The 144,179-nt window shown below is 33.8% G+C and overlaps 1 long non-coding RNA gene and 1 pseudogene across 6 annotated transcripts; one reads left to right on the top strand and one right to left on the bottom strand.

Moving 5' to 3' along the window:
* Positions 1-10,533: 10,533 nt before the first annotated feature.
* On the bottom strand, positions 10,534-43,152 carry LOC141490829 (uncharacterized). Of its 6 annotated transcripts, XR_012469365.1 has the most exons (7): positions 42,989-43,152; positions 42,379-42,486; positions 40,135-40,214; positions 38,599-38,664; positions 37,838-37,931; positions 12,684-12,769; positions 10,534-12,156 (listed from the first exon to the last, which is right to left on the bottom strand). It is a non-coding gene; the product is annotated as an uncharacterized LOC141490829 (long non-coding RNA). The 6 variants fall into 6 exon arrangements; XR_012469366.1 differs by lacking the exon at positions 42,379-42,486 and having other exon boundaries at positions 42,989-43,146; XR_012469367.1 differs by lacking the exon at positions 42,989-43,152 and having other exon boundaries at positions 39,992-40,214; positions 42,379-42,578.
* Positions 43,153-56,007: 12,855 nt separating this feature from the next.
* LOC141492115 (nucleophosmin-like) lies at positions 56,008-118,060 on the top strand (annotated as a pseudogene).
* Positions 118,061-144,179: the final 26,119 nt, after the last annotated feature.

Genomic DNA, 144,179 nt, shown 5'->3' with positions numbered 1-144,179 from the left:
ATTGGAACTGCTGGGTCAAAGGGTATGAAGAGTTTTACTGTTCTTTGGGGATATTGCTCTCCAGAAGGGTTGGCTCCATTCACAACTCATCAGCAATGCATCAATGTCCCAATCCTCCCACATCTCCAACATTGGTCATTTTCCCTTTTACTCATCTTAGCCAATCTAATATATGTGAGAAGATACCCCACTTTTGTTTTAATTTGCATTTCTCTAATCAATAATGATTTAGAGCATTTTTCATATGATTATTATAGCTTTAGTTTCTTCATTTGGAAACTGTTCATATCCTATGACCATTTCTCAATTGGGAAATGACTTGCAACCTTATAAATTTGATGAAATTCTCTTTATCGTTTAGAAATTAGAAATTATCAGAACTACTAGTTGTGAAGACTGTTTCTCATCTTTCTGCTTTCCTTCTAATTTTGGCAGCATTGATTTTATTAGTGCAAAAACATTTTAATTTAATATAGTCAAAATCATTCATTTTGAAAGTTATAATGTACTCTGCTTCTTGTTTGTTCATAAATTTTTCCCTTTCTGTAGATCTAATAGATAATTTGTTGATCTATTAATTTATCTATGGTGTCACCATTCATATCAAAATCCTGAATCCATTTTGACCTGATTTTGATATAGTATGTGAGATATGCATCTATACCTAGTTTTTCCCATACTATTTTTCAGTTTTCCCAACAACTGTTGTCAAATAGTGAGTTCTTTTCCCAGAGGCTGATGTCTTTAGATTTTCCAGATAGTAGATTGCTGTAGTCATTTATGGCGACTTCTTCTGAACCTATCCTAATCCTTTGAAGCATTACTCTATTTTTTTAACCAGGGCCAGGCAATTTTGATGACAGCTGCTTTATAGTATAGTTTTTGATCTGGTAGAGCTAGGCCACTTTTTTCCCCATCAGATTCCTGCTATTCTTGTCCTTTTGTTGTTCCAGTTGAATTTTGTCACTATTTTTTTCTAGTTCACTAAAGTAGTTATTTGGTAGTTTTATTGTTATTTTATTGGTATTACTGAATAAGTAATTTAATTTGGGCACAATTGTCATTTTTGTTATATTAGTTTGACCTAATCATGAGCATTTGACATTTTCCCAATTATTTAAATCGGATGTTATTTATTCATAACACACTTTATTATAAGTGAATTATAATTGTGCTGATTCAATTTCTTGATTTGTCTTGGGAGGTAGATTCTCAAGTATTTAATGCTATCTATAATTATTTTAAATGGAATTTTTCTCTTGTTTTTGGGCTTAATTGTTCATTTATAGAAATGCTGATGATTTATATGGGTTTATTTTATATCCTGCTAATTTACTGGATTTGTTTTTTCAAGGGGTTTTTAGATGCTTTTCTTGGATTCTCTACATTACCCTCATATCATCTGCAAAGAGTGAAAGCTTTGCTTCCTCTGCTGACTCAGTTTTCATGATTTTCCCATATCACTTTCATTTTTCTACCCAGTTTTTCTTAACTTCCCTTATTTGGTTTTCAAAATCCTTTTCAAGTTCTTCCACAACTTGATAGTATTTGGATATATTGACTTTTTTTATGGTCAGATTTTTCTTCTTTACTTTATTTCCCTAGCCTATGACTTGATTTTTAACTCTTAAAAGCATTGGGGTTCTGATTTTGGGGTAGAGGACATACTGGACCAAGCTTTTGGAGATTATTGTATCTGTATACAGAGATGCTTCTAGACACATGAAAGTTTTCAATTGTTCCAAGGTCTTAATATCTAAGGAGAGGTTTGTTCTAGCTTCATGGCCTGCATTATGGTCTGTGGATGACTCCAGCTCTCCTTTCTACCCTGAAACTGTGATGAGGGTCCCTGCTCTATGATAGTAATAAGCTCTGCTCCTCTTCTTGGAACTGGGGCTCCAGTCTGTGACCCAGATCTGGCTGTAGCAGCAACAAAGTCCTGGTTCAGAGACAGAAATGAGAACTCTCTAATATTCTGAAATCCTTCTGGTCCATGGGCTGAAATCTCCGGAAACAGCAACCACTGCTGATTCTGTGGTTTCCTAGACCTGTTCCTGGTCTTCTGGTGTCTTGTCTACACTGCTAAGGTGGATGCAGCTTTGCTCTCCCCTCTCCCCCCGGTGGAACAGACTTTTCCTGCTCACCTTCCAAGTGGTCCTTGGTAATCTCTGGGCTGAGATGACAGGAAAGTGTTACCCCTGAGACTGATCCAGGCTCCGTACTGTTTCTTCCTGGATTTCTGGGGCTGGTTCACTCTATTGTGATCCAAGCTGCCTTGCACTTCTTTCCCTGCCTGGTGCAGAAGACCCTTCCCCCAGATCTTCTAAGATGTTTTGGTCTGGAAAATTGCTTCACTCAATCTTTTTGTGGATTCTGTCACTCAAAAATTTGGTTAAGATCCTTTAAGGTATTTGGAGTGGTGTCCTTTGGGGGGGGTGGCTCAGGTGAGCCCCCTGCCTTTACCACGACATCTCTGTCCTCCCTCCCCCCCCAAACTTCCTGACACTGTGACTTTCTTGGATTGTTGTCTTTTCTTTCCCTGATTCATTTTCATACAATAATGGTCATCTGCTTTTCTCAGCATGTTGTTATAGTATCCATGCATAGTCTTATGCATTTATTTCCTAATGAACCCTATAAACCTGTTTCACCATCTGCCAAGATGAAGTAGAATTTTTCTTTAAAGCTATGTCAACAATAATAGCAGTGATATGCGATCATATTTTCATGATTCTAAGAAGAGGAAAAATGGCTGCTCAGGTGTCAGAAAAATGGCATGACTAGATAGTGAAGTGTCAAAGAAGACATTACTATTTGTTATAGTTTTTTTTCATAATATTCAACTGAGACGCATTTCTTGTTAGAAATCAGGAAAATGATTATCCTTCTTCAAAATACGACCTATAAGTATCTACCCTATCATTCAATGGGTTTGGGATTTGTTTCAAAGTTTAATATTGCTCCCTAGGTTCAGGTTTTAGGCAGTTTGTTCACTTGTTGGAAAAGATACTTATGAGATTAATGAGGCTAGCTTAGTTCAGAAAAGCTTCACTTCAATTCTGCAGCTTCACACACAGATCATCAGGAGGGCTTCTCTCTTCCAAATAAATAATCCCTTTGCATCTAATTAGCACAATGAGAACTGGGAGTTAATTAACACTATTTATATTGTTTCTTAGGTGTTGATTGTATGCTGTGTCATTAGAGGCATCATTTTCATCTGGACCAGAAAAGAAAATTTTATTCTTGGTTTAAGTCTTATAAAAAATTAATTGGAAAAAATAGAAATTATATTTTTCAGCCTCACAAAGAGATGCTTAGTTTTGAGTCACTTTTTATTTCTTGTAGGTAACACTTTTTGCCCCCATGCCTTAATGGGAACTGTGTTTTTATAGCCCCTAAAAGGAACAAATCTCATTATAACCAAACTACTTTTTGGCTTTAGATAGGAGATTTAAGGAAATACCAAAGTTTCCTGACCTGAAAGTATTTCCTCACTTTACATATTTTCTACTCCTCTTTGTTAAGTGAGGGGGTGGGATGAGGAAATTCTTGGTACTTGTTTTTATTATGTTTCCTGTCAAGTTTTAGATGGAATTCGCTCTATTTAGTTAAATGGAAAAATCCATAATCAATGCCTTAAATGCCTTGCCCACAATCATTTATCAGCTATAACTATTTTATGAATAAAATGTCTCAGTCATTTGTAGAAAAAGTATAGACTCCAAAAGCTAAAATTCCAATTTCGTCCAGGGGAAATTCCTTTGTTTGTGACCTAACAAGTATAACTATTGTCATTTTAAGAGTATGTATCTATAGAAATTATCTTGACTGTATTAATCATCTTTATATTGAAATATAGTTGTTTACACTAAGCTGGTGGAAAAGCACCCACTTTTTCACAAGAGTTTGCCTGAATAAAGAAAATTGATTTGCACCATACCAAGCCCGAGTTTTTCTTTTTTTCTTAACAGATATGAATCAAGAAAACTATAAATAGTTGAGTCTTATAAGTTGGCATTCCAGATCATGCTTGGTGGACTGCAGACCAAAACCTGTGTCTTTTATTAAATAAAAACTGATTTATTTGCTCAGAAAGAATCTGTTTCATTACTTTACATAAGGAAATCAACAATTTTTGCTACGTTATTTGTTTTATAAAAGTTGATTTCTTTGCACAGATCTCTGTTTCATTACTTTGCATTGGGAAATCAACAATTTTCCCCTACATGTTATTTTTTCAAACTCATATTTTTTTTAGAATATATATAACTAGATTTTTTATACTAAAATGAATCTTGCCTCTGGATTTTAGGGTAAAAGATTTTCTGATTCTTTCCTAGACCCAGCCTTATGGTAGCTTCTTAATCACAAGATCACGCAGTACTTATGATGATTCCCAATGTAGTCAACTTAGTCCATTTAATTGTTCACAGCCAAGTGAAATGAAGTCAGAATGCCACTTAAAATAATCTGATTTTAATTTCTCTGAAAAGAAATAATAAAAAACTAGATGTGAACATGCTCTATCAAAGTTGTTCAATTAGACTTCATATCTCAATGAGTTGCAAAGACTTTTTCATATCATTTGTTTCTTGGAATGACAAAGTATTATGCAGTTCCATAACATTTGGCTTGAGACTGCATAGGGTTGATATTATTCTCTTTTTGTGTTGGAGACAACAAGGTCAATGCCAGAGACTTATTGATTTCATTTTACACTTAATTTTGCATCATCAAATTCAAAAGGGAATTTAAAATGCTGAGAGGATAGTTATAAAATGGATATTCATTTTAAAGTGAAAAGCAATTACAAGGCTAAGGTGCAATTTGATATGAAAGGCAATAAAATTTTTCATGGACGGGAAGGTTGAAGAGGAATTCAAGTCAATTACTTAGCCAAAAATGTCAATCACTTTGTTGTATCATCAAATATATATTAATCATTGGGGATGGCTAGGTGGCACAGTGGATAGAGCACCAGCCCTGGAATCAGGAGTACCTGAGTTCAAATCTGACTTCAGACACTTAATAATTTCCTAGCTGTGTGGCCTTGGGCAAGCCACATAACTCCATTGCCCTGCAAAAAATAAATAGATAGATAGATAGATAGATAGATAGATACATTAATCATATGGATATTTCCAATACTCTATTAATCATTTTCATCTCCTTAAGTAAATAATGCTCTACTTATCAAAAAGTTCTGATTTGAGCAAATAATCTGGCAGTGTAGATTAGTAAAAAATACAGTTAAGACGCTAAGTCAGGAGACCTTCTGGTTCAAACCCTGGATCCTCTATTTTAGTACATAATAAGCTTGAGCTTGAATTCTTCACTTCAAGTCGAGTTATTAACTTCAAATCAACAATGAATTCTATTTTATGAAATGCTTTTACAAAATTAAAGGACATTTAATTTAAACATCATTTATCAACATAATCATTGCCTTCATCAATAACATCATTAGTTGTAGTAGTAGCAGCATTATCTAACATTAAGAAATTTTACTGAGTATCAAAAGTATGAAGACATCTGACCTCAAAAAACGTATACTCTACAGGGGAAACAACTTACAGATAGACAAATAAGGCTAAAATGATGACCTGTTCACAAGTCAGTTTACATCTATCAGTCCAGTCTCAGTTTATAAATTAGCAAAATGAATAAAATAAAATTAGCACCAATTTTCAAGGCTTGTTGTGGAGGGTTAAATGAGAAAACTGCAAAGTACTTTGCACACCTTAAAATGTCATATAAATGCTACTCATTATCATTATTGTTATTATTGCTATTGTTATTGCAATAGGATAGAAGTTATCTCAGACATCTAATCCAAGCAATCACCTATTTTGTGAATGAATCCTAGAACTGATATTTAACCTATTTTTAAAAGCTAGGCAAGAACAAAATAAAAATAAAATGAAATAAAATTTTAAACTTCCATCTTTTATTTCTTGCTACATAACTATATACAACTTTATATGGTCATAAATTTCCTGGGTGATCCTATATATGCAATTTTTTGCATAAATGATAACTGGACATATAGACATGGGACACCATGAAGTATTAAACTGGGCCAGAAACTGGTTCTCTGTTTCTTAAACTGGGGGGGACTATGAATTTTTTTTGAAAAAATGATTATTTGAATATATAATTGTTTCCATTTACAATCCTTTATAGATTTAATATACACATCTATGTATTTCATGTTAATACACATATACATACATTTTGTATATATATGTATAAATCTACATGCACATGTATGTATTTATCTGTCCATTCTGGAAAGGTCTACATTGTTTTCATTAGAGATCAAGTGTCTTTATGACACAAAAATGATTACATGGGATTTCAAAGGCTGTATTTTTATAAAATTTGTAATCACAAAATCAATGAGAAGATTTTAATGGGTTTGTGTTGAGCTCAGTTAATGGTGAAAACAAAAAAAATATGCAATTGAGATTGTTCTCTTTATTATTTTTAATTACTGTAACATTTCTACAATAAGTGCCTATAATTCATTTCTTCTCACTCTTAATTATCAGCAATTTCCCTTCAAACTTCATCATTAAATCAAGAATCCTTACTGCAGAAAAAAGTATTCTATTCTCAATCCTCATCCTTCTCAAATTCTTTGCAATTTTGACATTCAATTATACTTTTAATCACATTTTTCTCTACTCAGTTTCTTCTAATCTGACTTCTTAGTCTCTTTGGTGATTCTTATTTCATAACATGCTCATAATTTCCATGGAGAAGTACATAAAGTACTGGAAGACCTGAATTCAAATTCAACCTCATACATTTACTGTGTGACTTTAGGTTAAGTCACTTGTGATTTCTCAGTTTTATCAGTAAAATGGGAATGAAAAATCAATTATTTTTAATAGTTCCTCTGAGGATCAAATGAAATATTTGTAAACAACTTAGCATATTGTGTGATACTTAGTAGATGCTATCTTAATGTTATTGTTATCACCACCATCATTTATTCATTCATTTATGTTTATTTAACCATTTTATTTATTCATTCACTTGCCCATTTGTGCATTCATTTATTTTATATTTATTTTGACACAGATGTTTATCAATATTCATTCCTGTGGTCTCTCCTCTTCTCCCTCTATCCTATTTCACTTTGTGGTCTCATTAATTCATGGATCCTATCTATGCTGATGATTTCCCCATTTCCTTATCCAACCTTAATCTATCTCCTAACATCAAGTCTCTTATCTACAACTGCCTACCAAATATCTGAAACTCTTTGTCCTGGAAACATTTTAAATTCATCAATTCAAAAAATGACTTCATTATTTTTCCCCTCCTAACTTTTTTTTTTCCTAAATTATCTAGGACATTGGAAAGCACCCCACTCCTCCCAGTCATCCAGGCTCACAAAAAAGGTGTCATCCTTGGCTTCACAAATGGCCCAGTCTTCCTCTCCAGAATGTATTCTGTCACCCAGCATTGTTGATTTTACCTTTCTCTTTTGCGAGCTATTATTTTCAAGTCCAGTGTCTCAATTTGTCATGCCTGTACTAATGTTATAGCTTTGATTTGTCTCCATGCTTCAAGTCTCTCTTCACTCTATTGAGTCATATACTCAGCTATTAAACTGATTTTCCTTGAGGACAACTGACCATATTATCCCTTTCCCAGATTCAATCAACTCCAGTGGCATCACTTTACCTCTAGGTTTGAATACAATTTGCTCTAGGATTAAATACAATATGCTCTGTTTAACATCTCTTCAAAGCTTGCTCCCTTCCTATCTGTCCAGTAATCTGATTCATGCTGTAGTCCAATGATTCTGGTCATTCAGATGTTTTTCACACTTGATATTCTCTCTAATTTGTATATTTTCACCCTTTGCCCAGATTTTTCCCCCACTACATTTTGGTCTCCTGGCTTCCCTGATTTTCTTCTTAGCTAGTCCCCTCCCTGATCCTTCTGTGAGAATCCTTTCCTAAAGATCCAGTGTTTTATTGCCTTTCCTCATAAGTTATTCTAAATATCTCTAGAACATTTGCAAATGGTTACTGGCAAGTAAACTCCTTCAGAGAAAGGACTTTTTTTTTCTTTTCACCCTTTTTAATTGTATCCCTATACTTAGCAAAGTGATTGGGTCATAATAGGAATGTAATAATTCTTTGTTTTCCTTTTTTCCTCTGAGTTGAAAAGGGGAAAGTCCACCAAGGAAGGGGTATGTGTCAGGTCTTCTCCAGGACTCTCAGCCCCCCCATCCCTGCAGTCCATCCCCCTTCTCATGTATCAGGTCAACTGACTAGGGTGGGCCCAGGTGTCCCCTTCTCTGCAGCCCAGTCATGAGGGGTTTCTCTCATGGCAAGGATCCAGTCTCATGGCCTCACTGGCCAGTAGAGTTGAACGCCTTCCTCCCCAGTTATCCTGGATGAGGCGAAGGGGTGATGTCCATGGAAATATTGGGCCTCAATGGTTGTCTCTTCTGGATTTTAGTGTCTGCAGTTCTTGGGGGAGCCATGGAGAGTGACACCCAAGAGGTCATTTTTCCCCATGCTCCAATGTCAAGGAGTGGGGTTTTGTTGGTAAACCTTGTGCCTGACCCAGGGCTGGTAGTGTTCTGCCCTCTCTCCCCGAGCCCAGGAGGCATGCCTCCTGCATTCATTCACTTTGTCGAGGTCCTGTCTCCTTTGCCATTGAGGCTCTTCGGGGTTCTAAGTCTGCAGATTTGAGGGAAATCATTGCCTAATCCCTATCGAGTGGGCTTTCTAGAGCACTGTCGTGCGAGGGCCCTGAGGTCCCTCCCCTTCTGTATGCTCTGAGCTGCAGTGCGGGGGACTGTCAAAGTGGGGAGACCACAAAGTGCTGTTTCCTGGGCCTTCCTGACTAATTGAGCATTTCTGCTATCTACTCCTCATCTCTACCTGGTTGAGCCCGGCTTGTATCAAAGATTAAGTCCTCCAAGACCAAAGAGACACAGCCGGTATAGTGAACCTGTGAATGGCTCACTAGATCAGTTACTTTGTCCCTTTGGTCCCTCACTCCCTCCTACTTGGATAATATGTAATTCTAGAGCTAATACATGCCAAGTACTGCCCAGGGATTCTTTTCCCCATGGGATTGGGACCCTGGGGAAGGTGCATTTATCAGACCAAAACCATTCTGGTTTTCCTCAAGCAAGGGTAAGGGTGTCCTGATTGTTTAGGTGACTCTAGATAAACACTGGTCAATACCATGCTGCCATGGCAAGGATGACCCATTCCTATGAGCTGTTTTTATTTTTATATTTATATTATATTATTATATTATTATATTATATTATATTATATCATATTATATCATATTATATCATATCATATCATATTATATTAATTTTTATTTTTTTAGATTTTTCAAGGCAATGGGGTTAAGTGACTTGCCCAAGGCCACATGGCTAAGTAATTACTAAGTGTCTGAGGTCAGATTTGAACCCAGGTACTCCTGACTCCAAGGCCGGTGCTCTGTCCACTGTGCCACCTAGCTGCCCCTCCTATGAGCTTTTGATGGTACTTGCAATTCCTCCCTTGGTCACCTTGAGTGCTGGGTAATCAGGATTTGAATCTGGAGATAGAGTTTGAGAAACTCGCTATCACATTCTAGGAAGGCAATTGTAATCTGTAAGAAGCCCAAAGGAGTCCCTGGGAGAATTCTTTTAGTGAACAGCCCTATGAATGGCAAGCAGAAATAGTTTTTGTGTGGGCTCAGGTGTCTTGCTGATATGGGTATATTTATGAATAGCTCAACTATATGAAAGGAAAGGCTACATTGATTAGACAATCAGGTTGTCACATATTGTCATCAGATATCACAGTGTCTTAGTCTTTCTAGAGGAAGTGAAATTAAGGCCAAGAGACTCCTGAAGCAGCCCGACCAACTCCGATAGTCTTGTTCCCTATAATACAGACTATGGGATGGAAAGATTTTGGTAAAGGAAAGTGAGAATGATGCCTTGTACAAATGTAATTGTGCAACTCACATCAGGAATCACTTGAATGCTTGGTGTGATCCTCTTGAATACCAAAAGACTAGTAGTAATCATGATAACTCATTGTTTACTCACTATGCTACTCAACAGGGCACAGAGATAAAGTATGTGTTGGCTTTCTGAGTTCATCTAGTCTCCTAGTGAATCATGAAAATCAAATTCAGTATACCTGCCACTTTTCCATTCCCATTTTTTGGGCATCAATAACATTTTCAAGTAGAAGTTTATGTAACTGAAACTATTCTTAGTATCTTCTACGCATCATTAGACTTCTTTTTCAAATTGTATTTATTTTCTAATTACATGCAAAAATAGCTTTCAGAATTTATCCTTTTCTAAGTTTTTGAGTAGCACATTTTTCTACCACCCTCCCTGCCATCCCCTTGGTAGCAAACAATCTAAGTTGTATATGTGTAATCATGTTTAAGACGTGTCCATATTAGTCATACTTTTAAAAAAGAATTAGAAATAAAGGGAAATATTTTTAAATTTTTTATTTTATTTTTCCAAATAATGCAAAGGTAGTTTTCAACATTCATCCATTTGCAAGTTTTTTGACCACCCTCTGCTAACTACCCCCTCTCCATGGTGGTGAAAAATATGGTAAAAGTTGCAAATGTGCAATCGTGTTTAACATGTTTCCATATTAGTCATGTTGTGAAAAAGAAATTGGAAGAAAGGGGGAAAACCATGAGATGTTTTAAAAAAATAACCAGAGCATGCTTTGCTCTGCCTTCAGATGTCATAATTTTTTTTTCTCTGGATGTGGAAGGCATTTTCCACAAGTCGTCTCTCAGGATTGTACTTGACCACTAAACTGGAAATACATCCCTCAGATTTCCCTGAAAGGAACTGCATCCCTCAGAATTGATAAGCTCACAACAGTATAGTGTTTTGTTGCTTTTTCTCACTCAGCATCAATCTATGCAAGTCTTTTCCATGCTTCTCCAAAGTTTGTCTGCTAATGATTTCTTTCAGAACAATAGTACTCCATCAAATTTATAAACCATAACTTGTTCAGCTATTCCCCAATAAATAGGCATCCTCTCAAATTTTTTTTTATTTTTTACCATCCCAAAAAGAACTGCTATAAATATTTTTGAACATGTGAGACTTTTACTTCTCATAGCTGCCTCCCTCAAACTGGCCTCTCTTTTCTCAACCCTTTTCACTTTTCTCTTTTCCATTTCCCATTTTATTCCATTTTCCTTTTATTTTCCCCCTCTCTCTTTTTCATCATCCCTTTCTTCCTTTTTCTCCCTTCCATGTTAGACACCCTGCTTCTGTGTAGGATATGATATATATTTCTTAACCTAGTTGAGAATGTATTCCCTTTTTGCTCCAAATTGTTGAAAGTAAGCTTTACTCATTGTTCATATCCTCCCTTCTTTCCCTCTACCATAATACATCCTTTGTGCCTCTTCATGTGGTGTTATTCAACCTCTGCCTTCTTTTCCTAACTTAGCTATAAAACAATTAGGAAATGAAAAAAGACTATCTTGAACCCACTCTCTTTCTCAAAAGAGATTTCTTTCAGTTGTCCTGATGGAAGTACAGTTCTTATGAGTCATAAGCATTCCTTATGTCATAATTAATTTATACTGATACTTCCTTTCCAAATACTCTCACCTCCAACTGTCCCAATAAAAATACAGAAATCAAGAGCTACGTTTGATGACATCACAGTCAATTTATACTCATAGTTTCTAAGTATGCTCCTTTTAACTGTTCTAAGAGAAATAGAAATTTCAAGAAATACAAGCATTGTCTTCCTGTGTAGAGGTGTATACAGTTTAGTATTATTGACTTAACATTTTTATCCCTTTCCATTCACCTTTTCCACAGCACTTGAGTCATTGAAAATCAAATTTTATGTTCAGTTCTAGTCTTTTCATCATGTAAATATTAAAGTTCTCTATTTCGTTGAAAATCCATTTTAAATATGAGCTAAATTTTCAAATATATTTTTTCAACAAGCTCTTAGCTTATCTTTACAATGAAGTTAATATTTATCAATGGGTATTTTGACTTTTGAAGATAAAGCCATTTTTTTTCATAGATTTTCTTTACCCCTATAACTTGATTTTGAGTCACAGTTGTTGTCATTTTTATAGAAGCCTTTTTCCTTATCTTCATCATGAACACTGCAAAACAAGATTATGGAGTAGTCATGAAATCATATTTTATGTTGTCTTGGAGTTACAGTGGAACAAAATCAAAGGAGTTTGACTCTCCAGGGAACAGCTATAATGCATTATTCTATTTAACCATCATTCTTTGTTTTCCAGTTATATTACTAAGGAACAATACTGACATGGGTCATTTCTTTTAAAAGTGGATAAATATATAGCTGATTAGAAAAAAATCTTATTTTTAGATTATATGATACTCTGCTTCCCTTTACACCACAGTTCTACTACATATCTGTAACCAAACTGGATCAAATGCCCTTTTTTCATTGCTTAATAAGTTTCTTAAACAAGCAATTCTTCATGTAATGACCAATCTCCTGGTAATAAAATATTTAGTAATTAGAAGCCTTCAACAAACATTTATGGAGGCAGTTCTGGAGATAGGCTACAGATTTGTACTATGATTATAATGTGGTTATACCTTGTGATTCCAGTTGACACTGAAAGCTTTCTCTTTAAAAAAAAAATCTAGCACTTACCTTGATGCCAAGATGTTTCTGAGTGCACTTGGGAGGGTGAGTGTGGGGAAAGTCACACGTGTTGAGAGATCTCAATGCATGATTCCCTAAAAATGAATTTAGAGATACAGCTTAGACGTATGCTTTATGCCAATAAGCAATTTAGATTTCATGGACAGCTGGGGCATCTCTAAATTTGGCAATTGAAGAAAGAGAAACATTGTAACTGTTAGAATATAAAGATTTAATGTATTTTCTGAAAATTTCTGAAAAATACCTGGTTTGAAAAAAATGAAAGCTACAGCAGAATTATTTCAACAATTGTATAAACAAGTATTCTAGAGCTATAAGGGGAAAAAGAAATCTCTCAATTGTGTTTGAAAACACAATTGTGTTTTAAGGGGTTTAAAAAGGCACAATTGATTTTATGGGGTTTAAATAGCAAGTCAATTGACAAATTGTTTCACTTTAGTACAATATATCATTTTCAAACTACAGAAACAGTAAAGTGTTTCCAAAGTACTAGTTATAATTCAGATATCATGTTTTAATTTTGTATGGCAGGAGTTAATAATCTTTTGTAATATTTTTTTTCTGATGGTGATTGAGTTAACTATGCCATCCTTAATTTTTGGGTTGCACATTTCATACATTTTTGGTAAAGGAAGAGTAATAGGATATATAACTGAGACAGTGCACCACACCCAAACATTATTGGTGGCTTCAAATACATTCTAGAGTCTGCACCAAATAAGTTCATAATTAAATAAGAAATGTTTCCTTCATTTGATATTTGTAGTGAATCCATAATGAGTTCTCATGTAAAAGATCTTTTCTTTCAGGTTCAAAAATTCCCAGGACCTCAAAGCTGGAAGAGATCCCAGAAGTCATGTGGTCCAAACCAAAGAGGAAGAAAATTTCTCTCTATTATATTATCTCTATTGCCAAATGATCATTCATTCTTTACTTAAATATATCAAGAACACAGGAAGATATATTTTCAGAGGCAGTGTATTTCAAATTTGCAGTTATTATAATGAGTAATTTTCAGCCGTTCCCCTTAACTAAAATTCAAATATGTCTAACTTATACCCATTGTTCCCTCTTCCTTTTACTGAAACTAAGAATAATTCCTATTAAATTCCTTAAATGACAGTTTTGTAGAGCTTTGCCATGGTTACAGTGACTTCACTTTAAAAATTGTAGTGACATATTAAATGGACATGATAGTACACATCTATTATCCTTTCCTTGAGAAAATCTGAGATTGGAGATCTGAGAATCCTGAGTTGGAAATTAAGAATTTTCTAACAAAATTGGGGCTAAAGATGATTAAGTATTCACACTAAGTTTTTGGAACTTATTTGGTATACTCCTTGGAGTAAAAGCATGCCATCAAACATGCTATAATTTAGTTGACTTCCTTTTTTATCTTTTGGGTCGTTGTATGAAATTTTCAGATAAATCCATACCTTCATTGCTTCTTTCATGATCTCATTTTAAACATATATATATATATATATATATATATATATATATATATATATATATATATATATATATATATATATATATATATCTTTTCAAATTTTTAAGGGGAGGGGAACCTGGACCAAGTTGGAAATGCAATAGTTCAAAGAATCAACGATGGTCAGAAAAGAGTTCATACTAGTCAGTGGCCATCATTATACTTTCAAACCTAAGAGACAAAGGAACATGTAGGCTCAAAAATTTACATCAATAAAAGCAAAAAAAAAATTAGATAGAGTGTTTTATTTTTGCCACTCTCAGAAACTTGAGAAATTATTTTCCAGATTGAGAATATGTGGCTTTGAAACACATCACCTATTTTACTATGATTCATATGAATTATCAGAAAATAAAATGCTGAAAATTGAAAAACAAAATCTAATCAAAACTTTCATTTTATAGATGAATTTTTCTGAGACTAAGCAAGATTGACTATCACAAGGTCAAACAGGAAGTAAATAGAAGAGATGAAATTAGAACTCTGGTCCTCTTTTTATCTCTTTCCACTGTTTCATATTACCCAGGTTACTTATAATGTAACTTTCTAATGCCTGTTTCTATAGTCCTACAAAAAATTACATTTAAATGTTTCCTTGCTACCAGTACTATACTATCATTAGAAGAATGATGATGATAATAAGCTAACAATTTATTACATATATGGAACTGTCCTCAGAATAATTCTTGTATGTAAATAGTGCAAGTACAGTTGATGATACTGAGACCCAGGAAACCTAAGCAATTCTTTTGTAGAAACAGATTCAATAAGTCAAGATATACAAATTTTTTGATTTTTAGTTCAATTTTATTTTCCATGTCTCCATGCTGACACTAACAATGCAAGTTGATGGCATGGGACCTTGGTTAGAACTAGCCTGATGGTTTTTAAAATAGGAATAAAAATTGAAAAATAATGCAAATAAGAAATTAGACTAAAGAACCAGATACTTGGTATGATACTCTATACATTTAAATGTAAAACTTTAATGAGTTAGTATATTTTTCAATGGTGAATTCGATTCAAATAATTTTAAAAATCAAACATGTGGGGGCGGCTAGGTAGCGCAGTAGGTAAAGTACTGGTCCTGGAGTCAGGAATACCTGAGTTCAAATCCGGCCTCAGACACTTAATAATTACCCAGCTGTGTGGCCTTGGGCAAACCACTTAACCCCATTTGTCTTGCAGAAATCTAAAAAAACATCAAACATGCTGAAATTTAGTTGCCTTCCTTTTTATCTTTTGAGTCCTTCTTTGAATTTTTCAGATAAATCCAAAATTTCATTGAGACTTTCAAGATCTAAATTTAAACATATATATGTATGTATATACAAATCTTTTTCTTTCCTTTTTAAATTTTTTTCTGATTATGAAAAGGGTTCATCATAATTCTAAGGATATGATGAAAATTGCAATCCACAAATAGAGATCCAAAGGGCTCAGAGAATGAAGCATTTTTTCCCTCTCAAAATCTAATTTTACAATCAAATTCTATGTCATTTACATCTGAGTTTAAATTTGCATCATTGCATTACTTCTTTTAAGGAGACTCATAATGTTAACCATCTCATGTATAGTGAGATTAAATGTTTGATTACTAGCAAATTATTGATAAGCATCAATTAGTAGGGAGGAGAGGATTTTGATATGTTATGGACCTTCCCAGGCTCCAAAAAATCAAATCATAAAAACATCTTCATAGTCTTCCTATATGTAATGTCAACTTTGTGCCCAAGGGGGTAGGTTATATCTTTTAGCTGTCTCTATAACAATGATAAAATCTTAGATTTATTGTGAACCAATTCTGCCTTATCTCTCATGACATCACAATTTAGGTTAGACTTTAAAGGGCATATCTCCTAGACTGAATATTTTTCAATCACCCAACAAGTTCTAAATCAAAAAAAAAAAAAGAACAAAACTTTTATAGATACTTCAAAAGTACCTGGAGTTATTACTCATTAGTGGCTTAATTTCAGAGATGAATTTCTCTTTATCTAATGCTTTTTTTTGTGATGAGTCAGGGACCTCCCCTTCCACCTTAAATACAACCTATTAATAGGATGTAGGAAGTTACTCCAGTAGTCTCTTCTATAACTGTGACCATGTTCTTATAATTTCTCCAATCAACCCACTTTGACCCATGGTCATTTTTTGTTAAGAGTGGGAAACTGACTGTCAACAGGACCTAGATGTGCCAGAAATATTCTTTATCCCCAGTCCCTGTAACCCTTGTTCACATTATCCTACTGAAAGGGTATGTTCTCCATCCATCTCTAGCCAAGATCTTGTCATCTTGCTAAACAATATTTTCCTTGTTTTTTTTTTTTTAATAGTACCTGACTTTTCTGAGAACAGATCGTGAACATAAAACCATTTAACTGGATGGAGAAATCATACTGATTTAGATCACATTTCTAATTAAGAATGGTAAGCTTCTAAGGAAATGGGAATATATCCTGGGATGATAAGATCATTGTCCAACCCCTTTTTTATTTTTCATGAGAAAACCTAGACACAGGAAGATTCAATCATTTTTTTTTTAAAATCACCCTATACAGAAACAGAATTTGAACCAAAGTCAACTGACTCTAGGAAGAGAACAAATAATTCAAAAGGTCTCCATGTTCAACTGTATGTCTAAACTACAGTGGGAGAAATAACATACATAGATATCAGCTCAATGACCCTAGATTTGTTTCAGCTTGATTCACAAATAATTACTTTACTTGGTAGGTACAATTAACATCCATCCCTAGACTGGAGGAGAATTTACAATTTAATGTAATCCTTGAAGCGATAAATACATGCCTAATCAGGGTTAATGTAATGCAGTTGCAAAATAAACATTTGATTAGTGCATTTAAATTTCAATGTAATAAGTAACTACCAAATTAATTAGGAAGGAAAGTACATTTGACATGGGTCTGACTGAGAAAATTTGCTATTACACAGAAAAAAAAAAGGTCTTATGGTAGGGTAGTTTTGGGGCCTTTTTGGTCTTTACAAAAAAGTATAGATGACTTAATAATTGAAGCCTTATAAACAAATTATATAGTCAAGTGATCTTGGGGAAGTTTATTCAATGTAGTCTTTTAAACGTGTGATTAGAGATAGAACAATCTCTAATGAAAATTTCTTATAAAAGAAAATTAGAAGACACTAAATTATCCTTCCTGTCTGGAGAGAACATATAATTCATTTACTGGTTTTTCCTTTAAATTCCAGCTTCTCTTTATGAGAGACCAACACTCATTCAAAGCCTTTGTGCATAAGAAGCGCTTTTCTAGTAGTGAAATTGAACTGCCTCCATCTTATATGTTATTGGTCAAAGCAATGTAAGCAGACTGAGGAAACATCAAGAATGATCAAACAAATGAGTGATGGTAAACTCAGAGAATGTTCCAGGCCCTAGACCAGACACCTCAGTCTATTTTCAAAGATAAATATTTTAGTTATTGCTCCAATTTTCTTGTATCATATTTCTTTCTCTCTACTACGTTTTTTCACACTGTTTCCTCTTAGGGCTTAGGGATTACCAGTGAAGGTAAAGGGAAAAGAAAGCATACCTCACTAAATAAAAAAAATTTAGGGAAAAAATAAAGTCACACCAGTATCAATTGGTCCTCTCATTTTCCAATAAGAGGTGTACTGATGCTTCATATAGTTTCTCAGGTTTTTGTGTGAATGGTGATGTTTAACTGCCTCAATGCATATATGTAATCAGGTAATGCATATATGTAATCAGGTATAGCAGAAAATATTTTTAAGTGGATAAGAACAGTTACTGGGGAGGGCTGTGTTGATTATAACAATTCTGAGATATTAATAAAGATAGGGAAATGGATGAGGATAAATAACAAGACAATGAAAATAATGATTTTCTTTAAAGCTTAAAATGAAAGAAAAATTGGCATTTAATGAATTTTCATCAAATTTTCTATATGAATTCCCTCTAACCAAGGGGGGATTCAAAGAGGAATACCATCACCACCATCATCAACTCTACTGCCACTATCACCATCACCGCCATCAACATTATGATGAATTGAATTTTTCATAAATAACTTCCTGGGCAATCTTCACTTCATTTAGCAATAGTAGGGGCTGACATTAATATCTTCTACTGAACTTTGTAAGTTCCTCCAATATTGACTTGCTATTCAAGAAGTATAATAAATGGCTAAAATGCAAAAAAAAAAATACCTTCCAAGGGTGACATTGTCATGAAGTAAACTAACAACACTGGCAAAGAAGCAGAGAGCAAGTGACTGAGTTAAATAAATTTGTTTTGAGATATGGTGGGTTTCTTGTAAATGATACAAGATGAGGCATGTAAAAAAAGTACATTTTAAGGATATTGGACTTATAGATTTAAGGATATTGGACTTATAGATTAATGCAAATCTTATAAGAAAACGTTAGAAATATGCAACTTTATCAGTTATCAAATAAATCTTTCTTTGAGCAGTGAGAATTGTAAGCAATTCACTTCTCATCATAAATTATCAGATGACATAATAGAAATTATCTTGGAAAACATGAAAAAAGTTTGGATAGAATCAGAGATTTATTGTAAAGCAAAATGTTATCCACAAATACGCAGAGATAATATTAAGTCACATAATTTTAAAATATTTAAATAGATATTGCTACAAATAATACTCAGAGCTTTTACGATATAGTCATAGTAAGAGAAATCTTAGTCATGTGAGGAAAAAGGAAACAGATCATTTCCAATATCTGTAAGTAGAATGGTTTCAATGTTACTAACACTGATATAATTAACCTTCCCCACTATTATCTGGTAGCATAAAGCATAAAAGATCAAATTTAGAATTTTCTCCTGGTCAAGTTTGTTTTGAACTCCACAGAACATTATTATAGGAAGGGAAATATAGTTTCTCCATTTGTAAAATAAGTGAGTATATATAAATGTAAAAATATGCATTTTTTCTTTTCTAATGGATATTTTGCATTCTCAGAACGTTGCTCCTACTCTTCATGACAAAATCATGCGTTTGTCAACAAGTATATTCTATAAATAAGAAAATTTTTAAAAAGATTTGACATTTTTAAAAGACTTTTGAATAACAAGGTTGGATGAGGAAAGTACAAAAATACTCATTAAGTTATTATTTTATGTCTACATCAGTATTCTTAAAGAGGGGAAAAAATCAAGTATTGAAGCATTGTTTTTGAAATTCCTCCTGAAAATTTACCATATACATTCTGGAGGTGATGACATGTTCTCAATAGCTTTTAAAGAATATGAAACTTAAAACAAAAACCATAATGTAACATTTAGTTTTTAGTGGGAGTATGCCGAGTTAGGGCTATGTGTAATCTGTATTTTAAACCATTTTGCTTTTATTTTAAAAAAGGGTATTTTTCTACAAGCGATACCTTAATTTTGATAGCTATTATAATCAACTCTTTCAGAGATGTGTAAATTGCCTTTCAAAAAAAAAACAAGAATAATCTTCATTTGGATAAACTCTCTATGCTTCAAACTCCAGTGTACATTAATATTTTTTGCTGCACATAAAAGTTAAAAAAATTTCTGGATGGTTAACTCTGATTTTTATTCTAGCATGAGTACAACATAATCATACTGAGATGATTTTGTTAAATTTTGAATGTCAATTACTACATTAGGGTGTTTTATAGTTAAATCGAGCTTTCTCAAAATGGTTTCTCAGTGAATGGCTTCCTTTTATAGCTTTGTTATTCTGTACTAAGAAATAATGAGATATGAAATACTTCTGGGCAAGTTAATATGATGTGTAAGGGGTTTCTTTATTAAAAGGATATCAAAATACTTTACCCCTGCATTTTCTACATTAAATCAAAAACTATAAAGAATATTGCATTTTATATATAATAATTACATAAGTGATATATTTTATATTTGGACTATATACAATGTGAATTTACACATGTGTATTCATGTTTTATATATGTTTCTTTCTTTATATCTTTATGTATGTTCATGTGAGCAATTATATCATATAAACATAGAATAATGACTGATTAGGTGAATTTTAAAGGAAACTGATTTTATTCTCTCCAATTATTTTTTTAAAATTTGCCATTAGTTTTTCTTTTGCCTCATTGTGTGATAAATTTAATGTTTTCTATTCTTTTTGTTTTTTCATATGCTTTTCAATTTATAAACAGATAACCTCTGAACTTTAGCAGCAAAATTAGAATTATGGAATATAAAACTTAATGGTATTGAAACCCTACCTTACCTCATTTTTTAATACAAGAGAACTGAGGGCTGAGAAGAGAAGTGACTTGGAATTCAGGCAGAATTGTAATCTAGATTATTTTACTCCTAACAGTAAACAATTTCTAAAAATGAGACTACCTCTTTCTTTTTATGTCCCAGAAAAACTATAATCCTTTTTTTTAGATTAGTGGTTGTTTTGTTATTCCATCTGCCATTTAGAAAAATATATTGCTACCTGACACACTATTTTTTTCAGTTGTTTGACCATAAATTCTTTGAAATTAGAGATCTAATTTTAGGAATACTTTCCCTCTTCCTTATGATTTTAGCAGAGTATGATATTCTGCAATTCTCTGCTGATTTTGTATTTGTGCAAATGAGTTTCTCTCAATGAAATTATGGAGAATAATATTCATACTAGAGTCCCTTTAAAATAAAATTTAAGTGAAATTCTTTGAGCAAAAGTTTAGTCTCTCACAATTTGCATTTTTCATTATGCAGAACCTCTATAGTGGGCAAGTTTTAAATTGTTGGCATTCACTTTTTTCCCCTATCCAAAACAGGTTGTCCCCCCAACCCCTTTACATTGCTAGCATTTTCTCTCCCAAGATTAAATTCAATAGGTGAAACATATCCTGCCTCAAAAAGACTCTTCAATTGGATTTAAATTTGTTCTTTAAAATATGAGAGTTTTGTTATGCAAAACCCTATTAGAAACCTGTACAGATAAATGGAAAAAAAAAAGGAGAGATGCTCCGGAATAAATATATACAGCTTGCTGCCATTTAATAATTTATATTCACCACTTGGAACTTTTCATTATTTGCTGAAAGCATGAATATGCTTATTGCAGGAACAGAGAACGGAGGATTAAACTTTCCTTCATGAGCTCAGCAGATATATTTTATAAATGATTTTAGATAAAGGAACTATATGTAGCAAATTATATATATATATATATATACCTGTATGTATGTATATATGTATGAAAGAGAAGAACCCTGATTCCCCATGAATATATATTTTTTTTAGGTTTTTGCAAAGCAAATTGTGTTAAGTGGCTTGACTGAGGCCACACAGCTAGGTAATTATTAAGTGTCTGAGGCTGGATTTGGACTCAGGTACTCCTGACTCCAGGGCCGGTGCTCTATCCACTGCTCCACCTAGCCTCTCCAAAGTTATATTTTGATTTAAAGTTTCAGTTCATAGTCTGTCATAATTAAATGTCTAGACTTAGGAGCATTTAAAGTAACATCATTTAGAGAATGAATGATTCCTAAACAACAAACAAACAAGAAAACTAAAGCTTAAAACAAAGATAAACAGCTCTAAGTTGGCATGATGTAGAGAAATAGAGCAACCATTATGACTGACAATAAAAAAGCAATATACCCATAAACTTTAACACAGCAAATTATCTACTATTAGTCAGAAGAAATAAAGATAGTCAAGACTGTGACATCAAAGATATTTTAAAATGTAGCATTTTATGTTACTAGGAATTATTTATTTTTAATTATACGAAACATGTTAAATGAAATCATGGTATATTGGGATATTTAAGAGGGTCATTCTGGTGGTCAATTGTATATTAACTGAAAAATCTTAGGAAATGAAATATAACTCAGTCAATGCATTCTCAATAATAATGTACCTTAAAACAAAATGACCACCTCTGCAGGAAGCCCAGATGGCTCAGTTAATTGTATTTTATACTTGACATAAGTCACAGGTTTTTACACTTACATTTGGTAATCAATGATATTTAACAAAATTATTAAAAAGGATCAAAAAGTTTTATTTTAATTTTTCCTCAAAAGTGAAAGTCAGAGCCATTGTTTCTGCTTTAAACATAGAAGATTAAAACTCTAGTGCTAGAAGTATTAAGAAAGTTATAGCTTGAAACCAGAGATACTAGTGAATGTGGTTGCTTCTAGATCTTAGACTGAATCATGTCATGTATTGAAGTGATTTTTCAAAAGATCTTGGCCAGATCAATGTCAAGATATGAGTAGCTATTAGTAATAACATAGGTATTTTGTTCATTTGAGAATCAATAGAATTACTCAATAGCCTCAAGTCAAACCTCAAAACAGGAGAGAATGATAATGAGAGAGTAAGCAGAAGACCCACACGAAATCCTTCCTAGTATAGAACAATAAAATGGTTAGATTTCTAGCACAAGATTATTTGTATTGTTCCTATGAATTCTATAAATTTTAAACTACATATTAATTGATTTATTTTACTTACTCACATAAACAGATCTTTAGATAAGGTGAAAAGAATATGAAATATTATTTTTCTTTCCTTCATGTAATTATTTTTTCCTTGTGGAAAAAGAGGCATAGACAAAGATTTATTTCAAGAAGGAACCATAAAATTCAAATTTTCACATGACTAACTAGAAAGTTGCTTTCATTTACTATTTTTAACCAGCTCCAGATAATGAAGTTTATAGCTCTGGAATGCTAGAATCAAACATCTAGGATGCTCACAAAGTACGTATAGTACTTGTGGACCTAAGATTATTAGGGAATGCAGATGCCCAATTCATTCTCTAGCCTAATTGAGTGAATGTTGGAATGTGACTTAAAAGAGGTACAAAGTTATTGTTAGTCATCCTCTATAACTGAAATAGTTATTTCATCATTTAATCCATTTTGTTCAATTTACACCAATTCATATTTCCACCAATAGTACCTATTTACCCATAATTATGCCAACATTTGGAATTTTATGTCAGCTACATCAATCTTATGAGGTATAAATTCAAAATGGCCTTAATTTGGACTTGTCTTATTATTAGATATTTGAAATATAGAATTACTTTAGAAATAATAACAAAAGTGATGTAGTTAAAAAATCGTTTATGTTAAATATTTGCTGGTCACCCCAAAGCACTACTTCCTATTTTCTGAAACTACTTTGAATTTAACTAATTTATATATCTTGACTTAAATATAAGCAAGATCAATTTGCCAAGTTTCCAACTTCAATTTCTCTTCCCAATTCATCAAAATCCAGTGGCAAGATGACTACAAGATGACTGGCAATGGACCAAGATGCAGTGGATGACCTTGAAACCTGGCTTCTTTGATGTCTGACCAATCATGAAGCACTACATGGAAGTACTTTAACTGTCTTGATGGCCATTGGAGCACATCATTCTCATCTGCCCACGATACGGGGAAAAAAATCTTCTCATGAGTGAGTTAGACATTCCCCTCATTCAAGATTGGGTTTACAGTCTGTCGTTTATCCTCCACCTGGTGAAGTCCATGTACTGGAAGGGTTTCGTGGCTGTGGCTGCTACGTATATTTATATTAAATATGGTACATGTAAATGTAAATGTGTGTAACTATGTATTTGTTGGTCAGTCCATTAGAACAAGAATCTTTCTTGAGTACTAATTAATTTTCTTTCATTTTTTTAAATACTTGTATCCTCAGTATCTACAACAATCACCTGCATATTGTGGATTTTTAGCAGATATTTGCAATTAATCAATTATCACATTGAGTATGTGAAAGTAGGCTTAATTTATGGATCTATACAGAAGATAAACTTCTAGGTAAAGCAGTGGATAGAACATTGAGACTAGAATAGGAAGTAGCTAGTACAAAACCAATCATAGACACTTGCTTGCTGCGTGACACTGAGGAAATCCCTTTACTGTATTTTTCTCAATTCTTCATCTTTAAAATAGGAACAAAATAGAATGGAAATGGCACATCACTTTAGTATTTTATGTCATTATAGGACTAAACAATGAACCAACAATGGAGGTGATAGAGTGGTGGGAATTTGGAGCTCTAGTGAATTGATTTGAGTCAGAGGTTCTAGAGAAGAAAAACAGTAGAATAGTCTCCAATAGGTACAATTGAAATGTACCCTAGACTTCATCTAGATCAACATCTTAGCCTTACAGATGAGGAAACAAAAACTTTTATATTATATGACTTTTCTAATTAAGCAAATACAATGATGATTTTTTTTCAATAAAATGTTTCCTTTGCAATTCATTTTTTTTAAATTTTATGCAGCCTAAACTATTTTTATCAGAACAGATGAACAGGCTTCACAAGACTGCCAAAGACTTTCATGACAAAAAAAATGAATTTAGCAAGTATGTCTCAGAGAATATTCCTAGAGCTTTAAAGAGTTAAGCAGGGCAGCTAGCTGGCCCAGTGGAGTCAGGAGGACTTGAGTTCAAATGTGGTCTCAGAAAATAATTGCCTGTTTGACTTGGGCAAGTCACTTAGCCCCATTGCCTTAAATAATTTTTTCAAAAAAGAGTTAAGTGCCTTTCCCAAGATCATACAGCTAGGGACAGAATTTGAAGAGGTATTCTTGTATTAAAGACAAGATTCCTATTTCCTCTAATAGCCTGCTTTCAAGTTTGTGAAATATCTTACACATATTAGCTTCTTTGACCCTCCCAACAATCTGATGTAGCAACTATTATTACTTTATAGTTTTCAGCACAAAATGATGAGTCTTCAAGTACAGTGATCTGTGCCTTTTTCAAACAAGTATCAGAGGGTTAATTCAAATTGAGCCTTTTCAAATTCCAATTGTAAAATTCTTGTCTACTATACCATTTATACTATAAAGTCTAAAAGAGACGTGTCTCTAAATAGAACATAGAACAGTAAGTGTTGGTAAACAGATCAGGTTTGGAGGGGAAGGGAAAGGATATGTGCAGAGTAGTAAGCATGAACAATTATGGGGTGTAAAGTTTGCAGTGCCAGAGCCCCTCAGAAGCATCCGGGCTTAGGTGGGGGGATGCATTTGCCCTAAGATGCTGAGGGGATATTATGTAATGTTTTATATCCTGGGCCATGCCTCCAACTTAACCATTCAAATATTGAGGATCCATGATAAAACTTTTGAAAAGATGTTATATGTGGATAATGAGTTTGGGAAATTTGTGAAAGAGATGAAATCATTCTTGAATTTGGGAAAGGAAGAAGACAAAGGGATCATAGATTACATCAATTGAGAAAGAACAATCCAACTACACATTCTAGGTCCCTAAGAACTTATGTCCTTACAGTACAAACAACAAAAACGAGTAAGGTTGGGTTGAGATAAATGGGATGGACTATTATAGTAACCATTTTGAAGAAAAAATAAGATATTTTTCCCCCTTGCCTGTAATAAAGACACCCAAACTCTGAATAAAATAATTATATCAGGCTAATACACATTAAAGTTCATAAATTCAAATTAATGTCATGAGAAGGATGATTTGATTTTAATTTATCAATCAGAGATGTTACTGTATTAAATAATCTAGATGACTGGCACCCAATTTATATCCATCAGAAGATCCACTATATAATTAAAATCCCTCTCCAAAACACCTTATCTAGACAAGAAACAGCTACATATCTACATCCCACTCCCCCTGGGTAAAATCTTTCATTTTTATAAGCTTTGAATTAGAGAATTTACATATTAGCTGCTGGGATGATATCTTAGGCCTTCTAGGTTTTTAGCAGTTAGTTTAAAATTCAATTCTGTCTGGATGCTGATAACTTGAGAGGCTTATGTTCACTAGAGCAATGGACTTGAATTTTCTAATGTGGGTTTTTGAGTTTTATTTAGCGTCTGTTGTGAGTTTAGGACTCAAACATAACTATAAATGTAGGCACATCTATACAGGCACACAAAATATATGCTAATCACAAGCACACACATGCGCACACATCTATGTATTATGTATAACTATCTTTGTGTGTATATATATATATGTATAAACATATGAATATTGTGTACAATATTAGAATTCTAATACTGAGACTAATTGCTTTTGCTTAGGTTATAACAGCATTCTCTTTTAAAATTCAAATGCAGAACAAAGGATAGTTTATCTGTCAGATCTATGGAAAGGGGAGAAGTTAATGACCAAAGAAGAGATAGAGAATATTATAAAAGACAAAATGGTTCATTTCAATTACTTTAAGTTAAACAGTTTCTCCACAAAATCAAAGCATCCAAGATCAAAAGGAATGAAATAAACTGGGAAACAATTTTTACAACTGATGTTTCTAACAAAAGACTCATTTCTAAAATAAAGAAATGAGCCAAATTTATAAGAATACAAGTCATTCCCCAATTGATAAATGGTAAAAGGATATGAAAAGGCAATTCTCAGATGAATAATTTAAAGCTATCTATGGTTATATGAAAAAATGCTATAAATCATTACTAATTAGACAAGTGAAAATTAAAATAACTCTGAGGTACTAGCTCATACCTATCAAGATTGGCCAATATAACTGAAAAGGAAAATGATCAGTTTTGGGGGGGTTGTGTTGGTGGAGCCATGGACTTAGTCAACCTTTCTAGAGAGTAACTTGGAATTATTCCCAAAAAGCAATTAAACTGTGCATACCCTTTGAGCCAGCAATATCACTACTTGAACTACATCCCAAAGAGACCGTGAAAAAAGGATATAAAGCCCACATGTACAAAAATATTTTAGCAGTTTTTTCATAGTAGCAAAGAATCTGAAATTGAAGGGATGCCCTCAATGATTGAATGACTGAACAAATTGTGGAATTTAAATGTGATGGAGCATTATTGTTTGGTGAGAAATCATGAGGGATAGGACTTCAGAAAAGTCTGGAAAGTCTTGCATGAACTGATACTGAGTGAAATGAGCAGAAGCAGAACAAAATTATTCACACTAACAGCAACATGGGGTGATAATTAACTTTTTCCATGCAATAGTCAAAGACAATAGCAAAAAAAAAAAAAAAAAAAACTTGTGATGAAGAATATGCATCCATATGAAGGCCAAAGTGTACTGTTTTCAATTTTTAAAAAAGGTTACCATATGAATTATCTTGTTTTTCTCTTTTTTCTTCCATCTGGATGTGATTCTCCTTTCACAACATAATTAATGGGGATCTATGTTTAGCATTTTTTATCAATAAAGAGTTTATATTATATTGCTTTTAGTCGGGGAGGGGAAGGAAGGGAGGGAAGGAGAAAAATTTTAAAAAGTGAATGGTGAAAAAATAAAATCAAATGCCATTGAGAAGGGCTATATAGCAAGACTTTATTAATCATAACCACCTTCTTGATATTTTATCAGCTATCTTCCCACATGATAGATAACTGTGATCAAAGAATATATATTGAGATCAGAGCATAAAAAAAATGTCTAAGGCAAAGGAGAAGGGTTTTTGGAGCATGAAAATGAGCAACTTTAGGTAACCAGTAGAATCTAGAGCATTATATTGGCCCTAGTGAAAGGGGATAACAGCAAAAGACACTAAATTCAGTATCTGTCAACTCTCAAAAAAAATTGATATGTCATTTTATGCTTCACATAAAAAAACAGCCCTGAGTCAATTTTCAAGATTTTATAGAATATATATTGGGTCTGTAGAATTTCAATGTACTGAATGATACACGCTCTTTGTAATTAATATCAGTTATTTCCATTTACTAACACTTTTCACAAAATTCAAGGGAAAATATAAAAAAAAATTTCCATGAAATTTATATACTGTTTCCACGTGGGGGGTTGAATCACATTGAATCATTGATCAGACATTTGAATGAACCATATTATCATTCTGAACTTGAGAACTAAATCTAAATATTAATAATGTACTGAATAGAAAGGAAAAGTTTTTTTAATAATAACATTTTGGTATATTTATGCTCTGGTCCACGATCCCAGAACCAGATAACTGCATCTCTCTTCAAAGTTATAGGGAATAAAATTGAACATTTAGAATATATTTTCTTTATTGCCATCAATCTGAGTCACCATGGATAGCCACCCCTTATTTTTACTGGACAGTGACTAGCACTCTATTTCTCAAAAACTACTTAAATATTGATTATCTTGATTCTTACATAGTTTTGATGCAGAGCATAATTTATTGATAAAGGTAGCATCTCAGCTGCTGTCTCTCAGCTCACACCGTTAAGCAGATGCTAGCCAGGGACCCAAACTCCCAAAAGCTGAATGACCATCCACACCAAAAGAGCTCATTGAGGACTTTTTTTCTGCCTTTTTACCACCAGTTATTTATGAAGTATAAGAGCCAGTTAACAAAAAAACTGATTTAGACTGATGGGTTGATTCAGACCCATGAATTAATTCTTCTATAAGGTGATCAAATGTGCTTTGATGATCAAATGATCAAATCATTAGCAGCAGCTGTTCCTTTCCTGAACCCAAGATTAATTTTCATGCTTTCCTAATTGTGACAACATATTATTATTATTGAATATATGTAGCTACTAATTTCTGAAATGGTTTGAAATTAACTTATAATTAATAAAACAAATGCAATGATTTATAACATTATTCTAATAAAGAACTTAAGTAGGAAAAAATGGTGAAATTTGTCTGAAATCAACTTTAATCTGACATTCAGTTATTTTTTTTACCTCAAAGATTTGAATTCAAGCTATCACTTTGTATTTCAATATTAGAGTATACATGATAACCACATTTCTATAAAATCTTGTAATAGAGCAAAGATTCAATTTAATTACCCATGACGCCAAATACAGTGCTCAAAGTTCAGTAATCTTTCCAGTCTCCTTCATTACATTAGCTTGGTTCCAATGTTGTTTTCAACAGTCATTTTTCACCTTGTTAGAAAAGAACCTAATAGCTTCATCTCCTTTTAAATGCCATTGCAAATCTTATGAACATAGTCCAATTCAGTTTATATTAAATTATATAATTTATGTTTTGTCACTTGGCTAAATCCTCCCCAGGTAGGGGTTTGTTTCCACCTCTTGTATAAGTTGCTCAGATTTCTTTATCACTCGAGTATGTGATTGATTTTTCTATCTCTTTTTCACAATTTATAGGTGCACAAGAAAGACATGGACACACACACACACATATACACACACACACAGACTAGTGCAGTATAAAATGGAAAAAAAGAAACATTCTTGAAGTATAATGAGAAAAAAAAGTCATAGCCTTGATTTTAAAAAAAAAAACATGCATTTCAGCCCAGGTGTGCTAATTTTTGCCTGTGTGACTTATAGTAAACAGATGATTTAATTCTCAGGATCTCATCTATTATTTTAAAAAGTTAGGATATTAATATTTGCACTATCTACTTTACAGAAACCTGTTTTTATTCCAAGGATATATGAAGCAGTTTGATGAAATAATGTTGTACTTGGAATGAAAATGACTTAAAATTTAAATTGTCTCATTCTTTCTAGTTATGTAATCCTAGGTAAAGTATTTAATCTTTCATAGAATCAGTTTACACAAAAGTAAATTTAGGATAATAATATAATACCATCATCCCACAGGGCTATGATGATCACATAAAATAGAGGATTCTAAAAGTATTTAATATATTATTATTATTATTATTATTATTATTATCATCATTTTATTATTTTTATTATCCTTTATAGAGGACAATTAGAAGGGACCTAAGAAATCATCTTAAAGTGATTTAAGGAATATCAATCCAATTTATTTCTGTAAAGGAAATGCATATGTCTGTATCTTGAAATCAAGGAAAGTAGATGAAAAACACATATGTTCCACTGATATATGTGCAGGTCAAATTTCTGAAGTTTGATAACTTTAAAGATGTTAAATATGAAGAAAGTCAGTTAAATATAAAGCACTAGATCTTTATCTGCTAGGTGGTGCAGTGGATAGAAGACTGGCTCTGGAGTCAGGTCTTGCTTTCAATCCAGACCTCAGACACTTAATAATTGCCTATTTATGTGACCTTGGGCAAGTTACTTAACCCCCTTGCCTTAAAAAAATAAAGATACATTTTAATTATATGAGGGGAAATGTGACAGAGGTAGGGACCACAAGAACCAGGAAAAAAAAGACAAGGACTATGACTGGGTGGCAATTGAACCCTGAATTCAAGTACAATTGGCAAGAGGTCATTGTATGAAAGTGAAATCACAAGAACCATAGATTTAGAAGTGAAAGAATCTTAGAGGATATCTAATCTACTCACTCAAAGAAGACAAAAATGATTTCTCTTAATTTCTCGTATTTAGTAAATGGGGATTTGTATTTTTATCTACATCTTCTGATTTCATTTTTCTTAATCTGTTCCTAGATGGGAATGAATTGAAGTCTCAGATGTGAAATGATTTAGGTTACAGAAGGAACAGGAATAGTATCTAGTGCATAGGTCTTTAAAAATGGGGGGGGTGACCTTACAAGCTAGCATACTCGTTTTCTCCCTTTCCTATTCATTTGTGTGTGGTATTGCCTCATGCATACTATAGCAAATCACCTAGGCACTTGAAAGTTAGACATTTTAGAGGAAAAGAGCAAGTTCTCATTCAAGCATGTTGCTGCTTCTCTCTAACAGGTTACTCTTACTAAGAGTGGTTATAGAAGGGCCATTAATAGGAAGAGAGGTATGTCCAGTCTGTCACAAGGGAACCTCACAGACTCTATACTCTATTTCTTGGCCCTTTAGTTTCTCATCGTTCTCAAGAGATATTTAGATTAGATGACCTCTAATATTACTTCCATTTGGATCTATGAACTTGTAATTTCATGTAAAGGAATGCCAATAGCAAATTGGTTGCAAATCTAATAGAGGTTATGAAAGGATTCAGAAAGGGTGAAGAGACAAGGATAGGCTTCTGTCAAAGATAATTTAAAATTTTTTTTTAAAGTAGCCTTTGTTTAAATACTTCTTGGTTTCATAAAATGAGCAATAGTTTTATTGGATCACATCTTGACATTATGATAAATGGAAGTATGAATTCTGAAGATAAGAAATCTAGCTAAACTTTTCAGAAAAATCCCCTTAGCAGCCCATAACCTGTTGCCTTTCTTTCGGTTTCTAATGCATATTTTTAAAGACTGACGGAAACCAGTGTACCAGAATCAAATCTGAGGAAATTCTACATTTATCTTCAAAGAAAAATTCATTTCCAAAACTAATTTTTCTTTAGAAGTTTTTTGAAATTTTACAACAATAACAAAAACTTGTTTGGATATCTGAAATTACCCTTCGCTATACTTGATATGACCAAAATTCTTAGAATGCCATCTCTCAGTTTCAGTTTACAGTCGAAGTGCATTCTTTTTTTAATCAAGTGAAATAAATAAGAGTCAAAGTAAGAGATAGCAGTTTTGAAGATATCAAATGATACGGCAACCAAGTCCTCCAAATGTGTTTTTCCTTTCCTTTCCTGTGTTAAACTTTCTTAACTCCCAGGATGCAAACAGTTTGATTCACATGTACCTCACCACAGGAACTGCCAGCTATCTTTCCTGACAATTGTTCAGGTTTACACTTATCCATGCAATGTGCAGCTGCTTAAAGGACAAAAAAAAGAAAGAAACAAGAATATGGGACAAATGATTTATTTCTTTCATCATTTATTGGTGAAATAAGCTAATCCTCTTCAATTAAAGCAGTATTTATTGATTAGGGAAGAAAAAAAGAACACTAGCCTTGGAGTTAGGAGGACTTGAGTTCAAATCCAGTCTCAGACATTTGATACTTAACTAACTGTGTGAACTTGATTAAGTCCCTTCAACCCGATTGCCTCACATCCAGGGACATCTCTAGATGTCCTGATTCTTATCTGTCCATTGGACCCAAATGGTTCTGGAGGAGAAAGTGAGGCTGGTGACATTTCCCTCTCACTCAATTCCAGTTCATGTGCATGTCATGGTATTTGAGAGCAAAGGACAAACAAGATCATTTGTTGATTATATTATATTCTCCCTAAGCACATGTCAAACAGGCTAAAGTAATTATATTTTTTTAATTTTTCCTATAAATTTTTGAGATTCTATGAAACTTGACTGTTTTCTGTCAAGAATGACTGCTTACCTAAATATTCAAATACCCCCTACTAAACATCATTTACCAGAAAAGTGGAGTGACACCATTTCAACTATTTCCTTCCTTTCCTCTGGTTACACTTTATCTCCCTAAATGTTCCACATTTGCAAAACATAGTTTAATTTTGGAAGGAAGAGATGACCTAAATATAAATTATAATAGCAAATAGGGTTAACCTTACCAAATGTTAAATGACAAAAACTAGGTGGGGAGAGTAAAATATGATGGAGTGTGGCAGAGAAACTGACCCTGATTAAAGAATAGAGTCCTGTATCATCCATGGAAAAAATATGCTTAGGGTGAGCTGGTTTTGTTTTTTCTTCTTGGTTTTTTTTTTTTGTTTTTGTATGAAGGGTGAAAGAGAAGGAATTGCCTAGAGGGTCAAAGGATTGCCCAAAGAAGAGAAAATAAAACAAGACAAATAAAAGCAGAAATAAGGAACCAACATCAAGTTCCCTAAGACTAGTAAAGAGATGGAAGGAAAATTAATTCATTGAAGCTTGGAGTGGGCATATGCTAGTATTATAATAATGATGATAAACAAAAACAGAGGTCATAAGGAAGTAACAATTATTGAGGGAAAGAGATCAAAAAGTAGCTTGAGATTCAGGTAGTTCTGGGTTTCAGTTCCACCTCTGAGGCCACACATTGACTATGTGACCTTTGGCTAGTCAAGTCCCTTCTCAGTTTTACAGGAAATTCTAAGAATATAAGTTGCAAGGAATATTGCTCTGAATTTGAAGAATCTGCTACACCTAGGAAGTCATAGTACCAGTTAAATTGCAGACCCTCTATTCTTATTTGCTACCTTTGCAGAAAATTTATCTGTTTACTTACCTAGTTTCATATTTTATTCATGTACAAAACTCTTGGTACTGAAGTTCAACTACCAATTCTTCAATCAATTACTTCTCTGACAAAATTTTATATGTATATATATATATATATATATATATATATATATATATATATATGTATATATATTAAGATATGCATGCATATATATCTCTAGACATTTTTATATACATATATGTGTGTTTATCTTTGTGGATATTGTATACATATAATATTTTCCCAATTCATGCTTTTATAGAGCTTGAACGTTCAAAGAATCCAACTGTACTTCAAAGGGCAATGTCCAGATGTCCATAGATTATATCAGGATGTCTGAAGACAATGCAAGGATTATTTAAGCAGTCTATAAACAACTACCAAGAAAGTAAGGCTTCCAGGAAATTAGGATGGTCTATGATCAGTCTTGGTGGTTCAAAAATCACATCTATATCAACCGCTTTTTTTTTTAGTTTGGCAACAGGGTTAAGTGGCTTGCCCAAGGCCACACAGCTAGGTAATTATTAAGTGTCTGAGGCTGGATTTGAACTCAGGTACTCCTGATTCCAGGGCCGGTGCTCTATTCACTGTGCCACCTAGCAGCCCCTATATCAACTGTTCAGTTAAATATAGCAATGTATTTTATGAAGGCATGATACACAAAGAATTTAGCTATTTTTCTCCTATTGTATTTAAATCCCACCACCACAAAAGTAAATTACTTCTTTCCTGAATTGCAAACATCATTGTGGTAATAGTTCCACTTGATGGGCAACTGCCTCAGGCTATCATAAATTATTTTTGTTTTTGTTGTTCATTCGTTCATTCAGTTGTGCCTGAATCTGCTACTCCATGCACTAGGGAACACCAAGCCTCCTCCAATATCTCTTCAACTGTGTCCAAGTTCATATTGTTTCCATGACATTATCTTTTTATCTCAAATCCTCAGCCATCCCCTTTTTTGTTTTCAATCTTTAACAAGATCAGTGCCTTTTTCCAATAAATTCTGTCAACTTATTAGATGGCTAAAATATTTTAGCACCAGCTTCTTCTAGTGAATAGCCTGAATTATTTTATTTATTTAAATACTGGATGATTTGATCTCTTTTTCATATAAGGCACTCTCAAAAAAGGTCTTCTGAATCATCAACACTTTAAAGCTTAAATTCTGTGGCTCTTAGCTTTTCTTATGTTCCAACTCTCAGAATCATACATTGCTACTAGAGAAAACAAACAAATATAGTTTGGACTATACCAGCCTTTATCAGCAAGGTGATATATCTTATTTTTTAATATGAAATCCAAGTTTGTCATAGTTTTCTTTCTGAAGTACATGAAGTATGGAGATTTTAATTTCATGAATTCACTCATCATCTACAGTGATCTTTGAATGCAAGAATATAAAATCTGATACAACCTTGAATCCTCTACCTCCATTTGCCAGGATTGAACCAATTTCTAAGATCTTTTTTTTATGTTAAACTTCAAGTTAGCTTTTACACTGCACTCTTTTTTTTATTTTCCCAATTACCTTTAAAAAGAATTTTTAACATTCCTTTTCAAAACTGAATTCCCAGTTTTCTCTTTCTCCCTCTCAACATTGCCTCATTGAGAGGTTTAGCAATTAGAAAGAGTTTATGTATATCTAGTCATGCAAAATATTTCCATATTGGACTTTTGTGAAAGGATACATAGACCTCCCCCTCCAAAAGAAAACACCAAGAAAAATAAAAGTTAAAAGTATGCTTCAGAAACTTCTATTATTTCTCTGGGTATAGATAGAATTTTTCATCATAAGTCAATCAGAGTTGTTGTCTTGGATCCTTGTATTGCTGGGAATAGCTAAATAAATCATTCACAACTATCATCTTACCTTTAATGCTATTACTTTGCACATAGTACATTTCACTTTGCATCAACTCAAGTATGAGTTTCCAAATTTTACTGAGAGTATCCTGTTCATCATTTTTATAGCAGAATCACATATCACAATTTGCTCAGTCCAACTGATGAATATCCCCTCAAATTATAATCCTTTGCCACCAGAATAGAACTGCTATAAATATTTTTTTTGTAGAAAGAAGTAATTTTCTTTCTGCTTTTTGATCTCCTTTTACACTCTCCTCTTTCACCTCATCTAGAATCTTCTTAATTGCTTTTCATTTTCTGCCATCATAGTAATACACTGCAAATATGAAGTTGTTGATATTTCTCCCAGCAATCTTAACTATGACTTTTGATTGTTTCATCCTGAAACTTTGCATGATGTATTCTACATATAATTCAAACAAATAATGTGACAATATACAGATTTTTCCTACTCTTTTTCCAATCTCAAAACAACTGGCTAGTCCATGTTCAGATCCAACTGTTGCTTCTTGGTGTCCTCCCATTGTTTTTAAGGACCTGCCACAATTTGATGTGAACTACATAATTAAAGGTTTTGGAGTAGTCAAGGAAACAGAAATAGATTTTTCCTCTGGTATTCCCTTGCTTTCTCTATAATCCCTAATGCTGAGACTTTGGTCTCAAGTTTTGCTGCCTCTTTGAAAATGGGTTCTGATAATTTTTCTTTCACACATTGCTGATGCCTAGCTAACACAATCTTACACACAACCTTGGTGGCTTATGGATAAATGGGATTGTTCAATAATGTGAACATTCCTTGGCATTGCCTTTCTTTAGAACTGGGGCAAGACTGATCTTTTCAATCCAGTGGCAAGTGCTGCGTTTTTCAAATTTGCTGGCATACTAAATGTAGCACTCAAACCTCGTTGCCTTGATACTCCTTATTGTTTACAATGCTTCCTAAGGCTAAATTGACTTCATTCTCTAGATTGACTGCTCTAGATCAGTAACCACACCATCATGGTAATTGGGCATGCTAATATCTTTGTTAAGTTTTTTTTTCCCCTAAATAATCTTATGGATAATATAGATAATAATCTTGTAGAATCTCTTCTGATTCTAACTTCCTATTACTTTTGTCTTTTATCTTATCCATTTTTTGCAAGAAGTTTCCCTTGATATTTCTAAATATGGTAAAGTGATATAAGATTTCACTAACATTCTATTTGTACACATGCTTATTTGTATAAATAAGTATATATGTATGAATATAAATACACATCATGCATATGAATATATGTATATATTTAAGCAGTCATACATGGCTATATCTTTTAGAAAATAACCCTAAGCAATGCCAAAACTCTATCTCCCCATAACATAACTGGACAAATAACATCTATATCTCAAGCCACTTCAGATAAATAATTGGTGACTTGCTAAAAGGCTTTAATTTGATATCCAAATTAAAAGTTAATGGGAGGTTATTTTGCTCTCTAGTTATAGAAGAATAGCTATTGCCTTACGTTCTCTTCCCCTAAATACCATCAAAAGTACTAAAATGCCAGAGTTAGTTTGATATTAGTGAAAATATAACCTGCAACAATTATCCCTATTTCACATGCAATATCTAAAAGGGATTGTGTCATAGAAAAATCTCATGTTACCGATTCTACAGCAGGTCATTTGACTTTATTGCATTTTGGATTGGATGTAACTACTATCTGATCTAGGAAGAAAGTTCATATTATGACTCAAATCAGCTTAAAGCTGTTCAAGACAAGAAGTAGCTCTAATTTTTCCTCTTTTCTGCAACTGTCAGTTAGCAGATTGAGCTTTCAGCAGCTCTTCCTTAACCAGAACACAAGTCTATACGGTATGTATATTCTTGTGCACACCTGAACAAAGCTAAAGTTATGTGTATCATAATAAAATGATAGCTTCTATCTGCTACCCTGTTGTTTTTGAAGGCAACTTATTCATTGTAAACATGACTTTAGTATAGTAGTTTTCAATAGATTTGGGGGCGGGGAAAGAGTCAGTGATCTTAATTGGGTCAAAATTGCACTCTTAATTTCACTCACCTCTAGTGAAATGTAGCATATTTCCAAACATTAAGATTTTCAAGCAAGTAATTTGAGAAAGGGTATGGCATATGGGCTCTTTCTATCATATAGTGGGTCCTTGTCAGAGGGAATTCTCACCATCAGAGAGTCTGAGACTATGATACCAAGAAAAGGTCCTCATAGAATTTCAGTGAATAGAGACCGAGAATAGAAAGGATGAATATTATTAAGCTACCCTTATCATTCCTCATCACATTGAAGAGAGGCTACCAGAACTGGTGTTGAGCCGGAGGTTTTCTGGCCTTTTTCTGGCCTGAGATGTCTAAGGACACTCAAGGAGACCTGTTTATCTGAACCCTAGAGTTCTTGTAGATTAGCAATATAAAAAATATAGATTGTGAATAGAGTTATTAAAGGCCTCAAAACTCATGTTTAGAAACCAGTAATTGTTCCAAGTCAAGTTAGATCCATCCCAAGGAGTTATAAGATTGTAAAGGGAAATTCCTATTCAATTTTCAATTTCCTCTATTTGGATGTCTTTGGTTACAGAAAACTTTTATTTTTTTTTTTACTTCCTCTGGTGGTTAGTGGTCCCTCTCCCATCAAACTATCTTGTATTTACTTCTCTGCTTATATGTTATATAAAATATTTGATAGAATACAAGTACCTGGAGGGCAGAGAGAGCTTTCATTATTGCCTCAGTGTCAATCACAATGCTTCACACACAGCAGGAATTTAATAAATGCTGATTGGATGAAAATGTATTGTCTTATTATTGAGAATAATTATGTGAACAAATTAAATGATCCTAACCTTGTCACTTTACCCTGCTTGCTCCAGTTTCTTCATCTGTAAAATGATCTGTAGAAGGAAATGGAAACTCACGCCAGTATCTTTGCCAAGGAAACTACAAATTGGGTCACAAAAGTCAGAAATGAGTTAAGCAAATGAACAACAGCAGCAACAAAAACATAAATGTTTACAAAACCGAAGACCTTTATCTTCCTTTCCTTGACCTACATCATTTAATTTCCTACTCCTAAATAGACATTTTCCATGCTCTATTTGAGTCATTATCAAATTTAATTTTCTTCTTAGGAACCTGGAAGTTGTGTATTTTACTTTTTTTAAAGGATGCTTAATTAACCTAATTTCATTGGACTGGCTCTTGATGGATTTAAGATGGGGGATGACATCCCACTAAGAAAGCCTCTAAAAGCTTTACCAATTTCAAGCCTATGAAGATAGAACCCTCCTAGTAGGAAATGTTTACAGTAATATAGCTAAACTCACAAGTGGTCATTCTAAGTGGAAACAATAATTAATTTTCACTGCTTTGCATTCTATTCCTTATGATAATGATTCAGGTGCTATATGATATTTCTGTGGCCTAGAAATTCAAGAATTAAAAGCAAGTTAAAAACAAATGCACAATTATATTCCTAGGGGTGCTTTTATAAATTTTTCTCATGAAAACTGAAATATAAGATGACTTTTAGATAAAAGTGGACTGAGACCTCTACTTACCTCTCCAAGTAGGACCAAGATAAAAGTGGACTGAGACCTCTACTTACCTCTCCAAGAAGGACTAATGGGAAATTTGTCCAATTCGCTATAGCTTCCATTTCTGCTATTGGTGCCTTTAGAGAGAATTAAAATCCATAAGAATCCAAAACTGCTTCAATATGTCTACTCAGTAACTGAACACATATCACATCTAAAATACTAATAGTAAAATTAATAGTGATGAGCTAAGAACTTGGATTTTTAGGATCTTTAGGATCTTTGAGTACTCTGTTACTGCCACTGTAGAAATAGAAGAGAGTCTCATACAAGTAAAGGCTGATATTTTACATTTTTCTTCAGATGAGTTTTTGGCTCATTTTTTGGGACAGAAAGGATACAGATTTGTAGTCCTGAGGCTACCAAGAAGGATTAATTCTTTTATTAATTTAAGAAAAATAATTTAAGCACTTCCTATACCTAGCACAGTTCTAGAAATTGGGGAAAATATCAATTAATATATTACATTAAAATAGTCTCTTTTATCAGTTAACATTCATTCAGTCCATTAACCTAAGATCTGGAAATATCTTTTAAAAAGTTCCTGTTCTCCAGGAATAAATATTCAAAAGTTATAGATGACATATAAATAACTAGGCAGACACAATACCTCAGAGGTATCAAACATTCATTCAGGCCCAAGTGAAGCCCGAAGGAAATTACAATGGGCAATTAGGAAATATTTACCAAAATTAAATACAATACACATCGATTCTTTAAGTCAATTTTTGATTTTCTAAGTCACCATGAGGCCCTCAAGGATCATGAAGTTTTTAGTGATTGGTTTCTATTTCAACTTAGCAAAATTGTTATATACTTCATTTGAGACTTTTATAAACCCTAGGAAACAGGTTTTTTTTTTTTAATTATGACCCCTTGACCAATGGGAAAGTCAAGCTCATGGGGAATTTAAGTGAATTTTCAAGGGTTACACAGCAAGCATTTAAGGTAGGAATTCAGTCCACATCTTCCTAGTTTCAATTATATCATGTTGTCTTTCCTTTGGAATTTGTTAGCATATGCTAACCTAACATCCTGACTATCTAAACAGAATAAAAAAATCCAAAGTCTCTGGTTAGTCATTAGTCTATGAAAATTTTCCATTATTAGGTAAATTTGAGATAATGAAGAATTAAAAAAAAAAACTAATGTTCTACGATTCCTAAATCACTGATTCATCAATTCTCTCTCACACACATATACAAACATGAATAAATACATATACACATAGAATCTTATTGAGTTATGATCTCAGTGAACATTTAATATAGCATATTTACATAAAGAATTTCCCTCAAAACAAAACCATTACGAATAATTCAAAAAGTTTTTGTTGTTGTTTTGCATTTCTTTATTTCTTTAAATATTTAAATTTCCTAAATGTATCTCTTTGTCATTTCTTACCATTGGTCAGGATTCTGTCTGGGTCCAATCAAAATAAGTTCTATCCTTCTTTAACCTAATAGCCTATGAAATCCTTGAAGACATATCAATGCCTCTCCACCTTCTCGTCATCATGCTACAAATTCTTATTTGCTTATACTGACCTTAAAACAAAATGAATTAGAAGTGTTTCACTTTCATTGTTTCTTTCTTCTTAACAGTCTCTTATTTACTAATATCTATCCTAAAGAGAGGGTTCAGAATGGTACACAATAAATACTCCATATATATACATATATAATACATATAATTCTAAAATCAATTTGTAAAGAAATAGAATAATCATGGTGATAGAAACTGTGGAACTTTTCAGAGATTGGTTATCCATGCCAATGAATGATGAGCAGAATCCAATAGAATGAAAATTGTTACAGCATAGACAATCTTTTGTTCATTTCTTTGCATTCTTAGTTCCTGGATCAGTGAACTACGTGGAAAAGATTCTAAATGAAATGTGTTGAAATATAAGTTGAATAAACTTAAGTTTTATAACCTTACACTTTTATAATTGAAGCTTAGAAATGGGCATGTATTGTTACATGTTTAACAACCAGCTCAGACAATGTAAGGCATGACACACTTCTAAGTCTAAATTGCATTATTAACATTTTCTCCATAACTTTCTTCAGAATAGTCTAACAACAATACAACACACCAGGATCTAAATTTTAGATTTCTGAACTTATAAATGTTTAAGTTAAATATTTAAAAATAGATTTTTTGATAGCTAAGTTGGCTGCAAAACAAGAAATTATATGGGGCAGATTCTTGAATCACTTCTGATCTGTATTTCTCTGAAAACTTTCATCTACCTAGTACAAAAACTAAAAAAAGATCAAAAATAATAAAGCTGCCAGTTTTCAAGAGTTTGTGGTATTGGGATATATTGTAGAAATTTAAAATGCTATTTTAAACACTTCTGGCTTTTCGCACATTCTTCAAATGTGTTATTAAGCAAATTTCTTTATTAAACTAAATGGTTTTATATAAGTCATGTGTGTGACAAAGTACAAGTGAATGCAAATTAATTAAAATACCAATAATTTCCCAAGAGATTTAAGGTACATTGGCTTTGGAAATTTTTTAGGGTTGTCTTCCAATTTACACAGATAATTGATAGTTCATTAGGAACTGTTTAAAAAGATACATGTGATAAAAACAACTTCATGTGACAAAATATAGTCAAAGTCAATTGCATTGAAATCTCTCCCAGATTTCAAGTTAGGACTTACAAAATATTCTAGATCATATATTGGCATAAATGAAAAGAATTAAAATAACCCTGCCTGAGTATTTTTTCAATTTTTAAAAAAGTCAGATTTTAAACATCTTTTTTTAATCTGCTGTTCTGTTCAGAAAACATGTTACCAATGTATACAGATTTTTTTCCTCAATGCTATTTGTGAAACCAATCATCCCCTTTATCCCACTTGATTCAGAAAACGAAGCCAATAATGTGAACTTAGTATATTAATTTTGTTAAAATTACATTAATGAATGTAGTGAATGAATCAGAGAGCTCTTGTCTCTGATCCAGTGAAATCTGACTGCAAAATTATGGCAATTGCATACCAGTAGGTGTCAGTCATTAGGGTTGTGTAGACGATTATGAGAAATTTGAGCTCTCGGAGAAATGACAACTTTGGCCATCACTATGTCAAAACTTATAATCCTATTTGAAAAGTATTACGGGGTTACTGATGACTCTAAAGTCTCTTTGAAAGGATTTTCACAAATGTTGTACTACTGAGGATTCCGATTAGTCAAAAGTAGCAGTCTATGTGATACAATAGAGTTATCAGTTGGAGAATTCACACTGGCAAGAATGGCAGTGCTTTTATGGGGAAAATATCTGCAGTTTAGTATCAAACATGGATAAGTGAACTCTATTTATAGCTATTATGTATAATACTAGTTGGGAGATAATCAGTAAATTATTATATTAACTAGAAATATTTTGCTACTAAAGAATCTTCAAACATACATTTTCCAGTTCAAAGATGAAGAGAAGTCATAAAATTTGCCAGTTTTTTATCAATACAGATAACAGCTTTATAAATAAATTTTTATGTATATGTATATACACACATACACACACACACACACACACACACACATATATATATATATATATATGTATATATATATATATATATATATATATATATATTGAGCAGTTCTGCAACAAATTACTTTTGTTTTATGATATGGACTTTTAAGATTTTTTTTTACATTTTAGCTGAGAGTTCTTTGCCCCAAGAAATAAAAACCTGTAGAGGATCACTGATATTTATAATTCATTAAAATCAGAAATCCCTGAAATCTAGGAACTAATGAATTCATCTCACCAAGATCTTGCTTCATCATTTCCTTATAGACATCTTTTTTTTTTCCTTTTCTCCAGGAAAGTTTCTCTGTTGATAGCACTGAATGTGGCAGTGTCTCTATTTCTCCTACTGGGATTAGTGAAGGGGTTTTCTTCTCAATCAGAGTCATTTTAAAAAGTTGATTTTAGACTGTTCTTTCCAGTGCAGTGACTAACTGTCAGCTATTCCTCCCTCACTGCCCCCGACCCTATTTATTATCCTCCCCTCCCCCTCCCCAACTGCCTTTACTTCCTAGACGTTCTGTCTCTTTTGGCTTTTGCTTACCACAGTAATTATTAAATAATTTTTTTAAAAAAATCCCTGAATTCTTCTGTGTCAAAGTCAGTCTTTTAAATGAATTCTTTCATGTTCACCCAAACCTCGAATACTTTAGCCTGCCACATTTTCCCTGGCATCACTCCCACTTCCATTCCAAGGGAAGCTGTCTTCCCCTTCAGTTCTGCACTGCTCTGGGGCTGGGGGTCAGCGCCATGCCACTCTGCATACCCGGGTTTCTACCAGTTTTGAATATGCATGATCAGGTGCTCAAAAACAGAGACTTTGGCCTAGGGGAGAATCCTGCTTTACAAACCAAATGTTTCTTTCCTCATCAGGAAGGCAGAAGCAGGAGGTACCCTTTGTTCCCTGTGGCCTGGAAAAGTTTGTTTGCTGTAGCTATTTGGGAAACCCAGCTGGTCCCTCCTTTTTCTTATGAAAAAGTCTGTTATTGGCCATATAAGGGGTTTTTGAGGATCCCAATCCACCCATTGAATCCAAACTCCATCTTTTCTATCTGTCTTGTCTTTGTGACATCATCTGCTACACCCAGCAACAGACCATAAACTAAAGACTCAAAATATTCTAGAAACCAAAGGAAAATGGCAGGGCCATGGAGGCATGAGCATCTGGTATTGTGCCTTCCAGCTAAGGCCTAAGGAAAACAAAGGTGATCAAAGAGGCACCACTTTGGATGATCTGAGTCAACTCTTCACAGGAGCCTATATCCATCGGAATAAGAAGCAGTTGGGAGGGAACATGGAGAAACCAGAAGAGGGAAGAAAAGCCAGCTTGTGACTGTGACGCGAGAGTAAACGCCTCTGTCTGTGTGGAAGAAGTTCTCCAAACCTTCCCTCCTCTTCTGCTCTCCTGAAAACCTCACCAACCCCAGACATCATGTGCCTCATCAGCTGCCCCACTGGCTGCCCACCACTCTGCTCCGTTCCAGTGTGCTGCAACCCCCTCTCCTGCGCCTGTCCTTGCTGCCACCCCACTTCATGCGTGGCCCTGGTGTGCCACCACTCCTGCTGTGGAGGCGACCCCTGCCAAGCCATCTGCTGCCAGGCTGGTTCCTGCAGCCCCTGCTGTGTGCCTGCCCCCTGCCCAACCAACTGCGGTGTGTGTGTCTGCTGCAAACCCTCTTTGTGTGTGTCCTGCCAGGTCTCCTGCTGCAAGCCAGCTTCATGCACAGCTGTGGTCTGCAGAACCACCTGCCCACCCTCGTGCTGTTGAACGGGAGAGGGTGCTGCAAGCCCTCCACGCAACCAATGGGATGAGAATGGAAACTCCAACTTGGGTCATTGTGGCCGTAGTTCTGCTGATTCCCCTAGAACTTTGTATATCTTCGCTGGTCACAAAAAGCAGAGCTGTGGATCCAGTCGACAGGAACAGCCATTTCCATCACCCTCTCCCTAAAACCAAAAAAACGTCATGAGCATACCATGTCCACTTCATCTGAGGATGGGTGGTCTCTGGAGGGGTTTATCTCGTTACACATTTGTTATTGGAGTCTGCCTTGGCAAGAAGCAACCTTAAGCCAGTAAATCAATGTGATCTGTCATTAAAAAATAAAAAAAAAAAGTTGCTTTTAGAACATTTTGTTTCCTGTTTCACTTGCTCATGGCATTAAACTTGTTAGTTAAGACTATGGTTATGAACTAAATTTCATCTTGAATGTAGATTCATTTTTTTTCTTTTTTGGGGGCAGGGAGTGAAGTCTTGACTCAAATATAAATTAATTTATAAGGGAAGCAGGGTTTCACAAAGTTATCAGCCGCACCCTCCCAGAATTATCTTAGTCTACTGACAAGATAAAAGATGAAATGACTGGTGATGGTTTCGGGAGCAAAGAGGTATCTTGGATGTCTAAGGAAGCTCTACACACATCCCAGGGCCTGCTTCAATGGCTTTCAGAGCCTTTGTAACAAACCATTCTCATTCCCCTGTTTACATTCATTTAGTGCGCACTCCCCTAACTCGCCTCCAGAGTTGAGAGCCTTGACCTGGATTACATGATCTACCAAACTGGTTTACCAGCGTGTGGCAGCTGAAAAAGCTTCTTGGAGTCACAAGTGAAGAATAAGGTGGATCAGACGGATACCAACTGTGAAAGTCATCTGGAAAATGTCTTTTCAGCCCTTATATGAGAGGTAAGATCTTTTTTTTTCCCAGCACAAATAAATGAACTTTAATAGATTACTTTGTATTTATACTGAGTTGTTCTCCAAGGAGCTCAAATGTTTTACAGACATTATATCTAATTAATCCCCACAACAACCCTGTGAGGTAGGTAAATAGGGGTAGGTATCACTCCCATTTTACAGATAGGAAGAATGAAGTACAGAGAGGTTAAGTGACTTGCCCAAGGTCACACAACTGATTTACTGAAGAGCAGGATAATTCAGAATCTGTTTCCCAGCTCCCAACCCAATATTCTATTTGAATTGCCTCATGAACTCTTTCACAAAAACTGTAATTAAACAAAGAATCAAGAGTAGTACATTACGAAAGTGAGGTCTTTGTACTGCTGCCATCAAGGACATAAAAAACAAATTGATGGCTAGAGGCAATGAGACCCATATGCATACAGCTCCCATGTCCCTTTCTCCCAAGTTCACATCTACTGTCTCTAGTCATCTTCCAAGATTTAAAAGAGAGAGGCCACGTGATTCAAGAGAAAGACTTTATGTAGGATACTCACCCTTTAAAGATACTTCATAGAAATTTTTGCTCCAATATACAAAATATGGGACTGCTAGCAACCCCACTGAACATTTAAATAGTTACACAGCAATCAGCCACCATTTACAACTTAAGACAATCTTTCCCATTCTTATCTTAATCACAATCAACCAGACAACTTTATAATGCTTTCTATATTGGTGAGAGGTAAGATCTTTATCCAACACCATAAATACCATTTTCTACTCCGCTTTAGAATGTGTAAACTCTGTTCTCAAGCATGATATCCTCCTTAATCTAAGATCTCTCCCCCTCTGGAAGATGCTGTGTTAACTCTATCCACATGTAGTATCGCATCATTTTAACTTTAAAATTAAGATATCTCACTTGGACACCAATATAAACCATTAGGGAATAACTCTTAAGCTTAATTTTTTCAATTTCTCTACCTATCCCACATTATGGTAAAAAAAATATTAGTCAAATATTTAATTTATCCTGAATATGTCTAGACACAATTTATTTTAAACATTGTGCTGATTTTCTTAATTTAAAGGAAATAATCGCTACTGTATTTAGAGATTTTGTCTGTCCAAGTAAAATAATACTGTACACACACACACACACACACACACACACACACACACACACACACACAAACACACACAGACACTCACATAGACAAACAAACAATTGTAAACTATTCATTTATATCATTGCTAGTAGTTTCATTCCTTTCCTTGGAACAAAAGTTTGGAGAATATTCACACCTGCCTTCAGATTCTTCATTTAATAATGGGATGTCTTCACAGAAGTTAATTAAAGGGGGTATTATGGTTTAAAGGAGAGCAAATTGTGGGAAGATGGTAGAAAAGGTCAGAAAAGTCTGTTCTTCAAATTTTCTCCACAAATAAGTAAAAAAAAAAAGAAAAAAAAACTGTGAATGTAGAGAGCGGCAAAAGGGCAGTAAAGGTTGCCATGGGAATAGAGGAGGCTGGGATTCCTCTTCAGAGGATGGTGGAGCATAAAAAGCTTCTCTTTGTCCAAAGAGTAACATCAAATGCCTATCTTCTCAAAAAGAATTTATAAATCTTTAAAAAAGAATTTAAAAATCAAGAACTATTGAGGAAAAAACAAAAACAATACAAGAAAGGCAAAAGAATTATGAAGGGAACGTAATCCAACTGGTAAAGGAGATCAAGAATCTTTTTTTCCCTCCTCATTTTTTCAATTACGTGCAAAGATAGTTTTCAACATTCATCCCTTTGCAAGTTTTTGAGTTCCACAATTTTCTACCACTTTTTCTTCCCTTCCCCCCTAACCATGACAGTGAGCAATCTGTTATAAATTGTGCAAGTATAATTATGTTTTTCACATTTTCATATAGGGCAGTTTGTTAAAGAATTAGAACTAAGGGGAAAAATAAGATTATGAGAAAGAAACAAAAGTTTTAAAAAGGGAAAAAATTATTTGCTTTGCTTTGCATTTAGATTTTTCTCTGGATGTGGATGGTATTTTCCTTAACAGGTCTCTGTATTATCCTTGATCACTGAACTATTGAGAGCAGCTGCATCCATCATAGTTGATCATCTCACAATGCTGCTGTTTTATATGTACAGTGTTCTCCACCTCACTCAACATCAGTTCATGCAAGTCTTTCTAGGCTTTTCCAAAGGTAGTCTTTTCATTATTTCTTACAGAGCAACAGTAATACATAAGATTCATCTATCAAAACGTGTTCAACCAATTCTTTCTGACCATAAAAAGAGCCAATTTAAATATTTTTGTACATGTGGTGTTTTGACTGTTTTTTTATGATTTCTTTGGGATATAGATCTAGTAGGGAGTAAACATAAAGAGTTTTATTTCCTTGGATGGGGCATAGTTCCAAATTGTTTTCCCAAATGGTTGTCTCAATTCACAACTCCACCAGCAATGCACTAGCTCCCCAGTATTCCCAGATCCTCTCCAATATTGATCATTTTACATTTTTGTCATTTTAGTCAATTTGTTATGTGTGAGGTGGTACCTCAGAGTTGTTTTAATTTTCATTTTTTGATCATTAATGATGTAGAACAATGTTATATAATTTTAGAGAGAGCTTTACTTTCTTTATACCCATTAATCAATTGAAGAATTTTTTTCTTAAAATATTAGATTCTGTTATCTATATAACATATGGTTAAGTACTTTATCAGAAATAATAGCTGTGAAAAATTCCCAGATTTTTGCATTCCTTCTCTCCTTAATTGCATTGGATTTATTTGTACAAAACCTTTTTCTTTTCCTTCATCTTATCTTCCCCTTATTTTCTTCCTCCTTTCCCCTTATTCCTCCTCATCAATGTTTTGCTTTTGACTGTTACCTGCCTCACACTGTTCTTTCCCCTGTTCCTTCCTACTTTTCTGTAGGATAGGACAGATTTCTAAACCTAACTGGGAATGTGAATCATTCCCTCTCTGAGCCAAATCAATTAAGAGTATGATGTTTTCATTGGTAACACTCTCCCTACTTCTATAATTCCTTTGTGCCTATACATGTGGTACTGATTATTATCTAATACTTCCATCTTTTCTTGGTACAATTCCTTTTTCAAGTCTTAATTACTTTATAACTGTCTTTTAACCCATACTATCAAAGTATATTCTTTTCAACTGTCTTGTTAGAAGTACAATTCTCAAGAATTCTTATAAACATCATCACATTATAAACAATTTATACCCATAAACTCTGTCCAAATACCCTCCCTCCAAATGTTCCAATAAAAATATTACTTTCATGAACTAAAGTAAATCATCACACCATGATCAATTTGTACCCACACCCTCAGTCTAATTATATTACTTTCTACTGTCCTAAGAGAAATACATTTCTTAGCAGTTACAGGTATTGTCTTCCCATTTAGTCTTATTTAGTAACTTCTCCCTTAGTACTATTGACTTAATTTCATTTCCATTTTTCTTATCTTAAATTTGTATTTGATGATCAAATTTTTGTCCAGTTCTAGTGTTTTTATCAGGTAAGTATGAATGTCCTCTATTTTATTGAAAATTATTACTCCCCCTGAAAGAATATACTGACTTTTGCAGGGTAGCTGATTGTCTGGTGTAATCCAAACTTTGTAGAATATCATATTACAGATCCTTCAGTCCTTTAATGCTATATAATCCTGACTGTAGCTCCCTGGTATTTAAATTGTTTTTGGACAAATTACAATATTTTCTCATTTAGCAGAGAATTTTGAAATTTGACTTCAATATTCCTTGGAATTTTTTGGGGGGGATCCCTTTCTATGGGTGATGGATGGATTCTTTCAACAACTATTTTATCTTCTTGTTCTAGGATATTAGGTCAGTTTTCCATGATAATTTCCTGCAAGATATATTCCAGGTTATCAATGCTATCATTTAAATTAATAATTCATAAATTTAAATTAATAATTCATAAATTACCTATTCTGGATCTATTTTTCAGGTTAGTCATTGTTCCTAATGGGTGCTTTATATCTTCTATTTGTTCATCCTTTTGGCTTTGTTTGATAGAATTTTGGAGTATCAAAAGAGTCATTTGTCCAATTCAAATTCTTAGGGTTTCATTCTCTTCAGTTAGCATGTGTGTTCCCTTTAACAAGTAGTTAATTTTACTTTTAAGTGAGTTTCGTTCCTTTCTAGTTGCTTAATTTTACATTTTGATGAGTTATATTTCTTTTCCAGCTGGTCAATTTTGCATTTCCAGTTGGCCATTTTTATTTTTAAAGAAGTTGATTTATTTTTCAAGCTATATTTATTTTTAAAGGTATTGTTTTCTTCAATTTTTCATCATTCTCCTGCATGGCTGTCATTTCTTCATTTTTCTTCTTCTCTTATCAGTGGTTTTTAAAATGCTTTTTGAGATCTTGCAAGAGTTCAATTCAAACAAGATGAATTAAAAACCCCTTTGACACTGCACATGTAGAAGACATTTTTGTTAATGCTTTACTGTTCTGACAATGTTTTTATTGTTCCTTTCAGAATTGTAGCTTTTTATAGTTCATTATTTTTTAAATTTTGTTTTGTTTTTGCTCATTTTGAAATTGAACTTTATTCTTGATTCAAAGGTGACATTGTATAAAAATTTTTGTCCTTGATCTGGGGGTCTGGACCCTGACTTAGCTCTTGCCTATGTATGGCATTGCCTATAGTCTTTCAGGTGCTAGAAGTTTGTTCCCTGTGTTAATACATTCCTCTCTGTTGCCCCTCATTCCCGGGGCTTAAAATTTGTCTTCTGACCTGGTTTTGGAACCCTTACTGCTGACTAGATGCAACTCCATCTTGGTGAGCCAGGATCAGAGCTGCACGGTAGTTAAGAGCCTCCAACTGGTTGTTCAGCTCTCCCACATATGCTGGGCTATAACTCCCCCTTTTACTAACACGAGACAGACATTTAGAGGAGTTTCTCCACAATGTCTTGAGTTAAGAACTTGTTTCACTCTTCACTCTGCTTTTATGTATGTTCTGTCACTTTATGGTCTGTTTAGAGAATTCATTTTCAATTTATTTTTTGGAAAAGCTTTGGGAGCTTCCTAGAACTACATGATCTTTCTAATAGGTTCAAGTCCCATAATGTAAGAGTTTGCTCTGTGTTCGAAGATCTAGTATCGTAGGGAAGAAAATGACTCTTTAAAAATTAGAATTGAACAAGAGGAAACTAATGAAGTCTGAGACCAATAAATAATAAAACATTATAAAGAATAAAAAATTATAGAAAAGAATACAAAATGCTTCATAAGAAAAACAACTGATATATGGAGTTAGGAGAACCTGAGTTCAAATCCAGCCTCAGACACTTAATAGTTACCTAGGTGTGTGGCCTTGGGCAAGCCACTTAACCCCCTAACCCCTTTGCCTTGCAAAAAAAGAAAAAGAACAAAAAAAAGAAAGAAAAAGAGCTGATACAGAGAATAAATCAAGAATAGCAAACTAAGAATAATAGGAAAATTACAATCAGAAAAGAACTTGATGCAATAATACAAGAAATAATTAAAGAAAGATATCAAAAATGTCAGACAAGAGAGGCAAGTAGAAATAGAAAAATCACCAATCACCACCTGAAAGGGACCCTAGGAAGAAAACTAACAGGAATATGATAGCTAAATTACAAATAACCCGGGTTAGGGAGAAAATATTGAGCAAAAACATCAAAAATGGCAGAGTTACTTTTAGAATGACAAAAAAATCTACAAGTGATTACCTTTAAAGTCTTGAGGTCTTGAACCACTAAATATTAAAACACAAAATTACTGGGGAAAATACCACATTCTGCAAAGTTAAATATAATCCTTAATTTAAAAAAATGGACATTCATTGGATTTCCAGACTATCAGATTTTTTTTAACCAATGGACTTAATGCAAATTTGACTTATGAGAACCTGGAGAAATATAAGGTAAATATCAAAGGCTAATTGCAATGGACTCAATAAGGACAAATTGTTTATTAACCATATGTGGAAATGTAAACCATATGTCCAAGACTGTTATTAGTAATTAGGTAGTTTGAAAGAAAGACTAGGGATGGGATAGGGAGGAGAGGTACTGAATTAGAGAGTGAAGGATTGGGAAAAGGTAATATATAGAAAGGTTTGTAGATCAATGGGGATGTAGGTATATTAGGGTGTGTAAAGGAGGGTTTCTTGGAAAGGCAGTAGATTAAGGAATAGGTGGGCAAAGTGAGGAAGGGATGTTGCTTTCAAAATATGTTATAAAAATCTGAAATATACCCAAATGAATTATATATCTATCTATATCTATAAATATGCATGTGCATATGTATGTATGTGTATGCATGTGGGTATTTGCTTATATGTATCTATAAAACCAAGCAAAATAAATATATAAAATATCTATATATTGATTATATATATATATATATATATATATATGTATGTGCATGTTTATGTATGAATATATCCATGCTTACTTGTAGCCTACTTACAATACACAGCAGGAATACAGAACAAAATCTGGAAAGAAGCAGAAACCTTGCTGATTGTGAATAACTTTGTTTTCATTTCTGTGGTCTGATTCCTAAATCCAAGAAAAAAGTGGAATAGCATTTTTTCTATTAATGAAGAAATTCCTAATGTGTTTCTATTTGAGTAATGACAACATGCTGCTGTAATTATTTTTCTTCTCGTAAATAAGAGTAAGACTGCCAAAGCATGTGTTTTAAATCATGTTAATATGAGAATATGCATTTAATTATTTCATAAATATTTTATATTTTGGTAGTTTTAAATATATATATATATATATATATATATATATATATATATATACTGCTGAGATATAGATCATTTCAAATTTTTGATCAAATACTGAACATATCAAATTTTTGAAAAATTGTTCTCTATCCTGAATTATTTTTAGGTTTTTGCAAGGCAAATGGAGTTAAGTGGCTTGCCCAAGGCCACACATCTAGGTAATCATTAAGTGTCTGAGGTTAGATTTGAATTCAGGTACTCTTGACTCCAGGGTGGATGCTGTATCCACTGTACCACCAAGCCACCCCCTATCCTGAATTTTTCTAAAATTATTAATTCAATTATAAGTGGTTTCTGTTTTACCATCTGTCCAAGTTGTCTGTTTAAATTCATATTTCATAACAAATAGAGGCAAAATTATTTTTAAAAAGTTCAGTAAAATGTTATCTGAAGGAGAAAGTACATCTTTACTAAGTCTCTCATTACAGATGTACCAAATCATTTTTAAAACTCTTAAGTTGGAAATTTAAAAAAGATGATGATCATCAGACTCTAAGAAATGATTGGAGTAAAGGAAAAATGTAAATAGAATTTAAGATTCTGACTTTATAAATTTCCTTACATACTTGATTTATCTTATGATCTCCTCCACCATGAGATAACAGGTACCTTCTACCATGGAAAAATAAACAAGAAGCTTTTTGAAGTGTCGATGCACATGTATATGATTGTGTAGGCATATAAAACACACATAAACATATAAAATATATACATATATAGTGTGTATAGCATACCTCTCTACATTTACATACATTTGCATGCATGTCTATGCATGTGTCTATGATATTAGAATATGTGTAGAATATTAGAGCATGCATGCATACATAGACACACATTGACTGGAACAAGATAGAGATGAGCAAGCAGACTGTAATATTTCAAACAAGGAAATTCTGAAGAAGTCCAATAAAAGATGTCATTAAACAGGGTTTTAAGAAAGGACTGGAATTAGAAAGGAAGTAGGTAAAAATGGATCGATAGTCTGTGCATTCTATTTACATTCTCAGAATGTCAAAAGAAAGCAAGGATATGATCCCTACTATGTTGGATAGACCGCCTGTGGTGATTTAGTCAAGAATCTCACAGGATAGACAGACGTGGTTGGTTTGTGCTCATCCTCATTAGAAGTATAATGTGTTAATTCAGAGGAATAATATAATGGAATAGTCAAACCTTTATTAGAGGCTTCATAACTGAGTGAAAAGCTTCAAATTCCACCTCAGGTGCAACAAAGAGAGAGTACAAAACAATGCTAATTGACTTGATGTCTGGAAATATGACTTAAAAGAAATAAATATACACTAATGTATTCAGATATATGTCTATCTACTTTCTTCAAATAAGAACAATAATCTGTCAATTTGCATTTTATAAAACATTTTCCTTTGTTATTATAAAAAATGCCAACTGTCCTCCATAATCTGAAAGAATTTAAACACCTTCAACGGCACTTGCAAGCATCTGCCTATATGAAATTAGGACCCCCACCCCCCAAAATAAGTTCGCACCCTAAATCATAAGAAGCCTCTTTAAACAGATGCCACTCCTCCTTGTGAGAGACTTGCTAGATATAATTAAAGTGAAGTTGGCACTTTCACACCATATTGCAAATCTCCCAGGGCAAAAACAGTTTTGAATTGTGATGTGCAAAGTATGTTACTAAATCATAAATATTCCTAGCTATTTAATTTTGAATTCAATCTCAAATCATCTTTTTTTGCCTGTTTATATTTTTTTTATTTTATTTTATTGACTCCCTCTATGTTTTATCAGGGGAAAAAAAGAAAGCTGACAATTAACCTCTATCTGAAATTTATTTTATTCAAGGGTAATATAGTGTAGAAGAAAATACAAAATAACTGAATCCAATTTTCTTTGCAGTAATCTGCAATTGATAGGAAGAATAAGATTTCCCCCTACCACATATTCATGTTTATTTTCTTTGAATTTTTAAATGGTAAATAATAATTCATGTCAAATGCTTTCTATTTTATGATCACCCTTGAATTCTTCAAAGCGAATGGAAGTGCCCATTCTGCAGCTGGCATCTCAAATATTTTAGTGTAGTTTTAAGCTTTATAAGTATAAAAATTGGGGTGGGGAGTCATCCTGTATTTTATAAAATAAATTGCTACAAACCTATTACAAATAGAAGATATTTCACATTTTTTCTCATTTAAGACCTAGGTGAGAGCAGAATAAGCAGCTAGGAGGGATGCTTAGTAGGAAAGGTAAACTGCTATGAATTAAATTTCAATTTTCAAGGCCAAAATCTCTCAGCTGATTCCCCTGGCACTTCTGAGCTACAAAAGGGGTGGGAAGATCAGGAAGTCTGTTTGATTAATATAACTCACCTTCACATAAACCATACCACAGTTACAAGATTCTGACTAAAAGGCAGCTAGGTCACATAGAAGATAAAACATTTCATTTGAACTCAGAATTTTGCCTAAGATATGGTCATGAATAAGTCACTAAATTAAGAATAAATATAATAACACCAAACCCATAATGTTAAATAATGTATGGGAAGCATTTTCAAATCCCCTGTATATCCCTGTCCTCAAAATCCACTAATATAGGACTCCTTCCTTATTGGTGAAGATGAATACTCTTTCCTATAGGAATGATTTGGTGGAGTTGAAATTCAAAGTAGTTCTCGCATTGGAAAACTCTTTTTTACTACTGTCTAAGTAAGAGTATCCTTTTAATCTCCAGTGAGACTCTTCAGGGTCAGTTTCCTTTGAGGAATCATCATTTGGTTGCAACAGGTTTCAGATTGAAGAGAGACTTAAGGGACTAATCCTACTTCAAGCTGCTATAAGACAAGACAAGGAAGAAATGAAAAAAGCAAAAAGACTCCACTGAGTTCCCATTACCAGTTTGCTAATCTAGAGACTGAAGGAAGCAGCCCTTTGGTGTCAGATGCAGTACTTTCTCTCTAGGTTGACTTGTTACCTAACTCTCAATATAACTCCTTCACATTGTATTTTCTGTATATTCTCCTATATATACCTACTTTGATTTCTGTTTTGCTATGATTTGGATACATTAAGGGTTTTTTTGCTATTTGCTATGTATAGCTAATGTGGAATTGGTATTAGGTGGGAAAGGAGTCAATACTTGTATTAAAACCTTGATATTCCTCCTTCAAATACCAAAGTGATTGGAAGCTGTATGGAAAGCAATCATATCCTCTAGATGAAAAATTTATAATGGAGAAGATAAACAAAATTCTATTTTGATACCCCCACTCACTGAAAAGAGCAGAGTGGTGGGGTTCAGGCCCAATCTTTTTGTTTCCCCTACTATTAATAATAAAAAATGTGCCAAGGAAAAGATGGGATGGGGATGAAAAGGAGGCTAGAGATAGATACCTATTGTTTTTCACTTTGGAACATTTACCAAAAAAAATAAAATAAAGTCCCTCTGAACACATAGGATTCACCACTTACCCTTCATACTAGTTATTAAAGGTATTATGACAGTGGACAATCCCTTGCAAGGTTAGTGAAACTTTATTTTGCTTCCCTTCCTCAATTGTATGCCTCAGGATTTGTCACTTTTATTCCATTTTTGTCTTATTTTTCAAAGTACCTAAAAGAAAATCCTGGAATATTACCAAAATTCCAGGTAATCCCTTGATTGTGATGTCATGAAGATAATACTTTTAGCCTTCTATGGAATACATAGCATAGCTTTTTATAGAATAGGGAAAAGCACAATTTAAAAAAAATGAGTCAGAGAATGCCGAGTCAGTCTTTAATTGAGTTCAAAGTCTCTCTCTCTCTCTCTCTCTCTCTCTCTCTCTCTCTCTCTCTCTCTCTCTTCTCTCTCTCTCTCTCTCTCTCTCTCTCTCTCTCTCTCTCTCTCTCTCTCCAATAACAGCAAATAATGAGTTGATAAATAACTTGAACTGCTTTAATATATTTACATCGACATTCTCACTATCCTGAGAGCCAACTTCATTCATCCTGATTCATAACTGGGTTCTAGACGCAGATGTCCGCAAAGGAGAAGGTGAAACTGGTGACTTAGCACAGCCCCGCTCAGTCAAATCCAATTCATGTGCATGTCATGATATCACCTCCCTGAAGTCAAAGTTTTCTTGAAGAATGAAGGATAAACATCAATCTTCAATCAACTACAATGAAACCAGAAGACATCAAGAAATTTCAATGAAAAAAAAAAAAGATGGCCTATAAACTTTCTCCACAAGGAAGAAAGGACCAGGCAAAGTAGACATATTCTCAGAGGTAAAATGGATATATTTCCTAATATTGTTAGTTATCTCATCTTTCAGAGCTCACCAGGAACATAAGTAAAAAGAGTCCTTTGAATATGATTACCGAATATGGATCGGTATTCAGTGGAAAAGACGAAGCTGATAAATTTTTGTAATAGTATGACAAGGTCTTATAAACCAAGTGAAGGTATTGATAACTATTAATTTTTTCCACTTTTTGATAAATTTATTTATTTTAACTACATGCAAAGATAGTTTTTTCTTTTTTTTTAGGATTTTGCAAGGCAAATTGAGTTAAGTGGCTTACCCAAGGCCACACAGCTAGGTAATTATTAAGTGTCTGAGCCTAGATTTGAACCCAGGTACTCCTGACTCCAAGGCCAGTGATTTATCCACTGAGCCACCGAGCCACCCAAAGATAGTTTTTCAATATTAATTTCTGGGAAATTTTTCTGTTCCACATTTTGCCCTTTCCCTTCCATTCCCCCATTCTCCTGATAGCCACTAATCTGATATAGGTTATATTATGTATAAGTGTTAAACATCTCCATATTAATCTGTTCTGAAAGAAGAATAAGAAAAGGGAGGGAGGAAAGAAAAAAATGAGAGGGAAAAATAAAAGATAAATATCAAATATTTTGAAAATTGAAAATAGTATATTTTAATCTACATTCAATCTCCATGATCCTTTCTCTGAATGTGGATGGTATTTTCTTTGATCACTGTACTTCTGAGGAGACCTAAGGGTATCATAGTTGATCAACACATAATAATATTTTCCTGGTTATAATCACTTGTATATCAGATCTTGCAAAAGTCTTTTCATATTGTTTTGAAATCTTGATTTCTGATTTATAAAAGGAAAAATAGTTCACATTCACATTCATGTATCACAATTTGTTCAGTCATTCTTCAATTAATGGGCATCCACTCAAGTTCTAATTCTTTGCCCTACAAAAGAGTTGCTCAAAATATTTTTTGTATATTGGATTTTTCCCCCTTTTTTATAAACTCTTTGTGATACAGACAAACCAGTGGTATTTCTGGATCAAAGAACAAGCACAGTTTTATTGCCTCTTGGGCATAGTTCCAAATTGCTTTCCAGAAATGTTGGATTATTTCACAACTCCATCAACAAAACATTAGTATTCCAGTTTTCCCATATTCCTTTAGATTTTGATCATTTTCCCTTTTTTGTCATATTGATCAATATGAGTGTTACCTCAAAGTTGTTTAATTTGCATTTCTCTAATCATAGTTATTGAGAGCAATTTTTCATATGACTATAGATATCTTTCATTTCGGCATCCAAAAACTACATTTTCATATTCATTGACCATTTGTCAATTGAAGAATTATTTGTATTATTATAAATTAGACTCAATTCTCTATGCTTTAGAAATGAGTCCTTTATGAGGACTCTGTAAAAATTGTATTCCAACTTTATGCATTGCTTTCAATCTTGGTTGAAATTGCTTTATTTTTTCAAAAACTTTTTTTTTAAATTTAATGAAATCAAAATTAACCATTTTACATTTTATAGTGTTCTCTATCTCTTGTTTAGTTAGAAATTCCATCTCTTTCCATAGATCTGATAAATAGATAAACTATTTTATATGTTCTACTTAGTCTCTGGTATCAAAATCCCAAAATCACATACCCATTTCAACCTTATCTTGGTATAGGGTGTGGGATGTTCGATTATGCCCAAGTTTCTGCCATACTATTCCAATTTTTCCAGAAGATTTTGTCAAATAGTGAGCTCTTAGCCCCAAAACTAAGTTTATCAAACTTATCAAGCAGGCTTTACCAGTAGATGTTTATAGTCATTTCCTAATGTTTCTTTTGTCCCTAATCTATTCCACTTATCCATAATTCTATAATTCTATTTTATAGCCACAATCAAATAGTTTTGATGACTGCCAATTTATAATACAGTTTTAGATCTGCTATACTTAGACACCTTTCCTTTGCATTACTTTTAATTAATTCCTTTGCTATTCTTAAACATTTTTCTTCCAGATGATTTTGTTTCTATTTTTTCTAGCATTATAAAATAATTTTTGGTAGCTTGATCAATATGGCACTGAATGGACTTCTGGTCAAGATGGTAGAAAGAAGCCAGGCACTGTGGAAAGCTCTCTTGTCTTTCTCTCAGAAATAACAGAATTTAGATCCACAAAACCCAGTAAAGAACCTAGCAGAAGAACCTCTAGCAATAAGGTCTATCTCAGGGGAGTGTGGGTGAGATGGAGGTAGAATCAGGGAGCCAACATAGGGGAAGCAGGATTAGGCCCAGGGACTAACCTGAGAAAAGTCACAGAAGCTTTTAGTTGTGTGAGAAGACAAGGATGGGAGAGTTCCAATGAGGCTGGAGGGAGATCTCCAGCACAATTACTATACATAAGTCAGCTCAGCTAGGCTGGAAGACCAGGGGCACAAGCCCTTGTGTTTTCAGCAGAATCCTCATGTTTTCAGTTGAGTTGCCCTCCCCCCATCCCTGTGGAAGAAAGTGATTCTTCTCAGAAAAAGATATAGTAACAAGCCCCCACACACCAAGACTCAGGTATGGGCAGCAGATCTCCCTCAGTGCTAAGTGAGGATTAAGGAAATTAACTATATAGCTGAGGGCACAGCCCACATTGTTTATGTATAATCTGGATGCATCAGGCCTAGGGAGTGGGCCAAAATTCAAGGTCAAAGGTACTCCAGAGAAAGTGACTAGCATCCCCTATTGGCCAACCCATTTAGAGTTACTAAGTTCAGTGAGCAAAGCCACTAGGGATGTTAACATCAAAGGTCTGTGAACCAGTCCCTCCCCTGACACAAGATTCTAGGAAAATGAATAAAAGCCAGTGAAAAGGGTGTCAATTGAAAACTACCTGTAACACAAAGACCCTAACTCAGAGAGAGTCAGAACTTCTGAGGAGAATATAAATTGGTCTCCAGCTCAGAAAGACTTCTTAGAATAGATCAGAAAGGATTTAAAATCCAATTGGAAAAATTGGGAAAAGAAACCCAAGAGAAAATTTATACCTTTCAAGAGAAAATTAACATATCACAACAATAAAATAATTCTCTCAAAACTACAATGGGAAGGGGTGGCTAGGTGACACAGTGGATAGAGCACTGGCCCTGGAGTCAGGAGTACCTGAGTTCAGATCTGGCCTCAGACACTTAATAATTACCTAGCTATGTGACCCTGGGAAAGACATTTAAACCCATTTGCCATGCAAAAAAAAAAAAGAAATGGAAAAAAAAACATGGATACTTTCCTGAAAAGGATTGCAAAATGAAAACACCAAGGAATATTGTGGCAAAATTCCATAACTGTCGAATAAAACAGAAAATCCTGCAAGCAGCCAGAAAGAAACAATTTAGATACCAAGGAATTACTGAAAGCATTACACAGGACCTGGCTGCATCATCATTGAGGGATCAAAGAGCCTGTAATTGTATATTGCAAAGAACAAGGGAGCTAAGGATACAGTCAAGGATTCACTATCTGGTAAAAGTGAGCCTTCTCTTCTAAAGGAAAAGATGGACACTTGATGAAATAGGAGTGTTCCTAATTTTCCTGCTGAAAAAACCAGTGCTAAATAGAAAATTTGAACTTCAAACAGGAGACTCAAGAGATACATGAAAAGCTAAAAAAAAAGGAAAAGAAAAGAAAAAGTTATCCAATAGGAAATAATTTCCATAAAAAGGTGGGACAGTAAAGAGATGGTAGGATGAAGCAGATTGAATGAGGTAAATTATATTACATGAAGAGGCAACAGGATCTATTGCAATAGCAGGAAAGAAGGGAGGTGGTGAGAAACACCAAAATCTTATGTTCCTCATATTTGCCTCAAAAGATTTCCATGGGAAAAGGGGAGGGGAGGAAAAGAAGAACTGAAAGAAGGAAGGGAACAAAGGGGATGGGGTTAGATAGAAGGGGAAAACACACTGAAGGAAGTGATTTTCACAAGTAAAATACTGGGGAATAAAAAAAGAGGAAAATATAGAGGGAAGATATCATGGAGGGCAATAAAGAATTAGCAATTATAATTTTGAATGTGAATGGGATGAACTCTCCCACAAAATGTAAGTGAATAGCAGAGTGGATTAAAAACCAAAATCGTATATGCTGCTTACAAGAAACTCAACTGAAGCAGAGAAATACATATAGAGTAAAGGTAAAATATTGAAGTAGAATATATTATAATTCAGATGAAGTGAAAAAAGCAGGGGTATCAATCCTTATCTCAGACAAAGCACCTGCAAGAATAGATCTCCTTACAAGAGATAAAGAAGGAAACTGTATCCTCCTAAAAGGTACCAAATACAATAAAGCAATTTCAATACTAATTATGTATGCACAAAGTGGTATAACATCCAAATTCTTAGAGGAGAAATTTAATGAGTTACAGGAAGAAACAGACAGCAAAACTCAACTGGTGGAAGACATCAACCAACCTCTCAGAATTAGATAAGTTTAACCATAAAATAAACAAGAAGGAAGTTAAGGAGGTATATAGAATATTAGAAAACCTAGACATGAAAGACATTTGGAGAAAAATTTAATAGAGATAGAAAGAAATAAACTTTTTTTTTCCTGCAGTACATGGAATCTACACAAAACTTTCCATGTACTAGGGAGTAAAAACCTCATCAAATGCAGAAAGGAAGAAATAGCAAATACTTTCTTCTCAGACCATAATGCAATAAAAAATCATGTGTAATAATGGGCCATGGAAAGATAGCCCTAAAACTAATTGGAAACTAAATAATTTCATTTTAAAGAATGAGTGTATCAAACAACAAATTATAGATAGAATAAATAATTTCAACCTATACAATGACAATAATGAGACAACATATCAAAATTCCTGAGATACAGGCAAGGCATTTATTAGAGGATATAGTATAATCTTTAAATGCTTATATAAATAAAATAGAGAAAGAAGAAATCAATGAACTAAGCATGCACAAAAAAAATTTAATGAAAGAACAAGTCAAAAACCCCAAATTAAAAATCCTTAAAAGTTAACGGATACATTAATAAAATTGAAAGCAAGAAAATTATTGAATAGAGTGGTGGTTAAGTGGAATACACTATTCACAAAAGAGACAGCAGGAAATGCTTATAGTAATCTGCTGTTTGATAAACCTAAAGAGCTCAGCTTCTGGAATAAGAATTCTCTTTAATGAAAACTTTGGAAAATTGGAAGTTAGTATCACAGAATCTTAGAACAAATTTCACACCCTATACCAAGTTAAGATTAAATGGGTGCAGGATTTAGATGTAAAAGACAATATGATAAGCAAACTAAAAGAACAAGGAGTTTACCTGTCATATCTATGGAAGGGGAATCATTTTATGACCAAGGAAGTGAAGGAGCACATCAATTAAAAACAAACTGGATAATTTTCATAATATTTTGCACAAACAAATCCACTGTAATCAAGATCAGAAGAAATGTAGTAGGGGCAGCTAGGTGGTGCAGTGGATAGAGCACTGTACTGGAGTCAGGAGTACCTGACTTCAAATTCTGACTCAGACACTTCATAATTACTTAGCTGTGTGGCCTTAGGAAAGCTCCTTAACCCCATTTGCTTTGCAAAAAAAATACTTTAAAAAATGTTTACAAAAAATATGTAGTAAATTGGGAAATATTTTTTTATAATTAGTGTTTCTGAGAAAAGACTCATTCCTAAAACTGAATTAAATTCATTAAAACAAATATTTCCCAATTGACAAATGGTCAAAGGTTGTGCAAAGGCAATTTGCAGATAAGGAAATCAAAGCTATGCATAGCCATATGAAAAATGGCTCTAAACCATTGCTCGTTAGAGAATTGCAATTTAAAGCATCTCTGAGGTACCACTGCACATCTCTCACATTGACCAATATGACCAGAAAGCAAAATGATCAATGTTGGAAGGGATGTGGGATATCTGAGATACTAATGCATTGTTAGTGGAGTTGTGAACTGATCCAATTTGTCTGGAGAGTAATTTGGAATTATGCCCAAAGAGAAATAAAAAATGTGCATACCCTTTGATCCAGCAATTCCATTACAGGGTCTATCCTTGAAGAGATCATGCAAAAGGGTAAAAACATTCATAGCAGCTTTGCTTATGGTGGCAAATAACTGGAAATTAAGGGGATGTCCATCAATTAGGGAATGACAGAATAAATTATGGTATATGTATGTTAGGGAGCACTGTTGTTCTTTTAGAAATGAGGAGGGATGTTATTTCAGAGAGCCTGGAAAGATTTACACGAACTGATGCTGAGAGAAATGAGCAGAACCAGAAGAACATGGTATACCCTAACAGCAACATGGGGGTTATGAGCAATCTTAATGTGTTTGTTCATTCTATCAGTGCAATAATTAGGAACACTTATAGACTATCTGCAACAGAGAATACCATCTGTATGTAGAGAAAGAATTGTGCAGTTTAAACAAAGACCAAAGGCTATTACCTTTAAATTTTTTTTAAGTTTTCTTATGTGTAATTTTGCTATCTATCATTTTATTTTATCTTTAAGGATATGTTTTTTTTTTTATTTACTCAACACATTCAATTTTGATCAATGCATATCTTGTAAACAATGTAAAGATTACCAGACTGCCTTCTGTGGGGACAAGGGGGAAGGGAAGGGTGAGTGGGAAAAAATTGTAAAATTCAAAACCTTAACAAATGAAAGGTAGAAACTACTATTGTATTTAATTGGAAAACAAATAACATATTTATATAATAAAAAGAAAATGTATTTTACTGATTAAGTCATTTAAAATAGGTGAATTTGTCATATTTATTATATTTTCTCAACCTATCTACCAGCAATTGACAATTGTCTTGCCAGGTGGACTGCCAAATATTTCATGTGGCTTAGAATTACTTTAAATGGAATTTTCTTTCTATCTCTTGCTTCTGGGCTTTGTTGTAGTAATATAAGGACATGTTGATGATTTTTAACATTTATATCCTGCTACTTTGTTGAAGTTTTTAATTGTTTCTCTAAGCATTCCATCATATCATCCATGAAGAGTGAGAATTATATTTCCTCACAGTCTACATTGAATAATATGGTGCTATCAGTCATCCTTGTTTCACCCCTGCTCTTATTGAGAATTCTTCTAGCTTATTCCTATAGTTTTTAGTGTAAAAGTCTATACAGGTCAAGATAGTAGGAAATTGCTGGAAAATAGTTTCTCATATTAAAAAATGAAAAGAAAAGAAACAGCGATGGTATAAGACTCAAACAAAAAAAAAAAGTTGAGTATCCAAAGATGTTCCGACTGAAAATTTTAGGTAATACCCTCAAAATTGGCTTTATAGCTCATTGGAAGTTGTAATATTAACATAAACATGGTAAAGGAAGAAATTTTTTCAGGGTGGGGGACAGATAGAATTCTTTATCATAAGTCCATCAGAGAAATTGATTCAACATTTTTCCCACAGTTGTTAGTGCTAATTATTCTCCCCTCCATCATATTCCTTCACCCCATTTATTTTATTTTCCCCACTCTCCTTTAACCCCATCCCTCCCCAAAAGTGTGTTGCATCTGACTACCTTCCCCCCATGATCTTCCCTCTCTTCTATCACCTATACCCCTCTCTTCTACCCCTGTCTCTTTTCTCCCCTTTTATTCTAGGGTAAGAAAGATTTCTATACCCAACTGAGAGTGAATGCCATTCCCTCTCTGAGCTTCTTCTGATGAGAATAAGGGTCACTCTCTCCTCTCATCTTCCTCCTTTTCCACTCCACTTGCCGCTTTTATATTAAATAACATACCCTATTCTACCTCTTCTTGCCATTTCTCTCAGTACATTCCTTTGTAGCCCAATAACTCCATCTTCTTAATACAACTCCATCTTCAAATTTCTGAATTTTGCATTGTCTGTATATGCTCCTTCTAACTGCCCTAATAAATGAGATATTTCATGTGCTATCATTATCATCTTTCCATGCAGGATAACAAGCAGTTCAACATTATTAATGATGTTTTGCTCATGATTTGCCCTTCCCATCTGCCTGCTCTATGCTTCATCTGAGTAGCTGGAATTGAAGATCAAAATTTCAGTTCAGCTCCTTTCATTTCATCAGGCAATTTTGAAAGTTCCCTATTTCATGGAAAATCCATCTCTTCCCCTGAAAGAGCATGACCAGTTTTGGTGAGTAGTCAATTCTCGCTTGTAACCCAATAATTTTTATCTTTGGGAAAAATTACCTTCCAAACACTATGAAGCCTAAATGTCGATGCTGCTAAATCCTGTGCAATCCTGACTGTAGCTCCACACTATTTGAATTGTTTCTTTCTGGCTGCTTGTAATATTTTCTTCTTGAATTGAGACTTCCGAAAATTTCATTATAATATTTCTGTAAGTATTTGTTTTGAGGTTTCTTTTAGATGCTGTTCGGTAGATTCTTTTTTACCCTTTGCTTCTAGGATATCAGGGCAGTTTTCCTCCACAGGACCTAAGTAATTGTCTATGGTTGGATTATTTTCTTTTGTTATTTGTTCATTTCCCCAGGCTATAACTTGATTTTAAGTCTTTGCTAAGGTGGAGGATCACAGGCTTTTAAGTATATTTTGCAGTTGTTATCAGGGACAGTTCCCAGGGAACTCAATTGGTCCAAGGTTTTATGAGAGACTCTGACCACTTTCCTAATCTGTGCTCTGATCTGTGGATCACCAGGAACCTTCCTTTCTCTCTTGGAACTGTGAGGAAGGTCGCTGCTCCACTGCAGGCAGTGAAGCTCCTTTTCCTGAGATTGTAGTCCCAGACTGCCTCCTGGATCTAAGTATGGGTGAAGCAACGGAGTCCTGCCTCAGGGATAACAAAGAGACCTCTTTAATCTAACTGGACCCCCTTAATGTGTCTGGGCTGAGGGCACTGGAAGCAGCTGTTGGGTGACTCCCCAGGCCTAGTCCAGGTCTTCTGGGGCTGGGGTTGCACTGATGCCTATGCCAAACTGGGCTCCACTCTCATTCTGATGTACCAGTTTTTCTGTTAAGCTTCCAAATTTCCCTTGGCAATTTCTGGACTGAGAGTTCCCTGGAATACACCCTTGTTGCACCCTTAGGGACCTAGGCTCCTCAAGGACTGTTCACATGGCTGGAACCAGACAACTGTGCTGTGGACCCTTTCTAATCCCACTTATAGAGACACTTCCCAGGGACCTTCTAAATTGTCTTGTACTGGAACATTGTTTCACTCACTCAATCTTTTTTTTTTAGGTTTTTGCAAGGCAAATGGGGTTAAGTGGCTTGCCCAAGGTCACACAGCTAGGTAATTGTTAAGTGTTTGAGGCTGGATTTGAACTCAGATACTCCTGATTCCAGGGCCAGTGCTCTATCCACTGTGCCACCTAGCCATCCCTCATTCAATCTTTTTATGGGTTCTGTCCCTATAGAATTCAGTTAGTATCATTATTTAAAGGTATTTGGAATAGTCTGGGGAAGAAGGGAGTTCTGGCCTTTACTCTGCCATCTTGTTGGCTCTGTTCTTGAAGGAAGAATAGTTCTTCCTTCAGTCTAATCAAGTATTCATGCTATAAAGAAGCTTGACTAAGAATTTTTGAAAAAATATAACTGTTTATATTCTTTGGTAAATTTAATTAAATATGGAAGTGGTGGTAGAGAATAATAGAATGAATGAAAAAGCAATGGATTCTGTAAGTATAAATATCATTTAGTTATGGATGAAGATTTAACCAAAAAAGTTTCTGAAGGGGGCAGCTAGGTGACATAGTGGATGTACCTGGGTTCAAATCCGGTCCTAGACACTTAATAATTACCTATCTCTGTGGCCTTGGGCCACCTACTTAACCCTGTTTGCCTTGTAAAAACCTTAAAAAAAGTTTCTGAAGATAAGAAAATAGAAACCATAGAAATTTTATAAAGAAGTTAAACAAAACAGCTCCTTAATAAAGTCTTAATGTCTTTGCTCAGAAAAGAGATGAGAATAGTCTCAGGCTACACAATGCATTTGCAAAATATTGCACATAATAATGAAAGATATGAGTAGTATTGTCTCACTAAACAGAGAAAAGTAATGGAAAAATGGGTTGAAATATCCAACTAATCTATTGAGATGAAAACAAAGAAAGAAAAATCTAGACTTTTTTCATTTTATTATCAAGGATTGAGTAACCATTACACAGTGGTTTTTTTTTTTTTTTACATTTGACTATTGAAAAATGAAGGACAAATATTGACGGATGAAAACATTTCCTTAAGAAATACAATTAGTCAAATAAAAAAAAACACTGAAGAAAAGAAATCCTTAAAAAAGTTAAATTGTCTAAATGGAAAAGAAGATATAAAAGCTAACTGAAGAAAATAATTTCTTAAAAACTATAATTGAGCAAGAAGAAAGTAATGTCTCATTGAGACAACAAGAATCAGTTAAAATCAAAAGAATGAAAAAGTAGAACATATAAAATGCACAATTTGAAGAGAAAAGCAACTGCCTTGACAAATCAATCCAGGAGAGATAATTTAGAATTATTAGACTATCTGAAAACCATAATCAATCAAAGTGCCTGGATAGCTTCTTTCAAGAATTATTACAGCAAATGGCCCTGATATCCTACAACCAGAGTTTAAAATATTCATCAAAAGAATACATCAATTGTTTCCTGCAAGAGATTTCAAAATGAAACCTCTGAGGAATATTGAAGGAAAATTCCAGAATTATCAGGTGAAAGAGAAAATACTACAAGCAGAAAGAAAAAATAATTTAAACCCAGGAGTAACAGTCAGGACTATACAGGGCTAAACAGCTTCTTAAACTAAAAGATCGGAGAGGCAGCTAGGTGGCACTGACCCTGGAGTCAGGAGTACCTGAGTTCAAATTTGACCTCAGATACTTAATAATTACCTAGCTGTGTGGCCTTGGGCAAGCCACTTTAATCCCATTGCCTTGCAAAAATGAAAAACAATTATTTTTTTTAAAAGATCAGAGGCCTCAGAATATAACACACCAAGAGGTAAAGAAGCTTAGTTTACAGCTAATAATCAACTTCCCAAGAAAATTGAGCATAAATTTTCTGGGGAAAATATAGAAAATAAATAAAATAAGGGACTGCGAAACTTCCCTGTTGAATCAACCAGAACTAAAAAGAAAATTCAATCTTTAAATATAAGACTTGGAAGAAGTATGAAAAGTTAAACAGGAAAGAAACCAACCAAATAAATGAAGATGTTATTCAATAACATCTCTACATGTAAAGATGATACTGATACTCTTGAGAATTGTATCTCTATTAGGGCAGGTAAAGGAAACATACATAGAAAGAGAGTGGGAGTATAAGTTGATTTTGATGTGATGAAATTTTAAAAAATAGTAAATGGTGGGAAAATTGTTTGTTTTGGTAGAAGAGGAATGTAAGAGGAAGAATATAAATATTCTGTTACCATTTACTTATATTAAAATATTATTTATGGTAATATTTAATTCCAAAGATTGACCTAATTTGTATCTATTGCTTAATAATGTCTGGAAGATTGTGGATTAATATCCAGACATATATATTTATCTACCTATATCTATATATTTATAGTTTGCATATTTTACTCACGGTAACCTAATCTTCATTTTTCTTTATATGTTATTTTATACTTTGCATACTACATTTTAATATGTCATTTTCCATTTCCTTATTTCATGTATTTATGAGAATAAGACATGTCAAATGATTTGGAAAGTTTTTTTATAAATATTTTATAAAATGATCTGTGTTGCTGATACTTTAAAATTTAATGAGTGTATGACTGGATGAAGTCAATTTCAGCTGCCACTCTGTTGTCATTCTATATATTCCCTCAATATACATCATCTAATCATGTAGATAGAGGACTAGGCTTGGAATAATAAAAACCTTAGTTTAAATTGTGCCTTAGTCACTATATGGGAGAGCCACAGAAAATCACTTTAATCTTTTGATCCACAATTTCATCATGTATAAAATGGACATAATAGTAGCATTTATTTTCAAAGATTTGGGTGAGAATTAAATAAAATTTTATGTAGACATTTACATATGGTATATATGTATTATGACTGTTGCATATATATATATATATATATATATATATATATACTTATATATATATATATGTACATCCTGTATCTGCAAATAAATAAATGTATGTATGTATGTATATATATATATATATATATATATATAATATATTTTTTTAAATTTCAAAGGTGCTAAATGAATATCCACTATTCTATCATCTCTTTTAAATAAAATCTCAGGGAACCTATTGCAGTGATTTCCTGAAATCCATTAAATAATGGCGATACAGAAAGTGATGGGAAAACAATAACTTTCAATTTTTCTGAGTAAACTCAATCCTCCACAACAGTTCCATCTGTGGAGCTCTCTCAAGTCAATTTACCCACTTGATTAATCATAACAGACCTACATAAGCTCTAATAAGAGTAACCATCACGGACACTTTTAAGCCTGGGGTTAATATTTGAAGACCCAATTGGTAGCATGATTAGAAGGGTGAATTCTTCTTCTTCTTCTTCTTCTTCTTCTTCTTCTTCTTCTTCTTCTTCTTCTTCTTCTTCTTCTTCTTCTTGGCCTCAAAGGGAGGCATTAAGCCAAAGAAGTGGCAAGGAAAAAACATTTTACTTTGATGTATAAGTAAATTTTAGAAAATATTTAGAACCATGCAGAATTAAAAATTAATGATTTAGTTTTGGGCTTTTTTCCTCTTCCTGGAAACCTTCCTTTCACAATCTCTGGATTGGCAGTCAGCAAGAAAATTTATAAAAGGGATCTTGAGGCAGAAATGTGTTTTGGTAGCTTGGCTTTAGAAGTTTTAGAATTATTTGGAAATGTTTTGATTCTCCAGTTCAGTAAGAAGATTCTTCTGATCTGCCATTTGTGAATCCTAGATGTTTTTGTTGAATTTGCTTTGATAAAATAAATATATTAACTCTCAACTTAGTTTTCATTTGATGTTTCTTCTTCCTTCTTCTGTTCCACCTCTTACAACTCAATACATCTCCAAATGGGTCTCACTGACAATCCATCAGGCAATGGCCTTGAATTTACTTAAGAGACATGGTCTGGAGGGAGAACTCTAATCTTAATAGTAGATCTCCTGACACAGCAAAAGTTTAAAACATCTCTGAATCAAGAAGAAATCAAAGCTATAAATAATATGATTAAATAGTTCTAAATCATATACAAAAATATGCTTAATAAGCAACTCTGTAGTCCTACCTCATAGATTGGTTAACATGACAGAAAAGAAAAAAATGATAACTATTGGTGGTGATATGGAAAATCGATTTATTAATTCATTGTTGGTAAAATCTCTTAATTAATCCCAGAATTCTGAAGAACTACTTGGAACATGTCTTAAAGGCTATAAAACTCTACATATCCTTTGAGCTTGAGATGCTCCTAATAGTTCTACACTCCAGAGAGATGAAAGAAAAAGGGGAAAAAAGAGAGAGGTATATAAAAGTTACAGTAGCTCTTTTTGTTATAGCAAAGAATTAGAAATTGAGAAAAAAATACATCAATTGTGGAATTGCTAAAAAACTTGTGGCATATGATTGTGATGGGAAAATATTTTGTTATAAGAAATACTGAAGGAGCTGACTTCAGAAAAAAATGTTGAGAAGACATATGTTTGATGCCTTTTATTTTTATTTTTTTGCAACATGGTGAATTTGGAATTTGAAACTGAAGGTATATTTTCTTTTTTAATCCTTGAGGGATAAGTTCTAAATAGAACACATCATATTTCATTTAAATAACTAGGTAGGTTAATCAATTGAATGACAGAGATAGATGGATAGATAGATAGATAGATAGATAGATAGATAGATAGATAGATAGATAGATAGATAGATAGTTAGATAGATATATGGATAGATAGATAGATAGATAGATATATGGATAGATAGATAGATAATGCAGACAGAACAAGATAACACATTTCCCCTGATATGCACCTTAATTGAAATCTAATTTTTCCTGTAAAGGAAAAGCTTCAGCTATGGTAAAGTAATAAGCAACTGTGCTATTGAGTATTAGACTAAAACTCTGTGGCATTTTCCTTTTCAATTATTTTAAAACTTTTCAAAATTTTCCAAAAGAATAACTTGAATTAGCAGTAAACATGTTTCAGTCTTAATTATTACATCACTGATCACTGTTATGCCCCATTTCATCGCATCAATGAAACATTTAAGAATAACTTAATAGTATTTAGAGAGTTCATTGAATTTTCATCAGCCTTTAAGACTAAAGACAGGGATTATCTCAATACAAGTCTTGTATTATTAATGCTTCTTTCAAGTCTGAATCACAGTATTAACTGATGGGGAATGATATGATAGTAAATGTAATTTCAAGATTCCTCCTACATATAGGATCACAGTATCTGAAGGGAGCACTTTAAAAAAGATTATCTCTTATGTATCTCTTTTAATCCTAATTTCTCATGCAAAAAATTACTCATTTGTAAACATGTTTAACAAAATATGCATGCAAAATGCTAACCTGACTGCTCCCTGCTGAGGGGAGGGGAATGGGAAGGGAGGGTAGAGGAACTTTTGTAACTTGGAAATATGCATGTGCACATGGATGAAAAGAAAGAAAGAAAGAAAGAAAAAACAGTATCTTATAGGACCTCAGAGGTTGCCTAATGGAAAGATACCCAGCTATGTATTCTTTCCCAACAGTTTTTGATAAAAAGAACTCTAGTGTGCAAGCCCATTCTAAGTTCATTTGCTCTAATGATAAGGAAAATTTTCATTATAACAAGCCTAACTCTTCATAGATGCTATTTATTCTCACTGTTATTATCTCTACCTTTGGGAAAAAGCAGATCCACTTTTTCCTCTTTTTATATGACAACTTATCTAAAAGTTGATTAGACCTATTTTGTCCCTTTTAAGTTTTTTCATTTTCAGACTAAAATCTCTAGAACCTGCTACTAATCCTTATATGATAAGATCTCAAGTCCTTTCAATACACGGGCTGTTATTGAACACTGTGTTTTATCAATGTTCTCTTAAAAATAGGGCACCAAGGATTTAATGCATTTACCATTAGAATGTAAAAAAGGGGGGGAAAGCAGCGTTTGACTTAAAAAAAAATTCCCATTACTGAGTACAAAGAAGGCTATGCTATTTTCATATTCCAAACCTTCGACTTTCCCTAACTTCCAGACCAGTCACTTAGTCTGGCAACCTTGGTCATTCTTGAAAGCCTCTTTCACACTCCCCACCATCACCCAATCCTGCTTATTCTACCTTTACAACATCTCTGATGAAAGCCTTCTCTCCATTCACGATGTGAACCCCTTAGCCTTGAACTGTTGGTCTCCCTCCTTCAAGTCTTCCCACTCCAATCCTTTGTCTACTCAGCTGCCAAAATGAATTTCTTAATGTTCAGGTCTGATCACGCCACTCCCCTCCCTACTGCATCCAAGCAAAGACACAGTCACAGATCACAGAGCTACCTTCCTTCCTCTTTCCTCCTGGGTCGAAAACACATGGTCTATTTATTGTTTGAATCGCTTCACAACCTGGGCCCTTCTTACCTCTCTGAAGTTCTACTTTACTCCTTTCCATGATCTATAATACAGACACACTGGATAAACTAATGACTCCCATGTTAAACTTCATCTCATGGCTATAACTGGGAAGACCTGGGAAGTTCTCTCTCATTATTTGCACAATCTGATTTTTTCTAGCTTTCCTAAAAGATAACTCAAATTCTACTTTCAGATAAAAAGGTCTTTTTTGGTTAGTATCATCCCTATAAGATGATATTTAGGTGTTCTATTATTATACATTGTCTCCTTTTTATAAGGTAAAGTCATTAAGTGCATAGATCACTTTTTGTCTTTATTTTCCCCAGTATTTTAATAGCTAAATTTTTGAAAAATATTAATTGCCTGACTGACTAAGAAATGATCAGATGTGGCTTGACAAAGGAAACATAATCTATTAGTACCTTCACTTTAGCACTGAACTATTTTCTAAATGTAGTCAAAGACTAATTCAGATTTTTGGCTGGAATTTCAAATTTATAAAGCAAGCTCTAAATTCACATAAACTGTTATCTAGTCATACTTTCTAATCATATTTCTTTGAAACTGACTTAAGAAAAACTGAGGGTTTGAATTTATATATTTTTATTTATTTTTTACTTTTTTATAATTTTATCTTTTTGAATTTATATATTTTTATTTTTTTAATTTTTTTAGGTTTTTGCAAGGCAAAAGGGGTTAAGTGGCTTGCCCAAGGCCACACAGCTAGGTAATTATTAAGTGTCTGAGGCTGGATTTGAACTCAGGTACTCCTGACTCCAGGGCTGGTCCTCTATCCACTGTGTCACCTAGCCACCCCCTTTGAATTTATTTATATCCTCACTATGTTTCTTATTAATTTGTTTTCAGAGCTTTTTTCTTAATTTTCCTTTATTGTTAGCTATATTATCTTATTTGGGGATATATATATATATATATATATATCTATATATATATATATGATTTATTTACTTATCTTTCACCAACTTACTGTCAAAATTGTTATACAGCTCAGGGACAGAGACCTTACTATAGAACATTCCAAGCTTAATGATAACCATGAGGAACAATGTATGAGCTGAGTTTCTATGGAAGATGAAACTTGCTATATTCAACATGAAATAGCATAAAGATAAGGTTAGTATATAAGATTTGTCAAAGATGGTGTCCTAGGTACTGCTTTGTCTCTGTCAAAAAGAAATAAATGTAAATAATCTTTAAAAGTATAAAAGTAATCAAAGATAGGAAGACAAAAAGTGATTAAAACCTGTTGAAAGTTAATTCTTACTTAAGAAATTATTAATGTCTAGCTTATCAACCTAGCACTCCAAAGGGTCTCCTGAACTTGGTCTCCATTAGATCCTATCCCCCTCAACTCTAAAGTCCAGGTACTGAACTCCTGGGATGATCTTGTCTCTGTAATTGCTATTGCAATTTGAGGTACTCAATTTTAATTTTATCCTAGGGGAAAACTTGCTCAGAGTAATTTGAAGCTCAAGAATCAGAGTGACCTTATGCTAGAAGAATAAAAGAATATGAGGCTATGAAAGAAACTGAAGCCGCCAAAACAAGAAACCATAGGAAGACCCAAAATGCACTCCTCTTTATAACTATTTAATATAACATAAGGAAAAACATGGAATCAGTAGTAGTAACGCAACAGTGGAAATGAAAAAAGCCCCACTTAATTCTTTGAATCATCTCAATTAAGTTTCAGAACTTCTGTATCAAAATACAAATGTTGTATGGGACAAGAGAAAAAATGAGATAGTGAAAGGATAAAGAATAGTATTAGGGCCAGCAAACTCTGAATATATTATATGGATAAATCCTTTCCAAAGTAATATGACAAATTATGAAAGATCATATGAAAAACGTCTATAATGATTTATATTAAGAAAAATGCAAATTAAAACAACTCTGAGATTTCAGCTCACATCTTAAAAACTGCTAAATGGAAATACTCAGTATTAGCGGACCAATGAAAAGATAGGCTCAGTACTCTTTGGATGGAACTGGAAAACCATTCAATTGTTCTATAAAATAATTTGAACTTACAGAGTAAATTAAGTCCAAACTGCACACATCCTTCAAGGTAATTATCACATTTCAAAGCAAATAGTTAGTTAAAAGAAATTAAAAGCAGAAACAAACTCCAACATAGCAGTATCCTAGGGATAGGGAAGACTGGAAACTGTTGGTGCTCATTGACTAAACGGTGGTTGAAAAAGATGGCATGTGAATGTAATGGAACATTATCTTTAAGACAACATTAACATGAAAAATTCAAAGAACTGTGTAAATAATTATTATAAATATAAATAATAATTAGTAGAACTAAGAAAGTCACAAGCTCTCTCTCTCTCTCTCTCTCTCTCTCTCTCTCTCTCTCTCTCTCTCTCACACACACACACACACACACAAACACAAACACAAACAAACACAAACACAAACAAAATCATAAACAAAAAATTCCTAAAAAAAAAAAACCAAACCTCTGATTATCTAAAAAACCAATGAAGATCCTCAGACAGAGACAATGAATCATCTGCCCCATCACATCACAGAGGAGGGAATTCCTAAAACAGAAATATACATATATTCTCAGGTATGATCTTTGATGTTTATTAAATATTTTTGCTTAATAATTTTATTTTGGTTTTGTGATCAGAAAGAAGGTTTTACTATAAAGTGGAGATAGTGAAACAAATGACAGAAAAAAGAAAACAAACAAAAAAGCAAATAAATAATAATATTCATTTAATTGTCTTTTTAGGAGTGGTTTCATAATACTGCAATTAACGTACTATATTCAGAACAAATGCCTGACTCCAATTAAAATCCTACTGAAAAGGTTCATTTCTTCAGGTGTTGAAGACTTAATTGAATAGTCTTAACCTATGTTGTGATCATTTTTTTAAATATGCTTTCACACATATTTTATTACCTAGTATTTTTGGAAGGTTATGGGGTATAATTCACTTTAAGATTAGACATCCTATAAGCACCACATCACTGTTCTTTTTATGGTGATACTATCATTTGTTAATATTAATTTTAACATTTTAGGATCCAATAGTTTTCCAGGCTATATGGTGCATGAAACTGAGCTCTCAAACTTATACACATTCTAGTGTTTGAAAAGATACAAAGTTTTAATTTTATTTGAAGGAAAAAATACATGTTCTTCTTGTAGGTACATGTGATGCTCATACATGAAATAGCCTTAGACATATTATCTTAGCCCTATGGATAAACATGAATATCATGTTGGCCCTCAATTTTTTATAATGGAATGTCAATTCAGGTTTTTCATGACCACTTTCAAAAACAGTTTTTATTTTACCTCCCAATACATAAAGCCTTCACTTAAAAGTTCTCATTAGAGAATTTAATTAGTTCAAAGAAAATCCTAAAAAGGTATGTTATAACTTATTGCCTTTCTAGAGATCACCTACAATAAATGCTAGCTATAGTTTGTTTCGGATGTCCAAATTCTAGTTGTCTATTTTCCTTAAAATCTCTAAATTTCTGCTCGCTGACTCTTTAACAAGAAGACTTCTATTATTATGTGTCCTTCCCCCAATAATCTACTTTGGATTTCTTTGATACCCCATCTACATATTTGCATACATTGACTCCTGTATGCTTAGGATGATGACTATAGAATAAACACTCCAAAAGGGAAAGGAAAATTCCAATTTTATCTTTGTAGGAACAATGCCTAAAAGCCAGTGGACATTTTATAAATGCTCATTGGATTCAGAAACTGAAAGTAAAAGAACTGGTACCATATTTCTTTCCTTATTTTAATTTTAAGAAGAATGAGTTCCTATGATCTAATTTACAATTTTTTTTTGTTTAAAACTATGCCAGCTATAACTTAAAGACAAATTCAAGTCTCTATCATAAAAATTAAATATTTTGTGTCTGGTGACATCTACTCTCTCTCTCTTTTCTATTCTTTGTTATGTTTTGTCCTTTAAAAAAATGAACCTAGTAATTCATGAGAAATGCAGAAGTAGAAAATGCCATAGTTGAGGAACTATACTTTATCAGTCTTACAAAGTTGCCTGAAGCAATAAGCTTTTAAGGAGTTAAGACAGGGACATATAAGCCCTGTATATCAGAGACAGAACTTGAACATTATTCTTAACTTCTCTATTTGGTATTCATAGACCTATATAATATTACTACAATCTACTTTTCTTTCTTTCTTTTGCTTTATTTGTTTGCTTTGGAATGATGCAACTGGGTTTAAGTGACTTGTCCAAGGTCACATACATACAGCTGGGAAGTGTCAAATTCAAAGTTGCATTTGACACTTCTGATTCCAGAGTTGATGCTCTATCCACTGTGTCACCTATCTGACCCCACAGATTACTTTTCGAGAATTATTATAGATTTCCATATATTCAATGCCCTGGTCAAACTGGCCAATGTATTTCTTGTATACAATATTCAATTTTATGGTTTTGAAAAGACTGAATTCAATGATTATAATGTACATAGTTTTCAAATCTGACTCTTAAAAATCTCTAATTTCCTTCAAAATTTAACTCTTGATGAACCTTTGACATGAATCTTATGCCATATCCCTACGATACTATTCCCATCTCCACCAAATAACTGTGTTACTACTTTGTTTATATTCTATATTTGCTTCTTAATGTACATGTCATTACCCTCCCTCCTGGTTTAATATAAGCTTCTTTTGCTGGAAGGCAATTTTATTGTTGGTTATGTTAAATTGCAAGTTACTTAGTATCTGACCCTTAGTCAGTTTAGTCAACTTTCCATGAATGAATAAAAGGATGAATGACATGAATAATGCCACTGCCAGTCCTTTTATCCACTATGAAATGCTGTTTCTCAAGTTCTCATCCCAAACTGTATCAATTTTATATCATGTTTTTTTGCAAGTTATTTCCAGAAGCAAATGATAGAGAAATTCAAAAATAAAGGAATTAAATCCTTTCATATGGCTTTAAGAAAGATATACACCAAATACCTAACAAGTCAAGGTACTATTTCAGGTGGTCTATAAGGAGACAATTCTAGAACAGTCTCCTGTGAGTTCCTGCCTAATACAGAGCTCATTGCAATGTGTGAAGATTTTAATTTACGTTTCAATGCTATCTTAACTTGCTTGGAGCCATGGCTGTGATGAACCATAATTGTAGGGTGTGATTTTTTCCCTCTGTTCGGAGCTGACTCATCCAGTGTATATCTTACAGAATTAATAGTTGCAAGAGAGTTGAACAAGTCAAGTAATAAAACACGGCTGATTTTCAAGATTTAGTTTGCTGTTTGATAACCTTATCAGTCCTTAACCAGATGTTATAATAATCATATTCCCTCACTGAATCAGCTGTAGTTTTTTATTTTTTTATGAGGAGTACTTAATTGGTCATCAGAAGGACTGCAGTACTGTCACCTCACAGGAAAAAGCCTTGAATTTAGAATAAAGAATGTGATTATCACATCTTTGCACCTAAATAAGTTTTGAGCACCTTTTAATTCACTTAGAACTAAATCCTGGAAGCTAAAAATGAGCACAAGTCCATATTTTGTTTCCTATCTCCTTGATAGAGGTTCCAGTACAGGAAAATCCTCTACTGAGTCATCAGTGTAAGATAAATCAACTACAATTCCTTTTTTGTGAACTGGCATTAAAAGCAAGGGTTGAATTAAAATTTGGGGTGGTGGGCTGACAGAATTGTGGAAGGAAACAGATGGGCTGATTGTGGGAGGAAACAGGCAGGAGAGGAAGGAAAAACTGAGAGATAGTGGGAAGAATTGAGGAGTAGCTAGGGAAAAAGAATCAGCTACTTAACTGTAATGCATGTTGTCTTCCTGAGGCAATTCTCCTGAAATCCCCTAGAATCAGGCAAATGGTAAATAGAATATATCTACCAATGAATCAATTGTGGCATAAATAGATTTGTTGCCCCCTGGAACACTTTAGAAAGTGATTTTTGACTATAGATATAAACATCTGGTATCTCTAAAATCATGCCAAGTTTCTACTTTTCAAAAATATGTTGAGTATATAGAGAGAGATTAAAAAGGAAGAATGAAATCATAGTTCATCTTTAGGAGGTCTTTTAAATTATTTATGCATTGTATATAAATTTATGAATTCTACTTGGGAACCAAAGTTTGGATCTATCCATGCACTTCCATTGTCAAATCTTGTTATTTTTAATTTTTTACAACATCTGTAATATATGTTTCCTACTCTTCACTGCCATTGCCCCTATGGGTTTTCATAATCTCTCACTTAGGCTGTTGAGATAGCGTTATAACTGTTCTGCAATCTCAATCTATCTCCAGTATAATCTATTCTTCACTAGAGCACTGACCTTAGAGTCAGGAGTATGACCTCAGACACTTGCCATTTCCTAGTGAGGTGACCTTGGGCAAATCACTTAACCCTGATTGTCCTGAATCTAGGGTCATCTTTAGTTGTCCTGATTAATATTTGGCCACTGGACCCAGATGGCCCTGGAGGAGAAAGGGAGGCTGGTGACTTTGCACAATCTCACCTCACCCAAATCCAATCCACATGCTTATCATGGTATCACCTCCCTGATGTCATGAACTTCTATGAAAACGAAGGACAAACATTATTATTCTTCACTCTGATACCAAGGTATTTGTGTAAAGAACAGATCTGATCATGTCACCTACCCTACTTCATAAATTCCAATGTCTCCATGTTATCTTAAAGATAAAATAAAAATTCTGTTTGGTATTTAAAGCATTTTAAACCTTACTGCCTTCCTACCTATTCACTACCCATGACTCTCGACTATGTAGTCTATGATCCAACTGTGATCCAATGAGATTGAGACTGGTCCACTTGTATTTCTCATATACAAATACGCACCTCTCAACTACAGGCACTTTCATTATTCCCTGCCCCCCCCCCCAATCCTTGGAATGATTATCTTCCTCATTTGAGTATAGGCTCCTCTTATTTCCTTCAAGACTATACTCAAATTAAATTTTCCTAGTTCAGCAAGCTCTTAGTACCTTGAGTGAAATTGTCTCCAATTTATTCTTTTTTATATTCATAGTCATTGTATGTTGTCACCCCCATGAAAATATGAGCTCCTTGAAGACACTGGTTATTCTTTTGCTTTTCATTGTATTCCTAGCCATTATTCTAGTTCTTTCTGCTGTATTTTTTTAGGTTTTCCTAGGCAAACAGGGTTAAGTGGCTTGCCCAAGGCCACACAGCTAAGTTATTATTAAGTGTCTGAGACCAGATTTGAACCCAGGTACTCCTGACTCCAGAGGCCAGTGCTTTATCCACTGCGCCGCCTAGCTGTCCACGCTGTAATTATTTAATCAATACTTGCTCACTGATTAATTGACTGATAAATATAGTGGGAAGGGACCTGAGTCCATAGGCAACTTTTGTCTTTTTCTCTCTTTGGGAATTGGCCAATTAGTGAACTTCATCGAATCTTAGTTTTCTGATCTCTGAAATGAGAGGCTAGAACTAAATGCCTTGTAAGACCCCTTCAAACTCTAAACAATCAATCAACCAACAAGCAATATTAAGGTGGACTGTAGGCACTAGCATCCACACACTATAAATCTATGTACTTTTAATACTAAAATTTTAATGGAAAAGAACCAAATAATGAGAATAAATTCTAGACAGGAGAGATGCAGGCACACAAGGATCTAAGAGTTTTATTTTCACAACAATCACTAACACTTTTCTACAACAATTGAAAAATCCTATTCAATTTATGACTGGTCCATTACTATCTCCCAAGGCACCTCCGGGCAAAGTATATGGTGAATGAGATTGAGAGATTGATAGCATGAATGAAATTTAGTGAATGCAATAGAAATAGCTTCTGATTAAAACTTAAACCCTATCATTCTTTGTTTTAGAAACAGACTATTTTCATACTAAAACCAAAATCCCATTTATTAACTGCTCATCCATAAACCAAGGATTATATATTCTTCTACTCAAGTAAATCACTAATAGGAATAAGAATCAACTCAAATATTTGTCCATTTGATCAAACACTTTTTCTATGTTCAAATTGTTCGATCCACCATTAGAATTTTTCCAACTATGAGAATTAAAAAAAAAAACTAGTTCAGAGAGCTAAGACAACTGTATTAGACTGGTTGTGGACAATGTTATAGCTATCCAGAGCAAGAAAATCAAAACAAAACAAAATACCCACCCCCTCCAAAAAATCAACCCTTCAGAATCTGATGAAACTTTATTAAAAAGTATCTTACATATATTTTCCCATTAATCCTAATTCCTCCTACTGATAATAACTAATCTATAAACATGTTTATCAAAAATATATATGCACAATACTAACATGACTATTTGCTGCTGAGGCCAGGAGGTGGGAAGAAGAGTGTAAGGAAATTTTGTAACTTAAAAATATACATGTGCCTATGGATAAAAGTAAACAAATAAATAAAACAAAAAACCCTACCAAACAAAAATCCCCTAAATAAATCACCTTGCATGAAATGTTGCTCTTATTTGCAGACAATTCTTTTTTTGTTGTTTTTTTCAAGGCAATAGGGTTAAGTGACTTGCCCAAGGTCACACAGCTAGGTAATTATTATTATTAAGTGTCTGAGGCCAAATTTGAACTCAACTACTCCTGACTCCAGAGCTGGTGCTCTATCCATCACGCCACCTAGAAGCCCCTGCAGATAATTCTTAACGTGTTCCAAAAATCTTCAGAAGACACACACATACATCTCTCCATTTTGTATTTACATTGCAAAAATGTAAGAGCCAGAGCTAGGAGGTCCTGAGTTTAAATCCAGCCTCAGAAACTTAATAATTACCCAGCTGTGTGACTGTAGGCAAGTCACTTAAACTCATTGCTTTGCAAAAACCAAATAAATAAATTAAAAAAAAAAGAATTGAGTGATATGCCAGTTTTGCTGAATTATTTTTTCAAAAAAAATCTATATAAAATATGTATGGTAGAGATGGAGGAGAAATATATTTATAAATTTAAAAATAAAGCAAAAATTAAACATATCAATAATTTTATTTAGTTAACTTTTGTAATGAAATATTTAAGAGAAACGATTAACAAGAAAGGGAGTTACAAACATTTCAACTCAGTCAATTCCTTTGTTTTTATCTCAGTTCCTATAAGGAATGGACCAAAACTTGTCACAATTTCCAAGTTACATTAGTCTACTATGTTAGCTTCCTTAGTGTACTGTCGATTATTTGTCTGTCTATCTGCAAAACTGCAAATGAGGTCCTTTTCCAAGACTGCCAAGCTGGTGGCTCCCTTAGCTGACCTTTCAGAACTTTCAAGGGTTTAACTATCTAAAATATCTTTCAATTAAAATAAGAACAAATACAGTGAAGCTTAAAATCTGCCTCCATTATTGATAGGGCCCAAGCAGCAATCCCCTTACATCAGTGTTTCTCTCTCTTGTACATTAGAATTAGTCAGGAAAGCCTTCTTTTCCAAGACTAGACTGCTAGGATCCTCCCAGTGGAAAACATCTTCCTCATCATTTCCCATGAAATTACTTGCTATTTAGCAACTGAAAGGAGTTGAAGGAGGCAGTTTAGGAGCTAGCTCCTACACAGGAGCTGGTGAATGGTAGCTGTCTGTATTTCTAGCCATTACTTCCATATGAATAATGGCATGTTGGTCACATACCTATTTTATAATGAATAGAAAGAATACTGCTTCAGTTTGAGCTTTTATAAATATTGACGTACAGTTTTACAAAAGGGCCCAGAAAATCCCCAGGGAAAAGTCTGTATATTAAAAATGGATATCAAGAAAGTTTTTTTTTTCTTCGAAGATGTGCTGTTCTTTTATGTGAGATCTAAGTGTTACCACAGACATATGTGCCTCATTCTATTCTTTTACTGAAATAAGTAAAGAAAAAGGGGTTAAGTATGTAAGCAAGTTCCATATCATTAATAGAAATGACAGTGAGTCCTTCTACTTGGAACTAATCCCTGTGGACTTCCAGCTGCCAATTGTTCATTTTGAATGGTGAAAACCCACAATACATACCTAAATGTTAGGGGCATCAAAAGAAAACAATTGTATATAACACCTGCCCAGGAGCTAGGGACAATAGTGACAGAATGTCCATCTTTCCAGTAAGCATTTTCTCGTTTCAATTATAAGCAGCCTCTAATGAACATCACAGCATAGCTATTGCAGAGTTATGAACTGATTCAATCATTATATAGGACAGTTGGGAACTATGCCCAAACATTTATAGCAACTCTTTTCTGGTAGCGAAGAATCAGAAACTGAGGGGATGCCTATCAATTGCAGTGGTTAAACAATTTGTAGTATGTGGTGGTGGTGGTGATATGGTGAGTTAGAAGCTCCAAGGAAAAATCTAAAAAGATTTAAATGAACTGATGCAAGATGAAAAGATCAGAACCAGGAAAACATTGTACATAGTAATAGCAATATTGTAAGATGAAAGCTATTCTCAGCAATACAACCATTTAAGACAACTCTAAAGGAATTATAATGAAAAATAGTATCCATCCCCAGAGAAAGAACTGATTTGAGTCTCAATATAAATTAAAACATACATGTATAGGTATTTTTCTTGAGTTTTAATTTTGGTTTATATTTTCTTCTATAATAAGACTAATATGGAAATATATTTTATATAACTAACTACATGTGTTTTACCTGTATCAAATTCTCAATGAGGCGGGTGGAAGAGAGAAGAAATTTGGACTCAATTATTTAAAATGAGCTTTGAAAAAATTTTTACATGTAAGTTGAGGAAATTATATACTGTTAAAAAAAATCTCAGCTTATAATAATGATCAGAAAACTAGACTTAAAATTACTGTCTTTTGTGACTTTGATCTCTTCCTGTTTGACCATCTTACCACTTATCAATCTCCTTTCTTGGAGCATTAGCCATTACATGATACTTAACTATCAGTGTCTCCCAACATTTCATAAATGTGTCTTATGTGCCCTCTTTATCATTTTTTTATTGATGTTACTTTTACAGATGAAGAAACTTAGGACTAAGAAAGTTAAATCAGTTGTCCAAGTTCCCACAGGTGACATTAAAGGAATTTCTACTGGTGTTCCAAGAAGTTAGGTTAGCATTAAACATGAGGCCAGGTCATATCACATGTAGCAATAAGATTCCATCAAGATTTCCTTTAACTTGAAGTTTGTAGGGGTGGTATTGGAAAGCAGAAGCTATTTTTATCTTTTACAAAAATCAGCTTCTGAGTAAGTGAGTTTTTCAGTAATGCTAATGGCTTATATCATGCACTTCCAAGTTTAAAAAGTATTTCCTTCACATCAACCTTCTGAGGAAGGTAGTGCAAATTTTATTATCACCATTTTGCAAATGAGGAAGCTATGACTGCAACTCCCCCTTGGTCACAAAGCTAGCTCATATCAGATGCAGAAATTGGACATCTGACTCAGTTCCAAAAAAGCTTTAGGCAGTAACACATTGTCAGCCTTAATACAAGACCATAGTCTCCTGTCTCAAATTTTATTTTCCAATAGTTCCTGATATTCATCTAAGGTCTGCAAAGTACATTCATTACCATATGTAATTTGAGCATCAAACAACCTTGAGAAACATGGGCTATTCTCCTTAAAATACAGATGAAGAAACTGAGGCTGAAAAATAAAGAGACACATCCAGGGGGTTTCACAGTATGTGATGAGGTTTTCATGACTCCATAATACATACTCTCCTATAACATCTAGGTTCCAGAAAGATAGAAAATAACAATAAAGGAAGGTGGAAGTAAAGGACTTCCATGAAATCTTTACCCTGGAACTCAAAGACTTTGCTAGTGGGAGCACAAAGTCTGGGGAGGGAGGGATAATGGTTTTAAGATGGATGAGTTATCCCACCAGCTTCCAGTATGGGAGCTGGAGCCAGATCCTCTTCACATTCAATTCTATCCATCTGCTGTCCAAGTGTAGACTTGCTAAGTTCACATCTGGGACAGTGAGGTAGATAGAACATTAGACCTGGGGTCAGGAAGAACACAGACAAAATCTGTTGTTTAGACATTTATTAGCTGGGTTATCTTGGACAAGTCACTTCACTGTCTGCCTCAGTTTCCTCAACTATAAAATGGGGACGATGATGGCATCTATCTCCAGGAGTGGTTGTGATGATCATATGTGATAAAAATTATAAAGCACTTAGTATACTACCTTAGAACAAAATAAGAACTTGTTATCATTATTAGACAGATTATTTTTGCCATAAAAGTTCACAAATATTTTTGCCTTGTTGTCTCCTACATGGAACTATAAACTGCTTGAGGTAAGGAATTGATTTCACTTTTGTCTTTGTAGCTTAGCAAAGTGACTAGCACAGACTTGGTTATTTTAAAAATTCCTAGGGATTGGTATAAACACTAATAAGAAATCTCTCTTAATGGAGGAAGTATTTTTGTCAGGAAAATGAATCTAAATATACATGTATGTTTATACAGGTAATGATATATAAATATTTATATATACATACATGTGATTATAGACCTCTTTCTATATCTATAGCCTATGTGTCTGTGTGCACATGTGTACATGCGTGCTTGCAAGTGCACGTGTGTGTGTGTGTGTGTGTGTGTGTGTGTGTGTGTGTGAAGACCTGGAATAAAAGGAACAGCACACAAGAAGAATCAGAAACATGTATACTTGACCATTTTATCAGATTATTGAAAAAATATTCTCTATCCATCAGGGGACTATTAAGGATATTCTTAATTCTATACAGTAAAGCAATATCAGTCAATTACAGGTCACAAATTATATGCTTGCATTAATTTGTACATTTAAATAGATATTGAATAAGTTTGGTCAGAGTGGTAAATGTAGTGAGGGGCACTGTTCAGAAAACCATAGGCTATTATTTGAAAACACAATGAGTAATTATCTTATTTTCAATAATCCAGTTAATTTCTGACACATGCACTTAGAATGAGGCTCACCAAACAGGGAGTATACAAAAAGGCTCCATTATTTGAAAAATAATGGTTGTAGCACAGAGTCATAATATCAGTTCCCATCTGATCATTAATCCTAGGAAATAGCTTGTGCCAGTATCATTACTGCACTTGCAAACAGAAACCAGATATAAATTTTCTTGTAAGTGATGTCATTTAAATCGGCATTTTAATAAAATTAAATCTCCCTACATCAATTGAAGCAAACTGATGAACCTGTTACTGAACAGTTAATTTAAGAATTTTTTAAAAAGGTGACACACAACTTTAAGCATGCCCCCTCCAATTGCTGATTTTCATTTTTTCTATTTAAAAATCAAGTGGGTTTTTTGGGGGAAAGGGGGAAACATTTTATTTGAAACTCCCCAAATGTATGATTGAAGGGCAACATTAGAAATATTCATAAAAGCCTCACATTTCTAAAACCAGGAACCTGCTTCTTATTATGACCATCTGTGAGAGCAGGTTCAAATCAGCCTGGGCCTACAATTACTTTCTATCCTGTTGATTAATTTATTTGAAGCTATTTCCAATGAATCCCCCTTGGCCCCCCCAAACACTTGAACTCTGGCTTGCATCTCTATTAGTTCCAGGAAAGAACTGTTTTGCATGAATTTGTGGTACACTGGCAAATACAAAATTGCTCCCTGACCATTTGTCACATATTTTAACACGGCAGTAAAGCTGTGTCTTACGAGATAGTCAACTGCAGGGAAGTCATTCGGTCTGTGTTTAGGGGAGAGAAGCAGAACCTGCATTTGCTCGTTAATTGGATTCCAGGAAAAGATGATGTCAATTGAAAGAAGATGGCAGGGGGCAACTTGTTCCGGGGAATATTTTAATAGAAAGACAGGTAGAAAATTTCCTTTACTAAGGAAGAGTGTGGCCCATTTTATGACTTGTTCTGTAATTCCTAAGGCGTTGTTTGAGCCTTAAAGAAATTAAATGACTTTCCTGGGTATTGGTTATTATATTAGTTATAGCCACTATTTACCTCCTCCCAAACCCTTACCACCCACTTTCAATGAAATAACGGCATCACTCTTTTGTTCATTCAACGTAAATTAATATAATTGTTAAAGTTAATCTTTATTCATTTGAACTTCACTAATTTAAAAGGGAAAATAATAATTCAGATATATGTGATCAGGTGTTGGGCCTCTAACTCCCAATCTCAAGATGAGCAAGCCTTGATATGGGCCAGAGAAGAGATAATTGTTGGGGGAAGAGGGCCCACCAATGAGGGTCTGGACTGGGAGTATGCTTAGCTTTGTAACTTCTGCTGGCTGATGTGGCTATTTAAACATGGCTAGTTTCTGCCTGCTGCTCAAACAATTGCCCTTTCAAAGTCCTTTGGGTTGCTATGAGGCAGGGTTAGTACAATATGATGAATTCTCTTCTCTGTCATACAATACACAACCTAATAAATGAGTTTTGACTTGGTTTTAAAACCACTAGTTCTAATGATTTGGTAGAATCTATGGCAGTGTTGAAAGCACAAATGTTCCATGCATCTGACATGTTTCCCCCTTATTTTGGAGTAAGAATGACTGCTATGGAGTAGCTAGGTGGTGCACTGGGTAGAGCATTGGTGCTGGAGTCAGGAGTACCTGAGTGAAAATCCAGCTTCAGACACTTAATAATTACCTAGCTGTGTGGTCTTGGGCAAGCCACTTAACTCCATTGCCTTGCAAAAAAAAAAAAAAAAAAAACTAAAAAAAATACAATAAGATAAAAATAAAATAAGAATGACTGTTAAAAGTTCCAGGACTGGGGAAGGAAAATGGCTTCTTTTTCTTGAGTGGTGATTCTTTGCTGATCAGAGTCAATGAGTACCCTGAAATAGGAATGTCCAGGTAATTGGTGAAACGAAGAAAAATCACAGCCATCATAGGTCCCTACAACAGCCAGCATCAGTCACAAAGGCTCTAAGAATGTTAGTATTTAATCACAAGAAGAGATAGGAATATGAGGTGAAAAGATATTTTCTCAAAGATAGCAGAATCATTACTGGCTCTCATTCCTCTACAAGATGCAACCATAATCTTTCCAGATAGTTTTCTAAATTGATCCAAAAATCCCTTCCTGGAAATTCACTTTATCCCAGAATTTCACACAGTGGAAAAACCTTCTAGCTCCTGAAGATAGTCTCTTTGTTTGACTAGTTTCTCCCATAATGTCCTCTTTAGGCAGAGTGCCCAGAAAAAAAAAAAAAAAAAAAAAAAAAAAAACATTTTCCATGGTTTTATAGGTTGTACTGCTGATGCCATTTGACTTTATTTTTACATGTTAGTTTCTTCTATTAGAATGTAAGTTGCTTGAGGGCAAATTTTTACTTCTGTTCTCAGCACTTAGCTCATTATATGACATTACTTAAACAAGTGCTTAATAAATAGTTATTGAGGTGATTTTGGGTGAAAGGAGAGAGAAAATATAATAGATGGTAGAGGGGAGGAATAATTACAATCAGCAGCAGCTACTGTGTAAAAAACTATGGAAGTTCTATGATGGACTTATGAAAGAAAGTGATCCACCTGTGACAGAGCTGATGGTATCAGAACACAAGTCTGAAACACAATTTTTTTCTTTCTATTACTTTATTTCTCATGGGGGGACATGGTAGTACTCTTAAACAAGAATATTTTAGTAATATGCAAATCAATTAGAGAAAAATTTTACAAAATTGACTTTGGAATCTACCAGGCACCGTACTTCAGAACTTGAAAGAGTACTAGACCTAAGTTAAGTACATTTTTCCAAATGTATTAATAGGGGGAAAAAAAAGATCTTCGAGGACTACTAACCACATATATTCTCTATATGTATCTCTGAATACATTTGAGAGTTCATTTTTGCCAGTAATGTCCTGTAAGCAATGAGAGACTATGATTTGGCATGGAGAATATTTTTTTGAGTAACTTCTCTTTTTGCTTTATAATGTCAGTCTAACTCTTTTATAATTGAAATCAACTCTGACTGGAATAGGGATATACAACAGATTGGGTGGTCAGGAACTACAGAGTTAGAAGTTGGAAATTATCAGGGTTGCTCCTGAGAAAAAGAAGTTTCTGTCCTTATTGGAATACTACTTGTTAGTGTGAGTGGACAAGTGACCTTAGAGTGAGTGCCACATGGTCCTTTGTTTTATTCTTACCCATTAGAAGTGTAGCTTTAGATGATATCAATTGACATTTGCTCAGTAAATGAAAAAGCAAAAGGAAAAGTGAAATATTATTCCAAAAAAGAAGGAAAGTACTGTTTTTAAAGTTTTTCTACAAGGTGACAGCATTTCCATTCATACCATCCATGTGCTAATTAAAATAATTTTTAAGATTCTCTAAAAGAGATCAAAAAATACATTCAGTGAATACACCACTGGCCTTGACCTGAGAATTCTAAAATTGTACTAATTTCCCATCACCTAATAATGCTGTGGATAATCAATTTCACTTCTTATGGATGGGGAGTGATGTTCAATGCTAGTCACTAAACCTTTTGACTTCACTTTTGAAGGAAGCATTCAGAGTATTCAATCAAATCAATTTACATCACTGACTTCATTCATTTAAAAATCCTATAATCCCCCATGTATTTTTTGCCATTTTTCCCTGTGTCTGCCTTCACACAGAAGTTACCCAGCATGAAAATATATGTTGATTTTGGAAAAATGAAAGATTATAAATAATAGCAGTTGACAAATTTGCTATAAAATTGGTCCCCTATTTTTATATCAAAATATTTGAATTACAAATGATGATTACATTTTCATAAACATAACCTTTTACAAAATGGTCTCATCTAGTTCTTTGGATCATTATCTTCAACTTCTCCATCCTCTGCAACACATGTTGGTGATTAAGTTGCAATTACCTGAATCCTACTCTTTCCATATTCCTCAGGAGCCCTGTAAAACAAGATGACCAAGTGTCCCAGTAAATATTTCTTGGTGCCTTTTGATGCTCTTTTCTGCCAACTCAATTATTATCCTCTCAGAGGAGAAACAGTGTGCCAAGTTTCCATTTATCCATAACTTCTTCATGCCTTCCGGCTTCATCTTATAATGAGAATGTCAATGCAGATGTGGTTCAGTAGTATACCAACTCATTTGTCATTAGGTAAGTTTCACATTTAAATGATGAATTGTTAACTTAATGTTTTTAGGCTGCCAAAATAGTGTACTTCTAAGTACCATCTGCTTCCTTTTCTCCATGTCTGCTGTAGCAAAAGAAGGAGAATGAGGAGTAATGTATTTTTTTTTCTTTTTGGGGGTTCTCATAAACAAAAATATCATTAACAAGGGGGTCAATTTTCTGATGTTAATCCTCTAAGTTTCACCTCTTTTTTCACATAACATATGCATTCTCCAATGAGCAGCCTATTTTAGTCTTTCTAACTTAGCAGGAGCTGCCATATTTTGGGTCAGATGATCACTATGGCATGAGTCAACGACAAGAAAAAATAGACATGGGTATATTCCTCATGTAAAATTTCTTCCTTCTACTCTGATTCATGGGATCAATCAATGTGGAAGAAAGGAGAAATAAGTATATATTATTCTTGGAATTTTAGATGCATCTGTAAGTAGCACAAGAGTTAGCATATACAATTGATACTAAAAGTAGTAAAGTAACCTTGGTCTTCTAAATACAATATCATCAGAAGTAAGACAGGGAATTGAATTTAAGGAAGCATAAGTAGAGGTGGTTATTATAATAGAATTAATTGCGAAGATGGTACATCTGGAACAGCCTAGAATTTGAGATTTAGGCAGTTCATTGGACAATCTTTTGAGCTGCAGCACACACGCACACACACACACACACACACACACACACACACACGCAAACAGACATATAATGTGTGTGTATACCAATAAGGATTATTTATGGAGATCTGTTTTTACCATGAATTGGGCATTTGGTACATGAATATCTGAGTTAGATCCTGGTTTCAGCTATAGGTGATTAGGCATTAGATAAACAATTCTTTGGAGAATTTCATTTTTTTTAATTTTTGATTTATTTCACAGCAGATATTATGTCTCTTGGCCTTTCAGTCATGACTGGTGAATCACCCACAACAGAGACACTTAGGTAACTTCAGTGAAATTTCACTTTACTCTCTACTCATATCTTGGCTATACCTTTCAGTGATCCTAGTGATGATTTAATCCTGAGAAAATTGCTCTTCTCCTAAGGAAATAGAACCTCAATGAACCAGCAAAGAAAAACTAGAAAAATAGGTAGAATTAATATTTGAGATAATAAAAGGTATGATACTTATTAGGCATAAAGGTATATCTTCATTTCTCCTAGGAAATGTCATCTCAAGGAGTTTCAATGCAATAACAAAAATTAAAGAATTTTGATTATACAAATTTGAAAAGCTTCTACACAAACCATATAAATATACTTAATTTAATAAGTACTGAACTATTAAAAATGTTTATTTTTGTTTTTATTTACTGTTATTTTTGCTTTTTAAATATTTGTTTTTATGGTCTTCTTTTCAAAATCTCCACTTTTAATTCTTTTTGGTTTTAAAGAACAATTGAAGATTCAGTCCATATTTTTATAACAACAAAGTATAGAATGAAGACATAAAAATTAAATGATTTTTAACTGATAACCTTTACAGAAGGGTGATACTTGCATTTCTCCTGCACTGGATATATCAGCATTACAAAAACACTGTCATCATATTCTCTATCTCTGTTTCTTTCTTTCTTTCTCTTTCTATATCTCTCTATATCTCTCTGTCTCTCTCTGACAACTGTCTGTTCTGTTTCTCAAATATAATGCCATTTAAAGGCATAGATAAACCTGCATAAATGCCCAAATTCATCTAGATTTTTACTTGTAAGATTTATTTAAAAAATCAGCAAAAGCATGAGGATCCACCAATTCCTGGTATAAATAATTAAGATATATAGTTTTAGTAAAAAGCTAGTAAAGTCTTCATATTTTCAACATGAATGATGCTTCTTTTTTCTTTTCTCCTTAATCTATTTCTGTCCAATTGTGCTCCATTAAAATTTAATAATTTTAGACCATATTATTGTTTTATTATTGTTATTTATTATTCCCTCATTGATGATTGTATTATTTTTAACAAAAGAAGTGTGAATTTAATCTCCAGGTGCAGATTTCTCTGTATGAATGGGTACTTTTGAGATGAATGATTCAGTTTGTTATAGTCATACTCCTAAATGTTTTTTTTACAAAACTTTTAAGTCTTACTCTAACTCCCATTATCAAGATGGAATATTAAAGAAACTTCATCTTTATATTTCCAAGAAAGTTACATATAACCTGGGCTGTTCAACATGATAATATTGAGGAGGCTGTTCACTTCAAGTTCTCATCTCTCCTTTGTGGCTGTTTTTCATGAAAAGTCTGTTTTTTATCAAATTGGAAATTATTTGAGATGCTGTTATAGTTTACAGAGCACTGGACTTGCATTCATCAAGACCTATAATCTAATCCTGGTTCATTCACGTAATTTCTGTATGATCCTGAACAAATAATATATTATATCCGAACCTCTGTTTCTTTATCTGTAAAATAAGTGAATTGGAATTGATGACTTTTTAGGTTTCTTTTATCCCTAAATCTGTGATTCAATGAATGAATTCATGCTAAACATTTATTAATTTTAAGCTATTACTGCTCTAATACTCTAGTTACTGAAGTATAAGAAATTGATAACATGCTTGTGTTGTCTGCACCTTAGGATGTCCTACAAATGTCCTATAAAACTGAAGCAAACAGCCATCTACTCTTAACTTCTCATAGGTACAGGGTGTGTAAAAAGTGATTATTGTTGAGAGAAAATAAGAGTGTCATCAGTATCCCAGCAATCCAGAAGAGTCAGTGATAATAATTAATGTTTCTATAATACTTAAGGTACTTTGCTTAAATCATTTCATTTGATCCACACAGCAACACTGGGAAAAAGGCATCATAATTGTTTTCACTTTATAGTTAAGAAATTGGAACTTAGTGACTTATTCTTTCAGTGACTTATTCATTCTGATTTCACAGATAAATGTCCAAGGTAGGATTTGTTCCGTGATCTATTCTCACTTTTACTTTTGCTCACTTCAATCCATTGTCTCTCAAAATATTAACTCCCTGCTCACTTCAGAAGAGACCTACATTATATCCAGGGATTTCTTAATTTTTGTGAGTATGTGTCATAGAAGCCTTTGTTAATCAATTAAAACCTACACACAAGCTCTTTCTCTGAATGTTTTCAAATGTTAAAATGAAATACTTTGGATTATAAGAAAAATTATGTTTAAAAATGTATAATAAGTATTTTTGAATTATTTGAAACCTAAGTTAAAACCTAGGGGGCTTTAGCTCAAGAGAAGTAAGTTTTCTAACAAGGTTTACCATATTTCCTTTTTAATTAATGAGTTAACAAAAATTCAATAAATGATACCTTTTAGCCAATCACTAATAAAGATATAAGGACAAAATTGAAACAGTCTCTCTGACCTCAGGTTTCATTCATTTTAAAAAGGAAGATGGAACACATATACTATATATATATATATATATATATATATATATATATATATATATATACACATTACACACATATATACACACACACTCACACACACACACACACACACACACACACACATATATATATATATATATATATATATATATATATATATAATTGTAAACATGTACACTCAAAATGAGTAAAGGGAAGCTTAGGAAAGGAGAACACAAATGTTTACTCCTTTATCACCTGCTTTTTGTACAACTCAAATAAGATCAAATGAAATATTTGTAAAAAAAATATATGACCACAGTGTTTGGATCATAGGTGCTATGTAAATGTTAGTTGTTGGTATTAATATTATTCTGAATTATAAGTAATTAAAGATATCCATTATCTTTCCACATTTTAGAGAATTGCTAAGAATTCTTTTCTCTACTCCTCTTTGACAGGGACTTTCAACTTGTACTTGAGTGAGTAAATAGCAAAAAGAAATTATGATATAAGAAATCACAAAGACTAAATGAATGCATCTGGCAAAGTCTTTCCAGAGATAATAGTGGTAGTAACATAAGAGCAAAATGGATATAAGATTTAGACATAAAAAAACAATATTATAAGAAACTAGAATATCAAGGAATAGTTTACCTGACAGATCTAAGGAAAGGGAAGTAGTTTATGACCAAGGAAGAGATGGAGAACATCATTCAAAACAAACTAGATAATTTTGATTACATTAAATTAAAAAGGTTTTACACAAACAAAACCATGGTAACCAAGCTCAAAAGAAATGTAGTAAATTGGGAAACAATTTTTACAATTAGTATTTCTGTCAAAGGACTCATTTCTAAAATATATGGAGAACCAAGTCAAATTTATCAAAACAAAAAAGTCATTCCCCAATTGACAATTGGGCCATAGGAAATTTACAGATAAGAAAATCAAAGCAAGCCATAGTCATATGAAAAAATTTATCTAAATCTTTACTGATAAGAGAAATGCACATTAAAGCATCACTGTGGTATCACCTCACACCTCTCAGATGAGCCAATATGACCAGCAAGGGCAATGATCAATGTTTGAAGGGATATGAGAAATCGGGGACACTAATGCATTCTTGGTGGATCTGTGAATTAATCCAACCTTTCTGGAGAGCAATTTGGAATTACACACAAAAGGTCAAAAAAATGTGCATACTCTTTGATCCAGCAATACCTCTACTGGGACTACCTTGAAGAGATTATGAAAAAGGGTAAAACATCACTTATGCAAAAATATTCATAGCAGCTCTGTTTGTGTTGGTAAAGAATTGGAAATTGAGTGAATGGCCATCCATTGGGGAATGGCTGAACAAATTGTGGTATATGTATGTTATGGAATACTATTGTTCGATTAGAAACCAGGGGGGATGGGAATTCAGAGAAGCCTGGAGGGATTTGCATGAACTGATCCTGAGCAAGATGAGCAGAACCAGAAGAACACTGTACACCATAACAGCAACTCTGGGTTGATTATCAACCTTACTGGACTTTCTCCTTCCATCACTACAACAATCAGGGAAAATTTGGGAGTATATGTCATGAAGACTACCATCTGTATCCAAAGAAAGAATTGTGGAGGTTAAAGAAAGGCCAAAGATTATTACCTTTAATTAAAGTTATCTTATTATGCAACTTTGCTATCTCTAACATTTTATTTTTTCCATGAGGTTATGATTTATCTCTCAACACATTCAATTTGGATCAATGTATAGCAAGGAAACAATGTAAAGCCTGTCAGACTGCCTTCTGTGTGGGGGTGGGGAAAGGGAAGCGAGTTTAGGGGAAAAATTATAAATTTCAAAATAAATAAGAAACATTTCTGAAAAAAAAGAAAATAGTGGTAGTATTTGGATTACATTCTTAGAGTAACTGAAAGTATATACGAATGAGGGGGATGGGAGGGAGAATGGAAATGACTGTAGGGTAGAAGACTACCATGCATAAAATGAGGTTATATGGACTTACGGAATGTGGAGTTGAGAGTCTTAGCTTATCCCAGGGTGAATCTGAGGATACATAGTTTGAGAACAGAGTCAAATGGGCAAAGATAAACTCCCAGAGGGGATGTGAGCATGATGCAGCCACCAAACAATGAAATCTTCAGAGTAATTTTTTTTTTTTGCAAGGCAATGGGTTTAAGTGGCTTGCCCAAGGCCACACAGCTAGGTAATTATTAAATGTCTGAGGCCGGATTTTAACTCAGGTACTCCTGAGTCCAGGGCTGGTGCTCTATCCACTGAGCCACCTAGCCGCCCACAGAGTAAATAATGTTGAAGAAAAAAATCAACAAAATAGAAAATAGAGTGTTGGGGGAAAAATAGGAACGGGGGACAGTTTTGTATATGAGCATGAGTGGAATGGGAAAAAAATGCAAATATGTGAAAAAGCATTTAAAAGACAGAAGATTTTATATTGGATCCTGGCTGTAATAGCTACTGGATTTTTTTTGATCAGGAAAGGCACGGGGGGGGGGGGGGGTAGAGCTTTTGATGTTCTTCACAGCATTTTAAGGAAGTCTCTTAAGCCTCAGTTTGGTGAATGGACAGAAGTGGAGATAGATGAACCAGGCAAATCAACTGGAAAGCTATTATAATAATCCTGGGCTGAGGCATACAAGGGTAGTTGCTGAGAGATCAGAAATGTGAAGAAAGAAAAAGACTTGGCAATTGATTAAATCTAAGTTGTTAGATTACACCAAATAGACATTGAATAATGCTGGGTAACAGTTAATTTATATACATTCATGTTATACTTACAGTTATAGTTGGTAACAATAGTTAATATATATAGATTCATGTAAGTATATATGCAATATATATGCACATATATACATATATATGTGTTTATATATGAGCTATATATATATATATATATATATATATATATAGTATATATATATATTTGTACGTGTGAGCACACATCCACCCACAGATATTCTCATGTTCACAAGGTTGTATATATGCATAAATGTGTCTATATATAGGCATATAAATATATATGTAGAAGATATATACCTATATATACACATACAACTATATATTTTTCTATGTTCGCAATTAATTCTCATTAATAGCCTTATATAGTAATGTTCTTATCATTATCCTTTCATCAATGAGTCACAGAAAGAATAAATATATTCTGAATATTTTACAATTAATGGATCGTGGATTGAAGACTAGAAGAAAACTTAAACATCAGCTAGCCCAACCTTTTAATTTTATGACTAAAACAAAGGTCCTAACAACTAGAATGATTGGGAAAGTGAACCAAGATTATTCAGGTTTTAAAAGCAGATTCTCTGATTCAAGATCTAATATACTCTCCACCATTTTTTAAACAAAAATAGTATCAAGTCTTATATAACTCCGATAAATATTGCTCAAGGAGTTGGACTTGGAAGCCTTGGTTTCAAATGTTTAAACCATATACTTAGTAACTTTTTAATCCTAGACGAGTAATGTAACAATTGCATACCTCATATTCCTAATCTCAAAAGTAGGGATTTAGCCTTAATGGCTCCTAATGTTTCATTGAACTTAAAATCTTTGATTCTAGGATTCTATGTAAGGATCTAACTAGATTTTTTAGCAAACTATCTTCATGAATTGCTCTATATTTATTTAAATATATATAATTTATTTATGTATTTCTTTACACAAATGGCATTTTTTTACAAAAATAAATTTATATATTGCTTTCTCCTTGCAAGCTATAAGTTTTTAAAGAGAAAAATGATTTATAATTTTAACCCCTTACCCTGTCTATACTGCCTGGCACCAGTTAATTGTTTTAACTGCTTCTGGAAATTGAACTAAATTTTATTGAAGTATGGAATATTTCAATTCAGTTTCCTAGGATACTTGATTTTATTTTTTAGTTTTTTTTGCAAGGCAATGGGGGTTAAGTGGCTTGCCCAAGGTCACACAGCTAGGTAGTTATTAAGTGTCTGAGACCGGATTTGAACCCAGGTACTCCTGACTCCAAGATGGTGCTTTATCCACTGGTGCCACCTAGCCACCCCGGATACTTGATTTTTTTTATAACTTGTCATGTAAGTAGTATCCAAAAATCCTGATGAATAAAACAGCAGTTATGACTTATAATTGTAATAGTGATAAATTTCCTTTTGAATCATGAATTGTCTTAACAGTTGTCTAATTTTTTTCTGTCTCTATGATGTGAAACAGATGCTACTTCTTTAGAAAGGATTGGTTTTCACTTTATAGTTAAGAAATTGGAACTTAGATGACTTACTTCTTTCAGTGACTTATTCATTCTGATTTCACAGATAAATGTCCAAGGTAGGATTTGTTCCGTGATCTATTCTCACTTTTACTTTTGCTCACTTCAATCCATTGTCTCTCAAAATATTAACTCCCTGCTCACTTCAGAAGAGACCTACATTATATCCAGGGATTTCTTAATTTTTGTGAGTATGTGTCATAGAAGCCTTTGTTAATCAATTAAAACCTACACACAAGCTCTTTCTCTGAATGTTTTCAAATGTTAAAATGAAATACTTTGGATTATAAGAAAAATTATGTTTAAAAATGTATAAGTATTTTTGAATTATTTGAAACCTAAGTTAAAACCTAGGGGGCTTTAGCTCAAGAGAAGTAAGTTTTCTAACAAGGTTTGCCATATTTCTTTTTTAATTAATGAGTTAACAAAAATTCAATAAATGATACCTTTTAGCCAATCACTAATAAAGATATAAGGACAAAATTGAAACAGTCTCTCTGACCTCAGGTTTCATTCATTTTAAAAAGGAAGATGGAACACATATACTATATATATATATATATATATATATATATATATATATATATATATATCTATACACATATACACATTACACACATATATACACACACACTCACACACACACATATATATATATATATATATATATATATATATATAATTGTAAACATGTACACACAAAATGAGTAAAGGGAAGCTTAGGAAAGGAGAACAACAATGTTTGTTTACTCCTTTATCACCTGCTTTTTGTACAACTCAAATAAGATCAAATGAAATATTTGTAAAAATATATATATGACCACAGTGTTTGGATCATAGGTGCTATGTAAATGTTAGTTGTTGTTATTAATATTATTCTGAATTATAAGTAATTAAAGATATCCAATATCTTTCCACATTTTAGAGAATTGCTAAGAATTCTTTTCTCTACTCCTCTTTGACAGGGACTTTCAACTTGTACTTGAGTGAGTAAATAGCAAAAAGAAATTATGATATAAGAAATCACAAAGAAAAAACAATATTATAAGAAACTAGAATATCAAGGAATAGTTTACCTGACAGATCTAAGGAAAGGGAAGTAGTTTATGACCAAGGAAGAGATGGAGAACATCATTCAAAACAAACTAGATAATTTTGATTACATTAAATTAAAAAGGTTTTACACAAACAAAACCATGGTAACCAAGCTCAAAAGAAATGTAGTAAATGGGGAAACAATTTTTACAATTAGTATTTCTGTCAAAGGACTCATTTCTAAAATATATGGAGAACCCAGTCAAATTTATCAAAACAAAAAAGTCATTCCCCAATTGACAATTGGGCCATAGGAAATTTACAGATAAGAAAATCAAAGCAAGCCATAATCATATGGAAAAATTTATCTAAATCTTTACTGATTAGAGAAATGCACATTAAAGCATCACTGTGGTATCACCTCACACCTCTCAGATGAGCCAATATGACCAGCAAGGGCAATGATCAATGTTTGAAGGGATATGAGAAATCGGGGACACTAATGCATTCTTGGTGGATCTGTGAATTAATCCAACCTTTCTGGAGAGCAATTTGGAATTACACACAAAAGGTCAAAAAAATGTGCATACTCTTTGATCCAGCAATACCTCTACTGGGACTACCTTGAAGAGATTATGAAAAAGGGTAAAACATCACTTATGCAAAAATATTCATAGCAGCTCTGTGTTGGTAAAGAATTGGAAATTGAGTGAATGGCCATCCATTGGAGAATGGCTGAATAAATTGTGGTATATGTATGTTATGGAATGCTATTGTTCAATTAGAAACCAGGGGGGATGGGAATTCAGAGAAGCCTGGAGGGATTTGTATGAACTGATCCTGAGCAAGATGAGCAGAACCAGAAGAACATTGTACACCATAACAGCAACTCTGGGTTGATTATCAACCTTACTGGACTTTCTCCTTCCATCACTACAACAATCAGGGAAAATTTGGGAGTATATGTCATGAAGAATACCATCTGTATCCAAAGAAAGAATTGTGGAGGTTAAAGAAAGGCCAAAGATTATTACCTTTAATTAAAAAAAGTTATCTTATTATGCAACTTTGCTATCTCTAACATTTTATTTTTTCCATGAGGTTATGATTTATCTCTCAACACATTCAATTTGGATCAATGTATAGCAAGGAAACAATGTAAAGCCTGTCAGACTGCCTTCTGTGTGGGGGTGGGGAAAGGGAAGCGAGTTTAGGGGAAAAATTATAAATTTCAAAATAAATAAGAAACATTTCTGAAAAAAAAAAGAAAATAGTGGTAGTATTTGGATTACATTCTTAGAGTAACTGAAAGTATATACGAATGAGGGGGATGGGAGGGAGAATGGAAATGACTGTAGGGTAGAAGACTACCATGCATAAAATGAGGTTATATGGACTTACGGAATGTGGAGTTGAGAGTCTTAGCTTATCCCAGGTGAATCTGAGGATACATAGTTTGAGAACAGAGTCAAATGGGCAAAGATAAACTCCCAGAGGGGATGTGAACGTGATGCAGCCACCAAACAATGAAATCTTCAGAGTAATTTTTTTTTTTTGCAAGGCAATGGGTTTAAGTGGCTTGCCCAAGGCCACACAGCTAGGTAATTATTAAATGTCTGAGGCCGGATTTTAACTCAGGTACTCCTGAGTCCAGGGCTGGTGCTCTATCCACTGAGCCACCTAGCCGCCCACAGAGTAAATAATGTTGAAGAAAAAATTCAACAAAATAGAAAATAGAGTGTTGGGGAAAAATAGGAACGGGGACAGATTTGTATATGAGCATGAGTGGAATGGGAAAAAATGCAAATATGTGAAAAAGCATTTAAAAGACAGAAGATTTTATATTGGATCCTGGCTGTAATAGCTACTGGATTTTATTGATCAGGAAAGGCACGGGGGGGTAGAGCTTTTGATGTTCTTCACAGCATTTTAAGGAAGTCTCTTAAGCCTCAGTTTGGTGAATGGACAGAAGTGGAGATAGATGAACCAGGCAAATCAACTGGAAAGCTATTATAATAATCCTGGGCTGAGGCATACAAGGGTAGTTGCTGAGAGATCAGAAATGTGAAGAAAGAAAAAGACTTGGCAATTGATTAAATCTAAGTTGTTAGATTACACCAAATAGACATTGAATAATGCTGGTAACAGTTAATTTATATACATTCATGTTATACTTACAGTTATAGTTGGTAACAATAGTTAATATATATAGATTCATGTAAGTATATATGCAATATATATGCACATATATACATATATATGTGTTTATATATGAGTATATATATATATATATATATATATATATATTTGTACGTGTGAGCACACATCCACCCACAGATATTCTCATGTTCACAAGGTTGTATATATGCATAAATGTGTCTATATATAGGCATATAAATATATATGTAGAAGATATATACCTATATATACACATACAACTATATATTTTTCTATGTTCGCAATTAATTCTCATTAATAGCCTTATATAGTAATGTTCTTATCATTATCCTTTCATCAATGAGTCACAGAAAGAATAAATATATTCTGAATATTTTACAATTAATGGATCATGGATTGAAGACTAGAAGAAAACTTAAACATCAGCTAGCCCAACCTTTTAATTTTATGACTAAAACAAAGGTCCTAACAACTAGAATGATTGGGAAAGTGAACCAAGATCATTCAGGTTTTAAAAGCAGATTCTCTGATTCAAGATCTAATATACTCTCCACCATTTTTTAAACAAAAATAGTATCAAGTCTTATATAACTCCGATAAATATTGCTCAAGGAGTTGGACTTGGAAGCCTTGGTTTCAAATGTTTAACCATATACTTAGTAACTTTTTAATCCTAGATGAGTAATGTAACAATTGCATACCTCATATTCCTAATCTCAAAAGTAGGGATTTAACCTTAATGGCTCCTAATGTTTCATTGAATTTAAAATCTTTGATTCTAGGATTCTATGTAAGGATCTAACTAGATTTTTTTAGCAAACTATCTTCATGAATTGCTCTATATTTATTTAAATATATATAATTATTTATGTATTTCTTTACACAAATGGCATTTTTTTACAAAAATAAATTTATATATTGCTTTCTCCTTGCAAGCTATAAGTTTTTAAAGAGAAAAATGATTTATAATTTTAACCCCTTACCCTGTCTATACTGCCTGGCACCAGTTAATTGTTTAACTGCTTCTGGAAATTGAACTAAATTTTATTGAAGTATGGAATATTTCAATTCAGTTTCCTAGGATACTTGATTTTATTTTTTAGTTTTTTTGCAAGGCAATGGGGTTAAGTGGCTTGCCCAAGGTCACACAGCTAGGTAGTTATTAAGTGTCTGAGACCGGATTTGAACCCAGGTACTCCTGACTCCAAGATGGTGCTTTATCCACGGTGCCACCTAGCCACCCCGATACTTGATTTTTTTATAACCTGTCATGTAAGTAGTATCCAAAAATCCTGATGAATAAAACAGCAGTTATGATTTATAATTGTAATAGTGATAAATTTCCTTTTGAATCATGAATTGTCTTAACAGTTGTCTAATTTTTTTCTGTCTCTATGATGTGAAACAGATGCTACTTCTTTAGAAAGGAATATATTGGTATCAACTTCTTAAGTGTTTTGTTTATTCTGCTCCTTATAAGAAGAATCAATGAAGTTTATGTTTATTGTTGTATTTGCCTTACTTTCCTAATGCTGATATAAAACTCAGCTGCCTCCTTGAGGGAATAGCACCTCTATGGATTAGCAAGATTGCTATTGCAAATTTCCTTCTAGAGATTTTCATTATAAGTAAGGGAGAAACTGCTAAAAGTATTAATTCATACTATATGGGGAAAACAACAAAAGTATTTGAGGATTGTGTATGTTTTTTATCAAATTTCATCTCCATTTTATTATTTTGTGTATTTATGATGCAATGGGGTTATGTGACTTGCCCAAGGTCACACAGTTAAGTAATTAAGAAGTGCCTGAGGCTGGATTTGAACTCAGATGTTCCTGACTTTAGGTCCAGACCTCTATTCACTATGCCACCTAGCTGCCCCCTATAAAATTTCTTAATAAATGTTTAAGACTGATTGAAATACATCAGTCATCTGCTGGATAAAAGGAATGACAAATTCATCATTTTCCACAGGAGGAAACTGAGACTGCCCATGCATAAGGCAATTCAATAAACATTTAATGATTGTTTTTATGTTCTGCTCTAGGCAGGCAGAGGCAAGCAGGAGTCGGCAGGACCTGGTTCATGAAAGCTGAACGTAAAATTTTTAGTGTAAGCATATGATTTTAGAAGTTCACAATTACATGAAACAGGGTTTCATTTATTATTTTCTTGATCTTTTAGTCTTATAAATTTGAAGGGGAAAATATTGAAGGAAGTTAAGTTAAAAGTGCCATGAGCACTTTTTTGAGAGCTGGTTGTTAAATATTTATCAGAATACCCCTGACTGTTCCCATTTTTCACAACTAGGTATGGAAACATTAATCAAATCAACAATACCACTTCTAGAAAAGAATCAACTTATGACCTTATAGTTTTGCTCAGTATATGCAGGAATTCCCCAACCAAAATATCCTCTCCTAGGCATCCAACACATACACACACACACACACACACACACACACACACACACAAACACACACACAAACACAAACACACATACAAACACACAAAAACACACAGAGCAGGAACAATGAGAAGAAGGGATCATAGAGAATAGAGTCATGTAAAATCTTAAGTTCTGGAAAAGTTGTTTTGTTTAATTCTTTGTTTACATATTCAAACTATTATTTTACCCTAATTCAAGTATATTTCCCCAAAGGGAACACTGTTTTAGGGAAAAAAAGTAATTTTATTTTCTAATATTTGTCATTTTCAATAATATCTTAATCCAAATGATTTCTAAGATCTATACCTATAAATTAATTTTTCTTATCACCTAATGCACGTTGATGCTAAGATCTCAAGTCAAAGGTCTCAGGCAAAATACATTTCTTTCTTTTCAATTGACAATAAAGAATAATTGCATTACTCAAAAATTTTAAATTCATTCACTCATAATAGGTGAATGAATTAAATTTAATTCATTCACCCATTTTCCAAAAACAATAATTCTTTGAGGCAGTATGAAGTATTGAATTGAGCATAAGTCTTGTAATCAAGAATAAGGATGGGTATAAATCTTCCTTTTGACACTAGATAGGTGATCAAGGCAAATTATTTAACAATAATAATAATAACTATTAATTATATTGATAGTACCTAATATTTCTGTAGCATATTATGGTTATACAAAATAGTTTTATTCATTTTCTTCATGTAATTAGCAATAGTTTACTTTTTTTCTTCACAGGGCTGTTTTGTGGCTCAAATGAGAGGAAACATTTAAAATATTTTAAAAAGTTAAAGCCCTATGTAAATGTCACTTCTTATTAAAATAAAACAGAGTGAAAAATGGAAAACTTGACTATCTAGGGATTTTGCATCTTACACAGTGCTTCGTTTCCAAAGACAACTCTATAAGGGAGGTATGACATAGTAACAACAAAGCCAATTTATCTTATAAAGTTGATGTTTGTCCCCTAATCCCCTTGGGTTGGCACAAGCGTGATCATATACAGACAACATAAAATGATTTGCTCTATTATAAAGCTAACCCATAAATAATGGAATGACTGGGCTTTTCTCTGATTAATTTCACTGAACAAGGGTATTATTTTTCACCAGAAGGGTGAAAATGTTTTCTTGTTCTTCTTCCTGCAGTTTACCATTCAAAGTCTGCATCAAAATGCTATAAGATGCAACACTACCATGGGGTATACAGTTCATGTTTGGTGTGGTGTTAACACAAATAAATGGCAGCTGATTCCTCAGTATATTCATTTTTTCAAATCATTTTTAAATTTCTGGCATTAGAATTTTGCTCTATACCATTTAAAATAAAATTACAGCATTTGAAAAATCTCAGCCACTTTATAATCTCTTATCTCATCCTAGTTTTTCCCCCTATTATGTCCGTTCTATAGTCTTGATTATACCTATTATGCTTTTCTTTTGGGGGGAAAATAGCAAGCTACTGAAAGGGGTACTTCCATTAAAAACTAAAGACATATTACGTTAAAAAGAACCAATTTCAAGGAAAAAAAAATGACAGCTGCCATTTCATTATTATTTAGATTCATGCTTCATGTATTTGCTCTCAGCATCCATGTTAAGTATAGGATTTTGCTCCTAGATTTGTGTTACCAAGTGTTGGTGAGACTTATTTTGTTTATGCAGAGTTCATCATATAAAGAATAAAATAAGATAAAATGTAATAAATTTACAGTGGAATAAATGTTCCATTGTGGTAGAATGATTTAAATTGTAAAATTGGTTAGCTTTATTTTTTTTGTGGGGGGGGGGGGGGAGTTGCCAGGGGAATTATCAGCCTATTGTGAAATCAATGTCATTATGCAACTATTATAATGCAAGGCTTAAGTTAAGCCTGATTGATGGCTGAATAATTTAGGCAAAATGTGAAGAAAAAAAGAAATCTTGATATGGGGAAAATAGACTTCTGATAACTATCTATTTGTGAAAGGTGGCATATCTCTCTCTTAAAATTAGTTAATTTCAATCCTATTGTATTTGGATTGAAAACAAAATAAATTTCTAGATGACATGAAAGTATTAGAGCTAGGAGATAAGGAGTACCATAAATATGCTTTATTTTTCTGGGAACTTGAAAAGTTTCTTTTTATAGTTATAAAAGAAAAGCTATGGAAGACAAATATTGCATAATAATTATAGAAATGTAAATTTTAAAAAATCTGAGGTTACCAATATTAGAAAACATAGAAAAAGGGAAATAATCAGCTTTGAGAGGTTTATGCAAAGAATACTGATGAAATAAATGAAACCAATTCTTCTGAAAAAAATTGAAATTATGTTAAAATATTAAGACATCCATAGCTTTTGATCCACATCTGTCAGTAGAGGACTATTGGTTAGAATGCCTAAAAATATTGATTTGAGAATCTAAAAGAACATTACTTTGATCTAATATGTGATAATTGTGAAGAATACAAAGAAACGTGGAAATATATAAGCTGACAGAAGAGAAAGTATGCAGAACCAGGAAAACAATATATACAAGGTCTAGAGTAGCATAAATAGAAAAAATCTGAAAAAATATATAAGAATAAATAAGCAAATTTATGCCTGATAATGAGATGCAAAAATGTTCCTGCTTAAGTTCACTACAGAAATGAGAGACTAAGAATGTTGAATATTGCATACATTGTCAGTCACAGATCTTGTGTTTGGTTTAGTTTTACAAAACTACTTTTTCATCTTTTAAATATCTATTACAAAATACAGCTTATGGATGGATTTAAACCTGGCAGGGAATCTAAGGCAAAAGAAAAAAAAAAGATGTCATGAAAATATTAATTTTTTCAAGAAAAGAAAAAAATTGCACACATTTCATTATTGTGGAGGGAATTCCCAATGTGATAATTTTTCCATTAATAAATATCATAATTTATCTATGACTAGTATACATATATATATTAGTTTATTTATTATACTAATTAATTTATGAATTTATCTTGAAGTCATGGAAATTTGGTAGTTTGTCCAAGTAACATAGTAAATTCTAAGAGTGAGAATCAGGATTTAAAAATAGATCCCCAAACTCCAAAGCTTGTAGTCATTCTTGTATGGCATACATTTTCTGGAAGGCAAAAATGTTCTGAAGGCATTATTATATAGTGGCTTCAGTTATGGACTAAAAGTCAGGAAGAGATGGCTTCAAAATTGACCTTTGATATTTATGGCACTTAAGCTTGACTAAATTGTCAATTTTGATATCTGAATAATGAATATAATTCCACCTCAAGGGCTGACCTTCCCTTGTATTATGGTGTTCAGATAGGATTCATTTCAATGAAAGAAATATTTATTAATGTCCTATAACATGTCAGAAACTATGCCAGATACTGGAGATAAGAACCAATGACCCAACAAAATCAACAAAAATCAAAATAGTTTGAAACCTCAAAAGATACAAATGGATAAATATTGTTTGTGTCTGTTTGTGTGTCTTTGTGTATCTGTGTGTGTGTGTGTGTGTGTGTGATTTTGACTAGATCAGCCTTGAATGATGGGAAATTTTAAAAGTAAGTTGAGGAGGGTACTTTAGGAAGCTGAGTATGGTCAGGAACAGATCTCATCTTCCTGCCCCATATATTTTTGTACCCTGAACTAATTATGATTTTTCTAAACATTTGAAAATAAAATTTGTTACATTTAAAAATGTGAAAAAAAATCAGCCAAACAAAAATAGACCTTGTGGCATTTTTCATTCAGTCTATAGTTTGCCAACCGCTGGTGTAGAACATAAAACTTTAAAAGAAAATTAACATTTAAAAAATCTTCTAAAATAAAGCAGCTAAAAATTTATTTTTAGCATAAACTATTTCACCATCTTACTGTAGTATTAGATTTTCCTTTAAATAGTGCTAATTGACATTGAAAACTACCTGTGCCAATTCATTTTGTAGAATTCTACTTTATGTTTCTTTAGTCTTTCAACAAAATTAGGCATATGACTGATACAAACTTTAGGAAAGTGAAATAATTCATTACAAGAAATCTATCTCAAATTTGTTCTTTTGCTGAAGATAGTGATCCCCTTCAATGACTCAAGCTTGTAGCACCCTCCCTCAGCATCCCATTTCCAACCTGTTTGCTTCGTTTGTTTAGTAAGAGCATTGAATAAGAAAAGGCATTTTTTATCTCTCAGTTCCCACAGTGAGACCTCATATTCAGTGTGAGGGAAAGGAATTAAGTTTAAAAATTGAGAAATTAAGATCTTAAACTGAAATTAGAACAGTATACTCTCCATTGTTTATATGTAATGGAGCCCACTCTCCTTATCTAACAAATATTTCTGTATATGTATATGTATATACATATATATATATGTATATACATATATATATATATATTGGTTTTGATAAATCATTCTATCTTGTACAACAAATTATCAAGTATCATATATCGCCTCTCTCTCTCTCTCTCTCTCTCTCTCTCTCTCTCTCTCTCTGTCTCTCTCTTTTTGTCTCTCTCTCTCTTTCCTCTCCTGTTTGTCTATCCCTGCCAGAAACAAGAAGTAGATCACTAGTAAATTTGGATGCAATAATCTCCATATAGTGATGAGTTCAGAACTAAGAATGCAAAGGATTGAAAAATGACACAAAGTAGAGGAAAACATAAATAATGAGTTTAGACAGCTTCCCTCCCAGTCACACTCCCAGGAGTTTAGCTTAGTAATTGTATGGTAGGATCTACTAAGATTTCTTTGTTTGTTTTTTTTTTTTAATTTTTTGCAAGGCAATGGGCTTAAGTGGCTTGCCCAAGGCCACACAGCTAGGTAATTATTAAGTGTCTGAGATTGGATTTGAACCCAGGCACTCCTGACTGCAAGGCTAGCGCTCTATCCACTGCACCCCCTAGTGGCCCCTATTAAGATTTCTTAAGATGGAATAGATTTAGACTTTTTTTATATAGTAGGGAAAGAAGTAGTAGAAAGGACAAAATTATACACAATGAAATGAAAGACAGAGATACAAAGACAAGGAAAAGGGCATAAAGAAGAGAAAGAGAGAGAGAGAGAGAAACAGAGAGAGGGTCAGACAGACAGACAGATAGAGATATAAGTGGGTGGCTAAACTAAATAATATTGAGCCAGTGATTTGAAAAAGTTTGGATTAATGAAGTATATAAAAATATTGAACTATGCAAAATTTGACAGTATAGTGTGCAGTATCTAACTCGCTCTTGTCCATGATGGTTATTTATGCATCTATGGATTTCAAATATCCTGTTATTTAAGAATATAATTTCACAAGAGTAAATTAAAACTGTCTTTTGTCCATGAAGGTGAAAATTACTTCAAGAAGAATTATATAGGGGCGACTAGATGGTATAGTGGATAGAGCACCGGCCCTGGAGTCAGGAGGACCTGTGTTCAAATCCAGCCTCAGACACTTTCTAATTACCTAGTTGTGTGGCCTTGGGCAAGGCTTGTGAAAACCTAAAAAAATAAAAAATAAAAACAAAAGAATTATACAAAGTGTTTCCAATAATAATGATGATGTTTTGATCAAGAAACTAAATATCATAGGGGCAAGGATCATGTTCTTTTTATTGCTCTCCATTGAGGACAGAGAGAAATTCATCTGAGAAGGAAACATCTAGTTTAAGTAGGGATGGGAAATGTCCATCTTCCATGGCCCACAAAATTCCTATTGTCTGCTACTACCAGAGCAACCACAGGTGGGACTGGAAATTCAATAAATCTAGAAATTTTTAGGAGTGAATTGTTGACCAAATATAGCAGGCTAATTTTTAAGTTGAGAATTTTGTATGTCCTGAAAATGGTGTTATAAAGATCTAAAAGACCCTTGTCAAAAAAAAAAAAGGTCTATATCCCTGAGTTGAAGAATTCAAAAGGAGAGAAACTAAAACTTGACTTACATTAGTGATAATCTTTATTCTTTGAAAGTTAGAACCAAAAGGAGTAATTCTATTAAAAATTCATTCTTATTAATATGAATTGATTACAGAGGTTGCAATGATGAGAAGCTTAGGAAAAATAGTTATTCCATTCCATGATTTCTAAATAGGGAAACAAAAGAAATTTGGGCATCATCTTTTATACATTCCAAATTTTTCAAAAAAACAAGTTTCAACAGAAAGTAGACAAGATTCAGTATGTTAAAATAATTCAGCCATGGAGGTAGAAGAGGGATTTAAGAATTAAATTCTAAAAGCACAAAGATAAACAATCTCAATGAGGAGGAAATATTAGGAATAAATTAAGATAAGTAAGGGGAAGGAATAAGAACACTTAACATCCATCTTAGGTCCTGAAACAGCTTGCTATGTGATTTTTCAAGTCATTGTCAGTGATATCTTTAGAAGATGGAAGCAAGGCCAGATATTCAAAAATGAGTACTAAAGTATGTCAAGATTCTATAAAATATTATGATAACTATTTCAATATTGTTTTCTTTTGATGTCACATCCATATGCCCATGTATATTTTTAAGTTACAAACTTCCTTCCACCCACTTTTCCCACCTCCTCCCTTCAGCAGCAAACAGTCAGGTTGGCATTGTACATACATATTATGATAAACATGTTTACAGATTAGTATTTTCGGTATGAGCAATTAGGATTAAGCAAAAGAGATACATAAGAGATAATTTTTATAAAGTGTTCATCAGATTGTGTGTGTGTGTGTGTGTGTGTGTGTGTGTGTGTATTTTGTTTTTTTCTTCCTCTGGATAGGGATAATATAATCAATAACCAGTCTAATACAGTTGTTCTAGCTCAATGAACTGCTGAGAGAAGCTGCTTCCATCAAGGTTGTTCATCTCATAATGTTGTTGTGTGTACATTGTTCAAAAGTGTGCTGTGGGGCAGCCGAGTGGCACAGTGGACAGAGCACTGACCCTGGGTCTAGGAGACCCTGAGCCCACGTCTCACCCCAGAGATCCAGCAACCATCTGGTCATGGAGTCCTCTACAGGCCACCCAATCCCACCAACTGGCAAAAAAAATGTCTTGCATCTGACTACCCTCTCCCATGATCTACCCTCTCCTCTAGCAGCTTCATCCCCCCTCCCCTCCCCTTTTCCCTTTCCTCTCCTTTTTCCTCCAGGATAAGATCGATTTCTATACCCAATTAAGTGTTTGTATTATTTCCTTTCTGAGATCCAAAGAGAATGAAGGCTTCCACATTCCTCCCTCATCTTCCTCCCTTCCATACCATTGCAAAAACATTTTCTTGACTCTTTTACATGAAATATCTTAGCCCATTCTACCTCTCCTTTCTCTTTCTCCTAGTATCTTTTTCACCCATTGGCTCCAACTTTACAATATATTATACCTTCAAATACAGCTCTCTCCTGTGCTTCATCTATAAAAGCTCCTTCTACCTGATCTAATAAATGAGAAGGTTCATATGAGTATTATCAGTATCTTCTTCCCATGCAAGAATACATGCAGTTCAACATTAAGTCCCTTATAATTTACCCTTCTTGTCCAACCTCTCTATGCTTCACCTGAGTTTTGTGCTTGAAGACCAAACTTTCTATTCAACTCTGGTCATTTAAACAGGAACATTTGAAATTCTCCTATTTCATTGAAAGTCCATCTATTCTCCTGGAAAAAAAAAATATTGAGTTTTGCTGGGTAGTTGATTCTCAGTTGCATTCTAAGCTTTTTTGCATTCCAGAATATCATAGTCCAAGCCCTACTATCCCTTAATGTAATTGCTGCTGAGTTCTGTGTAATCCTGACTGCAGCTCCACAGTATTTGAATTGTGTCCTTCTGGATGTTTGTAATATTTTCTCTTTGACTAGGGATTTCTGGAACTTGGCTATGATAATACTGGGGGGTTTTATTTTTGAGTCTCTTTCAGGAGGAGATCAGTGAATTCTCTCAATTTCTATTTTCACTCTGCTTCTAGGATATCAGGACAATTTTCCTGTAAAAGTTCTTTAAAAATGAAGTCAAGACTCTTTTCCTGGTCATGACTATTCCACATTTTCTTGTAGTTTTTTGCTCTTTTGGTTTTGGGTTATTGTTTCTTCGTTCCTTACAAAGTCATCAGCTTCCTTTCACTCCATTCTACATTTGAAAGAGTTGTTTTCTTCACAGATCTTTCTTTTCTCCTTTTCCATCACCAATTGTGCTTGGACCACTTTTTCCATTTCATCCAAACTGGTTTTTAACATGTTGTTTTCTTCAGCATTTTTTGGTATCTCCTTGACTAAGCTGCTGGCTGACTTGGTTTTTATTTTTTTCCTTCATCTCTCTCATTTCTTTTCTCAATTTTTCCTCTGCCTCCCTTGATTTTTAAAATATTTTTTGAGGTCTATCATAACCTGAGCCCACCTCCTATTGTTCTTGGAGCCTTTGGATACAAAAGCTTGGACTTTGTCATCTTCTGAGTGTGTGTTTTCGTCCTACATGGGACCAAAGTAATTTTCTTTAGTAAGGGTTCTTGTTTTCTTTTTGCTCATTTCCCATTGTTTTGGGGTGCTCCATGAGTTTTTGATAATTGTATGTAAGTGTATTTCTTTTCTCTTAAAATGGTATAACCTGAATTCAATTTAGAATCAAAATATTAAAACAGGATCAATTTATTGAAGAGTATTTCTTCTTGGTGAAGCTTTAAGCATTATTGGGATACTTCCGCAAGGACTTCAGTTCCTTCAATGTATTATGCGAGGCTCTGACTGCTCTTCTGCTTGTGTTCTGGTGTGTGAATGACCACAAACCCTCCCCTCTGACCTGGAGTTGTGAGGTGTGTTCCTGCTCTGTGATAACAGGGTGCAACCAAGGTCAAAATATGGACAAAACACCAGAGTCCTGTCCCAGGTACAGAGGAGAGACCTTGACAGTCTCCTCCCACCCCTTTACATTCTGTGGGCCAAGTGCAGCTACTGGGAGGCTCCATGCTGGGCTGCTCCATGGACCTGTTTCCATTTCTGGGCTTGAGGCTGCACCAAGGGTTACCTTGACGGCCACACTTGGCCTGGGCTCTGCATGCATTTTGGCTGAGTTTTCCCCACTGATCTTCCAAGTGGTGCTTGGTGTTCCCTGGGTTGGCAGGTCAGGGACTGGTTCTGATGCCAAGAGCCAGTGCTCCCTGGGACCCAGGCACCCCAAGGGCTTTAACCTGAAGGCTAAAGCTCCTTGGCTCAGGCATGGTGATCCTAGCTGTGCTTCCACCCCCTCCAACCCCATGAAACAGAGCCTTCTCACGGTCTTCCAGGTTACCTTGGACTGGAGAATTGACTCACTGGATTTTTTCTGTGGGTTCTGTCTCTTGAAAATTTAGTTAAGAGTAGTAATTTTAAAGTGTTTGGAATTTTTTGGAAGAGAGCTCCTGGAAAATCCTGTCCTCATGATGTCATCTTGCCCCCCCTCAAAACTCCAATTCTTGAATTCAAATTTGCACACAGATGTAAACTTACAGGTTGTGTGACCCTGGGCAAAACACATAATTCTTTTTTGCCTCTTCTTCTTGATTTGTAAACTGAACTGGAGAAGGAAAAAGCAAACCACTCCAGTATTGTGGTTAAGGAAATTCCAAAAATGGAGTCACAAAGAGTTGCATATGACAGAAATGCCTCAACAAGAAGTGATAAATTGGATAGATACCTATACCTAGAATCAGAAAGACCTGATTTCAAATCCATCTTCAGATTTTAATGATTGTAAGGTAATGAACAAGTCATTTACATTTTGACTACCTCAGTTTCCCTATATGAAAAATGACTAAGGGCATTGTATCTACCTATGAGGGTGGTTCTGAGGATAATATGAGTTTATATATTTAAAATGATTTCTAACTTTTAAAAACATTAAAAAGGGATTCCCTTTATTGAAGAGTATTTCTTCTTAGTGAATCTTTAAGCAATTAAAGTTTATGTTCCATATATTAATGTTAGAAAGCATGATTATAATATAAAGTACTTTCCTTCCTTTCTATCTTTCCTTTCTTTCTGTCTTTCCTTCCTTCCTTCCTTCCTTCCTTCCTTCCTTCCTTCCTTCCTTTCTACCTTATTTCTTTCTTTTTCTTTCTTTCTTTCTTTCTTTCTTTCTTTCTTTCTTTCTTTCTTTTCTTTTCTTTTCTTTCTTTTCTTTGTTCAAAAGGATATCTTGGTTATTGAGATTTTGATGCTGACCCGTTCCCTTACCTTTTTCCCATTCTGATACATAGAGCAGATTTCAAACAGAAAATTCCCTTATAGGTTTACACATTTATAGCTAATATAAAAGAAGGAATTAGAATCTTGCCAACTAATACAACATTGAAGAAAAATCTCCTTACTAAGACAGAAAGGCTTCCAGTGCTCAGCTATCACCTCATCTTTGACTGGTCCCTGAAAATGCTAGAAGACCCATAATAAAGTTAAATAGGTGAAACTGGAAGGGTTCCTTCTTGGAAATATGTATTCTCCTTTAAAAGGAAGAAATGCATGAGTAGTATTAAAATATTCATTATTCTGCTTAGAAACTTTCATTCTGGTGAAGACTTTTCAAGAATGAATGCTTGCCATAAGTGGCTTTTCATGTGAGATGCTGAATGGGAAAACTGGTGAAAAAGCTAGGCTGATTATCAAAGATGATTCATTTAACATCTGCAGTCTTTGTGCTTCAGAGTCATGTCATTTTGTGAGGGAGGGGAAAGTGAAAACAGTTAATCCATGGAAAATGGCTGATATGGGCATGGATCTTAATAGACTTAATATCAAGTTGAATAGATTTTTTTAAAAAGTCATTTTGATCAAATATTAAACCATAGCTTCCAAATTTTATCCTGCATTTTTATTCTCATTATGTTTTTCTGAACCTTTGGGTGCAATTTAAATATTTAATTCTAAATTGAGTTCAGGTTATACCATTTTAAGGGAAAAGAAACACACTTGCAAACTATAGAGTTGGTTTGACAGAACTCAGTCTAATAGACATTATGGAGATAAGACTCCTACTAGTGAATTGAAAAAGAAAAAAGAAAAAAATTGCCAAAGAAATGGTTGTTTCTTTTAAATTTTAATGGCATGGTCAGATAATGAATTAAGCCTCTCTTTTTTAATAGGTGAGCTAGAAAAAAATCACTTGCAAGTACTGAACTTATAATGAAGGTCTTTTGGTCTATTTTCTTGTAGCTAGTCTCCTTCATGCATGAAGCCATAGTTAAAGTCAAAGGGAATATCTCTTGCAAAACAGGCACTGAGGTCACTAAAGCTTTTTTCTTCCTTCAAAATTTTTGTAAGACTGCCAATATTACTATTAATGTAGGTATAGAAGACATCACTGAATAGATATGACATTATTCCATTGGAAAGAAGCAAGTAAGAATATCATTTAATTTTTACTTAATCCTGGAGTTATTTGTAGTAAACAATTAATTCTTAAGACTCTTTTCATTTACTAAATGCCTTTAGGTAGATATACAGAGTTACAGTAAACAGAAAGAGAGCTAATATTTGACAATTTTTACACAGGAAAAATGCTGGTTAAAATCTCTTCTAAACTAAACATTTATGATATGACACATTAGCTTTGTGATCATCACGGAATTACAAAATATCACACTTAGAAAGACCCTTGGAACACAAGTCCTATCTACACATGAAGAAGCATGCACAGACAGGTGAGGTAGAACCTAGGAACCTATTACCTCTTGAGGCAGATCACTCTACTTTTAGATAGTTTTGATTTTTAGGAGTTTGTTTTTTATCTGTCAAGCCTAAATTTACCCCCACCTTCAGCAATTATATACATAATTCCTAATATTCTATTTTTTTCTCAATGAGACCAAGTTGATGTTGAGGTATTTTTTCAATAGTATCTGACTCTTTGTGACTCCATTTTTGGTTTTTCTTGGCAAAAATACTGAAGTAGTTTGCCATTTTCTTCTCCAGGTTATGAAAAAACTAAGACAAATAAAGTTAAGTGATTTGTCCAGATACTTCTACATATCTGAGGCTTGATTTTACCTCAGGAATATGAGTCTTCCTGACCTCAGGCAGCACCATTTAGCCAGTCAGGACCATGTAGCAAAACCATGTATCTCTTTTGTGAAATAATCATTTAAATACTTGTCAAAAGCAATTATTCTCAGATTCTTGCCCCCTTCCCCTTCCATCCTCCTCTTCCTCTCCTCTCCTCCTCTCTTTTCTTCTCCTCTCCTCCCCTCCCCTCCTTTCATCTCCCCTTCTCTCCTCTTCCCCTTTCCTCATTTCTCTCCTCTTTTCTCCCTCTTAAAATATGTATATTGTAATCACCTAGAGAAAAAATCAATTATACCATAAACTGGATTCTATCATTCTAAAATAATTTTACAAAATATACTCAAATTCTGAGAAAAAGAGTTCATGATCTTATTTTTGACCCCAGATCCCAGATTATATGTAAAGGTATAATAATGAGGTCATGAGAGAAGCACAGTAACTGCTCCTCTTGGTCAAAGGCATGCTCTCAAAAGGAACTTCTTTATTAAGATTTGTGCGCAGGCACTAATACTCACATTCACATACAAAAATAAGACCGAACACTCATTCAATTCTGTTCTTTAGAACAGAGAGACTGCCAGCTGACTCAGTCATGGGTATGCTCCCTCATATTGTCTTACTTTACCCCCTTTTTCAGGAGGGCTCTTCTCTTAATAATACAATTCTACTCTACCAAATATAAATACATGCATACATATATATCTATATGTATATACATATATATACATATATTACATATATGTATATATATATTCAGAATTAAAATGCTCTCCTTTTGAAGAGGACATAATTTCTTATCAGCAACTTCCCCTTCAGGAATAATTCTTCAGGTCTGTAACTACCACTGTCCCATCTCCTAACCTTTTTTTTTGTCACCAGAACAAAGAACCTTCTTTGATTGGTGACTTGCAGCTGCTCTTTGCAAAGTCTAGTGTTAGGAATGATTTCATCTCTTAAGATGAAGAACAGGATTGGCAGCACCAATAACAACAGCAAAAATAGAAAAATGGGTTGTTCAAGATGTGAAATGACTGAACTATTTTTTATCCCCCTGCTTTTTAGAGAAGTATTCTCTCACAATAGACACAGGCTTCATTAGCCCCAGTCTTTACTCAAAAAGGGTCCTTTCCTAAATTCTAGTCTTCCGCTTAACAGAATTCGTTCCTGGCTATGCTTTCTTGGCAGACTACCAATCAACTCTCTCCCTGAAGCCATATTTCTAATAGATTAAAAAGATCATCTTCTCTCGGCTATTTGATGGAGAAATGCCTTGTTTCAGTTTGTTTTTCAGAAAGTTTTAAGAATTTTTGACTGTAGAATGCACAGTCATTGTCTAGCTCAGAGTTGCTTTATGTGGCTGTATTCCATTTCCAAGTTTTAATATCTGGATGGGATCATGGACCAGGTCCTAGATTGTAATATTTGAGATTACAGACTTCAATAAATTTATATTGAGATTATTCATTGAATTGAAGAAAACATGAATGATAATTTGTTCAACTAAGGAAGACAAACTATGTAATGTGAATTGTAATCATGAAGATGATGTAGTCCTTTTATAGTTTATGGTCCTATATATTTATTCAATTGAAAAAGTCATGAACATAATATAAAGAAGAAAGAGTAGATCAATGAATTGGGATACAACTAAATATTTAAAAAGTCTTTAAATCTACATTTAAACAACAAAATGCAAATATTTAAAAATCAAAAAATGAAACTAAACAAATAAATAAAACTAGGACCTAGTTTTATTTCAAAAAATAAAATAAACAGACCATTGATTAATTTGATTTAAAAAAGAAAGAAGAAAATCAAATTACCAGTATCAAAAATGATAAGTGTGAATACACTACCAATGAAGGTGAAATTTAAGGAATTGTTAGTCGTTATTTTATTCTGCCCAGTATATGCCAGTAAAATTGATAGCTTAAATGAAATTAATGTATATATATATACATTAATTTCATTTAAGCTATCAATATATATCTATATCTATATCTATCTATATCTATATCTATATCTATCTATATCTGTATCTGTATCTATATCTATATCTATATCTATATCTATCTATCTATCTATCTATCTATCTATATATATACTGCCCAGATTAACAAAAAAGCAAGTAGAATCTTTAAGAATCATTCATAAGAAAAAAATGAACTTAAGAAGCTTTAGAGGAGCTCTCTAAATGATAGAGTGGATAGAGTTCTGGACCCAGAGCCAGAAAATCTCATTCTCCTGAGCTCAAATCTTAACTCAGACATTTAATAGCTTAGTGATCCTAATCAAGTCATTTAATCATACCTGCCTCAATTTTGCATCTATAAAATTAACTGGAAAAGAAAATGGCAAACCACTTCAATATCTTTTCCAAGAAAATCAGAAAATGGGGTTTTGAAAAAGAGTCTGACACAGCCGAAATGACAGAACAGTAAGAAAAAAATCCCAGGACCACATGGAATTATAAATGAATTCTCCCAAACATATCAGGAACAATTGATCCCAATACTACATAATCTATTTGAAAAATAAAAGTTAAATAGGGAATTCAGATTCCTTTTATGATTCAAATATGATATCTAGAGAATAGAAAAAGGAAACTATAGAACAATTTCTTAATGTTATCAATTCAAAAAATGTAAATAAAATGCTAGCAAGTAGATTATATCAATATGGATCACAAAGATCAAGTACAGAATATGTGTGGTTTATATGAGCAATGCAAGATTAGTTCAACTATTAGAATAGTTGACCATATCAATAACAAAAGCAACAAAAATCATACCGTTATGTCAATAGATTCAGAAAAACCTTTAACAAAATAAAACACTTATTCCTATCAAAGTTTCTAAAAAATCAACAGGACCTTTCTTAAAATGATAAAACCAAGAACAAATATTATCTGCCATAGGGATGTAGTTGAAGCATTCCCAATAAGATGAAGGGTGAGGCAAGGATGTCCATTTTCATCAACATGTTAAAAATATTAGAAATAATAGTAATAGAATAAGAAAAGAGAAATCTAAAGAATAAAAAGGCATTATGGAAACAAAGCTATCAATCTTTGTAGATGATATAATTATATACTTAGAGAAACTTAGAGAATCAATTAAAACCTTATTGAAACATTTAACAGCTTTAGCAAATGTGCTGGAGAGAAAATAAACCTAAATAAATTATCAGTATTTCCATATACTAGCAATAAAACTCAGCAGGAAAATCCAGAAAGAGAAACTCCATTTAAAATAATTTCAGTCTCCATGTGATTCCATCCTGAGAGGAGCCCCTACCAGAGCTGATCTGTCCATCTAGCTCAATGCTCTCTTCTCCTCACAAGTCTGCTCTCTTCAGTATTACTCAGCAAATGAAGGACATAATGGAAATGATGCCAGAATTTCCTCTTTGGCTGGGAACTAAATTCTGAAAAAGATTATCATGTTAAATTAGAAAATCATGAAAATGAGCACCAATTGTCATTGAGGACTGTGAGTTTGGGGGCTGGTACAAAGAACAAACTGCATAGTGTTAAAACCGAAGCACTAAGGTAACACAAAGTAACCCTGGCATCTTTGAAAATGTCAATGCAGCCTACAATTTCTCTATGTGGAATTAAGATAACACTACCAGTGGTTTTGCTGTTGAAATCCACAGATTTTGGCTCAGGGCCTGTTCTGTCAGTGACTAGCACTGAGTAGTATTATAGGAAGATGCAGAATCAGATGATGAAGAAGAAAAATATATGAAACTCTTAAATATGTGGCAAATGATCTGTCCTTGGAATTAGTACAGGTTCCACAGAAAAAGGAAAAACTATCTAAGAAGGTAATGATGATGATGACTTTGAAGAGGAGCAAAGTGAAGAAAAGTTTCCTCCAGTGAAAAAGTCTTTTTCCTAATACTGTAGCAAACAAACAAACAAACCAAAAAACCTAGCATGGAAAAGATTCAAAGCAGTCAATAGCAAAATCAAAAAATCCTTCAAAAAGCAGGACAAGACTTCCAACACTTCCAAAAGACCCACTTCTATAGATAATATTTAAAGCAAAAATGCAGGGGAGCATAGAAAAAGGGTGGTTTCTTCCCAAAAGTGGAAGGCAAATTCATCAACTATGTAAAGAATTGTTTCCGGAAGTCTGATCAGGAGGCTATTCAAAATCTCTGCCTGTGGAGAAAATCTCTTTTAAGGAAATAAGTTTGAACAGCTTGCTAAAATTTTCCAGCTTACTTTTGTAACAGTTGATATCTGGCTGTCCTTTTTTTATACTACAGAGTGAAAATTTTCCTTAGTTTTTTAATAAATGTCTTCCAGATTACTTTGCCAAGAATGTGTTGTCCTGTTAGATATAAAACTCCATCTTTTGCTTCATTTAACTATGTATGGAATGTTATGAAAGGACATAATAGTGGTGGGAAGGGCAAATAGAAATGGTGGAAAGACAAATTATATATGTGAAATAAATCCAATATTTTAATAATGCAAAATAAAATAATTGTGGAAACTATAAAAGTCTATCAACTAAGAAAATTATATGTAATTATATGAACACATTTTAAAACACTTTTCACACAAATATGAAACTAAACAATTACAGAAATATTAATTATTCATAGATAGGGAATGTCAATAAAATAAAAATGCAAATTTAATTTACTTGTTCAGTGCCACATATCAATCAAAATACCAAAGAATTATTTTGTAGAGCTAGAAAAAATAAAATTCATCAGGAAAGATGAAATATCAAGAATATTAAAAGAATCAAATAATGTGAAAGGTAATTTGAAAATACTAGATTTTAAACTATATTACAAAGCAATAGTCGTGAAAATAATCTGATAATGGTTAAGAAATAGAGTACTAGTGGAATAGATTAAATAAAGAATCACATAATAGTTAATGACTATTGTATCTACAGTTGATTAGCATAAAAGTCCAATGTTTGAGGGTACCAACTCAGTAACTGTCCAAAATTGCTAGCAAAAATAGAAAGCAGTTTGGAAGAAACTAGGGAGTTTACAACAGCTTATACTATATAGAAATAGGCAAAATTGAATAAAAATAGATTTAAACAGTGATGTAACAAGCAAATTAAAGAGTATGGTGAAAATGTACCTATCAAATAAGAAAAGAGTTCCAAGACAGAGAAAGAGACAATTTCATTTTTTTTCTTTCCACAAAGAAAATTAATGCAACCAAAATTAGAATGGAAACAAGAAACTGTGGGATGGGAGAAGGGGGTAAGAGGGGGAATCCAGCAAGTTTCTCTGATAAATACCTCATCAAAAAAGCATAAGGATCTGAGTCAAATTTATTTTTAATAATGAGTAGTTTTCCAATTGAGAAATGGTCAGGCAATTTTCAAGAATGAAAATCAAACATCAATAGTCAAATGAAAATTCCACTAGTCAGTAGAGAAATACAAATTACAAGAACTCTGAGGTATCAAATCACACCAATCAGATTGTTTAACATGATAAAAAAAAGGAACAACCTTAAGTACTTGGAACTTTATAGAAAATTAATATACTGATGGTGGAGTTCTGACCCACTCCAACCATTGTGGAGAAAAATGTAGAACTATGGTCAGGGACTATCAAACTACATACCCTTTGATCCAGCAATAACACTGCTGTGTCTGTATCCCAAGGACATCAAAGAAAAGGGAAAAAAAAAGCTTGTTTTGTTGTAGCAAAGAATTGAAAATGTTGAGATGCCTATCATTTGGGAAATGACTAAAAAATGTGGTATATGTCTATGATAGAATACTAATGTGCTATAAGAAATAACGTGAAGGATGATTTCAGAAAAACTGGAAAGATTTAAATACTTAATGCAAAGTTAAATGAATTAAACAACTAAAATATTATACACAGTAAAATTAATATTGTAATGATGATCAACTGTGAAAGAAATAGGTACTCTGATCAAGAAGACTGCCAGAGGTGTGATGAGGAGCAAATGAGATAACTGTCATTTACAAAAATGCTCAGCATTGTAACATAGTCATATTCTTGATATACAGTAGGTGCTTAATAAATGTTTGTCCCTTTCTTTCTCATCAAATGTTCTGCTGAAATTTTCCCATAATATTTAGACCTTGACGCTAGATTTTAAGGACATAAACATACTTCTTGCCAAGTCCAACATCACTACATATAACCTTGATTCCACCCTATCCTCTTCAGCAGATTGCCCTGTTATCTCCATTTACCCCATTTACCCCATTCAGTCTCTCCAAATCTAAAATTGTCTTATGCTTAGAAAGAATTTCATGACTCATTCATCTTAAAAAAATAATAATTCTTAATTGATTCTAATATCTCTACTCGTTTTCCTTCCTTGATCAGCCAACCACCTTGAAAAATTTCTCTATGCTTAACACTCCCATTCCTTCCACCTCACTCCTAACCCTTCTGAAATTTGGCTTTCCACTTAATAAAGTTATCAGGGCTTTCATAATCTTCAAATCTAATGACCTTTTCCTAATGTCTTTCCGGTCTTCACATCTTTGTAGTATTTGATATTGTTGACTCATCCTATCCTCCAGATATTCTCTTATTAGGTTTTTCATGGTTCTCCTCCTACTTAACAGAATACTCTTTCTCAGTCTCCTTTGTTGGATCATCTTCTATGTCACCCTCATTAATTGTAGCCTCTAAGAGGTGGAGAACCTTCTTTCTGCCAAGAGCCATTTGAAAATTTATAACATTATTCATGGGTCATTCAGAACTGTCACCTTAAAATCCTAACCCTAAACATCTCCCAGTTTTATTGAATTTCAAGTCCCACCTGTAGCTGCCTCAGCAGCATCAGACCAAATGAGTTTCCAGACCCCATATCTCCCATGGGTCAGATGTTCCCAGCTCCTGCTCTGAGGCTCTGTCCTGGGTTCTCTCATTTTTTTTTATCTCTATACTATCAAACTTGACCATCTCATCTGATCCCACTGACTTAAATGTGATCTTTATGTAAACAATTCCCAGATCCAAGAAGCTGATCCCATACCATGAATATGGTTTTTATTATGTATTCACCTCAAATTTCACAAGTCCTGGAGGCAGAGCCAAGATGGTGTAGCAAAGGTAGGGGCTCAATTGAGCTCTTCCCCACTTCCCTTTAAATATCAGTAAAATGAGAACTCCAAACCATCAAAAGTTGCAGAACTCACAAAGACATAGTGAAACCAATTTCCAGCTCAAGAAACCTTAGAAGGTAAGCAGGAAAGTCTACTGCATCAGGGTGAGAGAGAAGCACAGTCCAGGGTAGCCCAGCCCAAGCCAAACAGGCCTCCAGAACACTAGAAGCAGTTCCTAGGGCAACCGAATCAATGGCATCAGTGGTGATCTTCAGACTTCTCAACTTACAGATGCCAAAGACAACTTAGTTGGTCAGCATGAAAATTCTGCTGCATCTGGGTGAGAGAGGAGCATGTTCCAGGAAGATGATACCAGTGCAGACCCTGCCCCAGCAAACAGGACCAGAACCTGGAAGCCAATGAATCAGCAGCAGCAGCTACTTCCAGAGCTCTCAGTCCATGGATGATAAGAGAACTGAACCAGTGGTCAGAGGACAGAGGCCGAACTCTATTGCTTTGTCCTTACACAGATCTAGGTTGAAATACTGGTTGACAATCCCAGAATAGGAGGAGCAGTAGCACATTTAAGCTTGTAGTCACAGGGGAATGGACCTTCCTTATAGTTCTAGAACAGAAAAGGGTTTTGGGGGTCACTCACAGACCAGAACTAAAGCCAGGAGAATAGGAAATTCCTCCCTTTAAATCATTCTGCTTTGGAAGAACTGAAATCTTAAAAGGCCCCTAAAAGTATCTCTGAAAAGAACTATACAAACTTCATAAAGATTGGAACAGTACATCTGCCACCTTGGAAGTGGAGCCCTATTTTGACAAAGAATTAAAAGTCAAGTTATAGGTTGGAAAAATGAATGAACATCAGAAAAAATAGTTCTGACTAAAGAAAGTTACTATGCACATTCAGAAAAAGATAAGAAAGTCAAAGTTCTTACATCCAAAGTCTCCAAGAAAAAAAAATATGAATTGGTATTAGAGCATGGAAGAGCTCAAAAAAGATTTTGAAAATCAAGTAAGAGAGAGAGAGAAAAAAAAAATTAGGAAGAGGAAAGGAAAACATGAAAAAGTCAAAACAAAAATAACATCTTAAAAGTAGGCTAGACCAAATGATAAAAGAGGTACAAAAAGTCAATGAGAAGAATGACTGCAAAAGTAGAATTGACCAAATGGAAATGGAGGCACAGAAGCTCACTGAAAGAAACAATTCCTTGAAATTAGAATTTAGCGAATGGAAGCTAATGGCTTTATGAAAAATCAAGAAACAATAAAACAAAAACAAAAGAAATAAAAAATAGAAGAAAACATGAAATAGCTCATTGAAAAATAACATCTGACCTGGAAAAACAGATCCAGAATAGATAATTTACAAATTATTGGACTACAAGAAAGTCATCATCAACAAAAAAGAGCCTGGACCTTATCTTTCAAGAGATTATCAAGGAAAACTACCATAATATTCTGGAACCAAAGGTAAAATAGAAATTGAAAGAATCTACCAATAACCTTCTGCAAGAGAACCTAAAGTAAAAACTCCAAGGAATATTCTATCCAAATTTCAGCACTCAGACATCAAGGAGAAAATATTGCAAGCAGTCAGAAAACAAACAAGCAAATAATTTAAGTATTGTGAAGGCAAAATCAGGATTACACAAGATTTAGCAGCTTTTCATTAAAGGATCAGAGACCTTAAAATATGATATTGCAGAGGGCCAAGGACCTAGGATTAGAACAAAGAATCACATACAAAATAAAACTGAGTATAATCCTCAGATGAAAAATATCATTAAACAAAATAGAGGACTCTCAAGAATTCTAGATGGAAAGACCAGAATTGAATAGAGCATTTGACTTTCAGATACAAGATTGAAGGGCAGCATTAAAAACTGTAAACAGGACAGGGAAATCATAAGGAAATTAAATTCAAATAGTTTACATTCCTATATAGGAAGATAATACTGATCTATCTTTATTAGGACAGTTATAAGGAATCTGTAAAGCCAGAAGACAGGAGTAATTTGAATATGAATGGATGATATCTAAAAAAAATAAAATTAAGAGGTAAGACAGGAATGTACTGAAAGAAAGGGAAAGGGAATGGGAAAGGGAATTCTATGGAATGTAGTAAATTATCTCAAATAAAGGAAGCAAGAAAAACAATTTACAGAGGAAGAGAAAGGGAATGCAGATGAGGGAACCTGAGGAAACCTTACTGAGAATTGGATTAAAGAGAGAATAACATGCATACTCAATTGGGTTTAGAAATCTATCTTACTCTACAGAAAAGTAGGCTGGGAGAGGATAAGAAAAGGGAGGAAGAAGTGATAAGAGGGAAGAAAGTTCGGTGGAAGGGTAGTAAGAAATTAAACACTTTTAAAGAGGGACGGGATGAAAGACAAAACAGAACAAATGGGGAAGAAATAGGATGGAGGGAAATACAGTTAGCAATAATAATGGTGGAAAAAAATTGAAGCAAGTATCTCTTATCAAGGCCTCATTTCTCAAATATATAGAGAATTCAGCTGGTTTGTAAAAGAGTCAATCCTGAATTGATAAATGACCAAAAGATGTAAAAAGTTTTGAGATGAATTAATCAAAACCATCTACAGTCATATGAGAAAAAAACACACTGACTCAGTATTGACTGGAGAAATGCAAATTAAAACAATTCTACCTATTAGATTTGTTAATAGGATAGAAAAAGGAAATGATAAATGTTGGCACATGGAATGGAAAAATACGAAATCAATGCACGGTTGGGGAGTTGTAAACGGATTCAATCATTCTATAGAGCCATTTTGAACTATCCCCAAAGGACTATAAAACCATGCATACCCTTTGATGCATCAATAACACTTCTAGTTCTGCATCGAAAAGGAAATTAAAAAAAGAAAAGAAAAGGACTACTATTAGAAAATTAGTTCTGATAGCAAAAATTGGAAATTGAGGAGCTGCCCATCAATTGGGAAGTGGCTGAACAAATTGTGGAATGTGATTGTAATGTAATACTAATCTGCTAATAGTATTACTAAGTGAGACATGCACATTGCTAGGTGTTCACCTGAACAATTGGTGCCTAACCTGTGGTAGGACATTCTGAGCTCATATTGGGCTGATCAGCCACAGTCAGAAAACTGTCATGTTGGTCTACTTCCATAAGAAAGAACAACCAACCAATCAGTCTGCTTTAAGAAATGATGAGCAAAATTCTATCAGGAACACCTGGAAAGACTTACATGAGCTGATGCAAAATGAAACACAAAATAATAACAATATTGTATGGTGACAAGTTGTGAATGACTTAGCTATTCTCAGCAATACAATGACCCAAGTTGACTCTTAAGGACTTATGATATAAAATGCTATACATTCCCAGAGAAAAGTGTCTGAATACAGATTGGTGCATTTTTTTACTTTCTTTTTTCTAAAGGGTTTGCTTTGTTTATATTTTCTTTCATAACATGACTGTTAAGCAAATGTTTTGCATGTATAACCTATATTAAATCTTTTCAGTTGGGGATGGGGTGGGGAAGGCATAAGGGAAAGAATTTTGAACTCAGATTGTTAAAAATGAATGTTGAAATATATTAACAGGTAACTGGGGAAAATAAAATACTAAATAAGAAAATAAGCATATTAATTTGGTGAGCTACTTTTTAAAATTCATAATTTGACATTTGAACTTATGAAATAGAAGTTGAGGAATCATAGATTACAAAATGATATTTCAGTTTATAAAAAGAATAGCTACAAAGCCTTCCCAGTTCATGAGGTTCATACAAATCTGGTTTACATTGCAACAACTTATAAATTCTTATACTGAAGCTCACCTGTGATGTTCTTCATTGAAATTCTGCTTATTCCTGTCTTATCTTTAGGAGTAGAAGATATTGCCCTCATTGGGCAATATTCTGTAGGCTTTTGCAGCATTTTCAGAAAAAAATGAGCTCCTTTCCACATTAAACACATGGGAAGATTATCTGTAGTCTCCCCAAATGCTTACGATTGCACCATTATCTTTAATTCAAGCACTGAACCTTGAAGTTCATGGCTAAATAGCTTTGCCAACATACAGCTGTTTAATTTTAACCTTGATCTTTAAATTTCCTGCTAAAAAAAGACAACCCTCTTTGAAGTCAGTTTAGTAGTAAATTTCATATACAATGATGAAAATAAGTGAAGATAAAAATCAACATTTTTTCATGCCTCTATGGATGATAAATCTAGTTAAGGAGTATTATCAAATTTCCTTATTCCTTGATGCATAGATATTTTTTCCTCAACACATACATCATAGAGCTTTTCTTTTTTTCACCATTGGCCTGCTATAAAATCTTTATCAGTTCATGTCATCAATTAATCCCTAGAATTTGAAATTAATTTTCTGGGAAAATATGTATATATAAAGATAAGTTTAAAAACTGGGAAATTCATGACATGAAGTAAAGATTTTTAACCTTTTCATATATGATGGAGGTCTTTGGAAGGTTAGTAAAGATTATGAACTCAGAATAATATTTAAAATACATATATAACTTTTATAACCTCTGGTCTTACTTTCTCAGACCCAGAATGCCTCTGTCAGGTCAGAGGGTTCTAAGAAAGAACTCTGGGAAATTAGGAGTGATTTTCTTCTCCATTGTCATTAATTGCAAGGATTCTCCCTGCTATGAACCCGTCTTTCTGAGCAGGCCCTGACTACTATTCAATCATTTAATGACTTTTCACTTAATCATTTAATACAGACTAATTCTACAAATGGTTTTTTACTTTAGAAATATGGGGAGGAACATATTCTTCCAGGATGTAAAAAGGAATACTATCTTATACAACCTTGATCACTAGAAGCATAGACTCAAAATGGAGCCCTGGTCTTAAAATGTTTATGACTTCTAGTAAGCCCTTCCAAAGGAGCTGGATTTTTAAGCTTACTCCCAATAGTCTCCCCATATTCCTTGTATCATCAATGTTATCCTGGCTACAGAAATTGCCTGGGACTCTAATTCTCAGGAGACTGAGGTACTTTAAACTGAAAGATTGCAGTGGATCTATCTCTTCTAACTAGAATGGAAAAGGAAGAAAAAAATCAAATCCAGCCCATTTCTAGGGGAGAAATATGAATTCTGAGATTTTAGGCCTTTCTAATTCATCTAGTACTCTGATCTTGAATGAACGATTCATAGTATGAACAAAAGAAAGGTAAAAAGGAAAGAGCTGAAGTAAACAAATCTTTGCAACTCTACCTTTCTGGCCAGAACACGGCCTTCAATCCTTTCTTAGTCAACCAGAATCAACTGTGCAATGTCTTCAGATGTTTTATTTTCCCAGTGTGCTACACTTGGAGAGTTTGCATCAGACTAAAAAACTAAGGCGGTCTGTGTGTGCATCATACCCTGCTTACACATAAAATGAAATAGTAGGATTATAAAGGAGAGGGATCATTAAATACAGTTTATCTAACCAGCATCTCTCTATAACTCAAGTTCATGAACCTCATGTTAAGAGCCATTGCTCTAAAATTCATTAAATATTGAGGGGATGCCCATCATTTGGGAAATAACTGAACAAGTTATTGTTGAAGGAATACCATGGAATATTATTGTTCTATAAGAAACCGTAAATGGTTGGACCCTAGAGAAGCATAGAATGAGTTACAGGATCTGATGCTGAGAGAAGAAAGCAGAAACAAGAAAGGAATGTATACATTAGCAACAACATTGCCAGATGATTAACCTTGATGGCAGCAGCTCCTCTCAGAAGTTCAAAGAACTAGGCCAACCTATTAGACTGTCTATGAAACAGAAAATAGTAGCCCCATCCAGAGGAAGTAAAATGAAACAAAACAAAACAAAATTTAAAAAACATTAAAAAATACCCTACAGAATCTGATGAACTTTTTAAAAATTTCTCTTATGTATCTCTTTCATTAATCCTAATTCCTCTTACCCAAAATGACCAATCTGTAAATATATTTATCAAAATATGCATATACAGTGTTAACTAACTGTTCACCACTGAGAGGAATGGAGTGGGAAGGGAGAGAAGGAAATTTTTAACTTAAAAATAGACATATGCATATGGATGAATGTTGAAAAAACCTTCATTACATCTATTTGTAAAAATAAAATATCAATAAAAATAAAATGACATTAAATAAATGCACTGTATTATATGTGGCTTCCTTATATGGATATTTTGCTTTATGCACATTTTGTTTTTGCAAATATTTTACATAATGATATTTATTTATTTAAATAAGCATTGTTCAAAGTCAGTTTGCTAAACTGAGTAGAGTGTTGGCCTTCTAGTCTGAATAACCTGAGTTCCAAAATGACCTCTCATTGGATGGTTGTCCATTCACAAAGAAAATAAAAATGCATCATTGTGTTAGAGTTAAAGTATAGTGGGTCCAACTGGTTCAAGATCAATAAGAGCTTAGATTATTTTACCACAGGTAGGGCATAAAGAGTCCATGTGATCATTTGGGGAAGATGTTCCAAATCTGTACATGTCTTGTTTCTTTTAGCTATTTCCATTCTCTCATGTTTCATGATCTTAAGAGAGCCCTTGAGAGTGTCTTGTATTTTCTGAACACCATGTAAGTCCTTGGCCTGTGTTTGTTCTCCGTAAAATATTCTTTTGACAAGTATGTTTGGCATTTGCACAATGTGTCCAATCCATCAGAGTTGCACACTCTGAAATAGATTTTGAATGCTTGACAGTTTAGTTTGAGAAAAGACTTCAGCTGCCTGGTACTGGTTAAGAAATAGAGTAATGGATTAGGATAGGTTAAAAAAAAACAGTAGAAAATGACTACAGTATAGACAAACCTGAAGACAACAGCTTCTGAGATAAGAACTCACTATTCCACAAATTTTTTTGAAAAAACTGGAAAATAGTATGACAAAAACTAGGCATTGAACCACATCTCATAAACTGTACCAAAATAAAGTCAAAGTGGGTACAGGATTTAGACATAAAGGGAGTTACCATAAATAAATTAATAGACCAAGAAATTATCTATGTGAGCTATGGAAAGGGGACAAATTTAAGACCAAATAAGAAATAAAGTACATTATAAACAGCAAAATAAATGATTTTTGACTATATTAAACTTAAAACTCTGCACTATTAAACACTGTCAAAATTAGAAGGGAAGAAGAAAGCTGGGAAGCAATCTTCATACCTAGGTTTTCTGAATAAATGTCTCATTTCTTATATAGAGAATTGTGTCAAATTTAGAAGGTTGCAAGCCATTCCCCAGCTGATAAATGATCAAAGGACATGAATAGACAGTTTTCAAATTTAGAAATTAAAGCTATATATAATCATATGAAAAAATTCTCCAAATCATTATTGATTAAAGAAATACAAATTAAAATAACTAGGAGGTATCACCTCACACCTATGAGACTGGCTTAAATGAGAAAAAAGAAAAGTGATCAATTCTGGAGAGATTTTCAGAGAATTTGGGACATTGATACATTACTGGTGGAGTTGTGAACTGATCCAGCCTTTCTGGAGAGCAAAATGGAACTACACCCTAAGGAATAAAACTGTTCATACACTTTGACCCAACAATTCCAGTTCTAGGTCTATAACCAGAAGAAATCATAAAAAATGGAAAAAGTTCCACATATTCAAAAATATTCAGAGCAGCTCTTTTTAAAGTGCAATGAATTAGAAATTGAGGTATACCCATCAATTGGGGAATGATTAATCCAGTTATGGTAAAAGGAATATTAAGGAATAGTATTGCTCTATAAGAAACCATAATAGGTCAGACTCTGGAGAAGCAAGGTATGAGTTACAGGATCTAATGCTGAGCAAAGGAGCATGACCAAGAGAACATTGTATTCATTAATAACAACATTGTGGTGATGGTGGCCTGACATTTTCCTGCAAGAGGCAATTGCATTGTCATCAATTTGTCATTCACTCCTTTGGTTAGGTATATTAGCTCTTGAATAGATTAGTTTTGAAAGCAAAACTACCCCAGCTTCATGGTTCTCTCCATCACTGTGGCCATTCTGGAAAAATATGTATGCATCTCTATCTTCAGGAAAAAAAAAGTTAATCTTATTTGTCAATCTTATTTCACCCAAGGCTGCTATTTGGATGCATTACCTGCTCATTTCTCTCACAAGAGCTATTTGTCTTTCAGGTCTACTGGGTTTTGTGTTGTTGATGAGTGTGTGCACATTCCATGAACTGATGGTGATTGGAATCTTCTTTGCAGAAGCTTTTTATGCATTTTGTGCACAATTTGTGCATTTCGTTCCCAGAGTGGGATCCTCACCTGCTGCAGTAATCAGGGTTGAGTAAGCAGACAATTTTTAGTACACTTTTTCTAGCCTTACACCAGGAAGTGAGCAGTGCAATCCTTAAAAGTTTGCTTAAATACCCAGAGGGTTGCTAAATCTACTTTTGCTTCCTGTGAGGAGACCCTATGGTCTTGGCCAACTATGTGTAGGGTTGTGACCAGAACTAGTGTATCCAGAACTGCTGTTTCCTCCCTTTCTAGTTGTCATAGAATTTTGAGATAGGCAAAAATGGGAAATTGTTATGGTGTGATGCTTTTGATTCATGCATAAATTGGTTTTAAGTGAAGTAGAGTTGTACAAAGGCATTTCCCTCACTCTATCTTCCAGACACATAACAGTTCACCTGAGTCTTCAAAGTCTAACCAAACTCTAAGCACCCTATTGTGCCTGTTTAAGCCATCTTCATGACTTATGGAACAAATTGTTCTCATTCTCTCTTCCACTGGGGAAGCCTTCACATGATTCACCCCATCCCCACAATTCACAGATGGGTTTAGACCTCCGATTTCCCTCATACCAGAGGAATCTATCTGCCTTCCCCAAATGCACCTACACTCCATTGATATTTACTTATCTATGATAATAGGGGGGTCCTTACTTTGTCTCAGGACTTTGACATAAGTTTGGTTATCTAGAAATGGAAACAATATCTTTAAGACTTACTTTAACAATTTTATTGCAATCTCAAATGAGTCAATGTAACAAATTTGATTTGAAAATTTTAAAGGCTATGTAGGGTATCCCAAAAGTTTTGGAGAAAATTCAAATGTTAATTGCTTAAATCTTAGTGAAATTTAAAGCTTTAATTGTTAAAAACTACTCTAAGACTTTTTTGGAACATCTTAAATGAAGATCACTGGTGGTGACGACAATGATAATGATGTTGAAGGATCCAAATAATGATGTACAAAAATGCTGGCAATCATACTTTATGTAATATATTAAATATAATTACTTAATTTTATCATTTAATAATAACATTTTTACTAAATGGGATCAACATGCAAATTATGACATAAATTATGCTTTATGTTTCTCCTTAGTAGAACAATAAGAAATATGCAAATAATCTAGATTACTTACAAAGTGAATACATTAGAACTGATATTTCTCAGTACAAAGTCTAAATTTCTTGAATATTTTAATGAGAAATAGAACCAATGGACCTCTATCTTTAAAGTCCATTGTTTTTGACTTAAAAATATTCAACTGCAAAAAGTCTATTATCTTTCATATTTTGTGAGTGCACTTTATAACCACTAAGTTCATTCTGTTTCTTATAGATCTTGTTCAGTGGTTTTTCAGTCTTTTCATACTTCCACTAACTATTTCTTTCCCCCAAGGCTTAATTCCTAGACTACTGTTATGCCCTTCTGTCTACCAATCGATCAGAAAAGAAATATTATCCTAGCACATATTGTTGTTGCCATTCAGTCATTTTGGTTGTGTTCAAATCTTCACATTCCCACTTGGGGTTTTCTTGACAGAGATACTGGAGTGGTTTCCCATTTCCTTCTCAAAAGATCATTTTACAGTTAAGAAAACTGAGGTAAACTTGCTTAAGTGATATATCCAGGGTCACATAGATAGCAAGTATATGAGGGCCCCTTTAGAACTTCGGTCTTCCTGACTCCACATCCAGCACGAACCTGAGGCTAAGGAGTATAGACCAACTAAACAAAGATTTTTAAAAAGCCCACTATCTAGCAGGCATTTGAGTCAAATGGTAATTCTTCTACTGCAGGAAAACATATGGTAAAGTAAATCCAACTATTCTCTTAGGCACACATGACATTCTTGGAGTAACTTAATTTTTTTTTATATTTTCCCCTGACATTAAACATAAATATGCTTGCTTGTGGCTTCCACCTATTTTCCATCTAATGACAAGCATAACAAAGCTAATCACTTTTCTTGAGAAGTAATGTTTTAAATACTTGAAGTTGTCATACTCTCCTAAGTCTTCTCTTCTTTAAAATAAGCATCCCTGAATTTTTCACCTGACACTTAAAATAGCATTTTACATAGACCTTCACCATCCTAATTGGCTCCCAGTAGGTGCTATACAAGCTTATTAATGTCTTTTTTAAAATGTCATTCCCAGAACTTAAAACCATAACAAGATAAGGTCTCACTAAGTTATAATACAGGTTACCCTAAAACTATGTCTCTTTAAAAAATCATTCTGAATTTAAGAAATAAAGCATTTCCATATCACTGTAGAATAGGAAAAGTATGATTTCAAATGAAATTGAATAATAAACTTATCAGATAACTATTTTTTAAATTTTATTTTTTTCCTTCTCCCCATATCCCCATCTAATGACGGTCCCCATTACATACCCCCCATATATGTGTTTTACATACATATATATGTCTATGTGCAAATGTGTATCTTGTGACTGTCATACAAAATCATGAGAATTTTTTTCAGATAAATTACTAGGTATCTGTCTAATGGATCTTTTACTTGTGACTTCATCTTATACAGGTTAACTCAGCACTAATTTTAAAGACTTTTCAGATCCAGCGCATTTTACTGTAACTATGTATTTGTGTGTGTGTGTGTGTGTGTGTGTGTGTGAGACAGACAGAGAGAGAGAGACAGAGAGAGAGAGAGAGAGAGATTGGGGGTTGAATGATATGCCCAAGGTCACACAGCTGTAAGCTCTAAGTGTCTGAGACCACATTTGAACTCAGGTTCTCCTGACTCCAGGGCCAGTTCTTTATCTACTGCACCACCTACCTGCCCTCCAAATCCAAGGCATTCTAACTCAATTTCCAACCCACCCCCCCAATTTGTATAATACGCAAATTTGACAAGCCTATATTGATTCTATGCCAAGTATTTGATTGTGAATATATAGAATATAAAGATTACCTAAAACTGATTATTAGGGCAAGTGCGGAAGATCAAAAGGAGAATAGGATCATTAAATAACATTACCCTCCTATTGTGCGAAAAAACAAATTCACTTTGAAGAGCTCTTAACCCCAAAGCTGATGATGATGGAAGGATTCTGGCAACCAGCTTACAGTTCCACATTTGGCAGAATCCTTGAAATTCTGACCTAGCTATTGAGGGATACCTTCTAGGACTAGGGACTCTCCTGGATATTCTCTATTTTCTTGGGTCATTACCTGGCCAATACACTTTTCTCTGGTCCAAGGCAAACAATCTGCCTCTTGACCTGTTAATTACCAGTAATTAGCAACTCAGAAAAAGGCATTGGCACAATGGAAGACTTCACTGCTGTCTGATACAAAAGTTTTATTTCCACATTATTACCCTTTTAATTTGATTACAAAATCTATCAGCCAAGCTTAGTTTTTTCTCTCTCTTCCATCCCCACTCCCTCACCCCCAATCACACACATCCACAAAGGAAAGAGAGAGTTTAGCACCAAAAGTCCTAGAAACAGAGACAGAAACAGATGCAGAGAGACTTTCTATTCTCTATTACTGGTATAATCCCTATAAAGAAAGATCTGAGGATGGTAGTTTGCTTTGTTTTATTTGTTTGTTTGTTTGTTTTGTCATGACTTTATAAACATTTTCATTGTCTTTCCACCCAGGTCAGCTCTAACTCCTCTTCAAAATTCATCCTATCTACCATCATACAATCACTTCTTTGAGTTCAACCCAAGAGGACTCCAAGGCATAAGGGGTGATGATCTTGATTGTACCTGATTGAAGTGAGATTTGAATTCAAGTCTTCCTGATGCTAGATGAATAACCCTCTGTCCAATGTTCTTGACACTATTCTGCATCAAAGATAGCTTTTGTCACTGAAAAAAGCAACCAAGTGATTATTTTCAGAAATCTTAAGTCTGGAATCCAACAAACTATGTTCACTTACTTACCTACATGATATATTCTTCTGACTTCATTTTTCACCACCACCCTCAATTCACAGAGTTATCTAAAAAGTGTTTTGCAAACCAGTAATTGTTAGATAAATGTGAATGATTACACTGTCATATTTATCACATCAAGATAATGGTAGCTATGAAGTTTGCACTACTTGCCAACATTTTGTTTCAGAAAACTTCAAAAACTGAGAGAAATATCATTATAAGCAATCAATCAGAACACAGGTGCTAAGAAATAATCAATGTACTTTTGGGAATACTAATCTAATTTGCTTTTATGACAAGCACAGATTGGATTGATTAAAAAGAAGTTATAGATGAAAACTGATGAAAAAGTGATTCATTTATTTTCTAGGTAACTTAGATATGTGAATAGCAAATGTGATTCAACTTTGCATGGATAGGGCTCTTTGGATATAGAATGTGTTCAATATATTTTTCAATTTTATTTTGTGGTATTCAAAGAAAGTTTGAAAGCTATTTTTAAGTCTGAAATGATCACTGCAATGTCATCTGTCTAAGTATCGGGGAATTGGGAAACACAAACAAAATATACTATGAGTTAAACAAAGCAAAGCACTCTGTATAAATGACTTCGCTTTGGTGGACTTTTAAATAGCTTTAGTCAACTGAATTTTGGAGTTGACTCATGAGATCTAGTCTCAACCTGTTTCAGTCTCAGCCCCAACAATAAGCAGGACTTTGGTAGCCTATACGTTATATCTGAGATTAACATGATGAACAATTTCATTTAACAAATGTAGGTTAAAGTATTCAGTATGTGCACAGTACTAATTTAGCTGGGAAAGATGCAAAGATGAAAATGAAGGCCCTGTCCTCCTGTTCTCAACAAGCTCATATTCTACTGATCTCTTTCCTGGCCATCTGACCCAATAATTGAGGTTCTGTTCAGACCAGGGTGAAACAAAGAAATTCATCTAAGTCATCACTTATTAGATATGTTTCAGTGGGAGATATCTTTTGTATATAAACTGAACTAATTGACAACAGATGTTCCTCTTCACTGTCAAATTTTATAATTCTTTGATCTTATACTTTTCCCCCAGTGCTGATTTGTTGTTCACCTAAATCTGTCCCAGTCTCCCATGCCCTTCTCATTCACTTGCGTGAGAAGATTCTTTGGGGTAATCTTAAAGTTTTCCATTATAAAAATCATAAATGTGAAATTTTCTTATTATGTATAATAAAATTCTTGGTTGTGACTGGAATCTGGAGACTTTAGTACTGACTTTTCAACTATTTTGCTGTATTTCTTTGGATAAATCTCTGGTACTTAATTTTATTCTTTTTAACAGAGGGTGGGGAGGTTATCCTCAATCTTTTTTAATTCCCCCTTTGGTTCATATTTTCAACAGCAGGGATTTGTTAAGTGTATACTATAAGTTATACAAAACAGAAATCTCTAGGGATACAAAAACCAAAAATGAAATATTACAGCCCTAAAAGAACTTAGATTCTATAAGGAAATATTCTATGTATTTAATTTAAGGTATACAGTTGGTTTCATTATGGCCCTTCAGTATCAAAGAATACCAAAATGACATCAGTGCACTTGAGACTAATTACTTTGTATCTGACTGTGGCTCATCAGACCAATATGAGCCTGGAATGTCATACCACAGGTTGAGCAAAAATAGTCTATGTGAACACCTGGGGTGGGTAATCCAGACTTACATATATCATAGTTCATTTGAGCTTTTTCAATTCTGCCTTCTTCATACAGTACAGCACCCTCACTGATGAGGGCTCACTATGCTGGGCAGTCCTGTGCCAGTGTCTCCCAAGATGTACAATCAATTCTACAGTTCTTGTTATTGCTTCTGACCTCCTTGTGAACAATTGTCCTGTGTGATTTCTCCATAAAAATAGTATTTTTGGCAAGTGTAAGGTTGGCATTCTAACATGTCCAACCCATTGTAGTTGCCTCTGTGTAGTAATTTTGGAATGCTAGGCAGTGTAGCTTGAGAAAAGACTTCAGTGTCTGGTATCTTCTCCTGCCAGGAGATCTTCAAAATCTTCTTAAGACAATTTAAAATCTTCTTAAGACAATTTAAATGGAAGCAATTCAATTTCACAACAGTTCTATGGACCTGTTTGGTTATCAGTTTAATGTCTCTTCTCTCCCATGTTTTCTTTCAGAGCCTCCAAAATACAGAGCTAGCTCTGGCAACGAGTATGTCAACTTCATTGTCAAGGTGTATCTCCTGGAAGGGACACTGCCAAGGTAAGGGAACTTGTCCACAGTACTCAAAACTTCTCCATTTGCTGTAACTGATGGTTCCAAATATGAATGGTGTGGAACTGGGTTTCCTTGGAGTTGTTAGGTCAAAATTAGCACAAGCAGCAGAGAATCGATCCACAGGCTGCATCTCCGCTTCAAAGACTGCCTTGAGTGTACAATCATCTGCAAACAGAAGATCCTGAACCAACACTCCCTCCACTTTGGTCTTTCCTTGTAGCGTTTTGGAAGAATTTATCATCAGGGCAGTAGCTGACCTTGATGCCTTGTTTATCCTCAGAGAAGGTGTGTGATAAACATGGCTGAAAACCTCATGCTCAAAAGCATGAGAGCAAGGACACAATCTTGTTTCACTCCATCGGTGACTGGGGAATTTTGAGAGCATCATCCACCATCCAGGACCCAGCCAGACATGGCATCATGAGACTAATTTGCAGTAATTGATGTACAGTAAAGCAAAGGAGAGGAACTAAAATGTTTCTCTTCTTCAATTACTAACCCATACAAAACGTACTGCTTTGTCATCCTTCCTATTCTTATCTCATTCTCTCTCTCTGAAAGAGAAGGAAAAGTATCAGTAGAACTGAATGTAAGATGTTCAGGGAGGGAATTAGCCAAACTAAAATAAGAATGTTTCAAAAAAGAACCTTCTCATTGCCCCCACCCCATTCCCTCTGTGTCGTTCTCTGTTTTTGTCTCAAATACCTCTGTCATTGTCACTATGCCTTTTTCCTTTGACTCTCTCTTCCTTTATCTCTCTAACACTATCTCTTTCTCTCTGTTTCTTTATCCCTGCTCCACAACTGCCCCTGCCCCATCTCATTATTTCATTTTTTATTTTTTTTTCAAGACAATGGGGTTAAGTGACTTGTACAAGGTCACACAGTCAGGTAGTTATTATTAAAGTGTCTGAGTCTAGATTTGAACTCAAGTATTCCTGAACTCCAGGGCTGGTGCTCTATGCACTGAGCCACCTAGTCCCCCTCATTGTTATTTCACTATTTCTATTGGTGAGCTTGGCAAACAGTAGTACTAGGTGTTACAGGTTATCATCTATAAATCCAAAATAGATTTGTATCAAACTTCTTATTCCATCTTCATATAGGTTTTGTGAGAAGATAAACAATCCAATGTCTCCCTTAACCCCACAAAAAACATAGAATCAATTTATATGTTCTATTCAGAGAATATATGGGATGGCAGATAAAAGTGGATAAAATGTCTTTAGCATTTTATTTGAAGATAATATGACTGACATATATCATAAAAGAGTATATAGAAAGAAATATCTATTATTCACAGAAGCACTTTAATGATAAGAAACAAAGAGAAAAATTAGAAACAGGATAGCAATCTATCATTTGATAAACTTCCTGAACAAATTGAGGAATATGGATATAATTTCCATAAGACACAATCCATATGAAGAATTCATAGAAATGGGCAAGAATTCTAAAAACTGATTTAAAGGACTCTTATGCAGGAAAAAAATTTACATGCTGGCTACACATATATAAATGGAAAGAAAAAAAGAAATCAGATTGAATGATACGTTATTAAAATGACCAAATTTGGCACTGGGAATTAATTGGTAAATGTATTTCTCTCTCTCCAATGAAAACATAGGAAACTATGAATGTAAAATCATGTCAGAATTTTTCTAATGTAAGTCAATGAATTTATTAGCTTTTGACACCCACTTTCTTTTATAATTTGTTTGCAATGACTTGCTCTTTAAAAGAAAGGGAAGTAGGGAAACATTTTTAAAAGTAATATAATTTATAAAACAAAAAAGTCAATAAAGTTATATATAAGCTATGTAAAATATTTAGATCATATGTAGGATAAATATATATATATATATATATGAGAAGAAAGGTAGTGCTTGCATTATATATATTTATATACATAAATACATATACACATACATTTATTTTTCTGGGAAGAGAAAGCATAAAAATGAGTAACAGAGAGAAAACTTTAATAGATAAACATATAGGAATTCATAACAATTTTGTGTAAATGAATCTTCAAACTCTTATAGTTTTCATTTTCTTCTTAGATATATAAAAAAATTATCAAATAACTCTTTTTTTCACCTCCCTTCTCTCTCACCCCATGCCCTAGAGTTGTCTTGTTGTGAGTCTGATTTGGGAAGGGAGAAATGACAGCTACTTCTACTTCTACTTCATTCAGCTAACATGAAGCAAAAATGAAGAAAGACCAGCAAAAGCAGGGTCCATTGAAAGTGGATTAATGTTGGGTTAGTAATCAGTAACCTTCAAAAGTCAATTCTGAGAGTTTTAGGACAACTTCCCTTCTCTAGAGTGGAAAAATAACAGCAACTGATCAAGTAGTGGCTCTTAAATAACAAACATTTGGAAATTGGTATATAGTTAAATTAACCTGGAAATTTAGAGAAGTGTCTTCTTTGGTATATGGATATGATGAAAATGTATCTTCTCTTTGTGTTTGTGTGTGTGTGTGTGTGTGTGTGTGTGTGTGTGTGTGTATGTGTGTGTGTGTGTGTGTGTGTTTACAGGGTTGGGGGTGTAGACTATGATTATCTAGTTTTTTTGATATCTTATTAAAGTTTTCCAACTGATTGAAACGTACACCAGTTTTAAATTTAGTTTTCTTGGAGGTTCTCATATTATTCACATTCTTTTATTTATTTAGCTCTTGGAATAAAATGCGTTATGCTTCTGATGTCTTTCTTTACATGTACTATTTTCCAGAACTGAATGATACTATGTAAGATAATATAGAAGAAATAAAACAAAAGCACCAGCTTTCTTCTCACATTAGAATCTATTAAAAGAGATGTGTGGCAGGTGATATTCCTGTAGCTTTCTGGATAATTGCATCATTATTAATTAGATCAGACAGAAGTGTCCTCAATATAGACATTATCCATATATTTCAACCTTTATCCTCTGTCAGCTGCTCTCTTTTTCTCTGTTTCTTTTCATTTCTCTGCTTTGTTTCTTCTTTTTTTCTTCTTCTTCTATTTTCTATTCCATTTCCTCACTAGACATTAAGGAGTGTCTTAAGAAAATGTGAAAGCCTTTCTACAGTTATGTACAAACCACTATTATAACTTCTTTCCTCCTATCCCTCCCTTCCTCATTCCCTTTAAAAATCCCATGACTTAAATTCAGGTTAAAAAAAAAAAAAAAGGATATTAAAGGATATTGGGACTTCTGACCAAGAGAAGCCAGGAACTGCCTTAAGCTCTCCTTGCTTTCCCTCAGAATTAACAAGAACCAAGCCTCTTAACAGATGTTGGATCCACAGAACACTGAGAAGAAACAAAGGGAACATCTGCCAGTAAGATCTGTCCCAGGGGACTGTGGGCAAGTGGAGGGCAGAGAGCAGCGAGCCAGACCAGGGTTGGTGGTGTGAGGCTGTGGAACTGATCTGAGAATAGCTGTGGAAGTTTAGGCTTTGTGATTGGTGACGGGAAAGTTCCAGTTCATTAATTTGCTCAGCTAAGCTCATTTGAAAGACCAGCCCTGTGAGTCCCTGTATTTTTATCAGAGTGTTTCCAGTTGAGTCCCCTGACCCCGATCCTTATGGGAGAAAATGACTCTTTCCAGAACAAATACAATTACAGACCCTCCCGCCCCTGCAGAAACCTTCCAGGCTCAGGTGTGGGTAGCAGATCTGCCTCAGTGCTGAGTGAGGATTAAGGAGATTAATTATATAGCTTGAGAGCCCAGCCTTAATTGATCAAGGATAAAGAAAATTCTGCTGCCTCCCCACATCCCTTCAGGTCTAGGGAGTGGACCACTAATCAAGTTCACAGACATTACAGAGAAAGCCTCTGGCATCTGCTTTTGGCCACCCCACTTGGAGTTACTAAGCCTAGGGAGCAAAGCCTCTTGGAATCTCAACAGCAAAGGTCTGTGAACCAACCTCCCTAAAACAAAATCCTAGGAAAATGAAGAAAGTCCATAAGAAAGTGGGTCCATTGGATGTTACCTTGTAAGCAAGGATCCTAACTCAGAGCACTAGATCATCAGAGGAGAATATGAATTAGTCTCCAGCCCAGAAATATTTCTTAGAAGACATCAGGAAGAAGTTTAAAAATCAAATAGAATAATTGGGGAAAAAAACTCAAGAGAAAATAAATACTTTGCAAGAGAAAATTAACATCTTGCAACAAGAAAGCAAATTCTTTGAAAATATAATTGGACAAGTGCAAAAAGAAAATAATTCTCTCAAAACCACAACTGGGCAAATAGAAAACTTCTTCAAAAGTATACTGACCAATTCGAAAAGGAGTTGCAAAAGGAAAATGAAGAAAAAAGAGATTGTCCAACATATATGGATAGTAATTTGGAATTATGCCAAACGGACAACATAAATGTACATAGCCTTTGATCTGGTAATATCACTACTGGAACTGTACCATGAAGGGATGATGAACAAGGGTAAAAACATCATTTGTACAAAAATATTCATAACAGCCCTGTTTGTGGTAGCAAAGAATTGGAAATCAAGTAAATGTCCTTCAGTTGGGGAATGGCTTAGCATACTGTGGTATGTAAATGTCATGGAACACTATTGTTCAATTAGGAACCAGGAGGGATGGGAATTCAGGGAAACCTGGAGGGATTTCTATGAACTGATGCTGAGTGAGATGCGCAGAACCAGAAAAATACTGTGCAACCTAACAGCAACATGGGGGCGATGATCAACCTTGATGGTCTTGCTCTTTCCATCAGTGCAACAATCAGGGACAATTTGGGGCTGTCTGCAATGGAGGATACCATCTGTATCCAGAGAAAGAACTATTGAGTTTGAACAAAGACCAAGGACTATTACCTTTAATTTAGAAAAAAAAAAAAAAACTTGATATCTTATCCTCTGATCTTGCTATCTCTTATACTTTATGTTTCTTCCTTAAGGATATGATTTCTCCCTCATCACATTCAATTTGGATCAGTGTTTATATACCATGGAAACAATGTAAAGACTCCCATCCTTATTGCCTTCTGTGGGGGGTAGGGGGAGGAAGTAAGATTAGGGGGATAATGTAAAACTAAAAGTAAATAAAATTTTTAAGTAAAAGATTGGAATCTGTGAAAACAACATCATGAGAAACATGAATCTGCTAAAATGAAAAGAAAAGACCAAAATAGAAGAAAATGTAAAATACCCCATGGGCAAAACCACAGACCTGCAGAATAGATACAAAAGAGACTATTTAAGAATCATGGGGCTTTCTGAAAACTTTGAGGAGAACAATAGCCTGAGTTCCATACATCAGGATATAATCAAGGAGAATTGCCCTGATATCACGGAGTCAGAGATCAAAATAGTTATTGGAAGAATACACTGATCCCCTCCTTAAAGGGATCACCAAAAAGAAAACAACAAGAAATATTGTGGCCAAATTCCAGAACTATCAGAATAAAGGAGAAAATCCGGCAACACTCAGGAAGAAACAATTTAAATACCAAGGAGCCACAGTAAGGATTACAAAAGATCTGGATGCATCAACATTAAGAGATTGAAGTACCTGGAATATGATATTCTGAAGAGCAAGGGAGCTTGGAATGCAGTGAAAAATTCACTCTCCTGCAAAACTGCCTTCTCTTCTACGGGCAGAAACGGATATTTTACAAAATAGGAGACTCTCAACTTTTCCTGATGAAAAACCCAATGATAATAGATAATTTGAACTTCAAACAGGAGACTCAAGGGATTCATGAAAAGGTAAAAATGGGGGAAAAACTGTTAGCCAATAAGATGAAACTGGTTGTATCCCCACCACTTGGCAGAAAAAAATTTTCATACCTCTTGAGAACTGGAACTCTATTAGAGGGCCAGAAGTAATAATGGAAGTCATGACTTGTCTGTGACTCTGAAAGAATGATTTAAAAATACTATCTCCTTAAAATGGGGGAAAGTAAAGAGATCATGAATGGAGGAGATTGAATGGGATAAAGTACATCACCAGATGAGGGACAAAGGACCTATTGCAGGGAGGGGAGAACCACCTGAATCTCTCTTCCGATTTGGCTCAAAAGACAAATACACACACACACACACACATACACACACACACACACACACACACACACACACACCATACACAAACACACTCAGTTGAGTTTAGAAATTTATCTTACCTTTCAATTATTAAAAGGAGGAAGGTAGAGGGGTGAGGAGAAGAGGAAGTGATAGAAGGAAGGGAAAGAAAAAGGTTCAAAGGTTAAGGGAAAAGAAAGGATAAGGGTTGGTTATAAAGGGGCAAACACAATGAAGGAAGTGGTATTCAAAAGCAAAATACTGAGAAATAGATATAAAGGGAAAAGGGAAAAATAAAAACAGAGGGGAGATAGCATGAAGGAAAATAAAAAAAATTAGTAATCATAACTTTGTTTGTGAATGAGATGAACTTTCCCATAAAGGGTAAGCAGATAGCAAAGTGGATTAAAAACCAGAATCCCATAAAATGCTGCTCAGATGATACTCATTTGAAGCAAAAGAGATACATACAGAGTAAAAGTGAATGGTTGGAGCAGAATATATTATGCTTCATCTGAATTGAAAAAGGCAGGGTTAGCAATCCTTATGTCAAATGAAGCAGCTCCAAAAATAAATTTCCTTTAAAGAGTTAAGGAAGGAACCTATATCCTCCTAAAAGGTACCACAGACATTGAAGCAATTTCAATGCTAAAAAAGTATGCACCAAGCAGTATAGCATCCAAATTCTCAGAGAAGTTGAGTGAGATACAGGAATACATAGACAGCAAAATTCTACTGGTGGGAGACCTCAAGGTCCCTTTCTCTGAATTAGATAAATCTAACCATAATTTTAAAAAGGAAGTTAGTTAAGGAGGTAAATAGAATGCTAGAAAACCTAGACATGAGAGGCCTTTGGAGAAAAGTGAATGGGGAAAACAAGGAATATACCATTGTTTTCTGTAATACATAGCAGCTACACAAAAATTGACCACGTACTAGGGCATATAAAATCTCATAATCAAATGCAGAAAGGCAGAAACCTTCTCAGACAATAATGCAATAAACATCATGTAAAATTATAGACCATAGAGAGAAAGACCTAAAACTAATGGGAAACTACATAAACTCATTTAAAGAATGAGTGGATCAAACAATAAATTAGAACTAGAAGTTGATTTTCTCCAGCCAATATGAATAATGAGACAACATACCAAAGCTCATGGGATACAGTCAAAGAAGTTATTAGGAGGATATTATATCAGAGGAGTCTAGGTGGTGCAGTGGATAGAGCACCAACCCTGGAGTCAGGAGTACCTGAGGTCAAATCCAGCCTCAGACACTTAATAATTACCTAGCTGTGTGGCCTTGAGCAAGTCACTTAACCCCATTTGCCTTGCAAAAAAACCTAAAAAGGGGATGTATTATATTTCTATATGCTTACATGAATGAAATAGAGAAAGGGGAAATCGATGAACTAAGGATGCCACTAAAAAAATTAGAGAAAGATCATATTAAAAAACCTATTACTAAATAAGAAATTCTGAAAATCAGAGGAGAAATTAATAAAATTGAAAGCAAGAAAACTATTGAACTGATAAATAACACCAAGAGTTGCTCTTATTAAAAAGCCAATAAAATATTTAAATATTTGATTAACAAAAGAAAACCAAATTACTAGTAGCAAAAATGAAAAAAGTTGAACTCCCCACTAATGAGGAGGAAATTGAAGTAATAAATCAGAAGTAATTTGCCCAAATCTATGCCAATAAATTTGATAATCTAAGTGAAATGGGTGAATATTTACAAAAATATAAGTTGCCCAGGATAAGTGAAGAGGAAATTAAATATCTAAATAACTCTATCTCAGACAAAGAAATTCAGGTCATCAATGAACTCCCTAAGAAAAAATCTCCAGTGCCAGATGGATTCACAGGTGATTTCTATCAAATATTTGAGGAGCATCAGTTCCAATTCTATATAAACTATTTGGAAAAATAAGTGAAGAAGGAACTTGGCCTAATTCCTTCTATCGCACCAATATAGAATTGATACCTGAACCAGGAAGAGTCAAAGCAGAGAAAGAAAATTATAGATGAATTTCCCTATTGAATATAGTTGCAAAAATCTTAAATAAAATCTTAGCAAAGAGATTACATTAAGTTATCACTAGAATAATACACTATGACTAAGCAGGATTTATTCCAGGAATAGAGGACTGGTTCAATACTAGGAAAACTATCAGTATAATTGACTATATCAATAACAAAACTAACAGAAAACATATGGTTATCTCAATAAATGCTGAAAAAGCCTTTGACAAAATACAGCACCCATTCCTACTAAAAAACACTAGAGAACATAAGAATAAATGAATTGTTCCTTAGAATGACAAACACTATTTATCTGAAACCATCAACAAGCATCATATGCAATGGGGATAAGTTAGAGACATTCCCAATAAGATCAATGGTGGAACAATGATGCCCATTATCACCACTACTATTCAATATTGTATTAGAAATGTTAGCTTCATCACTAAGAGAAGAAAAAGAAATTGAATGAATTAGAATAGGGAAGGAGGAGACAAAACTCTCACTCTTTACAAATGACATGATGGTGTACCTAGATATTCCAAAAAAAAACATATAAAATTATTGAAAATAATTAGTAACTATAGCAAAGTCACAGGATATAGAATAAATCCACATCAATCATCATCATTTTTATATATTACTAGTA

This window comes from Macrotis lagotis, chromosome 6 (genome assembly GCF_037893015.1).
Source record: "Macrotis lagotis isolate mMagLag1 chromosome 6, bilby.v1.9.chrom.fasta, whole genome shotgun sequence".
Classification (NCBI taxonomy): domain Eukaryota; kingdom Metazoa; phylum Chordata; class Mammalia; order Peramelemorphia; family Peramelidae; genus Macrotis; species Macrotis lagotis.
The sequence above is the reverse complement of the archived record's forward strand: the minus strand, read 5'-3'. Positions and strand labels throughout refer to the sequence as shown.